The sequence below is a fragment of the Caloenas nicobarica genome, chromosome 5 (assembly GCF_036013445.1).
Source record: "Caloenas nicobarica isolate bCalNic1 chromosome 5, bCalNic1.hap1, whole genome shotgun sequence".
Classification (NCBI taxonomy): domain Eukaryota; kingdom Metazoa; phylum Chordata; class Aves; order Columbiformes; family Columbidae; genus Caloenas; species Caloenas nicobarica.
The window spans coordinates 63,532,626-63,676,804 of record NC_088249.1 but is presented as its reverse complement, the minus strand read 5'-3'; the positions used below and the strand labels follow the sequence as shown (position 1 = coordinate 63,676,804).

The 144,179-nt window shown below is 39.1% G+C and overlaps 3 protein-coding genes across 4 annotated transcripts; 1 reads left to right on the top strand and 2 right to left on the bottom strand.

Moving 5' to 3' along the window:
* Positions 1-7,723: 7,723 nt before the first annotated feature.
* FANCF (FA complementation group F) lies at positions 7,724-8,851 on the bottom strand. The gene has a single exon (XM_065636976.1). It carries the CDS (start codon positions 8,816-8,818, stop codon positions 7,724-7,726), a length of 1,095 nt encoding a protein of 364 aa, XP_065493048.1. The 5' UTR covers positions 8,819-8,851.
* A 17,338-nt stretch (positions 8,852-26,189) lies between these two features.
* On the top strand, positions 26,190-117,192 carry GAS2 (growth arrest specific 2). Of its 2 annotated transcripts, none has more exons than XM_065636592.1 (8): positions 26,190-26,216; positions 36,884-37,045; positions 44,967-45,091; positions 63,391-63,532; positions 74,144-74,207; positions 77,686-77,830; positions 80,988-81,095; positions 115,906-117,192. In XM_065636592.1, exons 2-8 carry the CDS (start codon positions 36,904-36,906, stop codon positions 116,122-116,124), a joined length of 945 nt encoding a protein of 314 aa, XP_065492664.1. In that variant the 5' UTR covers positions 26,190-26,216; positions 36,884-36,903; the 3' UTR covers positions 116,125-117,192. The 2 variants fall into 2 exon arrangements, with proteins under 2 accessions (XP_065492664.1, XP_065492662.1); XM_065636590.1 differs by lacking the exon at positions 26,190-26,216 and adding an exon at positions 26,949-27,004.
* A 3,941-nt stretch (positions 117,193-121,133) lies between these two features.
* On the bottom strand, positions 121,134-133,298 carry SVIP (small VCP interacting protein). Its single transcript, XM_065636593.1, has 4 exons — positions 133,170-133,298; positions 131,499-131,549; positions 123,441-123,554; positions 121,134-122,628 (listed from the first exon to the last, which is right to left on the bottom strand). The coding sequence occupies exons 1-4, from the start codon at positions 133,230-133,232 to the stop codon at positions 122,614-122,616; spliced, it is 243 nt and encodes an 80-aa protein (XP_065492665.1). The 5' UTR covers positions 133,233-133,298; the 3' UTR covers positions 121,134-122,613.
* Positions 133,299-144,179: the final 10,881 nt, after the last annotated feature.

Genomic DNA, 144,179 nt, shown 5'->3' with positions numbered 1-144,179 from the left:
TCCCTCAATTACAGTCAGTGACAAAAATCCAATTACATTCACAGGGAATCAGTATTAAGCCTGATCCAGATAAAACTTATTTTCTCACTTTAACTGGATGGACTCCAATAGTATTAAGAAATGATCACTTCAAAAATGTTACAACTGCAGCTTTGATCATGAGCCATGTGCTCTATGTATGCTACGCTCCCCACTTACTGAGGACCAGGCTCACAGGGTGTGACAAACAGCGAGATGCAGAATTTCACAGAGGGAAACAGCACATACTGCTCAGTGCCTGACCACTGTTTGAGTGAGACATTCAGCTGTGCACATGAACCAGAGTTTTTGTCAAATCAGAAAGAGAAAAAGCGGGACAGTTGGAGGAGACAAGATGACAGCAGCTCACACTCAATGGTGCTGTTGCAGCACTGGGAACTCAATGCAGAACTCGTGCAGTGACCTCACACTTCACAAGCCAGTGTCCCCTCCTGACCTGCGCTGTGCAACCGCACACTGTGACGTTTCGGTTGACTCTGAAACAAAGAACAATATATTGGCTCTAGTAAAAGTGGCAGAAGTCTTCCAACAATATAAACCACTTCTCTAGCTATTTCTGTCTCCTTGGGCATTGGACTACAATGTAGTTCACGGTAAATATGATTTGCAAGATGAATGATGACACATGCCTGGTTGGAATCAGCTCACTGTGCCACTTCTGGAGGGAGCAAAGTCTTACAGGCCTGCTACTGGTAACAGAGCCAGGCTCTGCCTCACACACCAAGAATTTATACTTAAAAAAACCCAACCAAACAGCAACAAAAACAACACCACCACCCCCAAAAAAACAAAACCCAAATCTACTAACAGCAGGATCACACTCCTGCTCATCTTGCAGGTCGGCATCATGGTCTTGCACTGAACCCAGAGTGTTAAATGCATCACCCAGGAACATGCAGCTTTGAAACCGGCCACAGATCTCTGCAAACCTTACATGAGGAAAATACAGGGTACCCAGATTCATACCAATAACCAATGTAATAAACTGTTGCTGCTTTGCATATTTTTCATCTTCTTTCTTAAACCCTCACTTTCCCCTCTAACAGGCCACAGGTTTTCGCTTGCTTGGTCCTACTTTTAGCCAAGAAACTTATGCTTGAAATTAAAAAAGCATATATATGAAGACATCAAGTCTATGCAAAGGATTGCAAGCAAGCAATGAAAAAACCCAAAAATCACTAAAAGTGTTGATAAATTATTTCATTAAGTCGATAATCTTACCATTACAGAAAACTGAATCTTTCTTTTAACTGTTTCAAGCTTTCTCTTCCTTCTGCTGGATCTTATCTGTGCTTTTTAAGTTAAACGATGGTTTGATATACCATTGGAACATGTGGCGGTTATTGTTGCCTTGTTGAATTTCAGCTCATGCAGTAACTTGTTATAAAATTCATTTAAGAATAGGGGAAAGTGTTTACTTGACTAGTCCACTAGTAGCAAGAAATTCTAGTTTCACATTAGAGAAATGTTTTTCTGCACTGTGGTCACCCTGGCTTTCGCTTAACGTATATTATCTTTCAATCTGAACAGTTTTTTGTGCACATTTGTGAGGAATAAAAAGGAAGGTGCTTGCTGCATTTGGGGAAAAATAAACCTGTAAACAAAAAACCCAAACCAACCAAACAAAAAGACTTAGGCAAATTGGAGGAGAATTCAGTGCTCAAACTAACTTGAACAAAACACACAAATGATGGGTCAGATTATTTCATTGGTAGAATCCAGCAAAAAACATCTTCTTACCCAAGAGTGAGTCAAAAAAAAGATCTAGACATAAACTAAATGATGATATTTTCTGCCTATCACTTCCAATGCCCAAAGATCCTTGTGTAGCTGTTGAGACCCTTAGTTTCAGGCAGAAAGTGTCTCTCCAAAAATGTCCAGCTCAGCAGAACAGCAAGCGCATCCTCAGGAGCACTGTCAGCCCCCCGGGACACAAACACAACTGCTTTGGTTGGACACAAACACTGGTGCCGTATTCTGTAGCTGGGAAGAGAATTTCACATGTTTTCTCTAAAGCTTGGGGCAGGCCAAGCATCTGACTGTCACTCTTAATAGATGGTTAAATTTAGCCTTCCTTACGCCTTATATTTTTAATACATAGAAGAAATTTATGCTTGAAAATAAATACCCTTTACAAGGCAAATTATAAAACACCTGAACTCTGCAACTTTTACCTTAACATTAAGAATGATGAGGCTGTGAGAGACAACATTACAGAACTTTTTGTCAATAGCATAAAGATTTTAAAGCCTTTTCCCCAGGGCATGGCATCGTTTCCTAGCTGAAAGGGCAAGCTTAGGCTATTGCAACATTAAGCAGCTGATGAATGACCTTGTTGTCACATTTGTTTTAGGGATTGATCATGTCCAATTAATTCCAAGAAGAAATCAATTCTTCTTACCTAGCTCATTTACATTAATAAGAAAATATTAATGACTTCACTGCCTATAAGTATTGGAAATAGAGGTTGCATTTACATTTCAGCCTGCTGGTATTCAAGAGGATTAATTATCTCCTCCTTGGAGAGCAAAACAAACTCACACAAGCTTTCCCAGATATTCAGCATTAAAATCAAGTATTTCTCTATGCATTTAACTGACAATTGGATCATATAACAATTAATCTTGTATTGCTGGCTTATTTTTATGGGTGTAATTTCTATCACATGCAATAGAAAGCACATAATCATTTTCTTCCATTGCTAACTTTACATCGAGAAAAGCACTATGTACAGAAACTCAAGACCATAATTACGATTTCCTGTTCAGATAGTCATTAAGTCTAACACGCTATAAGAGGAACAGGGATAGAAATGTGCAGGTAAAAGCGGTTCGTATCATTTCATTCCTGGCAACGATCCTTAGGAAAACATTCAAACTGAATCTTTGCGGTGGAATTTAAAACTCATGATGACTGCCAAAAACTTAAATAACACTTTATCAGATGCTGGGATTAGTCTCTTTGTGAGCTACACGCTATGAATAGCCCACGTCTGAGCATTCATCCTGGACTTTCTTCCCAGAGGGAGAAATATAATAGGAAGGTGCATTTCAAGACAAAATTCAGAATTTGATTGCTATATGCTCTGTTCAGTGCACACTGCTATTATTTCTGGTAAAATGTCCTAGTTAAGGGTTACAGTAAATTGATCACATAATACTACAGGAATTTATCATGTAATAGAAAAGGAATTTAAGAGCTGAATACCTAATATTATTAATAAAACAGGTCTGTGGATAGAGACAGTTAGGGGATACAGTTTATATTATTACCTGATCCTACATTAAATTAAAGAGATGGTAAAATCAGAATTGCAAGGACAAAATAGACTCTCAGTGGGGTTTTTCATTTGGAATCTTCTGAGTGGGCAGTAAAACAGTGGGTATTTACTCCCCGCATCTCTTCTGTCTCTAGGAGCGGCCCACGAGCTTGGCTTCTCCCTTCGGATCAGAAGCCCAAGCCCATCTGTGCAGAGAGACTCTGCTGCCACCCTCTGTGGTGTCCAAGATGATTCAAAACACCAACTGCAAGTAAAATGCCAACCACTCTAATTAAAGATTTAGGGACAAAGATGTCTAGTTGTGAAAGAACCGATACAATGAAAAACTATTAGGATGTAATTAAATATGGAAAGTAATATGAGTAACACTAAGGTATTGGCACACAAAGAATTAAAGTGGTGTTGGTACATGCATTATTTTGATATTGAAGTGTTAACAGTAGCTATGCTGAACAGCTTAAGGTATTTTGAGGCTATATTTGATAAATGATAAAAAAGAATGCATCTTAACTACGTGTTTATCTCTGGTCTAGTTCATTGCTACAGACATCCTTTTTTTCTGAAACGTTTAAAAAAGTATATAGGTGAGAACAAACATGTAATTGCTTCCAGGTTGTCTATCATCTCTCAATCTGAAATTCAGTACAGGCACATGAGTGATTAATAGAGAATGATGTGTTTGGTCAAAATAATATTTAATGCCTCATGAGACAGATACAATACTGATAGTTTTTGAGAAGGATTTATATTAATTCTTAATTGAAAAAAGCTATTTTTCCTGACCATACTCGCAATTATTCAAGTCTATTTTATACCAGGGCAGATAGCGTATTGTTCTTTTGTTCTCACCTCTACAAGAGCAACCCTTATTTAAACACGCAGTTTCCTACTCTGCACACACAGCTACAATTCTCATTCACCACCTTAATATTCTTGCCTGTTAAACCATTGATCCAAGTGGTCATTAGGGAACACAGAGGCTGAGTGCTTTAGCAGAGCAGCCAACATCGAAGCAAAAGTCTTTTGATTTTTTTTTTTTTTTTTTTAAATCACAAGATTCACAGACCCAATGTTGTCCCCAGAAGTAGCAAAGCCACTCAGCTTTGCTCTCTACCTTTTCTCCAGGGCCTTCAGAAGGGAACAGTTTTCTGCTTTTTCTCCTTACTGTCTCCACTTGCATGTTATTTATTTATTTTTCTGTAACTCTGCCCATCAAACTAAGTAGAGAACTAAGGTTCTCAAGCAGTTGGTTCCCATGTTAGTGGTGCCTCTTTGCTGTGTTCTGCATGGGGATGGTGCGAGGCCTTCGCTTACACTCTACAACAGGTCATTTATCCAAACTCTTCAAGGAATAGAGTTTAGCTTTAAATCTTCTGTTTTTCAGAAATTAGCCATACAACTTTAGCTTAGCTATCTAGTTAAACAGTACATGAAAATACTACTGCCATGTGATCAAAATATTAGTTTGTCTCCATGACCTAAAAAGTATTCACTTGTCATTGTCACTGAAGAACAAGAACTTTAGATCCTTATTCACCTAGTTGGGAGGTTGGGGAAACAAACCTTGTGTTCAAAACAAGTGTTCATTTTAATGCATTGCTGGGCTTGACATTTCCACTGGCCATTCTGAATTGAACGTGTTCTTTCAGTCACAATTGCGCTCACACGTTCACCTGAATGGCATCGATCTGCTTGTATTTTTTTCCTCAATGAACAATATATTCTGCACCATTCAACCTTATACTAGTATCTAGATATATACTGCAAATTACTGGAAGAACATATACTTTTTTTTCTAGATTTTGCTCAGTATGGTGATTACAAGGTAAGATACACTCCACAAGAGAAATAAGAAAAAAAGTAACATAGTATCCAGACAGCTCCTAGCATGTCCCTTGTGGAGTTACAGTACTGTTTGTCAAAAGGTAGTGTTTTCCCTTTAGTACTTCTTACAAAAAAAAAAAAAAAAAAAGAGCAGTGGTAGCAAAATGTATTCATCTTAGCTATTTATTGGGTAAGTAAAATCCTCCTGATTCACTAAATAAAATAATATGCCTCAGTACTTACTGGTCTGAAAAAGGAATGTAAGTTTCTTCAATAATAATTTTAATAAAGAAAATAGCAGAGATCTGTTTCTCTTTATTACTAAAAGGGGGAAGATAACAGTGGGGAATGAGGCTGTAGTCTGTCATTTCCAATATCTTACTGCCCGTGACAGTTCAGATTGTTTAGGTCAAGAGCTTGCAAGTTTGGGCTGCAAACCTCAGCATGTAAATATGAGCTGCAAATACATAGAAGGAGGTTACAGACACACTTCTTCCTTTCCTGTTTACACTTTTATTAAAATGGAGTTCCAAAAAAAATGTAATTAAGTGTCCTTTGCACGGCTACCTGGCAACCTCGACGAGCATGCTGAAATAATAGGGGATGTGGACTGGTGCACTTACTTCAATAACAGCCATATGGATTTTGGAATTTGGTAATCATGGATCTGGCACCTCTTTATAATGTATTTGGGACAGATTGGAACATTTTTGCAAAATTGCTACAACCAGGTGCTTCTGCCTCATTGAGGCTAAACTATCTTTTACTATTCAGGTGTCCTATAAGGAGGACAGAATTGGAAATCAAGTATATATGGTCTACGATGGCCCATCTCATGCTTTCCGCTCCCCAATTATTTCTTTATTTTCTCAATAAAGTCACCCTGAAGGGCCTATTGCTTCCTAGCTACTGGAGCAGAAGATTCTGCAGTTGCACTTAGCTAGCAAAAGGTGTAATGCTAAACTACTTAGAAAGACAACATCTGTCTTCATGAACTGAACTTTGCAAGAGAAAGCCTGAATTTATCAAAAAGCAAGACTTCAAATAGTGCAAGTATAAACTCCCTACAAGCACCACATCCTAGAAATAGTTAAAAGCTGCTAAGAGACATAACTCATAGTCAGCATGCTCAGTATATTAGGAAACATGTACCTTGACAAGCAAAACCAAGACTTAACTCTCATTGAACTTTGTCAGAGGCTCAGGTACCTGGGAACAGTCAGTTTTTAACTGGTTGAGGTCAATTATCCCTCACCAAGAGAGAGAATACCAGCAGCTTCTACTCGCCTTTTCCCATTAGATCCCCACGCAGAAGACAGTAACACTGATAAAGGTGGGGTTTTTATTATTATTATAACATTTGCAACACTACTGCAACATTTGATATTCACCCTTAACATATAGCTGGGGAGAAGGGAATGACTTTGAGTGATATCTTTGGGTATATCATTCATCAGGAACCTCTGATAGCAAAAAGTACCCTAACAGACAAAAACCCCTTATTCCTGCTAAAAGCATTAAGAGCAAGCTCAAGTGAAGTTTCCATACCACATGCCAAAACTACATAATGCAGGGAACTGTGGCTAGACGACATAAGTTTAAGCTTCATGCTTTATACTTCCAAGCAATTTTAAACAGTTAGAGACATCATTCATGTTCCTTTTGATACCACAGAAATACTGACTCAGTCCTGAAGTCCACCAACATGGTGCTCTCTTTTAACACTCACCATGAGTTCCAGACGGGGGGACAACCCCGTTTAAGAAAGAGCAAGATGACTGCCACAGCTGTAGCTTTTAGAATATGTTCATCTGCAGATCTCCATAATTTTATTGCCTCACTGACATAATGAAGAACCCAAAGAAAACTGTCATATTTTCCATAGATTAGCAGTGTGTCCTTCTAACTAATTAAAATGTGCTACCCTTGTGTCTCTTTTGTTTTAGAAGAGGGAGAAGAATAAAAATGTTTGTGTGTCTTTAATTATTTCCGTACAAGTTAGAATAGGCATTATTTCTCTTCCCAGATAAACAACATTCATCCTCTTGTACTAATTGTTTCCATTTCAAAATCATGAGATCCCCCCTAGTTTTGTGGTACAGAAATATCTGCCATAGCTGTATACACTATGTCGTGTCGTAACACAGACTACTACTCTAATTAGCTTCAATCCAGTTCATACTGGATGAAGACAACCACTACTAACCCTGAATTTGGGGTTTTCACATTTGTAACTTAATTTCCGCTTTGAGCTTTTTGTCAGCCTCCGACAGTTAAGAGACACAGCTACCATGACCATATCTCCACATTTGAAACAGAAAACATTTTCTTCATTAGGTAAGCAGCAAGTATTGAAAAGGAAGGCTTATTCTGCAGCGACTGGAATTAACAGTGCAATGACAAGAAAGCACCAGGCCTCCCTGAAAGGCTTCATATGCAGCCAAGAACAGCGTAGTCAGCAGCCACATCAGTGCTTGGTTTTCAACCCAAAGCAAGGTACAGTTTTCTTGCTTTTCACATGAAATAGAGTTAAGCAGATTTACTGGATTTCAGATTTCATGTTGCTTTCGCGTTCACACATCAGCGCTCTGCTTCTTTCCTCAGATATTCCTCTAATTCCGTGAGTAAGTCAGTCCACACACTTAGGCCACGGACCTTAAAGTCTCCATCCTGGGCCTTCAGGAGTTTCAGAGCAGCTTGGGTCTGTCCCTTGACCAGAGCAGACCCCTGACACAGGCAGCTGAAGCGCTCTCTCAGCTCCTCCCAGGACAATGCAGCTTTGTCAAGACAACTTTTAACCCACCGTCCCTGCAAGGGGTCATAGAGCAAGTCACTTCCCCAGCCGGTTAAGAGGTCCAAATAAGGTCTGTTTAACTGGGAATAGTGACCAGCAAGGGAGGCAAGAAGAGAGCCTGGGAGGAAAAGGCAGAAGGCAGAAAATCGCTCCATGTTCTCCAGCAGCCAGGCAAGCAGGGGCCCAGCAATGTCTTCTTCTCCTGTTGCACTCGCTTGGTTTCCATCTAGGCTGTTCCCATCCCGACCCCCGCCTCTGGCCTGCTCAGCGCCGCTCTCCTGCCTCAGCAGCAGCGCCGCCGCCACCACCCCAAAGGCCCGAGGCTGGGGGAGCTGCTCCAGGACACCCGACAACCACCGCAGCCTCCCCGCGGCCTCTCCGGCCGGCTGGGCCTCCTGCTCCTCCTCCCGCAGCCGGCTCAGCAGCAGCTGCGCCTCCGCCTGCACCTGCGGCTCCAGCCCCTCCGGGGGCCGCGGCAGCGCCAGCAGGCGGGAGGCGGCCTTGCGGCGGGCGAGGAGCGCCAAGCTGCGGGGCTCGGGACCGGGCTCCGCGCCGCCAGGGTGCAGCAGGCTGTGGATGAGGCGGCGGCAGGCGGCGGGCGGCAAAGCGCGGTTCTCCAGCAGCGCCAGGCCCAGCAGCTGCGGGCAGCGGCCCAGGTGGGGGAAGCCGAGCAGAGGGCTCGGCTGACCCCGCCGCAGCCGCCGCCCCAGCGCTTCCCGGAGGCGAGGCCGGGTGCGGAAGCGATCGTGGAGGTGCTGGAAATAACGGGCCCACTCTAGAGCCCTGTCCAGGGTCAGGGAGTCCCAGTCCCGCACCAGCGCGGAGCGGGACACAGCCAGGAGCGCGGGCAGCTGCTCCACCTGCTCCAGCACGGCCTCCATGGCGGCCGGGCCGGCCTGGCCTTGGCGCCAGCGGTTTGAGCAGAAGCCCCGCCTCCCGCCGGGAGCCGCAGCCAATCCGAACCGGCGAGGGCGGGGATTTGTATGTCCATTGGCTGAATCTGATGTCAATCCCATGCGGATTGATCTCCCGTTAAAGGAGCCGTTAAACGGCCGCCCGTGTCAGTTATTTGTCTAATGCCTCAGCGGGGGGCGGGTGGGGGAAGTTGAGGCGAATTAAAGCGTTAAAAACCGAGCGGGATTAAGTTGTGGAAAAAAATAATAAAACACGCACACAAAACCCACAACAACAAACAACCACCAGCTAACAAGCTTAGAATAAGCCTTAAAATTGCTAAATGCCCCTTAAAAAAATAAAACTTTTAAAGAGCAAACATCCCGTGTCCCACATTTAGGGGTATTTCCCGATTTCTGTGGTACCCCCATCCCTGCAGGGCGGCCATGGCCGAGCTCCCCAGTGCTGCCCCAGGCTGAACCCTGCCCAGGTAACGGCTGACAATGCAGCCAGGGTTTGCAGGGAAGGCCCCCATACAACATGGTGGAATTGTGCTATAATCACTCCTCTTTGTAGTGAGAAGCAACCCCTTCTCCCTTTCCCGCCTCCCCTAGCTGAAGGACAGCTGGCAATGGCAGGCTCGAGGTATTACATGTAGCTTGCAGGACGCAGCCTACCTGTTGGAGCGACCGTTCCCGGCTGCTTTCCTCATGTCCGCCGCCTCTGGGAGATGGGACATCTTCCTTTGTCCTCGCCCCCATGACAGACCTGCCACGCTCAGCGTTCCTGCACGTTGTGGGAGCGAGCGGGCCGACCTGGCTTCTGGAACCTTCTGCAGGCGTTCCCCGCTCCTGAGGGGGTGAAGTAGCGGCGGGAAAGTGCCTGGAGGGCGCTGGAGCTGGTAGATTTGAGAGCTGCCGGGTGCTCTGCAGGGAGTTCGTGGCCCTGTGGCGTAATCCTGGACATCGAGTGGGTATGAAGAAAGCGGAGAGGCCTGGTGACCCCCTGAGCTCCGCTGCAGGCAGCGATGGCGGCTGCACTGCCCAGGTGGGAACGGGGGAGTCACCGGGGCTGAGGGGCTCGGTGGGGATCGCGGTAGAGGAGCAGCCAGTCTGCGGGACCCCGGTTCGATCCCCGCCACCGCCTTAGAGCTACAAAGATGGCGAGGGGTCAGGAGAATCTTCTTTATGAGGAGAGACTGAGAAAGCAGGGTCTGTTCAGCCTGGAGAAGAGAAGCTGAGAGGGCATCTCATCAATGTTTATAAATATCACAAGGGCGGGTGTCAAGAAGACAGGACCAGACTCTTTTCAGCGGTGCCCAACATAGCATGAGGGGCAACGGGCACAGACTGAAGCCCAGGAGGTTCCATCTGAATATGAGGAGAAACTTCTTCACTTTGAGGTGCCAGAGCCCTGGAACAGGCTGCCCAGAGAGACTGTGGAGTCTCCTTCTCTGGAGACATTCAAGACCTGCCTGGACGTGATCCTGTGCGATCTGCTCTGGTGAACCTGCTTTAGCAGGTGGGTTGGACTGGGTGATCTCTTTTAAGCTTTCTGTTAACTCTTTCTAGAATAATAAACATGTTAATTGGATACAGATGGCTAGAGATTTGTTACATTATTAACAACGGAAATGCTTTTTTTCTTAATAACTTAATGCTCATCTATCATTTGCCATGCCCATATACTTCAAAGCATATTATAAACTAATATACATTAAAGAGAAGATGGAACATGCAAACATTGCAATTACACACAGTTGAGTGCAACACTTTGGGACATTTTACTTAATGCTTTAGTTAAGTGAAAAAGTGATGGAAACCTAAAGTGGTTGAAATATGATTACAGATTATGTACCTCTGCCTCTTGGTTATGTTTAAGATAACATCTCTTGAATTAAGTGCTGTGGCATACAGGAAAAAAACAGTTTCAGTGAATTCCAGACCCACATTCTATTTTCATTAAGGATATTTTTGGAGGTGCATATGGTCCATGTCATGGAGATGTTTCCCTTTATGTTAGAAAATTTTCCCAAGAAATCTTTCACATTATTGTTCATTTTTTTGTATTGGATAAAGTACATGGGTTTATACTGTGTGAATGTCTCTATATGTTTCAGTTGAAAGAAATCAAATAATCACATTTGCAGCACTGGGAAACTAAGAAAACAGGCTGTAAAAATCTAACCAGACTGCAAAAAACACTGAGTAACATAGTACCTGGAATACTCTTGCATGTGAAAGGACATGGTCTTTGTGATCTAACGAGTCTCTGTAGAGCTGGCTGAAAAATAAAATTTCCATTCTATGTAGAACTCTGAATATTTCAGCACTTGATTTTGTCTTGAATTAGGATGAAAAGTCTAAATAGCAGCATTTTTCACCAGAGGGGTACAGTTTGACATCTCTGTAATGAAATGGTTCATGCAAAAAGACATTTATGTATTTCTACGTATTGCAGCTGTATTTGGAGTCTCCAGTCATGATGGGGCACAGTTGACAACACATAATGAAAAATAAAGCCTGATCTGAAGAACAAGGGGAGTTCTGCATAAGAACGCATTAGAAGGCAAATTCAAGGAACAAATGAAAGAAACAAGGTAACACTGAAACAGTTATGATTCATGTAATAAATTGTTACATTACAATAGCCCTTAAAAATAGTAATTCTTTTTCCAGACTCACCATCAAAGGAACTCCCTTTCTACTTCAAGTTTTGTGTTATTATTTGAGAGCCTGGCTACTCTCAGAATGTGTTCTGGGATCTTCCACTGTAAGACTGGAATCTATTTATCTGTTGATTGATCTGCTTATCCTGGTGCCATGCGCCATGTATTAATCAAATACAATAAGATACAATAAGAGCACAGAGATATTTGGGATGGAACGGTGAGTGGATTTTCAGATAGCTGAGTGTGTATGTGAAGGGTCCTTTCCTACTTAGCTTGATTACTTTTTAGAAGTACCTAAAATTTCACTTAAGGGCCTCACATAGGTATTTAGTTGTTTAGTGTCATTCTGCTTCCTCTATTAATGACTCTTGTAGTAGTCTCTCATACTGTTTTCGTCTGTGTTTGGGTGTTTATTTCATGTCACATAAACTATTCAGTGTCTTTATTTTTTTTTTCTAATGAGATGGAACGCACTAAGCTACTGTACAGAAAATCATACAGACTATGTGTGAGTGCATGAGGCTTCCTTCTATGAAGGATGGGGGAATATGCTGAAGTAGCATTTTTCAGATATTTTGAAGAACTATTAATTTCATTACACAGTCAGAAGAGTAACCTCTTGATTTTGTCTAATTTAAAAGCAAAGAAGAAAATAGACACAAGAGAGAACAGGGCATATTTTGTATGATAAGCTAGAGTACAGATTTACAATTGCAACGCATCCAATTGTTTAAGCTCTCTGCTATATGCTTCTCGCAAATAGCTATGATACTGTGAACAGGAATAGCCAGTGTTTCTTGTGTTGTGGGTTTTGGTTCTGTTTTGTTTGTGTGTGGTTTTTTGTTTTTGTTTTTCTTCTTGTTTTTCCTCAGTAAAGTCTATCTTTTATTTTGGTCTCTAAAATGAACATTAAAATAAGAAAACAGTCTTTGAGAGTATTTACCTACCGTTGTGTTAAGTTGCAGTAAATGTTTATTACAGCTTTTGATTGGTAAGATCCATGGCAAAGAAAGTTGTTGAGCAAGTAAGAAAAGTGTCTGATAGATACAAAATCTGGGAAGTCATTTCCACAGCTCCCTGAAAACAAGCCCACTTTTCAGTGATGCACAGCAAAACTATTTCACAAGCCCTGCATTTTCTATGAATTACTGTACTGTTTTATCTAAGTGGAGAAGTCAAGTAAATATTCATATGAAGTTTTATGGAACTAGTGAGTTTCTTCACTCTGGTTATGTAGCCAGTAAAATTCACCCTGGTGGGGAATATGAGTTTTGAAGCAAAATTAGTCAAAGTAGCCAGAAGTCTGGATTCCACTGTTGTATTTTCCTTCCTCTCAGAAGTCATATTGGCTGTAACATGGTTATACTATTTCTCCTGAATAGAAATTTAGGACTCTGTTTACTCAGTATGCCTAGCATTATAAAACTCTCAAATGGTCTTTCCTTGGGTAGGAGGTGTTGTTTCAAATTACAAAAATGAATATATTGAGAGAGATGTACGATCCTCTTCTTTATTTCTGGCACTAATATTCACTTTTTAACTGTAAGGAGGTTTGTTTAACTCCCTCAAATTGTGTGGTAGGAATAAGATTGCCATACTTACATAGTGACTTATATAGAATGATTCTGAATTTGTGGACTATTCTTGTAGAATTTCTTCATATTTCTGCAACAAACTTTGCAAAAAACTGAGATTATTAGTCAAGTCAGTATCTTCCATAACTTCTAGTGAAGTCCTTAGAATTCTTTTGTTAATGTAATCTCTCATATCTCAAAAACTAGCAAGGCTGGGGTGAGCTTTTGGAATGAGAACAGAACAAGCGTATGAGCAAATTGAATAATAAAGGTATTGATCCTGCTAATTTGTATGTCAGCAAGAGCCTCGGACTGTGCAAAAGGCATATCTGTCAGCAGGGGGATTTCTGCTGGAATCTCTTTGTGCGATGCTCTGGTTAGAATGGTGTGGTAAATCCTGCATATGCCGATTGTAGTGTATCAATGTATTAACAGCAATGCCCTTTTACGACGAGTTAGACCTATAATGTGAGTAATTGATGTCAATGACCACTCAGGAGTTGTATAATGCACTAGAGTGAAAATTGATTGAAAATCCATGTGTTGAAGGAGTGCGATATGTAACATATGTCATTACTGAGATAACCTAAAAAAGACTCAGGAGTTTTGCTTATGTCTAGTTATACCAAAATTGAATTTTTGGGAAACTAAACATAAACAGGCAGACTTTGCTGCCTAGCCTCATTTCCAGTTTTGATACTATGAGTCAGGACTATGCTAGCAAAACAACTAAGCTAGGGTATAGCTCTTCAGTATTATAGAAATAAAAATAAGTAAAATTGAGTGGCAAATTGTGCCGCCTTTTTCTGACTGTGAATAGCTGATTAGAAGTGGTGAAGCTATTACACATTTATGAAGGTCCCTCTCATTGGATGAGCCACATTAAATGATCACATGTACACTCCAAAACCAGTTGCAGTTGTTAAGTGTGTATGAGATACAACTAGTTTTTTCTTCAGGTTGTTTGAGCGAATGCATTTGAGCTCGCATTTGCTGGGGAGTAAGAGTATGCAGGCAGATAATGTTGCTCAGCTGATGAACGGTGAGGAATTAAGCTGTGTGCTTTGATCACTTGCCATTATTTGTGATATTAGAGAGGTTTCATTTGCTGTCAGTTGTGGCACTGGGTTTGACAGATCACAGCAGGTACTTATTAGAGTATTTGTCTACATGCCTTTTTCCGAGCTGCTTTTCCTTTAAGCCAAGAAAACTCTGAGTTACTTAGTACTTTTATTATAGGATCAGGTGCACTAATTCAGCCTTCTGAGACGGTTTGAATTCATTCCCCCTTTTTAAGGTACCTGTTAAGAAGTGTCTTAAAGAGCTGCCTGTTTCAGAGGCCATCTCATCAGAATCCTCTGAAAATAATATTCCATAAAGCTTGAGTCATAAAACAGTGGCTATGGCTAAAGGTTTGTAATTTTGATATATAATGCTGTGATACTTGTATGAAGTCAAGCATACTAGGACTAAGCTTAGTCTAACATCACGGGTTCAGTATTTAACAATGAATTGTGTTTGAGAGTATCGGGTGGAAAAAAAATCTGTATATTTAAGAAAAGCATCTAAAAATTCTTTCCTACTCGTAGATTCTGTTTCCATGACAGTGAAATTGCTGTCATTCACAAGAGCACAGGGAGATCTTATAAACGCACTTTCATATTGGAATTGGTTATATTTTTCACTTACATAAAAAGATCTATAAAACTCAATGCAAGACAACTATATACAGAGCTATTTATATGTATGTCTGGGTTCTAATAACATAAGTCACTTGGATTTTTCACTTTCATTGCCCTAATATCCTGAGAACATCTTAAATTATCAGATACACTAATAATGCTCCTTCTTAGCCCTGTACAGTGTCTTTCGAATAATACATCTCTGTGTATACAGAGATAGCTACATTAACACACAGACATGCACATACTGGATAGACATTTTGGGTTTTTGACCAATGAGGCTTTTAAGTATCTGCTGTTTCCATTTTCATGTCTCCAAAGCTTTTATGTGAATTCTTCCAGCACATTTCTCATTATTCTTTCAACCTTTCCTCTGCTGGATGGCTGGGGTTTCCAGACATATAACCTGAAATGTCCTGGGAGAATTTACATAAAAACAATAAAGCCAAGGAAATGGAAACCACAGAATATATACATAAATTTTTTTCAGTCTTTGTTGAGAAGCTCATTGGTTAATATTTACAAAGGAATTCAATTTTCCATATTAACATCCTTTTCACTGTGAAGCAAATGTGAGAGAGTGGGATGGTAAGAATCATTACTTAAGTGAATGGGGGGGGGTTATATGTTAATCTCATTAATGATTAAAAGATTTTACTTTTCTCCATCCTAGTATATCAAGGAGAACATCCCATGAAAAAGAGTCATATAAATGTCAATGTGAAACTTTGAAGGGATTTTTTTTTCCTATTTAAGAAAATATGAAGGTTGGGGGTTTTTTTTCCATTTATTTATCTAACCATGTATAAAGCAATACTGGTTTCTGGTATCTATACTCATAGCATCCTCTGAAAGCAAGTCATTAAAACTGATAGAGCTGCTTATAGGATCAATAGTAAGGCAAAACAATTTCAGTTTCTGTTGAGGACCACTTGTGTACCTGCCTCTGGGAAATGCCTCTGACAGGTTTTGTCAGGACTTTCCTGATGGTAACCCCCTCATATCACAGAAACCACTACCAGAACTGTCATATTGTCCTGGTATTGATGTTTTCTGCAGAAAGGGCAGGCTAAATAAACACAGACTTAAACGGTTTTCCTAGCTCCAGAGTTTTTAACTTAATTATTTTATTTAAAAAGAAGTTTTTCCCACATTTTACAGAAAATATTGAAATTTAGTTAGTAAAAATGACCAGAAGACAAAATATTTTGATCTGGTGTTACAGTTTTCCACAACGGTTAGGATTTGTGGATTTCATATTAATTCAATATCGTTTTGCTTGTCTGACTTGGTTTCTGGTTCAGTGCTGAACCACAGTTAAGGATTTGTATAATGGTGAAACATCACAATACAGATAATATATATATTAGAATATGCTAGTTCATAGCTGAACCAAAGACATGGCCATTAGTTTTCCCAATAAGACAGGAAATCAGCAGTGCTAAAACAATGAATTGTATTTGCAGAAAAGAATAACAGTGAGTTTGGGTTTTTTTAAAGCAGCAGAGATTAGATTCTAGCATGTAGGACATTTTCATATACTTGAAAGCCAGCAGAAAGAAATTTGCTGTGTAGTTCCTACCTGTGGATGCGATGAAGGTGATGGGTCAAGATGAATTCCTAGAATTAAGGAAAAAGTCTAAAAAAGAGATCTGCTTTATTAAAGGCGCCATATTTTTTGTAAGAAGAAGGTAATAACCATCCAGTATTAAACTTGGAAAGAGTCAAATTCCTATTAATTCAGTTTGTTCTAATGAAAACAGTGAAAATGGTATTCTTCGTTGAAACCACTGCTGCAAGCATCCTCATATTTCTTGGTATTACAATAGCTTCCTTTAGCTTGAGAAATACATTTGTAACTGCATCAAAGACTAAATAATCTCTAATGAGTGTACTGGAGTTTTATACCCTGCATGGAGAAAATAATGCTCATGAAACAATGAAAAATGACTGTTTGTGTCTATTTTTCTGTGAAATGCTGATGTTCATCGAGCATTTAGAAAGAGTGTGGAGTTCTGTTAACTGATAACTTACGAACCTTGAGGGCTGGAATCAGTTCCCTTGCTTTTTGTAGGAAGAGTTGGGTCTAATAGTTCTTAGAAAAGGGACAATATAGATCAAATCTTCCAGGCAAAACTTGCCTGTGACTGACTGTTCAGAAACACCCAAGGGAGTTCAGTGCTTTACCACAATAGCAAGTCAATGGGCACCAGATGCCCAAGGGTCTTAAGAGCTCATGAAAATGTGTGTAATAAGAGAGATGCTGGTGTCCCAGTTAGCGAGCCGTGCTCATCTGGTGAGAGCATCTTATGCTGCTGGCAATAGTCATGATTGCAGCATTACCTGGGAAATTTAACAATTTTTAATCTGGGTGTAACTTGCCTATAGTACAGAAATTATTTATCTAAGAAAATAGTCCACAGCATTCCCATAGGACTCATCTGAGTAGTTTTTTTTAATATCAAAATTAAATTTGCTACTATTTTCTTGGATGGTCTTTGCTACCAGACAGTAATTTCACTATGAATGAGGGGTTAGAATTTTCTGCTGAATGAAGTTATCAAACAAAATGACTTCGGATAAATCAAAATGTTAATTTAGATAAAATCAGTATGTTTTGTTTAATATTTTTCCTTACTTTTTAAGTGAACATTTAAAAATGAAATTACTTTAAAGATTTTAAAAATGAAACAGAAAAAAAATTCAGAAAGCATTCTAATTCTGTAGGGATGCCGAGGAAGGAGGATTATTTTTACCTTAACAAATTTTTACTCTAAGCATGGAATTTGTTTGAGAGGTTTGACTTTGAGTAAGGCACTTTCCAACCATCCATTGAAATATTTTGAACCTTCTCTTATCAGTATGAACGGATGTTCACCGGTTTGAACTGTTCTTCCCTGACTTGATCAATTCAAAATCCTTGGAAAAGAAGAGTCTTGGCAGTCCCTGCCCTGTTGACATGGTCTAGTTCAAAATGACCTTTTTTCTTGCAGAACTGCAGAAGAAGAAAAAGTGGAAATGCAGAGACTGCTGGTAGGACACGGTGGTTCCTTGACAGTAGGCTTAGCATGGGGCAATATCCAAATGGAAAATGTTTGTTTCTCCTTTTGCTTACATTATATTGTTTTGTTGTTTGTTTCTCTGAATATATAACTGTTTCTAATAACATTTTGTTCTTCCTGGCTTCAAAGTCCTTTTCTTTTACAGGTTTTGCAAAGTTTTCACATGGAAATGATTTCAACATGTGTATTTAGGCTTTGTGCTAAACATGTAAAGTCCAAGTTATACACAGCACATTGATTCTAGGAAATTACTCCTGCAAATAGACACTTTCTACCTAACTTGCTACTATGGCTAATGCATCGCTATCTCAGGTAATTTGAACTAATTAGTTTGGTGAGAAGTACTGACAAATACGTTGGTCAAAAATAACAATATGGGTGTTATTTCCTTTTTATTTTCTATTTTTACATGTTGTTTAATTAGTAAATTGCAAACAGTGACTTCAGTCCTGTTCCAAGTATTCCTCCAGTTATAATAAATGGACATAAACAGAAGTTCATTCCATCAGATATGGTCATGAATTTCCCATTAAACTTGTTCCTGAAGTGACTCGACATCCCAGTTCTCAACAGCTCATTGAATATACCCAGTCTCTTGTAACTGGTCTGTATACAAATTACTGACATGTTCGGCAAAATCCACGGAATTGTTCTGAGTCCCTGGGGAGAGTCTTGTTATCTGTGTCCACTAAGACTTGGTGTATGTTACAGCAGATGTAAATCACCAGTTGTGCCTTGGTAGATCACTGCATATTTTTGTTTACTTTACCTTTTTTTTCCTACAGATCAAAATTTCACATGTATTACTACTGAGATGGAAACAAAGAGGTCCTTATGATGGATTTAGACTCTGGCACTTGCATATACTAAGACTGAAGTATGTCAAATTACTGTCTTTCCCATTTTGTTTTTTGTCAAATGAAGCCTGAAGGCCAGAGATATGCAGAACACTATTTGGTAGTGAATTCCATATGGATATACTAGGATACAAGTATCTCGTGCTATCACATCATTCAGAGAACTGATCTGACTATTTGGTCTTGGTTGTTTTGTCTACTTTGTTCCTAATTCTTCTCACCTACCAGACCTATGAGATTTTGCACAAGTGTTTTTTTTCACATTCATTGAATTATTTCTTGATTTAATTATTTTGTGGGCTCTTCGCCTAGACTTGCGACAGATGAAGAAAAAGCAACACGCTCAATTAAAAGATCACACAGAATGATTTTTAATGGTGGAATTCTGACCCTGGTCTCATTTGCAAGCATGGCTATAGTGTTCACAAGGTAAAAAAATTAGCTTTCTATCCATAGCTTTCTCTCCTCATTATTTGTTTCGGGCATCTGGTTTCAAGGTTGGTCTGAAACTTGATCTTACTCAAATTCTCTCAATGCATTTCAGCAACATATGTCATTAATGAAGGGAGCTGGGTAACCAGTCTCACCATTGTTTGTAATTCAGCCTATGACAGGCAGCAGGAAAGCTGAACAATTTCAGCCAGCTCCAATTAGGAAAACATGCCCAAGGCATTGGCTATAGCATAAACAGAGATATGTCAGACTCCTCCCTAGAAGAAAACCAAAAGTGTATACTTCGCAAGGATGCTTTGCTTTTATTTTGAACAAGAAACCTGTTGAACAAAACCAGCTCCTTATTTTGACATTGGTATGGCTGACAGTGAGGATAAAGAATCATTCCCAATGAAGAGAAAGATAAACTGGAAAAGGATGATGTGTGGATTGCAAGTGCTGAAGTAACCTTTATACAGAATAATAACCTCTTAAGTTAAAATGTACAGAATCACAAAAGCATATTTTTGTCTGCAAGAAACATACGAGTCTTTCATCAGCAATTAGATGTTCCCTTGTCACATTTCAGATTGTAATGCTGTGAACTGGGAAGATCCTTCTGAAGGAAACTGCCATTCCACAACATGCCCTTACATGAAGAATAATGTCACAGAGACGACTCTGGAATTAAGCAACTTCTTCACTGCAAGAAGAATGCTTGCAAAAGAGGTAATACATTTAAAAAGAAATATTTATCATTTCTGTTCAATCTTCAGTCTGTGATATCAAAATCTTTAATAGGGATCTCCTACCTCACAACCCTCATGAGATATAGTTAATAATGACCTTATAGATTGGAAGTCTGAAGCATCTGGAAGATTAAGTAAATTTCCCAAGATCACACACAAATTTCTTGTTTTGTTATGACAGCAAGTGATTACCAGAGCCAAGATTATTCCCAAACTACTGTACTTCCCTTCTCTAATAGCATATTACCAGATATGTGGTTTGCAGGGTAAGGAAGAAGGAAAGACAGAGAAGGGAAATATGTGCAGGACTTCTATAAACTGAGTTAATAAATTGAGCTCATCTTTATATAATTCTCCCTGTCCACTAATGTCAGACTACTTTACAAGAGCAAGTTTTTATGAATATGGTTATTTTACAGATGGGAAACTGAGATTAAAAGTGATGTGACAAAACTCATACAACAGATAAATTTGCAGAGCTGGGAAAAGGAACAGAGTCTCCCAGCTCCCGTGAGACAGGAATAACTTATAAATGAGCTGGCATTCACCCTGTTTCATTTGGCAGTGTAGTACAGGGCAGAGAGAATGGTGTTCTTTCCATCGGGAACACTTCGATGATGCCACTTTAATAGAAGAATGGAAAGGAGTGCTGGACTCCAGCCATTCCCTAAGGTATAAGAGCAACTGTCTGAACTCAGCAGTTGGATTAAGAAAACTGGAAAAGAATAGCAATAGAAATAGTATCTCAACAATATATTTTGAGGAAAATCAATTTGAAATGTTGATGGAGAAAGTGTAGGGTTGAGGAATAAATGCTGAAAAGCAGTGTCAGAAACAGCATGACAAAGGCTGGGAGAACTATGAAGACTGTGTGGAAAGAAAATCAAACTCGCTGAAATGTAAATGAGCACCTAATTTTTGCCTATAAGGACCAGCCTGTCTTTGTTCCTTTACATTGCTGGCCAGGCAATGAAGCTCTTGAATTTCCTCGTTACAAAGGGAGGTTTATTACAAAGTTACAAGTTTGTGAGCATGGATCACTTTGAATGAGATAGAATGAATTATCTGCCATTTTTGACTTCACAAACAGAGCTATGTGAGAAAACTAGAACTGAACTTGTGAAATAGCCAAAGAATCTGCTGTTTTATGGGGTTTTTATATGGAAACAGGATCCTAAATTGGATTGCAGCAGTTGTTTCAGTGACTAGGCTGGAGTAGCTCTGTGAAATTACTCTATTTTCACTACATAGCAAGTAGAGAAGATATATTTTCCTCACATAGGCCTGAACAGAGATACCTCAGTATGCCACATATTTGCTTCTTGGTGGCGCTTACATTCAGAGGTATCGGATCACTAGCTAGCCTATGGAAATACGTTTTTCCCCATTCAGTAAAATATTATGATAATATTTCAGAGATATGCAGACTGGAGTGGTGTAAGAAAGTATCAATGTTGATATGATGAAATTATGAAGACTGTGAGACGAGTCCCTAGGACTGTAAGAAGAGATTTAAAGCTACATCTGTACTTATCTACAGTTCTCCCAGATTTGGAATAACTGCTGATAATCTAGTTCTTATAAACTAGGTACAAAAAACAGCCTCATCTGATTTCATTAACATTAAAGGGAGTTTCACTGTGGGTGACATTAGGAACAGAATTGGGCCCTGGTTTACTTAAAATACAAACGCAACAAAATATTTTCATACAGAGTTCAATAACAAAGAGAATAAGTTAATGGGAAGGGAAATTTAAGCAAAGAATATTAATATTTTAAGGGAAACCTAGGTATGTGTCAGGAGAAGGAAAACATTGAAAGGCAAAGAGAAAAAGAGGAAAGCCAGGATTCGGACCAGCCAAGGAGGGAGCAGATGGTCAGATATTACTACTCTGTTAGAACATTCTCTGTTTAAAATGATATTTTGAGTTCCTGAGTAATTAATTCATCTTCTGGTACTCCTGGTCTGCAGAATTTGTTGCTATCAAGAAACTGTTACATATGCATCTGGAAGGTTTGCATTTTGTTTGTAAACTGCCTCCTAAAGCACGGGATCTATCACCTAATTCCTATGAAGATTAGTTTTTGTATTTAGAGCGAGCTACTGTACAAGAAGCAGCTAATAAAATTATTCCAGAACTCTTCTAGTACAATAAGACAACATTGCTGTGGTAGCTCCTGGCATTCGTAGATCCTCTTTTTCTCATTGCTGTTCTTGCATTGTTGGTAGCTAAATTCTGATGCTTCTATGTGACCAGAGATAGCACCGTATTTTAATGACTTGTTGGTCCCAAGTAGAAACCAACCACAAAATCTGGGATTCTTGTTGTAAAATATAAGAACAGGAACAGAGATTGTTGATGTTTGTTTGTACTCAGTAACATTCTAGGTGCTAAACAACATAGACATAAATGCCTTTGTTCTTTAAATTATTTTGATAATGATTATGCAAACTGAAAATGCTGGGAGCACTGGTTTTGACTGAAGGTTGTTTTGCTCCATATTTAGATTGACATAACAGAGAACAGTTCATAATAAGGGTCATTTCATTTCACCTTGTGGCATCCTGAGAGATGTAAGAGAAAACATGCACTGAATGAAGGTCAATAGCCTTAAGTTGACCAAGCAGTGGGGAAAATCTCAGAATCAAGTATGTGTTTTCCCATCACTTCATTTACATTTGGGCTAGTTCTGACAGGTATTCCAGTTAGTTTCAGATGCTGTATTGTGTCCTGAGTCATTTTCAATCACTACATTGTCTGGTGGAGAAGACAGTGCAGTATGGGAGTATAGTTGGACAACTTCCAGTTCTGTATGTGAGTACCATGGATTTCACTTCCGAGAAGGAAGGAAGGTGTTATGAGGCCTGTCTACTCTACCTAAGCATTTAAATTAAGTAACTGTGATCTTCGTATTTAAGAAAAAAACCCAAACAATCTGCCTTGTTAATGTTTAAGACACTGGTTTGTTTAGAGAGAGATCATTACACTTTAATTGTCAAAGGAAACATAGACTTTGGCCTGCAAATCATTGTGTCAACCCCAGTATTTTTCTTGGCATGTCAACCGCATGTTCTGTATCCATGAATGAACTATTATGACACTCAATCAAAAATTAGTTTTCTGTATAAACCAGAATTGTGAGCACTTCATGCCAGCGGTGCATATTCCATAATGTGTGGCCCAGTGATGCGTGTACTATACACCTGTAGCTTCTGAGCAGTCTATATATACTGGTGCACTGTATGTCAAGTCAAGTGTGTTTACTCCATGGTGACAGAAAACTGTCTCTTATTGGGTCAAATTTGATCCAGGTGTTTTCACCGACAGTGATTAAGATAACTCCAAAAGATCAGCAGTAGATATGTCTTAGTAAATATGATGCAGAGGAAACAGTTAACTTCTACTTAGGCTTACAGTGACAAAACCTTTTTTTCTCAGATTACCCCAGTCAGTTTTGCATGTAAGATTAAAAGCAAAAAAGGTTTTTTTTGTCCTAGTCATGGTAATAATTTTGCTCAGACTTCCTGTATGTGCATATGACTTCCAAATGAGCTTTACCTTCCTCACTGTAAGTCCTCTCTCCTTTTCTCTCTTCTCCTTCCTATGTCTGTCTTCAAATCAGCATTTATTCATATATCCACTCATCCTCTTGCCTGTTTGGAGGTAGACTGTGTCGAAAATATTATCAGAACATGTACACACTGGAAGTTGAAAGTGTGGGGAGCTAAGATTGTTTATGTAGAGGAATAATGATGAAAATAATAGCATTTCACAAGGAAACTTTTGTGTATTTCCTCTACAAAGGTTAGCAAGGTTGTTCTTGAAATAACCTTATGTAGAAAATGTACTTGCGTGGTGGCTCCAAAGTTACTGTGTCAAATTTGAAAGCCAAATTCTGATGTTTAAGTATGAAATGGAAAAGTAGTCCTGTTCGAAGTGTGAATCTCAGTGCATTCAGAACTGTGGGGTCACTACAAAAACTTCCATAGCATTTATATAACGTACATTTCAGGTGCATACTTGGCCCTGTGTTCCACTCAGTCTTGTCAGTATCAGATTTCATCTAATCTCCATTTTTTTGTTTTTCTTAACCATTGTACTGGATGTTGCATATTGCTAGTCTACTATCAATTCTTTTTGAAGTGATGGTAAGAAACTAAGGACTGAAATAATAAAAGGTAGGACATGTTTCATATAGATAATGTATCTATCAATGCATGCTCTTCTACTACCAGCTGATGTTAGATTATTCTCTGGTACAAATTCATTTTATCAAGGATTGCACAACCAACCTTGGCTTCAAAATCTCACAACTGTTTTTCAGCCCTTCCCACTGGTACGTATGCAAATGCACATACAAGATTCATTGTGTGGCGTCTGGAAAAGCCTCAGCTTAACTCCCTATGTAGAATTGCTCCTAAACTTAGTAGGATTCTTGTAACTTCAAGAGTACATGCAAACTTTCAGAAGCTTTTACTGGAGACATAACTTCTGCTTAGGGGAATGTTCTCCAACTTTTCTATAAAGTGGCAACACTTTGGAGTATAGAGGACGCCTTAACAGAATTGGTCTTCTCATCTCAAGCTAGTTTTTATATCATGGTGACACAAAAACTGGATTTAAATTGCTGCTCATTATTAAAAAAAAAAAATCTTAAGGTCGGATAAAACCACTGTAAGATAATTAAACGCATACAGGAACCTGCTTATCAGCTTGCCATCTGCTCCACCCCGGTGTATTTTTAGGAAATTTGAGGGCTTTTTTCTTTATTTTTTTCTGACCAAGAAATTGAATGAGCAAAAGAAAACTGTTGTGCCCAGGGGCATCCAAATTTTGCTAACCAGAACAAAACTAGGAGTTCATTTAAATCTGTACTGTTAGTCACATAGTGCATGGCTAGAGCTCATCAGAGTTAAATACATCAGCATGCTGATGAAATGCTCTCATTTAAGTACCACTCATCACAGCACTTAATAGTCCATCGGAACAGCATAATATGAATATAGGAATACAATAAATAACGAGATATGTCTGTATCCTGATTGGCTAGAAATGAACATCTGCTACTCAGAGAACAAGAATTTGCTTACAGTGCAATTATCGAGAAATAGCCGGGCGTTAATTGTGCAAATCAAGTTTTCCCAGCAGATCAGAGTACAAAGAAAAGAATGTAAATAAAAAATAAGGGTCAGCTTGATGTGCTTTTCAGCAATCAGGTTAAAACAATTCTTTCAGTATAATTATACATAATGTGCTTTGGCTAGAACAATTTAATTAAGTGGGTATACACCGTGAAAGAAAAAAAATAAGTGTGTTATTTGACTGGAGCTCTCTTATGGAAAGTGATAACATGATACCGTTAGGAAACTTAACAAGACAATCTACATCCATGCTTTCAGAGAAGCAGAAGCTTGAACATCTGTTTCCCGCTATTGAATTCACGAAAGGGGCTTCTCTGTGCAGGGAATAAGAGAATAAACAACAGTTGGAGAAGGTTATCTCTGACATTTAACAAAATGTTGAAATGTCACAAAAATGAAATAAGGTGAGAATGAAATGACTGAAATGCAGGTGTGCTAAGAGTTATCTTGGCAAATGAAGCACAGACACACAAGAACGAGCAAAAACCTCTACCCATCACTCTCATGAAAGTGTAATATAAGAATGATTAATTTATGAGCAGCATACTTTTTTGGTTCAAAATAGACTGCAAGATGGCATTATATAGTTTTGCAAAAATATGTGATACAGCAGAGTTCCCCAAGACACAAAGCTGAAATTATGTTCCTGTAGCCAGAAGAAAAAAAAAAATCCAACATGTGACAATTAAAAGAGGTGCTATTAAGTGTTAAAAAGTCCCAGAGACAGCTAGTCAAATTAAAGAAAAAGAGATCACATCTTGGATGTGAAATTTTCCTTTCTCCTTTTTTTTTTTTTTCCACAATCAAGAGTCTTGGAAAGGGAGTAATAATAATAAAAGAGAAACGGACCCAGGCACCAACTCGCTGCCAAGGGCTGTAATACAATGTCTCAGCATTTCAAGGGTAAACCAGTGTGAACTGCGTTTGCCGCCCCTCTGAAAAAAAGTAAGTCTTAAACTTCCGTTCGGTCTGTGTGGAGTGCTGAAATATAGGAAATCGGCTTCGGAGAGGAAAAAAAAAAAAAAAAAAAAGGCCGGGTTTCCCAAAGCGAGCCCCGAGCCGAGCGGACAGAAGTATGAAGAGCGGCAGCGCGGCTGCTGCGGGTCTGCTCAGCTCGGCTCAGCTCGGCTCGGCTCAGCTCGGCTCAGCTCAGCTCGGCGCGGGGGGACGGCGGCGGCTGCCGGGGGCGGGGGGTCAGCGCCGCGGCGGCGGCTGGTGAGTGCGGCCCCGGGGGTGCGGAGGGAGCCCTGTCTGTCTGTCTATCTATCTATCTATCTATCTATCTATCTAATCTATCTGTCCTGCCTGCCCCGGCGGCGGGGGGAGCCCTGCCTGCCCCAGCGGGGCTCGCTACCGGCCCCACGGCGGAGCCCGCAATCCGGACTCCTTTAAATTGAGGGGCGTTTCGTGCGGCTCGCCGGCTGCCTTCAAGTGTAAAGAGAAAGGGGCCGGGGAGCGAAGCGGGAAGGTGAGCTTTGCCCGGCGGCTCCTCGCTAAGGGCTAAGTGCTTTTGTTTGACTCCCCCGTGTCCCGGGGCGGCCGTGGGTGAGCCCGCCGGGGCAGCGGCAGCGCTCGGTGGCGGCACCGCGGGACGGGGGCGGCTGCGGCTTCAGGCGCTGGGCAGCGGGGGCTTCGTTCTGGTTTGTGAGTTTTTGTGTGTTTGGTTCGTGGTTGGTTTTTTTTTTTTTTCCTTTTTTTCTTCCTCCCGCTCTCCGTGTGTAGTTTGGAAGCATCGCAGAGGCGGAATGAGAGCGTGCGTGGGCGTGCGGTGCGAATCCACAAATCCACGAGCGGTTCACCCGGGGGTTGCTGGCGGACCGCCCCGGGCATCCCGCAGAGGGGCCGGGGGGCCGCGGCGGGTTTGCTTGGTCCTGCCCCCGAGGGGCAGAGCTGGGAGCAGCTTCCAGCACTCATGGCAAAGCCATTAGCTCAGCCTTACTGTGGAGGGGCCCCGAGCAGGACAAACGCATCCCTGCGCAGCGCGGAGCCGGGCTCCGCGGCGGGTGAGAGCGGGGGCGGCGGCTGCGGGGCGCTCGGAGCGGTGCGGGAAGAACGCGGGGGAGGGGGGAATTCCCCTTGCGGGGCGGGGCGGTGCGGTGCGATTCCCTTTGCGAGGCGGTGTGCGCGTTTGCAGCCCGTCTTTCGGGTCGTTCCTCCTCGCTGTGCGCTCCCCCCCTCAACCCGCCCCAACCTCTGGCTTATTTTTTGTGCCGCTTCGCGTAGCCCCGGGTTGCTGGTGGCGCAGGATGGGGAGCAGAGGACGGGTTTTGGAGGTTTGCAGCGCTCATGGGAAATGCGAGCGGCTGCAGCGGAGGCTGCGGCAAGTTTGGGGTGGGAGGCGGCCAAGCGCTGCCACAGGGCGGGTGGTTGTGCCGGGGCGCTCCCGTCCTGCCCCCTCCGCTGCCCCAAAGGGCAGGCGGGATGAGACATCTCTCATCCCCAAATCCATCCTTCCAGGTTCTTGCTTTTCTCTTCAGGCTCTAGATTCAAATCTCAGGAGGGCAGAGCTTGACTTGAAGAGGGCTCTGCTTCTTCAGTAGTGCTTTACTTGCAAGAAATTGAGGTTGCTGTTTGCCTTATCTAGGGTTGCTGTCAGCATCCTCCTCCTATGGTGTGTGTTAGCTGAGCCCGTGGGCTCTGTGTGCTCCTAGGGGAAAAGGGCTCTTGGGGTACCAGGCAGGATGCATGGCAGGCTCCCCAGTGCACTTCCAGCACACTTCTGACATGACTTTGAAATTTAAAATGAATTAAAAAAAAGTATTCTTCAGTTTCTATGTACATTAAATTATGAATGGTTTCTTCACTGTGGAGTAGATGCTGTGCCAAACGTAATGGTTTTATGATGGTTTTGTGATGTGGATTGTGATTTAATAGGAAATTAGCTGACATTCCTAAATTCATATCGTATGGTACCATAGGCCATCTGCTCAGCATTATACCGTGGTACCCTGGTTGGAACCGCAACCAAACCAAACCTAGATGGAGCTGCTGAGGAAGAGTCAGTACCATCTTCAAGTCTCTAGCTCTTACTGACTTTAGGCTACTACTAACTTATTTGGTCAATTTTTTTTTATTTTACCCACAGTCTCATTTGAATTGGCACACTTACTATCCAAAGTACCTCCTTGGCTCTGCTTTACACCTCTCAGTTAAGCTTCACGCTAATTTCAGGACAGGATTTGGAAATTGAACTTCATAATTAAAAGCAAAGCTGATGGTTGGGAGTCAGCTTGTAATACTGTCTGTATTATGCGCTTGCAGCAAGAGACACGTTTATACTCCTTGTAAGATGCAATATGTCAGTTTAAATATGTATTTCCTTTTCTAGTTGGTGGAGGTTGAAACTTCTTTTTTACGAATTTTTAATGGCTATTTTGCTTAGACAAGCAGAAAAAACATACAGTAAGAGCCAGGCAAAGAGAAGTCAACTTGAAAGTTTTTGGACAATGTTAGGAATTGGGCTCAGTTTCCAGAAGTTATAATTTTATGAGCAAATAGATATTGAACATTCCTAAAGTTTTGTTTTGGTCAATGCGAGAAGGACTTCTTGCTTTCCTTTTCGTAGGGGAGACATTATCAAGGCAACAAAGTTGCTTCTGCTAGGCATAGTCCTGAAAATGTGTGGGCTTCCAATGATTAGCTCAGATTTTTACGTGTGGTTAACTTCGTTTAGGTCTGGCCTCAGACCAAGGGCTTTACAGGTCTAAAGTGTCCGTAAGCTGTTGTGCCAGGTTCTCTATCCTCTGCTCAAAGTATTGCACACATTTGTAATAAGTATATTCATAATGTAAAGGACAAAGGCTTCTTGTGATTAAAGTTTAGTTTATCGGTGGAGATCACATTTTGATGTAAGCCCTTAAAAATTCTAATTGATTAATGAGTTTCAGATGGTGGTTCCCCTCCAGTGCCCCTCCCCCTGCTCCTAACATGCACAGAATGCTCCAAGTTAATCTGGGAAAGCTCCAGAAACCTTGGGCTAAATTGGTTGTGGTATAGTTTATACGGATAATAAAATAACTAGAAAAATTGAATTTCCTTACGAAATATGCTTGCTGCATTTGTGAACTTATGTTTTATCTGCCTGTTTATGATAATGCAAAACCTAAGATTACAGATATATATTTAGGATGATGCAGATGAGAATGATCTGCTGTTTCTTAGAGAAGGGAAGGCTCTGTAATAGCTCTTGAGGAAGAGTAATGAGATGTAGTAGCAGAATCACTTCAAAAATGATTATGTTTAGTTTTTTCCTATGTAAAAGGATGAAAGGAGAGTGATTACTGTTCCGTAGTAAATTGGAAATTGCAGGTGGCAAAGGCTGACTGAGTAACGTCTCTTAGTGAGTGGTAGGTCTGTATTTTTTCCTACTGCCTTCTCTTTTTTTTTTTTTTTGTCCATTTTAAGGATTTAAAGCGGAGGAGGTTTCACAGTTTTGCTTGGGGAAATTATTCCACTGTCTTGCAGATGTCACCGTAGGGGACAGTTTTCTGACAGTAAAAACATCAATTACAGAAGTTGTTAGTTACTTCTGTGGCTTTCAATGAAGACATTCATATATATTTCTCCCCACCCCACCCCCTTTCTGCATATATGTGTATGTATACACATATGTATCTATATGGGTGAGGAGGTGGAAAAACAAGAGCAGCCTTTAGTCTGTAAACTAATCATACAGTCTCCAAATCTGAAAACTGTGCCAACCCTGAGGCAGGAAAACTGAAATCAGTTTTGGAAATGTGAATGTATTTATGCTTGGACATGCTATGTGTGTAAAACTGGCACTTGCTTATGTGAAAGTGGTGATTTGAAGTATGGGTCCCGAATTGTGAGTAGCCTCATTTCTGCTTGCACAAATGTGCATCTTGTTGCTGCAACTTAATCTGTTTATGAACACTGAATCTTTTATTTAAGCCTCTTTTACACCCAACTCACAGTTGCAGTAAGTGAGTGCTTCACTCAGCCCACTTAAACCCCAGTAAAATTTCAAACTGTTCTTTTCCATCTGCTTGAGGTGATTAGAACTAGCAGGGAGATCCAGCAGAGACCCTTGCCAGATACTCATGAGCTCTGTTCTGGCTTTTGATCCTCTGTCTCCTCTCTTTCCAGGATGGCTGCTTTCCAATAGCATTACCTTCTCTCCGAGACAGCAGGAGATTGTCTGCAGTTACAGCCGATACCCCTCTGTCAAAGCCAATGTGCAGTCTAGTGCTCAAGTTCCAGTTCCTTCAGAGAAAGCTCTTGCTGCTCTTGTCTAAGTTGCTGTCTGCTCTCTCTGGTGTAGAGAGTAAAGCTGTTGCACAGTTGCGTGCAGGATGTTTTGTTTCTTGTACAACTGCTAGCTAATGTGCTTCCTCAGTCGCATTACAAAAGACTTCATTTCACAGGTTTAAAGTCTGTGTGTTTAATTCTATGATGATTTTATGACAGAGAGTCCATGAACCCGGTGTCCAAGGCAGAGTTATGTCATCTTCTGTTCCAGTTGTTCCATCTGTGTAGAGCAACTAGGCCACTGAATTGGCACATGTGCAGATCTTCAGTCCTGGATGACTCTGTTTTGGCTGCCAACTGAGCAGGGCCAGTCAAATATTATTAATTACTAATAGCTTTCCTGCTAGGTGATAGTAGTGGGGTGGGCCAAAACAGATGTGTCTTGCCCGATGTCACAGTCAAGCTGGTGTGGTACAAAGGGAACATCATGCAGGGGACACCTTTGCATCAGAGGTTATTCAGTTGATCTCTAAATACAGTTCTGTGTTTGCTTTGTAGTTTTTTTCTCTCCATAGACACTTTTAAATTTTTTTTTATTCCTTTCTAACTGAATACAAATACCAAGATAAAATACTCGTTTTGCTGGATACTTAATTTCTATGCTCATTCTTAAGCCAAGTCATAAAGAACAAGTGATTCGGCAACACTGCTTCATCTCTGACCTGGAAGGATTATGTCTAGATTCAAGTTAAAAGGAGTAGTTGAAGCCTCCTTTTTGTTTTTTTTTGAGAACTAATGCACATGTTATAATTAAGAATAAGGCTGCAGCGACAAAGAAGCTGGTGTAATGCAGAGAGGACTGTATAGCCAGCAGCTGCTCCACCTGAGCCATTATGCTTGTGTACTGGAATGGGATGGGTCATTTGGAGTGAAAACTTACTGGTTTGTATGATTAATTCACAGGGTGGAGCATGTGTATTTTCTGTATATGTATATCTATGCATACATGCACACTTTTATATTTACTTTTTTACTGTAGAGAATACGTTTTTTCCTTCTGATTATACTTGATTTTGGTTGAAGAGTACTATTAATCTCAATGTTACAGGTAAGGAAGGTGGTTGGAATAGGAAATAGAATTGAATCCAGGGATCTGCAACTGTGAGTGCTTAATTGTGCAGCCAGTTTCACTTTCTGGATTAAACAGTCTTTCCCTCTTCTGTGTTTTGAATACAGAGAGTATCATTCTTGAATCCTTTTGTTCTGCCAGTTAATTCCAACAAAAGCGAGTGGCATTACAGAAGATTACTTGTTTGATTCTAACTGCTTTCACCTGATGATCACTGACAACAATCACCAGATAGTGTAAGTTACGCTGCTGGCAAAATACAAACAGTGAGCTACAATAGGCAGAAAACTAAATGTACTACTGTAAAGCAAAATAAAAGCTTCACTGTTTGGTAGAGAGAAGTATAACCTTTCAGTGTGTTGAATCCGTTACATGTCACTGGGTGTACTGTAAACTATCCCACACTGAATTCTTCAGCTAGACAATAAGTCTAAGAATTTGAGATGTCATCCTCTTATTGAGAGAGGTGGAAAAAAAGGCTGTGCTGCATAAATGTGACCTGTAACAAAACAGAATGAAAAGTAGTTAAAGACCTTTCCTTGTCTGCCTTCAAAATAGCAGGGGGAAGAAGTTGCTTTTTGAGGAACAAAGCATTTAAAGGTAAGTTTTGAAAATGCTTCTGCATATCTCATGTCAGCCTCAAGAGCTTATAGAGAAGTGTAACATTCTGTTAAATATTTCACGTTTGTGTTCCCTAGTTCTAAAGACCTGTATATAGTGATTTGATGTTGCTATTAGAAAGTGGTGAGATTAGGAATATTTTTTGGCTACTTTGTTCATACCTTATGTCTGCCAAAAGGAAAAGATGAAATGGTTGTTGGAGCCAAAGAGGCTTGCCTCAGCTGGGGTGATGTATCCTTGAATGCTACTGTCTACCTCTGTGACAAGTTAGCCCGTTTCTCTGACCAAATTCTTCACCACTAAATTGTTAACAAACTTTTCTCCAGCTCACCAGAAAATAAATACATTAAGACATTTTAAGAAGGTGAGTTGATGGTATGTGAGCAAAGAATCAAGAGCCTGGCCTTGACTACTGGTAGAATCCTCAAAGGGGTCTTGAAGGAGCTCAGGACCCAACTGCTGTCGCCTTCACCTGGCTTAGTTCAGCTTCTTCAGAGATCCCAGCTAGTATGGGATGAAGTTTTAAGAATTAATGTATGGACTATTACAATTGTTGAAGTAAATGAACGCTTTGAAGTAAATGAACACTGTAATGGAGCTTAGGTACTTCAGCACTGAAGTATCGTGGAGGCTTAAGTTAAACTTGAAGTTCAGTTGCGGTCAGTGTTTGCATAAAGAATAATTAGGAGCTTCATAGCTTCTGATGCTTGTAGTTTGATAACTGACCCACAATATCACTCATAGAATTTGTGGTGGGAGCTACAGGTAATAGATTGTGCTCTGCTCCTTGAAAGCTGATTTTTTTATTTTTTATTTTATTTTTTTTATTTTTTAAAAGTCCAAGGTAGGAATTTTGTTGCTTTGACTCTAACAAGAAAGTATTTTCGGTTTTCAGAAAAATGGAGGGGAAGGGGAAAATTAATTCCTTTTAGAAATGAAGTTAAAGAAAACTTACAGAAGGTAAGGTTGGATTGTACTTGATTCAACTGCGATTCTTCTCAGTGGAGACTCTTCATCAGTAATAAATTTCTCATTCCACAGTCCTCACATTGCATGCCAGCTTCACAAATTAACCCGTACATTATTGTTAATTCGGGGCTACTATTTCAAGCAGACCTAGTTCCAGTATAGAGATACCTGAATCATTTTCAGTTTCTAGAGATTTTTGTCACAGGTCTTTCTGCCTTTCCTCATCTTTCCCAGTTTCCTGTTCTGAGAACCTGTGTCCTATTAAAACTACCTTAAACTCAGAATACTCCTCTTGTCTCTGGCACTTCTCTCTTGTTACTACCAAACTCATGCACTCACACATCCTCCAAAATTCGAGCTCTTTATTCTCCAATTTTTCTTCCTGCAGTGAGTTTCAAAATTTCATTGAGACCTTTACGCAGCCTGGTTACTGAGCTTTATGAAACAAAAGAGGTAGTTCAGTGTGAAATATATTTAAATACAGCCCTGGATTTTAGAGCCAAACTGAAGTAATATCTCAAATCCCTGAATTCTCTGCTCTGTGACTGCACAGAGATCAGCTTGAGCCATAAACAGGCTGCAGGGCTTGTTTCACAGACTGATGGGGAGACCCAAACTGCCTCCATGTAGCTGCTCCAGAAGCCTTCCCTTTTTTTTTTTCTTTAGTCTCAAAGAAACCCAACATTCAGGTTTTAGAATTACTTCAGCCCCACCAGTAGCAGGAGCCTGTATTGTACTTGGTTGTCCGTCTGGTGTATTATAATGTTGTTGGTTGTTAATTAGCTCCAAGTTTCATAGAGCACTTCATATACATGGTCTTGGAAATGAAAAGGTAGGTGGACCTTTCCTGAGATGAAAGAAAAGGATGTTGTCTCTGTAGATTTCCTGTTAACGCAGCCAAGCTCGGTTGGTGTGCCATATATTATGCCCCTAGCACGGCAGACTCTGCTTAGGGTCCCAGGATGAATATTGCTGTGCACATCCTTGAAGTATAAAATTACAGAATAATTCAGGTTGGAAGGGACGTCTGGGGTGATCTAGTCTAACCTCCTCTTCAAATCACATATGAACTGTGAAATTTTTTCCAGTGTCTAACTGAGTCCTTTAGTACAATTTTTTCAGGTATGTTTTTCCAATCTGTATGTCAAAAGAATCAAACTGCAGGGTTTTGTTTCCAGAATATTTAGATACATAGGTGCTAATAAACTGGAAAGTTGATGGCAAAAAATGATGTCTTTTACTGTGCTTTATCGGTGAATTGTATATAGAATCATAGAATAGTTTGGGTTGGAAGGGACCTTCAAAGCTCATCCAGTTCCCCCCCTGGCACGAGCAAGGACATCTTCACCCAGCTCAGGTTGCTCAGAGCCCCGTCCAGCCTGGCCTGGGATGTCTCCAGGGATGGGGCATCCACCACCTCTCTGGGCAACCTGGGACAGGCTCTCACCAACCTAATTGGAAAAAATTTCTTCCATATGTCCAGCCTGAATCTTATCTCTTTTAGTTTAAAACTGTTACCCCTTGTCCTATGACAACAGGCCCTGCTAAAAAGTCTGTCCCCATCTTTATTACAGGCCCCTTTTAAATACTGCAAGGCCACAATAAGGTCTCTCTGGAGTCTTTTCTTCTCCAGGCTGAGCAACCCCAACTCTCTGAACTTGAGTATTCTGTGTTGAACTCTATGAAGTGAACACTCAGGAACGAGACATTTTTTTGTTTCTTTTTACCGATATCATTTCAGAAGTGATGCAAGAGAATAAACTAGTTCTCACCTTATCAGTGGAGTTTATGAACTCCAGAAATCAGTCAAAAAATTACTTTAAGGCTTTTTTTTTCTGGAAAGAAAGTATATGAGAGACGTATTTATACCTGATTTTCCCATTATAATCTTTGAAGACAAGGTGGTGTCAATTATCAGTCTTGCCTCTGTCTCCATCTGTCCAAAATGTAGCAGTGATTTGAAGCACCAAGTTGTGTGGTTCTGAGTGACTTAGAGCAACTTTAAATGTACTGTCACTGTAACTCTTTAGCTGTTAGTGTCATCTAGTGTGAAGGAATTTGAGTGTGACATTCCAGATTGATTTTTGCAGAGCTAACAGCCTAATTTTTCTCCCTCCACCCCCTGCACCCCATCCCAAATGTACAGGTATGATTTGGATTTAATTAACCAGGAAACCATAAATCCAAGCTGGCATTTTTACACAGTCAGTTTTCAGAACAGAGCTGTGCTTAAATTACATACTGTAGTCTGCCTTAAACTCCTCTACTTTGAGAGGAACTTTGATACATAAGGATATTACTTTTTTTTGTTCAAAAAATTTAAAAATCTGCTCATAATACAGAAACATGTGTTTATACAAGGAGAGACAGTCTTTTTAAATGTATATTCCGCCCCCCCAACTGAAAAAAAAAAAAGGTCTAATTTCAGTAAGAAGTATATTTGTAGTAAAAGCTGTTCCTGTCTCAAAGGCAAGCCAAACCTCAGGATTTGGGGTGAGGTACTCTCAACAAGAACTTAAGAATATGTTTTTGCAAACAAGGTGTTTAGTTACCCAGGGTATGGTTAAAAAATGTTGGATTATTTTAATGTAAGCATTAAAATATCAAGAAAAGCATTTCATATGTTTAGAAATGTCGGTTACAGCACAGTTTTATGGAAAGGCAATTACTTTTTACATTCAGTAAACATTTTCCTTTTTTTGGGCAAAGGAATTGTTTTCAGTATTCTTGTTATTCTGGGCCACAATGGAATAGTATAACAAATTGTTCTTTTTGCTGGTTGTTTTAAAAGTCACTATTACCTCTTACCTGACTTCAAAGGTATGCCAAGGACAGAAAGAAATGGTGTTTGCAGTGTATCAAAGGCTGAAGCCAGCTGACACGTGTACCCACGGTTGACGTGGATCAGCCAGCTGACAATATGCAAAGACCTGTTCCTTATGGACCTCACACCCCCAGTTAATGTCTAGTGCCACCTATATAAGACCTGGTGACTTGCTGGTCGGTGGGACTGTGCTTTCAGCAGGCTACAGCCTACCAGGCAAGAAAACAGCTCATTGCTACAAGCTTCAGGGTCCAGATCTGATTTTCTTTTCAGAGGGAAAAATAACCTCATTTCCTTTGCACACTTGTGCCACAGGTTGGGGAATTAGTCCTTCAGGAGCAAAGATATAGGTCCAGGGGGCCTAACGTCTCTGGCTGCTGCAGGAGTCAGAACATGTAACTAATATTTAACACAGGACATATTGTCTTACCTGAGACTAAAGTTTTGCTAAGTTGTCACCGAAGCGGAGGAGTATTTGTATAAAAGGTGGAAATGGGAAGTGTGGGTGGCCAGCACTAGTTGTTGTGCTGCTGCCTGAAGAAATGATGCTATTCAGTAAATATATCTAGTGTGTTGTTTTGTTTTTAATTATTCTAAAGCTTTGGAATAGACTGATTCAATTTGGGAACTGCATTTGTTAATTGTTAATAAGTATGCTGTAGTAGTGTAACTCAGTTGTTCCCGTGTTTTTGTTGGGCCTGATCCAAAAATCTCTGAAGCTTTCAGTTTATTTTGAATGGAGATTGGATCAGGCACTGTAGTAAGTGTTTTAGCTTTGTGTAAAATGTTTATTTTGATTTGATCTTAATCATTCCTCGCAGAATATTTGGTTATGTGTTGGCAACATGTGTAGCTTGGTGAGTACAAATGAAGTTGACGTTTATCTGTATGATTTAATCCCTTGCAATATGATCCATTAACAAAACGGAACTTCAATCATTGGTGTTGTATTCATGTGTTAGATCCACATCTGTTTGTCTGGCATCTGGTTTCTTAGAATCATAGTCGCTGTCGTTATCTTCCACAATTCTAAAAAGAGAACCTGATAACTTGATTTGGTATAATGAAGTACTTTTTTTGAAAAAAAAATTCTTTTTTTTTCTTTTTTTTTTTTTTCTAATAATAAAACAGGTACAGCAAGTGGATAAGCAATGTGCACTGCCCTGAGCCCGAAGGCACGTGGGCCTGGCCTCTCTGATATGCACCAGTACAGCCAGTGGCTTGCAAGTAGACATGAGGCCAACCTGTTGCCAATGAAAGAGGATTTGGCCCTGTGGCTCACGAACCTACTGGGTAAGATACAGAAAGATAAAATGCAGATACTGGGTGGTAAGAGAACCCTGTGCACTGTTAGCTGGGACCTCAGTCCTTCACACTCTTTTACATTTCAAAAATACAGGTGGTTATGATGAGATTGCTGCCTCTGCATAGGGCAACTGTTAATGAGGGCAGAAAAACTAATCAGTACTTTGCTTCCACAGTGTGTCTGTGAGTAGCATGATTGAACTTCATTATTAATTTCATATTTATTTTTTCCTCAAATTTCCTTTTAAATGTTCTTTTGCATGTGTTTTCTGTATTAATACCATTAAGCTGAATGGTGCTAATTACTACCCTCAAGTACATCTTCCATTTTTATTGTTAGACCTCCTAAAGAGTATGGGTGTATTGACTGTCTTGAAGGGAAGGAGCCATTAAACAATTGCCTGCTGACCAAGCAGTGCAGTGATTGATGGTTGTCACCCAAGACAATGCGTGTTAAGACCTGGGGAAGCTGGTGGATGGAGGGGTCTGACCAGTGGCCCCAGCTGGGACCTGCGGATCTGCTGGTTGCAGCCGCACGTCTTGGTGTGTTAAGCCAAAACATGTTGGTGATGAAAGAGGGTGCAAACCAAAAGACAAGAAAAAAAAAAAAAAACAACAGGTACACGTGAAGAGGAGCAAATGAGTATGTCTCTGGTAGGAAAGAGAGAGAGATTTCTTTGGGATTTATGACTCATTCAGAAAGGTGGAATTTAAAAACTATGAACCAGGAAATAGTATGTTGTTTGCTGAGAGCATTCAGAGGAAAATGGCTTTTGTATGATCTCTGTATTTTGAAAGGATTCTACCAAAGAAATCCATGGCTTAGAAAATACTTCATTCTAAGGGAAACATGCCAGTATATCCTGTCATTAAACAAAGAGGAGAACATATTTTAGAGGAGGTGATGTTTACACGAAACTTCAGCTGATATTATTTTGGAGGAAAATTGGGATGACCATTTAAAAATTTATTGTGGGGAGGGTATTTATTTTTTAGAGGAAGGGAAGTATTGCTGTGTTACGAGAGCTGTAGTTGATAAACAGTGTCAGCAGAATGCAAGAACATGATATTTTGCAGGTAGGTGATACCCATTTTAGAGTTGGAATAGTTATGGATCCACAACTGCAAAAGTGGCACTCACTTTAGATTACGTCTTTGTGTGGTACTTCCATTTAAATTAATCAGTTTTGAATATAAAGCTGTCTAGACAATACCAGAACAAAATCCAGAAATCCTGACTTTTCATTCCAATTACCACAAGACAGCAGTCCAAAAGACTGTTTTTTGAATCAGAAGCAGCATGTTCCGTGAAGGATTTAATATATTGTTTGAATGTTTTAAACAATGAAGTTTTAGTGAGCCACTCTAAAACAAATAGAAGCTTGTTTGCAGTTCATAACAGAGTTCTAACAGTGACAAGTTTAGGAATGAGGTCACTTTTTTAGCAAGAAAGTAGCAACCAGCAGGAGATTCTGAAATGCCAACTATAATTAATAATCTGATTTATTTTTTTTTAGGGACACCAAATTCTGCACTGCAGAATTAAATGAGCACAACCTTCTTTTAATTAAGCAGCATACACAGTTCATTTGCTTAATGCATTCTGCCACACTGTCTCACACCAAGCTCTTTTTTTCTCAGAGCTGGTTCTGAAAAACTGAAATTACAGTGATTTGTTAAACTACTTTGAATTCCTGTATAGACATTGTTATTCAAATTAATAATTCAGTTAAGTTAAAATTCACATTCAAAATAAATAAAGTGTAACTGAATTAAAGAAATTAGTCTTCAAATAAATATATTAACTCGGAATTCAAATTTGGTTTAAGTACTGCATAATTAGGTTAACTTTAATGAAAGCAGGGGCATGCGAGTGTGTCGCTGTAAGATAAAATAGGTATGAAGTTAAAGCATGCTATTGCCTTATTGTAAAAACCTGTTTGTGCTCTCACTTTTCAGCATCTAAAACGATAAAAGGATATGCAAGACTGTTTGTTTGTTTGTTTCGTTGTGTGGTGTTGGTTGGTTTTTTTTTTCTTTCCTCTATAGGAGCAATAATGTACTTTGCGTTAATGGTCAATAGATTTTTCACATGCATGCCTGTGCAGATAACAGAGCAGATAATACTCTATATATCTGCACCCTAGCTTTCTCTGTGCTATAACTTGTGTGGCCTCATTCTAAGTGTCTTTTTGCCAGTTTCAATGCAACAGGATTATTTGAGTTATAAAAAGATTAATATGCTTTTCAATTAATTTTTGCCATGTTGGTTCATGTTTTCTTTCATCTATCTTCATTCATTTGGACTATGAATCAACAAGAGCACATAATCTTTTTATATAAGTGTAGATTTAAAAAAAAAATAATTGAAAGTATTCTTGGCAAGAATAGGGCTGAACATCTTTCACATAGCTTGGTCAATGGATGGTGGTTTTGGAAATTTTTGTGTCCTACACAGTGTAACTATGAGTTAAAATAGTGAGAGTTTTGCAGTAGCAAAGCCTGATGTGGACATTACAAACTGGAAAACATTAGAGGGATATTGCACTCTATAATAAGAACAAAGGGTTTTGATATTAGGTGGAAATAATGCATAGCTGGGTTTGACCTTACCTGAGTGACAGATTGGAAGACTAAGATACATGGTGCATCTGGAAAGTAACACTAAGAATTTTTAATCCTGAGGCTTTGCACATTTTATTCTAATTTACCATGGACTTTTTTTTTTCTAGTTATTTTTGGAACCATGTCAGAGAAACTCAGGGCTTCTGAGAGAACAGTTTGTCATTACAGCTACATTTCTGAATAGATTTTAGCTGCCTGTATTCTAGGGGCTGGAAAAAGGACATTGCAGATGAAATCAATGTGTCGGATGGGAATGACGCATACAATATTGTATTCTGTGCTGTATTATAGTATTCTCGAAGTGGAACGTAAGCATTGCTGGCGTTGGGGTTTCTATGCTGAAGAAGAAGGCTGGAGCTATGGATGATGTGTCTCTTATCCTCACTTCACTCTGCTCTGGTGGCTCAATCAAGTGATCTATGAAGTGGCAAAGTTAAGGAGATGTGTTGACTCAACCATCTTGCAAATCATAGTCGTCTCTCAGACTTGTTTTTATTAGGTATAGAGCCAACGAAGCACTCGGCAATGCTTTCATTGTTGACACTCTTCAAATTTGGTAGATTGTATATATACTTATTTGAGTGGAATGCTCTTGAGGATACGGAAAATTTCTCTTTCCCCTTGAGCAAACTTCACAGTTGGGCACAGAATTAGCACAATTGGGACATAGTAATCTTCAAGCAGAGGCCAAATGGCAATTTGAAAGCAAAGAGGTTTTGCTTGTCTGCTGTCCTCTCCAGTACTGTCTTATTTTCTCTAACGTGTCTGCAGAGGGGACAGGCCTGACATGAGGAGTGGGCCTCGTCACCAGCCTGAAGTTTAAGAAGAATACAAAGGGATGATTTCTCTGTTTCCCCTTTGGCTATTGTGTAGCCTTCTGACCTTTTTTCCCCATTCCTGGAGCCCATTTACCAAGAGAGGAGAGTTAGGATATTGTAGCTTGTTCCATCTCGCTTCATCTTGTACGTGGGACCACAGAATATACCTGTAAGATGTGCCCCGGGCACATGCCTGGGCTTCAAGGTTACAACACTGAGGCCTCTTCTAAAAGAGCTTTCTGGGCTTCAGAAGCTCACAGGTGAGGAGCTGGAGAACACAGGATGCTGAGGAACTGGACATGTAAATGCTGAATGTTGCATGAGGCATTAGAAGTTGCTTGGGTGCAGAAATGAAGTAGGTTTGGAGAAAAGGAACAGAGATGAGGATGTTAGGAGAGGCCTTGGGTTGAAGACCTGGCTTGGAATGTAAAGGTGTATTGAAGGAGGCATAAAGTTGGGGGGCTTAAGGGTGGGAAGTCTTCTGCAAGAAAACTGTCTTTCCTAGATTCCAAATGAAAGCAAAACCTGCTTCAGCTGGATGATCTTGCTCATCTTGCTGTCTATAAGGATTCTATAGCAGTGCCTTTATTTTCAACATCAGCATGTTCAGCTCAAGCTAGTGGGAAATGCAGATTTTAAATATCTGAATATCAAGACATTCATGATACTTCTAGTGATTCTGCTGGCACTGATGTAGTTTTTTATTTATTTGAGGGGCTTTATAATTTTCTTTAGTATCAACATGCCCTTTGGGGTTGTTTATATGTCCTTTTGCAAGTAAGTGATAATGTCACAATGTTATCAAAACTATTTTCTTGCTTCCAGGATACAGAGTAGCCTTGTCAGAAAAGAACCAGTTTTGCATGCGCATAAATCATTGGCTTCTTTTAAAATTACAATTATTATTTTTATTTCTATTGTTTTTTGTTATCTTGGGCTTAAATGCCACCCAATTTGAGAGGTTAAGGACGAGTCTTTGCCACTGGTACCTCAGTATTGTAGAAGCTCATTCTTCTGCTGATGTGTTTGAGGTTCGCTCAAGTGAAATATTTCTACTTGTAAACTCATAGTTTTGTCTTACTGCTGAAGTGTGCAATTAAGATAGTTGATCGTCTAGTTCTGTGGCTGGAGTCGGTGTCTTACTCTGTTGTTTAACTAAGTGTGGAACAACTCAGTAAAAGAATAGAGGAGCCAACTCGATTCTGGTACTTTGTTTTTATCTTCGAGTTCCCCCCACTTTCTTCTGAAGGCTCTGCCCATCTGAGATGCCCCACAGGGAATGCTTTATCTTTGGCCTCTTGGCCACACGCCCTGCGTATGGGCTCTTTTCAGTTATTTTTTCCTAGACCTCCCAGTCTGGTTATGTTAGGACCTTGGGACTGGGTGGCCTTAGAGAGAGCTGCCCACAGTTCCGGGTGCTGGGTTTTCAGGTATAAAAGTTTGTCTTTTTAAGGGGCATCTGGTGGTTGCGGTACAAAAGGGTAAGTAATGCTTAGAAGCCTTCATATTCCTGGTTATTTTTTCATACTTTTAGTGTTGTTTTTTTTATTATACTTAATGTTATTACCATTCTATAAAAACATTGCAACCGCTTTCTTGTAATTATAGGGGGAGTTATACATTTTTAATGGAGCTTAATGTTTTTTCCATACAAATATACAGAGCCTTTTTTTTTCCTCAGGCTATGAACATTACTCTCATTTGAATCAATACATTTCAACTGTTAAATATGTCAGAGTGTCTGTTTTAGCAAAGAAATGCCACCTTTTGGAGCCATAAAATACAGTGAATTGAAAGCTGACACCTAATATATTTTTCATTGGATACAGATGTTCAATGCAAAACTCATTCTTTCAGCTTTCATAAAAGGGAACAAAACTTAAATACTCTGGCTTAGCGTACAATATGCAGTGACCAAACTGCTAATGCCATTCAGCATTTAAAATAATATAAACATATTGTTACGTAGCAGAAGAAGATAGAAGAATTTTTCCATGTCTGTTTAAAGAGAAAATGCCTCTAAATAGGTGTGTGTGGGGTTTTTTGGTTTGGTTTTTTGTTTGTTTGTTGTGTTTTGTTTTTGTTTTTTTTAAATGCTTGACTGGGAAAATAATAAGTCTATAAATCATAGGGCAGAATAGATACATAGAAGGTGATTTTTTTTACTTTTGCCCCTGTGAAAAATTTTGCTTTCCAAAACAGAATAAAAATCTTAAGTAGGTTAAAAATATTTGAAATAATTTTTAGAAGAAAATGAGTCTATTATAAAATGCAATACTCTATTAAAAATAAAGCAGTTCCTATAACATAGTATTTTTTCAAATTTAGCTTTCTAATGGCTTTATGCCTTTTGCCAAGAATGCTGATGAGGCAGATAGGAAAATATGTAGGCCAGGATGGCGATGAAGGCTTTTGAGGTGCTGAGAAGTTCAATTTTTGTGTCTGTGGGCTACAATAGCTTCAGTCCTGGCTTCAGCTGAGCTCAAGGTGCTGCTAAAATATTATCAATTATGCACAAGCTACCAGTGAATGTCTGCAGTGCTGCTACTGCTCTTCTGCCTGGGGAACTCATTTGTGTGCACAGGAGCTATAAAGCGGGCTACATGGCAGAAAGAATTAAGGGGGAATAAAAAGGGAAAAAAGCCTCACATGAAACAGATATTTCTGAAGTAGAAATGTGTTAGAAAAACAACAGGTTTGCCTTCAACCAAAAATATAAGTCTGTTGTATCTGAAGATGATTTGCTGCAAAGATCTCTAATTTATTCCTTGATTTTAATTGACCAAATTGAAAAGACTCTCATATTTTTTTGCCCAAAGGATGCTAAAGTATCTAACAGTTTTCAGGCAAGGGCCTAGAGAAGTCAACTTTCCTTTAGCATTTTTGTAAACAAATGCTTTATAATACTGCTATCTTCAGTGTTAAAAGGGATATTGACTATCACATTACAATGTACCAGCAGTACCTTGCAGAAGTACAATATTAATTTTTCATTATCTACTTCATTTTTGTTTCGAGTGTTAGTTTTCCCCTGTCTTCTGAATGAAAAGGTATAAAAATCTTTAATTCTTTTTTCTAAATCTACTTTTCCTAGGTTTTTTGAGAAAGAAAAAAAAAAAAAGTTGTGAGCCTGTTCTAAACAGATTAATGTTTTCAGTTTCCAGGCATCTCATGGAAAATAAATCTCCCCAAACTAACGAGAGAGGAGAAAAAAAAAAGAAAAAAACAGAAAAAACCCAAACTAACCAAAACTCTGGGTTTAGTCAGGTAGCTGTTCGTCAGTCAAAAAAATGTGGCCAAAAAAAAGCTTCCACCTACTGTCCTTTTTGCAAACAAGCTGGTTTTGAGTAGCAGGAGTGGATCTGGATGGGATGAAGAGCCACTCTCACTTCAGGTTTTTTTATTGTTATTGTTTTATTGGCAGGGTAGACTATTGTTACTGATGATTGCTGTGTAACAGCCGATGAAAAATGAGTTCTCAAATGACAAATGTAAATATCACCAAAAATAAATAAATCCTGTCTTAATAGGAAGAGGAAGAATTAGTCCTTGATGTTCTCTTAATATTGGTAGAAGAGGGCTGAAAAATACAACAGCTGGTCAAAAAAGTGTCCAAGGGGAAGGCAGATTTTCCCATAGAAATGTGAAAATAGAAAACCTTCAATAAAAGATAGGAATATTTCTGTCTGGAAGTGATGTTAAGATCCTGGAAGTTTAGTCCAGTGTGGTAAATGATTGTCTTCTCCTCTGGCCTGTCCAGCCTGGTCAGAAGGCCCATCTCCTCCTGTGGCAGCTGAAGTACAGCGTCAGCTAGCACGATAATAATTGATATATTTTGAAATCCGGGTATTTTGGCTTTGTCCTTTGGGTGAAAATTTTAATCTGTGTGGCAAGTAGATACGTAACATGAAATTTTGCTCTCTCCCTTCTCTTTGTGTACCCAACTTCTGAAAAAGCTCTTTCAAAGGAGCGTTGCAGTCACTGTAGGATCTTGCCAAGTTCTTGCAGGATTGTCTTAAAAAAAAATAATTATTCCCTTCTTGTCACGGTTTTCTACTTCTGTTACAAAATAAGCTGCGAGAGCGTTAGCAACTCTTACATTATAGCTGCCCATGCACACTGATGTGAAACATTTGCCTGCTGTACTGTCTTTTAAAACACTGTGTTAAAAGCACCAGAATTTCATAAGTAAAATGAGATATGTGGAGTCTGATATGCTAGAATTACTTTCCAAATAACACATGCCTTTCCAAAGAAAGCATCTTATTGTTTTAATAATTTGCTGTATGTCTACCAGTAAAGTAGTAGTGAGGTTATTCACTAAATATTCAGAGTAATGCAAGATTTTCAGTTAAAGCGTATTGCAAATTGTTGTCAAGATTTCTGTCGATTTTTGTTGTTTTACACAAATGCATTCTATACTATAGCACATTTTATGCCATGTTAACTTTCTGTTTGCTGTTCAGGTAGAGAAATAACAGCAGAAACCTTTATGGAGAAATTGGATAATGGTGCCTTGCTTTGTCGGTTAGCAGAGACCCTGCAGGAGAAATTTAAAGAAAACAGCTTTGATGCAAACAAGCCTGGCAAAGTAAGTGTTGGTAAATGTTCTAGCATGTATTATCAGGATCTGAGGTGTCTGACTGTTTTGGTACCAAACTTCTTTCGGGCAGTTAAGAGATTTCATTTATGGAAGTTCTGCAAATGGGCAGGGAGGTAATTGCTCTGTGTAGAAAAAAATACAATATAAAGTTAGGGGGCTTAATACATCTTGGGTAATTATTAAGGTAACTATGGGAGGAAGTTACTCAAAAAATGACTTGTAACGTGGAGGATAAGACACAGAACAAGATTAGCCGTGTCATGTAGTAGCTAATAGAGAAAACGTGGTCCTTATATTTAGTTGCAAGGGGGATACTGTGTAGCTTTGGGAGGCACCTTTTCCTCTATAAACAGTTCTAAGGAGGCCAATAATAAAATTCTGTAGTTGGAGGTCCTGTTGGTGGTACTGGAAGGGGTTCAGTAAAGACAGAGTTGTGGGGATGATGTGGAACATATGAACCTTCAGAAAATACTGAAGAGCTTTGTAAAGATCAGGTTAAGATCTTGCTTGACCACAACGTCCCTTTAATTTAAATGATTTTCACAGGACAGTCTTATTGGGAACAATCAAAAAGTGCAGCAAGTTTATTTCCGGGAGAAGTGAAATTAAATGGTTGACATATTAATGCATTTACTCTGAAACTGTTTTTATATTTCTGGTTGAATTTGGCTACACCTTCCTTGAAAGCTAAAACACGGAAATACACAGCAGGTAAAAAAAGAGCCCAGGAGTAGAAATCACATAATGCATCTTCTATTCTTTGTTTTAAATAGCTAGTCTGTAGTAGAAATTAGGGCACAGGATAAATTTTATCGGCAGTTCTGGGAACTGACAACCTTGTGTCAGCTGCAGCTGCATAAGTTGTTTTTCTTGGTTCCAAGCTCATAATTTTTGCTGCAGAAGAAATTGTCTGGACTAAGGCAGGCTTTATTAATTTAATTATTTTTAACCTTCTGTGGGTTGGGGTGCATGCAGGGGGGCATTGTTTGCTTGCTTTGGTGCCTTTTTTTTTTTTTTTTAAGAAAAAGGAAGAAATAGCTGGGAAGAAAGATAAGTAAACTAGAGAAGGAAGGAGGTCTTCCTCCACAGAAGAAGAAAAGACAGCTGGAATTCATATTTCATATTTCAAATTATAATCAGACTTTGGGTAGTATGGATGACTTCCGAGTTCCTCTTTAGAATATGGTCCAGTTTGTCTTTCCTAAGTGATGGCCTTTTAGTGTTATGGTATTTCCCAAGTTGAGAAAACACTTATGGAAATATTTTTGACTGAGCCTAGGAACTAGCTAGGCAGAAAGAAGGGTTACTTGTTGTTTTGTTGTCTGAGGTTTGTTTGTTTATTTGTTTTTCTCTAATCAAACAAAAGGTACCATTATTGACAAAAGCTACTAAAAGCTTCAGTGAATATCCAAAAAGTAAACTTGGCTATATAGCTTGAAAACATTCCCTTTCCATCTCTTGCCCAGCTGGTATACTAGAAAACCAATTAAATCACAAAGTGTAAGGCATTTTTTTACAGGCTGACAGCTCAGCAAACTATGTCTACTTAATATAAAATTCTCAGGAGAATAATAGTCATAAATTCTACTACAAAGCTCTAGTGAGTATTCAGAAATTCAAGCAATATGTTTTTGTTTGTTTTTGTTAGATATCTAACTACTGCTTTTTGGTTTGTGTGTGGTTTGTTTTCTGTTTTTGTGGTGTGTTTGGTGTGTTTTGTTTTTGTGGTTGTTTTTTTTTTTTAATGTCATCAGACTATTGTCTGATGGCAGCTCATTTGGAGTGAGCTACCCTTTGGTACATTCCTGGGTTATCTTTCCAGTGTTTGGTACTTCTGGTTTTGTCACTGAAAAGAGATGTAGACCTCCTTCTATGAACTTCCTCAGCTGAGACTCTGACCTTCTTTACTTCAGTTGGCTGATCCCCTTTTTTTGAACCTATGTTACATTAGAAGCCACTTAGACATTCGTAATCCCGTATGTTGTAATTACTTAGATTTGTTAGTCTTTTTTTGTCAAACTGATATAACAGGCAGTGCAATTAAAGGGAGAAAATTCTACTCCACTGCTGTTTTCTTACTGTATATTATTTCATATTTAGTATAGTAAGAATTCAAAGAAATGGCAGAGTAATAGATTTGTGTAATTGTAGGCTATTAGGGAGTTATTTATCCTTTCAGATTACAATTCCCTGTGTAGCCATCCTAGGCAATAGGACTAGTCTACACATTGGAAAACCTGACTTGTGGTGCCAAGGAAATTTATAAGAAGACTATACCGTATGAAATTTAGCATAGTAAGAATTCCACAATCCTCCCCTGAATCATTATTATGTATTCTGTTCATAATAAATGTGGAATTTTGAAGCCATTTGCCATTTCTCTGTGCACAGGAAAACAGAAACATTATGGTCTTTCACCCAGGAGCCCTGTTGACTTCACTGGCAGATGGAAGTTCTATAGGTTCCAGCCTCTATCAAAACAAATGACATGCTCTTCTATCTCTATATGTAACTTTTATTTTTTCTAGATAGAAGCAGACTGACGCAAAATGAGTGGCTGCCAGAAGGATCAGCTTGCAGGCAGCACCAGGTTGCAGCTGAGTGAGGGAGACAGGTTGAGACTAGAGATAATGGGGGAAAAAAAGCCTCAGTTACTAAGTCCCTCTGCAAGCTTGAAGATTTAGGAGAAGGTTCTTCACCCAGAGGGTGCTGGGCGTTGGAACAGGCTCCCCAGGGAGGTGTCCCGGCCCCAAGCCTGACAGTGTTCAAGAAGAGACTGGACAACACCCTCAGACCCACGGTGTGAACTGTGGGGTTGTCACATGCAGGGACAGGAGTTGGACTCGATGATCCTTGTGGGTCCCTTCCAACACAGGACATTCTATGATTCTATGATTTGGTCTGTTTTCATAAGTGAAGTTTTTCCTTTTATGGAAGTTACTTCCTAGGTGGCAAAGCTCCAAAAAAATATTTTGGGTTTAGTTTTGTCTTAGGGGAAGATGCTGCATCCTGTTCTGCTTGGTATGTACTACTGATCGTGACTTCATTTGTGAAGCTCGTTGGGGCTGTCTGACCAGTCTAGCAGCTATAGCAACACATCTGAGAAGACATTAAAAACTAATATTGCATACGCTGACTCATCAGTTGTTTGCCATGATTCTTTAAGTTCATGTTGCAATGCTGTATAGAATGGCAGAGGTTAAATCCTATTGCTTCTGGGTTAACTGCTTGTGTGATATGTTTCTAGTCACTGTCAGTTTTGGGGTTTGTTTCTTGACGGGACTGTATTATTTCCTTTCTTATTAGGGAGAACTGAACTTTCTTCAGCTTTCAGGGACCCCCTAGGTAAGCATCAGCCTTTCGGAGCGTGGAATAAATCAGGAAAGCGTAAACCAAAAAAAATTGTGACTCCACGGTATCAGATTTTCCAAATCTGGAAGGAAGATGGTGGTGTTGATATACACCCTTCCTTTTGTATCATGTGGTGACACTTGTCGATAGTGGGGACATTTTCAAAAGTTAGGAAACTACTGATAATGTGACTTGGGAATACAGCTTTTAAAAACTGAGAAGGAGATTTAAAGGTGTGGGATGCAAAAGTCTTCTTTTCTTAAGAGTCAGAGGAAGGCAATGAAGGAGTAACTTTTTATGAGTGAGTGAGTAGGCTGGGATTCTTCAGTGTGGAAAGAGGGGGCGAATGAGGGAACCTGCAAAATCAGGAATGGCATGGTAGATATTCAGTCTTTTCTACACAAAAACTATGAAGTGAGTAGGAGCCAAACAAACAAAAGGGTGTCCTTGTTAATGAACTGCTTGGAAATTTCTTGCTAATGAATGTTTAAGTTTATCTGGGCTCAAGAAAGCACTGGATAAGGTGATGGAAGAGAGATCTCTTGGAAGGTTGAATACACAAAAACACCATGTAGACGAGGAAGTCCCCATAGTTGAAAATGGTTGGAGCTTGAAAAAGTGTTGAGAGGTGTAATGTTTGGTACGGTCTTAGTCTTCCCTAGATAATTACAGGCAGTCTGGGTTGGATGAACCTTCAGCTGACCCAGCGTTATTGGTTCTCGGGGCTGAATACATTATTGGTTGTGCAGGTGGACATGGGCAAACCTATCGTTCCACAAGGGTCAAACTTCAAAGAAATTATTTTAAATTAATTTTGTACTTTTTGTTGTATGTAAAGAGAACTCTTTAGGATTGAATCCCTACGGCTAAAAATATCACCCATGTTCCACTCTGGTATGTGTTACCCAGGGTAGTAATGTGTGATGGAGAGCGCTGGATTGGAAGCCTCTGATGCCATTTATGCAGCCTCTGCTCATTGCCCTTTAGAGCTCAATGCCATAATAGGCATGTTTGGCTATCATAATAAATATCCTGAATGTGTCCTCCACAGGTCTAGCTCCCTAACCTTGTAGCGTTGGATTTGTTAATCATTTTGGTAAAAGCATTTCAGTTTCTGAAGATGAAGCATTTAACAATTGTTCATTTCAAAGGATGCTGGGTTCTTTTGCAAATGTTAGAAGACAATGTTCTTCATTCTTAAGCAGCTAAACCATGATTTGAAACCTAGTGATTCTGAAAGCATTTATGTTGTATCTGATCCTTTGCTTCAGACAGACAAAATTTTGACTTTTTAAATGAAGGTGGAAATTTTAAACAGGGAGGGCAGTATTAGACTGGTGTGAATGTATGATATATTTTTAAAGAAGTAATTTTTTCCCCTTTCTGGAGATATTACAGTCATAAATAATCTAGTCACGTACATTTATAAAATGACAAGGAGTTGACTGATGTCAATCTTACTAAATGCTCAAGATTTGTATGGTAGTAAGTTATTGGAACTACTTGTGCTGTTGCTGCTAATGATCTACTGTCTAGAAACTACAGACTTATTATTATAGCAGGAGTTATTCCATAAAAGTGATTCATGTCGCAGGATGCCATTTTGTAATTTTCTCCCATTGGCTTGGATTTCATCTCCATGCTCTCCTGGCAATATTTTACTTTTCCTGACAGATAGTTAATTTGAGAATTTCACAGCTGTACAAACAAATTCAAAGCATCAAGGCATGTGCAATATGTGCAGAGCCCACATTTGCTTGGGCTTAGTTTAGTAAGCCCATTAGTTAGGATTTTAAAATAAACATAAATTGTGTTAATAGTTATCACCATTTTAATAGGCAGAGCATACTACTCTGCCCACCATCCTTGAAGCTGCCTATATACTTATGAATATTCCCCTGAAAAAAATGTTTTCATGCCAAATGAATGAAAACAGGTTGAAGCTGAATCATCTTTTTTGTCTGAGTTCTCAGAGGTTAATTAGATAAATCTCGACTCAAATCTCTGTATGAAATACTTTTGAAGAATGAATCAGAATCTAAAATTAAACTTCATTTTCAGGAATGCAGGTTCTAGATTTCGTTTGGCCTATAAAAGAAACAGAAGTACAAAATAAATCCAGATGCAAGTATTTCTTAATCTTAGAATGTTTAATTCAAATAAGCACTTAATTTTATTCTTCCAATGGGAGCTGATTTAATAAGATTAAACTGAATGTGCCCTGAAATAAAGTTGTTGTGTAGAAAATGAGGAGTAAGTTCTGTCCTTGGACATGCACGAACACTTCCATTAAAACTGTCTATGGAAACAGTAATTTGTGCCCGCACACACCGATGGATTTTCTAACATGAAGAGATTCTGTCCTCATCTTACCCACAGGCCTGGTATCTGAAGTGTATTTTGCAGTTGCTCCAAATCCAAAACTGCTCCTGGGAAATATATTCAGCGAATTTGATGCTTGGTGGGTGTTGATCACTGGGACAGTGTTGGCTTCTCAGAGTTGTGCAGGTTTGCATAAGGTGACATTTTGGCCTAGTGAGAGCACTTTGAGGGTCACATTGTGCACTTTGAGAGTTACAATTAAGAGATCTATACCAATATTTGGGATGGAAGGTTTTTGCCCTTAATTAAGTTCTAGTATTTAAGTTGGATCTCAGAAGGGAAACAATTCAGCAATTACACAACTGAAAACTCAGTTTGTTTTAAATTTCAAGATGTTTGTGTTTCTAAAGAGAATTATGTAAATCTGTGGAAGTAGTGGCAGAATTCTATAAACTAAAGGACTTGAAAAGCCAGGGAATTGACTTGAATTCTGTCAATATTGAAAGAAGAGACTAGTGACAAAAGAACAAGATTATAAACTGGAGGCCAAGTAAATGTCTGGTCTCAGCTCTAAGCTTATTGCTTGTTTTCTGGAGAACACATTTCTGTGCTTTTGTTTTCCACATCTGTAACCTGGGAATACTGTTCACTGGCTTAATTTGTGAACACTGTAAAGTGCTTTGAGCTCTTCTTGTGCTGAACAGTATTGTTACCTTGTTTTGTGGGTTGTAATTAGTATTAGGCAGTTTCATTATGAAAACAAATTGATATTTGACTCTGCTTATTTACAAGAAACATGGAAACTCATGGTTTTCTAAATGTAGATAGGAGACAGACATTTCTTATGAATCTGTTGCTTCAAAGAGCTTTGAATCTGCCCTGCAATGGGACTGCAAGCAAATGCAGTGAACCCCGTCCTCCCAAAGAAGAGACTGTACCAATGATTTGGGATTTGACTCATTTCTCAAACCAGTGGGAGTCAGGATTGAGTAACAGCTCTGAGATTGCTCCTGCAATTTATAAGCCCAAAAGATATGTTTATGCTTGTTCTATCTTTTCAATAATTCCTTTGCATAAAGGGAATTATGTGAATGGAGAAATTATCAGTGTCCAGGAGGTTCACGAGAAGGAGCAAATGCCTCAGAGTCCCCAAGGCATGCATCGTCAAGGAGCACAAAGTGTCTGGCAGCAGTTTAGAAATGAGGAAATTTGGTTTTAGAAAATATTATATATCATCATATGGATAATTATCACATAGGTTAAATGACAAATGAATATTGTACTGTAACCCTCATTTTTAAGTAATCCAGGAAGATCCATTCAACTCTTGGACAAGGGGAGACACTTGTACAGATACTGTAAGGTTAAATTGTTGGTTTTGTTTACAGAAGACCGTACACATCTGACCAATTGTAGAAGGTGTAATAGGTTGTGTTAGTATATTTTAACCTAAACAGATGAAATAGCAAACCAAGAAGAGAACTAGGACAATGTTTAATAGTTTCCCAAGGCAGATGACTTGGCTGGTGGACAGGAGGCAGCCTGTGCTTGGCATAATTCAAAGACTCAGTAGTTGGTTTAACATCTAAAAAAAATGGAATAAAGTAGTAAAGACCACAGTACTTTTGAAAGACTTTTAAAAATGAGGAGGCTAGTAAAAATAGATGTAGTTTATGAAATCAACACTGAAGCTCTTTGATCTTCCCTTACTGGAGTTGTCAAAAAGTAGGTGTGCATTAAAATTATACAGGATTATTAAAATGCAAAAAGTAGGCCAAACCAGATAATTTCTTTTTCTTCTTCAAGTAGAAAAGGTCCTGCCCTAAGGAAATCTTCCTCTTGAGAAATGATTGAGTTGCTGTGCGATGAATATTAGTAAATTTATAATTTCCTTTCATTTGGTCTTTCTGAAATATAATAATACTTTTTGAACTTACTGCTTCAATGTATTCTCAAATAAGAATAAGACAAACAGATTCTCGAGCAGAACTGGATACGTGTGATTGCTGTGAGACCACCCATAGGTACAACAGAAAGAGTTGTTTCAATTTTTTTAAAATTTGGAAAGGGTGTAAATTTTCATGCCTTGAAGGTATGATTCGCGTTCAAATGGAAAGGGCTAACAATAATTTTTCTCTTCTATCTTTGTCTGCTTTGCAATATCTTCCTTTGTAGCATGTGGGTCTCAGTCCTCTTAGACCTGGGGTCGCCAAGCTGAAAATCTGATGTGCTCTGATCAACAACGTGGTTCTATTTTTATCGCAGGCTTCAATTTCTCAAGTTTATCTGTGTCCTGTAGATAGGGTGGATTCCCAGGAGACACAGACTCTGTAAGTTTGGTGCCTTCAGCTTGTCTGCCCAGCATACAAAGTCCTCTGCTATGGCAGGGCCATGTTCAGGTGCTCTTTGTAACTTATGAATCTGACTTTCCAGTCGAGAATTGCGTGGATGTGCGTGGGCTCTGAAGAGATTAGTTGTGGTCTGGGGCAGCAAGTTGCTTGTCTGCACACTTGTACTTTCTAGGGACTTTTGTTTTGCAGTAGAAGCTTGTGGAGCCAATTTCTAATCATTTACAATATAGATATGGCCCGCAGTTACTTGGGAGGAAAAAAAAAATGTAGAGCATTGTCTTTTTGTATATTAATCTTCATAGTGGCAGACTGCTGTGGATATGAGAGGAAAAGAATAATCTTGTGAAATGACTCACAAGTGCTAATCCATCTGGAAGGAATCATTTCCACAAGACTGTGGAGCTGTTTGTTAGAGAATTCCTTGTACCTTTCTCAGACATGTCAGTAGTTTGCTGAGCTCATGTTCAACTGGATCGCTACCAGGTTTCTTGCAGATACCGCAAGATTTGCCTGCAACATCTCATGTGAACAAATCCTATATGCCTCAGCAAATAACTCTTCCAAGTGAGGCTTTTCTGCTTCCAGGAGCATTGCGTGGTAGGATAGAGTTCTGTTTTTCACCAGACCATAGAAGGAGAGTTCTGAACAAATATTCAGGATATTCTGTGGTTGTCTTCACCTTCCAGGTTGAAAAGCTTTTCATAAGCTTTTGGGTGTGCTTGAAGCCACGCATTGTGTTGGGGCAGAGCTACACAATTCCGGAAGGACACTGAGACATCTCTCCCCAGATTTTCTTCCCATTGATACTTCTTGTCTTTGGGAAAACATGGTTTGTTCCCTTGTTTGGCTGGAGCACATTTAATCCCTGTGTGAACTGGCCTTGCTCTCGTCAGTGAACCTGAGGTTCTCCTGCATAACCCTCCTTCTGCTCCTATTTGACATTGCAGAAATAATTAGAATTTGCATCTCAAGGTAGTTGTCACGGAAAAAGAAGGTTTAAGCAGTTAACTGCCTGTTAGATCCTACTCTGGAAAATATCCTCATGATTCAAACTGCAAATCAGGTCATGAGGAGAACAAACTTTGATTTCTAGTAAGATCATTTAACTAGAAGACATATCAAGTTTTTTTTTAGTTAACATTGGTTTTTTTTATGGATTACTAGTATGTAAACACTTCATAAAATTTGAGTTAAAACTGGAAGTTTTGATAACATTTTTACCATTACTTCAGTCCAGGTATTGCAAATAGGGATGACATATTTTTTGAGAGAAATATATAAACAGCCATTTTCAGACTTGCTGGATTTTGCCTTTTATGTGAAATGCATTGTAACAATCCTATTATTTGTTTTGTTGAGGTTTAAAGCAAATTGTAAAAATGTTTGTAACAGATCTTTCTATGGGACTTTTCATTTAGACTGTTAGGAATAGTCTGGAACAGAAATGGAGGATTAGGGACTCGAATGGAAATTAGCATACATTTTTATAAGTTTGAGAAAACATGATTTAGGACAACTATCTTCAGCCTATTTGTGCAATTTTTAGGTTCAAACTTAGTCGTTTTTAGGGAATAATGAATAAGGAAGAGCTATAGAATTTGCTCCATCTACCAGTAGTGAGTCTTGAACTTAGAATAATGAGCCAAAATTTCTGAAACAATGGGAACAGTGAATTTACAGCCATAAGTAATGACTGCAATGCAGAAGGAGAAAACAGAAGTCACTTTCAGGCGTAGACACCAATTTATAGATATCACGATTATGTCTGATTTGTTTATTTGAATAAACATGTACTCCCGTTTGGGTTGTGTATGTAAATGATCCCCAAATGCTTCAAGTATACAATAAAGCTTTGTTCACAACTTTAGAGGCTGATTTAAGGCCGGTGTGGAAATTTGGCTGTATAGATTAACATTCCAACATGTTTTTCAAATCATGGACATTTTCAAATTCTACGCCAGCGCAGAATTCCCAGGGCTCTAGCAGTTTCCTTGTGGTTTCTAATTGGAAAACTCACAGAAAATCAGATTCTTTATCATAAAGGCAAAGATGTAATTTTTCTTACAGATGAACATACAGGACTTTGGAGAACCAGACTTACCTGCAGTGAGCTACATGTGAAATTCTTTCTGAATGTTTTCATCATCTGCATTAAAACTGTCTTTGTTAAACATCTGGAAATGCAAAAAGCAAACAGATAAAGCATCTGAAAAAATTCTGTCTTCCTTTAGACCGTGTAGATCTTTATCACCGTCTTCTTTGACACTTGGCTCACGTTAGGTAAAGCACCATTTGGAATTAATCTTACAGAAAGAGCTCGGAACCCTCCACCCCACCTCACACTTCACAAGGTCATAGTCACCAAGTGTGAGATTGATCACTGAGAGAAAAAACAGGAGGAAAAGGAAGAGGCATGACTGTAAGACAGCAATGTACCCAACATTATAATCATTACATCAAGGAATCTGAACAGCTTCTTACATTTGTTATTCAGACTGCCAGTGAAAAGTTATCTGCTATAATTCCATAGATCAAAGAAATATATTGGTTATTTGAGCTATATTACACCACACTGTAAGTGGAAGTATGGAAACATCTTTCAATATGAAATTTTAGAACGTATAATGTGTTTTGACAGACTTCAGCTCTTCAGACTGAAATTTTCTAAGCATTGTCCTTAGCTTGTGTTCTTCTGGAATGATTAAGGGGAAAAAATGATTTTGAAATTTCTGAGGCTAAAATGAGTTGTTTTTGCCAAAATTTAATATTTTTCATATTTAACTTTATTTTGAGAGAATCTTATCCCCTTCAAGAATGTGATGCTTGATAAGAAATTATTGTGGGTTAATAAGATGCTTTTTGAAATGTGTCCTATGAAAATCCACTCAGATTTGACCAGTGTATATCTCATGGAGAATTGTTACTTATGCATGTGGTGCCATGTGCATTCACAGGTCCTGTTGTGTGACAATGAAATAGCCACAGACACCCTACTCAAATGCAATCCTCCTGGTTTTTTTCTCATTAAATTACAATACAAATGAGAGAAATTCAGAAACTATGGCTCTTCAACTAACTCTATGTTAATTCAGCTCTGGCTTCTGTGGTTGTGAAGGAGAAAAGCTCATGATCATGTATCAAAGATAAGGTGTAACTGTCCTCTGAAAGAACAACTGCGAGAGTTGCCGATTCTGTTCTAATCAGATGTTATCCAAGACACCTATTATGAAATAACCAATTTTTAAAATCCCTTTCTAAACATAAATTCTGAAAACTAGAGCTCTAAGGACAAAGTACAGCCCTGTGCATTTGTTTTCAGGGACACTGCAAAGAGGTCTTTGCCATGACTTACCTTAGTGTCTCTCTCTTAGTTTTTCCATTTATAAAATTTTGATAAACTTATTTGCTTTTTGATTTTCATTATAGTCTCTCTCTTTAATGCTATTTAATGGTAGTCACTCTCTTTAATGCTACAATAGCATTAGAAAAAGAACCAAGCCAATTTTGATTTTTGTGTTTGGCCTGCCTGCATTTTTAGATTGTAGATAAGTAGAAGTAATGGCTCTTAATTTGTGGTGCTTACATGCCTGGAGTTTGTAAATTAATTCTGCAAGGTCTTTGAAAGACTATTAATAAAAGTGAACTTGTCAGTAGGCAAAGGTATGTTGTAGAGTCAGATGTCTGGAAGTTTTGAAAGTCAATTTATAGATGTCTCCAAGACTTTGGGCTATAGTGACTTAATCCCGTCCCCGATGACACAAATGGAGTGGGCAGGGACAGGGTCTGAGACTTGTTTAAGTGGGCCCTTTGGGGTCAGCTGCCATTACTTGCAGTCTTTCTGTTAGATTGGGTTTTGATAACTGTCATTCAAATAATAATAATAATAAATAATGTTTTAATCTTTTGCTACATGGCCAGTAAGCTGCTTTCTAGACAGAGGTCTTAGAAGAACAAAGCAATAAACAAAATTTTAGCTTTTAAAGCTATATTGTTAAATTAAGCATATTGCCCATCTACGCTTGCTCTTAAGAAATTAAAACTAATGCTACGTGGAAGAAGTGAGAGAATGTTTTCTTTGATACTAACAGCATGGCTAAACCGTTCACATAGGTCTGTATTTATTTTAACATTGTACAGTGATATAAAGCCTTGATGATGCCTTATTTTTATTGGCATATCATAAATCCATTAGGTATTCCAAAGTGATCACAAATGCTTTCTTAGAATCTAAGAAGTTGATAATGAGTGATTTTTGGCTTTTGATGATCTCTGCAGTGATTACATAGGATAAAAATCTGGTCAACACATGGTCTTTAAACTTGAAATCCAACCTGCTATTCCATTAAAATGATATCACTCTACAGTACTTAATGTGACAGTGCAAAGACTGTATTTCACTGAAAGACAATGTTTCACCAATTGTTAAGTGAATTGCTTAGGGATCCTTTCTTTCTAAGTGCAATGTCATTTTTCATTAATCTGGAAGCTGTTCCTGGTTGCATGTCTGTTGAAAAGTTTGGCAATTTTTATTGATGTCTCCTAAGCCTTAAAAATTTCCATATTGAGGTTTGGATTTTTTTTTTCCCCTTTCTGGTTCATGGTGATTTTTTTTTTTTTTTTTTTTTTTTTAATTTTCCTGGTTTTTAACTTTTATTGTGGCCTTGGGGAGGCTGTAAGGGGATTGTATTTTTTTTTTAGGTCCTATTTTTTGCACCCCCACGACAAATTCTATATATGTATTTCCATATTCAGAGTTCCTTTATCCATTTTGCATATGCGTTTAGCACATTCTTTAGATTTTTGGTTCAATTGTTATATTTGGAAGTGGTCTCTCTCACAGTCAATGGAGTAGAGGGGGAAACAAAACCGGGCCCACCTTACCAAGGAGTAGTTATTTTACCTTGTAGGTATTACAGTTTAATTTATTTAACGTCTAGTTCATGCTTGTCTGAGCTTTGTGGCTATTCACTAAACCTGAATTTTGGCACTGCAAAGCAGTCTAAGCTAAACCTAATTTTCCTTTGCTGGAGTGTCTGGGACACCACTTCTGTCATTCATAAATGGGATCCAAAATGGTTTAGGTTTGAGTTCTTGAAGAATTAAGAATAGCAACTGAATAAATGATGGTTGACTAGGTGTATTGTCACTGTGGTGAGGTGAATTGCAACAGTTCAATGAGAGTAAGTTCTTGTAGCAATGAGCTTCAGTTCACTTCTATTTAACAAATTAATAAAACCCAAGGAGCAAAATCATATTTACAGAGAAGATTGTGGCAGAACTTCTCTCTTGTATTCCCTGTCCTAAAGAGCTAATTCAGATTTTATAAGAGGAGAAGGGCTTTTCTAAGAATACCTGAGCAAAAGGAGGGAAGAATTTAAGAAGGAAAAGAAATGTCTCTGTGGTCAGTAGCTTAGCTAAAGGCAAAATTGTAAAAAATTTTGAAACAGATACTTCTATCTAGCCGATATATTCAAATTTCAAGATGAATTTATGCTTACGTAACACAAAATAGCCACATGAGACACAACTGCAGCTGATACTGCAGTCTCCATGTGTAATTTTTCCTCCCATTTTGGTTAATGTAGCTCATCAGGCGATAAAAGCAATTTTTTCCAATGAGTGCCTATCTAACTGTAACCCTCTTCCATAACAAACAAAATTGCTAATCTTTTTCCTTTTATTCAAGTGCGAGTGACAGTTCAAAAAGTTGTGAAATCATCTATTCGAAGAGGGAAGTATGATTAGGCATCTTCAAAATATGGCTCAAATCTGCTATTGAAAAAATGAGGGTTTTAACGCACATTTGTGGACCCTCATTTTGGAAAAACAGTACCAAAAAAATACATTTTTCCATGTGATTTCAGAGCATCGGTGTAAGAGAGTCCCTTTTGGGTTCAGAAGTGAACCTGACAGCATTTTTCCAGGATTGCATCATATGTTTCACTCACACTTTCACATCCTGCATTAAACCACATGCATGCACATCAACAAGACAAGATTGTAAAAGGAGTGTAACTGGGGAACTGTTTTCATGATATTTGATAGGAGTAATTGTGGCCACTGCTGTTTCAAAGCAACTGCGGTTATACTACACTATGTCAACAAAAGTCACTTTTGCCATATGGAAACCTAATTACTTCAGAATGATCTGTTAGAAAGCGCTTTTGAGATAGTCAGGCCATTTATACAAATCAGTAAAAAATATTTGCGCATGAAACCATTCTTAAATAAGAGCTTTCATATGTTATAGGTTGAACATTACAGTGACAGTTTTGGAAATATGAAAAAAAAAGTAGCCTTCTATTTAGAAGGTGGTAGGGAAATTTATTAGGTGATAAGAAAATACAAGTATTTCCCTATGATTTCTGTGATAATCCTGATTGTGCTGTTATTGAATGGCGAGGAGGTTTTTTTGCTGTTCTCTTTAGCAAGACCCTAATATTGTGGAAGATGGGATGAAATCTAGAATGCTGCCATTTAGTGAGATCATGTGGTGCCTGAGAGATTTATCTGTGCATTATTTGTTCCATACAGTGACTTAAAGCACTTCTGGTTTTTTTTCATTTCAATAATGTAGGTTTTTTTCCCTTCTGTAGTTCAGGACATGCCTTGTTTTTACATTTGGGTGTTTGTCACTTCTGAGATGTTTAGGACACCTGTTAATCGGACACTTTTTCACTATGAAACCAAAGAATAGCACAAGTGTGATTAGTTAAGTGTGATAACTCTGTACCCAGACTCTTTTATTTGCTGTCAGTAGCTGTTACTACAAAAATGTACTTCTAAAAGACACTGTAATCTTTATAACTGTAAAAAAAACATTGCAAGCTCTGTGAGTGTCTTAGGTTTCACAGGGAAGCTGGGGTGACTGATGTATTTAAAGGTCTGTCTTAGTTGTCAAGGTACAGAAGCGTAATTTATGGACAGTCCGTTACATACATGAAGTTTTAGATGGTTTATTTGCTGACTCTAAGTGCCTAGATTTCTGACACATAAACCATCTGTTCTGAATTGCTTTTCTTGAAATCATTTATATATTCAGCCATTACAGTCTACCTAAATCAGAAGACATGAAATATTTAGAACCAGATTTATTCGTGTGTTGTTAGTCCTGGGGAGCAGCGGTGACCCAGGGGAAAACTGGAGCTTTCTGCATTCCTGCCAGGCATTGCGATGCCTTCCCAGCAGCCACTAGAAGAAAGGCGTGAAGGTTCTCCTGGCTTTCTCCTCCCTTTTAGCTGGTTTCGTACTGCCGAGGGCATCGGTGCCAAGGAGCAGCTCCTGTTCTCCAGGGCCATCGCCTGTGGGCTCAGCGCCCAGTAGAGCAGGTGGGTTGTGCCCACACTGAGCCCAAGTCTTCTCTGGGTGCCAGATGGCAGCCACTAGCCATATAGCACATTTTTTTTGGTGTAGTTTTTCTTTTTTGTCTTCCTAGTTCAAATTTCCTGAAATAATATGAAGGCTTTATCACAGACTTCCAGAGCAGGGTTTAATGCCTGTAGCGTGACATGAAAGAATATGGGCTGGTTACTGGAGAATGTGGCGGGACAAAGTGGTTTAAAAGCACAGAATCAGCTGGGCTGGAGTTGGAGAACTGAGTGGAAGGAAACAAAGCTAGTATGACTTCACCTGTAGTGCCCTTCCAAGCTGTTCCTGGGGTTATAAACAGGTTTCATCTTGGAGAAGACTCACCAGTTTCTGCAAAGGAGAGCCTGAGGGCAAAGTGATGTACAGACACTGTGGAAAATCCAGAGCTGAGAACTGAGTGAGCTGGGAGGTGAGATGATTTGACACTGCAGGTCTGCTTGCAGATAAAAAGTAACTGTAGCTTTATCTCCTTTCCATGCTTTCTGAGTAGCTTATGCACAAGTCTACAAGTGCCAGGAATACTAGAACTGGCTTCTTGTCATCTTGTTCGTGTCACAGTGCTGCTAATCCATTATAAAGTCATCCAGGATTTGTACTGCACATTGGACATAGTCAAAAATTTCAATGAATACAGTTTTGTCAGATATTATTTGTTTGGTCCCCTTTTGTTCACCTTTTAACTCAGTTCAACATCCATGTGTCACTTCAGACTCTGGTCCAAGCAGAGTTAATATGGGAAAAGAATTTAGTTCCATTTGATTTTAATGGTGTCAAACCAATTTATAGCTGCCGATAATTTGGTTCTGTGAGAGTATGGTCAAGTATGTTGTAAGCAGAGTGGATGTTTCATGTAATTGCATTAAGATACAGTGCTGTGAAATGGCACTTACTTGAATCTACTCGAGAAGCTGGAGTTGATTATAAACTAGCTGTGTACTTCTGAAGGGATTGATTCTGTTGGAATACTAAGAAATACATAATAGTTGCTCTCAGGACCTGAGGGAAACAAAATACCTTAATAGTCATGACCAGCCACACCTGGGACCCCAACCTGCCCATGGCCCAGGAGCTCCTCTTGACCTTAGCCCGTCCTACCTGAGCCATGTTGTGGACAGACCATCTGCAGCCTGGCTTCATGGCTGGAGCTTCAGCCTGTGCTGTAGCCTTGCGTCCAGCTTTATCTCCTGCCATTTCTGACTTAGTTCCTGGCTTATCTTCCCTCATGGAGCAGCCCAACTCTTGCTGCTCCCAGCCTGTTTCCCATCTTGCTTCCTGCTGCTGTTGGCCAGTCGAACATCCCTGCCCACAACACCTGTTCCTGTTCTGCACTGGTGGAAGGTCAGGTTACATCTTTGCTGTGGAAATTTTTTTCTTTAAGGTTTTTGCTATGTTTTATGTAATATTTTAGTAGAAAGCCATGAAACAAAAGGCTTGTTTTGACAGCTTTTCTCCGAGTGAAGATTGGACTCTTGACCTTCCTCCAGCAGGCTGCCAGAGAATTTTGTGTGACTCCTTTTAACAGAAGCATGTGCTCTTTTAAGACTATTAGATTTGTCCAATTAAAATCTTCTGAGAAAGGATATAGGGGGCAAAGATGAACCAATGCTGCACTACTTCTTCCTGAAGGCTTTAAGTCACAAAGGGAAACTCAAGGTGTGAAGCAGTCTCTAGAGTATAACGAGAATTTGCCTCAGAGTATAGATCCTCATGGTTTCTTTGAAGACATTAGTGTGATGTGCAAAGGGTCCTAGTCTAGAAATGTGTCTAGTGTTAATACTTTTTTTTTTTTAAAAAAAAAAAAGCCCTGGTCTGTGAGGAACGGAACGCTTCTCTCTCCTCTTCTTCTCTTCTTGTCAAGAATGGAGGGAGATTTAAAATTCCGTGATGGTCCAGGAGGTGATGTGGTGTTCATGACACAAGTTTTACTTGGATTTTTCTTTAAAATGTCACATAGAACCAGTCAGTGTTTGCTGAGAATAAAAAATATGGAGGTGTTAATGTCTCCTTTTAAATATTTTTAAACATAAGCATGATTTTTGCAGAACAGGAAAATGTGAAAAGAAGTGCAATTGGAATAAGAAACATGGGGGAATGAGAGGTAGATGGTGATCTGAGGAATAGGTCTAAACATTTATAAGGCATGTGCGTATGTCTAAAGCTCCCATTGCCATACTGATAGAATGAGTAGAATGGTGTTGATCCCTGTAGCCATTCTAGTTGGAGTTCATTTGGTTGATCAGGTATGTAGAGGTGAGTAGTTCTGTGCATGTAGATGTATTCTGCAATTACATTGCTGCTGTCATATGTCTAATATAAAATCATATATAAACTATTTCTAAACTGTCTTTAAATACTGACATTACTATGCTACCAGCAGCTGTTGTACGGGGAAGCCTACTCCTCTGTCTTTTTTTCCCTTTCCACATTTCCAATTATTTTGGACTGTTAAAACCAGACTTTTGGACATAGGTCTAGGAACTAGTAGATCTGAAACGAATTCACCCTTAATTTTGGGGAAGCTCAGTTCCTATTTAAAAGTCTGCCTTTATAATTTTATTTGTTGGATTTTTTTAATGCAGTGAGCTGGACCAAACACTAAATCCCCAAATTGTTGTCACTCATAGTACTACTATTCCTAAGAAGCTGCTAATATTGATTCGGCTCTGAACCTCGCATCACGTAGCCTGTCATGATGCTTGTGAAAAGACTTTGTGGTTGACAACTTCATGCTGTTAAATTCACTTCTCATGCTTCTTTATTTGGAATTTTTTAATGGACAAGGAAATATGTTGGTGACAATCACCCATCTAGGCAAAACCTGTATATTGATTTCATAATACTTAAATATTATGCTAGTATCTATCATTATCTCAACAGAGAACTTCTATTTTTCAGACCTTACCAGTACGGAAGATTCCATGCAAAGCCAATGCTCCTTCAGGGTCTTTTTTTGCACGGGACAACACAGCAAATTTCTTATCCTGGTGCAGAGATGTGGGAGTGGATGATACCTGCCTGTTTGAGTCAGAAGGTTTGGGTATGTATTTGTTTATATAGTAGCTGGTAATTTTAAATAACTTTCGTGTTTTGCCTTGAAAGGCAGAAGAGCTCTTTTACTAGATCCTGACTCCAAATCTGACCTGTGTCTGACTGTGTTAATTCTGCCACTTATCTGAAGCATGAACAAATAAAGTACACATCATTTAAAATTCATTTAAGTCAATTTTAAGAGGAGCTTAAATGAGACACAAATCTTGCTATGATTTCTTGCACACAGATGATTTTTCACTTGCACACACTGTTTTGAACATGAAATGCTGTGCCTTAGTTTGTTGTATAAGATGGTTCGTTCTTGTTTCAGGAGAGCAGGACACAAGTGCATGCTCCGTTTTGGCTGCAGACATTTATTTATTTGTGCAGATTGAATGGGTTGCTCAGGCGGCAAGAAAATATGAAATTTTCCTCCGCGTCCTGTACTGACCTTTTTTCCAGGTGTTCCACTACTGCTTCAGGGCGTTCCATCAAAAGAAACGGACTGCTTAGGAAATCACTGTTCTAATAGGACGTATTTGTCAGTATTTTAAGTTTTTTCTCTTCAAAGGAAAACTTATGAATATTGCATCGAGAGTTTGTTTCAGCCAAATATCATGAAATGAAGAGAATCAAATGTTTGTTATCTGAACTCAGATAAAAGTGTAAAGCAGTTGTGATGATAGGCAGCTCAGTTTCCATGGAAGACAAATGAACAGCCTGTACTGAATCAAGAGGCTTCTTTGTTCTGTTGCTCAGAAGGTCTTTGCCCAGTTGAAGTTCGTATCTGTATTGCGAGTGATCTATTCCCCTTCTTTTACCATCTTGCTCTAGTAGCACAACTATTTCGGAAGCCATTTTTTTCATTTGTCTCCTCTTTTATCCTGTGAGGTTTTTGTAGTTAAATTAAATTATTTTATATCCCCAGGAGAAAATGCTTGGCAGAGAAGAAATTAGTATCACAGATACAAATGACAGATAGCAAGGAGGTTATATGTCTCTGTTCTGTTAATTAAATCCTCAATATGAATTTTTTATTGGACATGGTAAATCATGTGGAAGATTAATAATTTTATTTCCAAAGATTTGAAATTATGGAGAAGTTGGACATAGCCTAGGACAAAGAAACTTGCAAACACAGGAAAGAAAGAGACACAGGCCTCTGATGTCTGAGATAAACAGAAGAACCTGTGGTTGATCCAACACTGAAATGAATTTAGACTTTTTACTGCTATGGTAAACTCAGCAGTTTACCATTGTTCCAAATAATAGGTTAACTGTGTAACTGAGAGTGTGTTTATAAAGAATTTTCTTGTGCATTGTTAAAAAACCCGATCTTGTTCAGAGATGGAATTGCCATAACTAAAATACCAGCATTCCCTGAATAAGTTAATTTTTACACGTACACGGTGCTTTGCCTGTCGCAATATAACACTGAGTGCAAATGCACCTGGAAACTTAATGTTCGAGATGGATTCCTCGCTTGGAAAAACAAAATGAAATAGCCCAGATACAGAGTGCACAAACCAGATATGGCTGTATTGGATTTGTTTGATGAGTGACTCATTTTTTACTTCACTGATTGAAAACTAGTTTCTGTTGTTTTCCTTCTCTGAGTGTTACTGTTTATAGAATCACAGAATCACAGAATGTCAGGGATTGGAAGGGACCTCAAAAGCTCATCCAGTCCAATCCCCCTGCTGGAGCAGGAACACCCAGGTGAGGTTACACAGGAAGGTGTCCAGGCAGGTTTTGGATGTGCCCAGACAAGGAGACTCCACAACCTCCCTGGGCAGCCTGTTCCTGTGTCTGTCACCCTCACTGTGAGGAAGTTTCTTCTCATGTTTAAGTGGAACCTCCTGTGTTCCAGTTCGTACCCATTGCCCCTTGTCTTATCATTGGTTGTCACTGAGAAGAGCCTGGCTCCATCCTCGTGACACTCACCCTTTACATATTGATAAACATTAATGAGGTCACCCCTTCGTCTCCTCTTCTCCAAGCTCAAGAGCCCCAGCTCTCTCAGCCTTTCCTCACACGGGAGATGCTCCACTCCCTTAATCATCTTCGTTGCCCTGCGCTGGACTGTCTCCAGCAGTTCCCTGTCCTCCAGATGAGGTCTCACCAGGGCAGAGTAGAGGGGAAGGAGAGCCTCTCTCGACCTACTAACCACCCCGCGTCTAATTCACCCCAGGATGCCATTGGCCTTCTTGGCCACCAGGGCCCAGTGCTGGCTCATGGTCATCCTGCTGTCCCCCAGGACCCCCAGGTCCCTTTCCCCTACACTGCTCTCCAACAGGTCATTCCCCAACTTAAACTGGAACCTGGGGTTGTTCCTGCCCAGATGCAAGACTCTGCACTTGCCCTTGTTATATTTCATTAAATTTTTCCCCACCCAACTCTCCAGCCTGTCCAGGTCTCACTGGATGGCAGCACAGCCTTCTGGCTTGTCAGCCACTCCTCCCAGCTTGGTGTCGTCAGTGAATGTACCTGTTGAAAAGACTTATGGTGCTGAAACTAGGATTAGGACTTGATAATATTTTGACTTCTTTTTCTGAACTTGAGAATTGGGATATTGACCACGCCATTTCTAAAAACGATAAAAATAGAAGCTACTATTTTTCCTTGGTTTGAGCTACAACTTTTAAAAGTTTTGATTTCATCTAAGGTTTTTTGTAATGCATTAGAAATAATGATGAATCACAAAGCTAGCAATCTAAAGCTTTTATGTTCCTCTCTCTCCCACAAATCATTTCTTCACTGCACAGGAAAAATAATTCAGCAAAGGTAAGTAATGTCAAGGGTTCTATTCAAAGTGGTGAGAAACGTGTGAATGCCATCTTAAGTGTTTGCGTTGCCTTATGGAAGTCTGCTCTATTTTTGATAATAAATAGTTGTGGTGAAATGATGGTTACAGAGGTAACTGGTTTTTATGTTGTTGTTTTTTTTTTTCCTATGTCTAATAAACTGTATTGATGTGTAAATTGCAAGTGATAAAGTAGCTATTTTCTCTCTATATTGAGGAACTTTAGTGTCTTAATGTTATTAATTGGGTTGAGTTTTAGATTCCCTTTTGCTGTATTCTGCTTGTCTTATCGTATGCAAATACTGTATTATTTAACTGGATGCATACAGTGATATTTTCTTCATGCCATTGTATCACATGAAGCATTCCTGAGGCCTTTTTCTGGCAAATTTCTGTTCTAACATTATAAGAGTAATTTTGGAGACTTATTGCACTGAAACATTGCAATGATGGATTTATGACACTCCTGATTTAAAAGAAAAAAAAGTTCCAAGTCTATTCAGCAAAATTAGATATGTACTAGTTAAGAAATTATTAATTGCTATTATTTCTCATTGCTTAAAATATATTCTCATCCTGATGAGTTCTGAAGTCTTGGAAATGATGTAAGTGTAACTGCACAACAATGCCTCCGACACTCCCACTTTTTTAGCCCTGAGATTGAAGTCCCGTGAAGGTATTTGTGGTTAGGATGGAACTGTGTCAAACAAGAGACTATAGCAGAGCGATGCCATGCGTGTCTGAGGAGCTTGCAGGTGAGGGGTTTTATTGGGAATCTTAAGTGTTCCTAGAAGCTTGGTACCACAAAGTGTCAACATTCTAAGGCTGATCCAGACGAGCAGGTGAGTAGAATTACTAACATCGCTTTATGTCTTTGTCCATCACTTGTGGACTGATTTAGCAATTGATTTAATTATTTGACATTAAGCACAGGTTCAAATGCTTTGGATTTGGGATATCTAGCTGAGCTAAACAAAGAAACAGGATCAAAGTCTTTCTTGAAAATAAATAGAAGAAAAAAGTGGTATTTGTTATCCTGATAGATATGATTATGACTTCTAATCCATAGAGTTAATTATAAAGTCCTTGAGAGAGATCAGTGCGGAGGTCAAAAGTTTTAAAACAACGCACTTGTACAACTAACTTGCAGTTAGTAGTCTATAATATGGTGCATTTTGTCTTGCTGAATGTTATAACGCCTTAACATAGTTTGAAATACAAACAAATTGGAAATATCACTTTCCATAGAGACTTATAATGCAGCCAGAGCTGACTGGTAGCAATCTATAAGTATTTTACCCTTCACACTTTAATGCAGAGACATGGCAGGAGAGTCTCAGATTTAATGCCTCGGCAAAGAAAAGGTGACCACTGTGCCTGTTGTGTAAGCTGCAAAAAAAACATGAGCATCTGCAACAAATACAGCAACACAGTGTGTAAGGATGAACTTGAATGCTGTAAGATAGAGGGTGACCGCCTGCTCCCTGCACTCATTGACCACCTTAGCATGCTTTTCATAGTTGTTGTTTTTATAGTTAGTGTATCTAAAGAAGAAGGAATTAGCTGCTTTGATACCAAAACCTACGCTCTGAAGTTCAAATTTTCTTCGTCTGGTTAAATGTTGAGATACGCTGTCATTGAATGAGGTTCTTAGATGTCTCATAGGCCAAATTTGTCCTATGTCTAGGACTTGGAAGATAATGCATTAACTGTTTTCAATCTAAGAAAAGTGACTCTGTCTGTAACTCCTCTGTTCCCATGATACGTACATTTTGTAAGTTCCCCATTGTAGATTTTAGGGCAGCAGATGCACACAGCTACGGTAATTCAACTTCTGGACACATTCTTGGTGGAGATATTTGTAATTATGGTGCTCAAGGCCAAAGAGTGTAATGCTCAAAGAAAACTCTTCTTGGCCAAATAGTGAGAATGGTAAGTTTTTCTATGATTGCTTTAGTTAAGCGAACTTAAGCTTTAAGTTATGAACTCTTTGTTGGTAACATAGTGTTGTTGGATGATTATAGGATTTGGAACCAGTGAATATGCTGCATCTCTTCTATGAGAGACTCCACCCGGCAAGAAAAGGGTTTGCCACCAAGAGTGACAGCATGCTAATGTGTGTTGTTTGTTTTGGGAGTTGTTGGATGATACTGTTGTATTAATGTTTTGTGCTTGTATATTCTGTAACTGTGCGTGTGTACACACAATGTGACATGGACTTCTTTTGATGCAACTTATTGGTTATAGAGTTTAACGGACAGGTTCTCTAAACAAAGGCATCTAGTGTTTTAATGGAAATAATAGACTTAAACACAAACACCTCTGATCTCTAATGTTATTTTTTTTAAGTAAAAAAAAAACCCTCAAAAAACCAAGCAAATGTTTATCGCTTTAAAATATTTTATGCCTATGACAAAGGATGTTTTTAAATGAATACTCTATTTTATCTAATTTCGTATTACAAGATGGAAGTATTTTGACCAGTCTTTCGCAGTGACACATCTATAGCTTGGAACATTGTGTTAAGTTTCACATGTAGTTGCATCAGAATAAGGCTTTGTCCCACCTTTCACAACATTTAACTAAACAACTCATACTATTGTTGAGTGTGTCTTATTTTGAGGACTATAGAAGCATCCTGGACACTGTGTTATAACCATTGGATTAGCATCTTAAATTAATAAATTCCACTAAATTATTAGTGTTTAGGTGATCTCTATGTTCATTCTAGATTAATTCTTTACTATCCATAGAGGTACTGTTTGAAACTTTGTTTTGAGGCTTCCACAAGTGATAGTGCTGAAATGGGGGACAGGGAAACACAACTCCTTGATTTAAGTATGTCATAGTATATAACTCCTTGATACAGAAGCAAGGATACGTTTGGGATAAGTTGAACAAAGTGTTGTCAAAGCAATGTTAAAAAAAAAAAAAAGGACAGACTACTGTAGGATCAGAAGAAAAAGTATTAAAAGTATTAAAGGAGAAAGTAAAAGATATTAGGAAGAAGGATCAAAGGATCGACCTTTTGAAAAACCTTCCCAAAACATGCGAGAAGTCTGATAGCAATTGGAAGCCCAGGATAATAAAGACTAAAACACTTTGGAAAATCTCTTTGCTTCTAGTTGGCTAAAAAAAGTTTAAGAATCAGAAATTGTATTCACTTTTTTGATTCAGCTATGCCCAAGATATTAAAAAACAAAAAATGTTTAGAAGAAAAACTGATTTCACTAGAAGCAGTTTATAAAAATGTTAGGAGCCAAGGCTTGACACTTGACAGGGAGGTCTAAGAAATTTATTTCTGTATTGTGGCTGGGCATTCTGCTGGTTTAAAAACAAACAAAATCCCATAACCAGCCAAACCTTACATTTGTTATTATGGATACTCTGGGTCAAAGAGAGTGACTGGCAGTAACTTGAAATGAGGCAGGCAATGAGGACAGCAGATAGGGAGGGTTTGAAATGAATGAGATGGAAAGCAAAAGGGTCTGCAGCTGTCAGGACACCTCAAATAAGCTGGACTTGTGTGCACTATTTCCAAATCTTCACGCTGGTTTCTTGTCAAGCAAATAGCATCAGTGAGATTCTCTGGCAAGGCAGATACTTCCAGTTGTCTTATGCAGTAGATCTGTGTAGCTCATGTGTCTTCTACATTTCCAAATTGGTACTTGATTATAGTCACCTACTCAGATAATTCACCTTGCTAATATTTGATGGCGGAGGACTGGCCAGTGATTCTCCAAGATTGTTTTCTTCCATATATGAAAGTGTGAAAAATTACAGGAAATTGCATATAAAAATTGTATTAATACTGTGAAGTACTTGTGCTATAACTAAGACTGGCTGTACTATATTAGTTAAACCATTTAACTGTTATGATACACACATCAACTTTTCATGTGGTCATGGGCTATTTTTCACCCTAAAAGTGCTGTGTTCTCTTTAGGACCTTGCTCTGCCAACATCTTGGTATGGTATGGTTCATGAACTGAAGGAAACTCTCATTGGTATGTTATTTTCTCCTCAAAATCCTCATTTATTGCAAAAATCTGAAGACATCTGGACAATGATGGAAGATGCTGAAGGATAGTATTTGGATATTTCTACTGAGGGGCGTCTGAAGAAGTGACAGAAGTGACACAGAAGTGTCAGGTCCCACATGCAGCAAGAGGGTCCATATCAGGCTTTGTAATGGGATCACTAGTTGTGTTGGCTTTGCTTTCATACAGAATATAGTATTAAGAAACTCCAAAATGCCCTGGAGTTCAGGCAGGAAGTATTTTAAAACAGCACCTACATAAGTGTGCTTATTTTGTATTTTATATCTATACTTTAATTCTATGTATAAGATAGGGACAATAATATCACGTACCCTATAGAAGTGTTAGAGAAGTCTTCACTTTTGATTTTTCTTTGAATTCCCCATAGCATACAGTAGCACTGTTGTGGAAATGAGTTGCAATGTGTTCAGTGTAGACTTTAAACAATGTGTAGCGAATTGTGTACGTAGTTGTAGGTAGAATGAACGTGGCTTCTAAGAATAGTTTTTTGGCTTCCAGTATATTATGTTCATGTATAAATTGTTACAGTTACGGAAAATGTGTTGCTTAGCAAATGCCTGTTTGTAGAATATCTGGGATTGAGTACCCGGTCAGGTAAAAAAATTGAGGTGGTGTATAGATTATAGTAAGGAATTCAGAAAACAGTAGCTGTAATTTCCACAAGATACAATAGAATACCATGGGTACAGGTGTTACATTCCAATCGGAACTTGTAACCAGTCACTTCAGAATCACCTGTAGTCCTCAAATGATTAGTTATTACCATATATCTGTGCACAATTCCATGTTTATAAAGCTGTGTATGTGTGTAGTGTAGTTAGCCATGAACTGTAGTACGGTCAGAATATAAATGTGAATTTAAATTACAGTACAGTGAGAATTTAAATGCGAATTCTGAAGACTTCTACAGATTTTCCTTTTTAGTGACATGCTTATTATAAACAATGAAATAAGTGATTTTGCTGTGCTGTGCCTCTGAAATAGTTTTTGCCATCTCTTCTATCAGAAGTCTTGAAGTGGTTCAAAAATATGAACTCAACTTCAATATGTAAAACTAAGAAAAGAAGCATAAGAAATGCTTCTCTTTCTGTACTCTAGGTGGGAAAAAATGAAAGGTAGCTTTTTTTTTTTTAAATAAAAGCTTAGGAGGCAATCTTTTGAAAATGACTGTAAATACCTAGTTCTTTCAGTTATTGTGAAATAGCACCAGACACAAAGTGTCCCAAATTAGTACTCAGAAATCAAGGCACTCAAAACGGCTGCTTGTTCCAAAAGATGATGGTTATACTGAATGTGTGGGACCAAGATAGGTGTGGAAATGCCGTCTTGTGTCTCTGTGGCTTCTGCTGTAACCCCTCACCGTTCTCTTGTGAGGTGGTAGCCCGTTAACCGGAAAAATGAAAATGAAAATTTTGCTTTGAGAATCTCAGTTATTTCCAGTGGGTATTGCAGTATACAAAATAACCTTTGTTTGTCTCTGAAGTCCCCGAATACATATGCTGGTATAGTCCTCAGGAATGCTAACATTTTCTTGTTGGAAGTGCTGTGTCGCCGTCTTCTCACCAGATGAGCAAATGCTTGTTTTTGTGGTTGGTTATTGCCTGCACAGCTCTTCATCCTCTAACAACGGTTTCACTGTGGCACGTTGTTCCATGTGAAATGCATGAAATGTGTCTAGATTATGTTGAGTCAGATTTGCTAAAGGACTTTGAATTTTGTTTGGGTCGAAGAGCTTTAAGCATTGACAGAAAAACATTTTATCTTTCTTAATCAAATCCTCTTCCAGTTCCATTTATGGATCTTTTTGCAAATAATATTACTTGAGCCTCTTTTTCTTCTCCCTTCCAAAGTAATTCAGATGTGCATATGTGTGAATTGCAATTCAGAAATATTGGACTCCCTTTGACTGTTTAAAAAAAGGTTTATTCCATTGTATTTGAGGGATGCCTTCTTTCTTAAAAATCAAGTTTTATTTTGGGGCAGTCCAGACTGATTTAGAACCAAAGCAGCAGAATACATTTCTAGGGTCACGAATGTAACACTTTAAAAATACTGATTATGAGTAAAGGTAAATGTTTTGTAGAATCATAAAATGTCCTGAGTTGGAAGGGACCCACAAGGATCATCAAGTCCAGTTTCATAAAATCACTGTGGTGTGGCAAGGAGAAGAGCTGAACGTCCAAGCCTGCATCTTTTATATTCTTAATAACAGCTGACTGAAGGATAAAAATAGTTTTCCTAGTGCAGTGCCATTTTAGTTTTCATGCTTTGCAGTTTCACTTCTGGAATTATAGTTGGATGAGATTTGAGGGGAAGAATCCATACATCTCAAGGTGCTACATATATACTAAAAAAAGACATTGGGATGAGCATTCAACTCACACAACTTACCGCAGGTTTATTCAAGTCAGTGGAGCTGGAAGTTGAAGTTGCAGAAGCTGAAGATCTGCCTCAGTATGCATTAGTTATTTAGAGATGTTTAAGTCTCTGGATTCCCGTTCTGGGTCTCATACATACAGTATAGGACAAAGTAATGACTTTCAGAGCTTTAACTAGACATTGAAATATCTTTTTCAGGTATGGTATTTTTTCCCTCATGCATTTCAGTTAGGTGAGTCTTTAGATAACCAAGATGTTTATATAGCAGATGTCTTGACCTTAACGTATTAAAAACAAATTAATTTTGTTGCCCTTTCTCTTTTCTGATTTATACAAATATTCACACAATTATTTTTGCTGTCAACTCAATCTGAAGTATAAGGTACAAAGCTTTTTACTATTGTGGAAATTTTAAAAACTGGAAGTTTATTCACAACATGAGGGTTTTACTGCAATAGATATTTCTGGAGAGAAGATGACAATGTACTCATAATTCCTTTTTTCCTTTTCTCTTTTTTTGACTTTTGGGGAATTGATTATGCAAGCAGCCATGGGCCTTTCCTCATCTATTCATTTTGGATTTTGCTTATATATTTTGCTGGACTTGTCTACAGAACATTACCTAACTGAATTGAGGAAAAAAAAAAATAATTATCTTGGATTATGGTGCTATTTCTTAAAGAGAAGTTCATGCTCTACAGCTGCTTCCAAAGCTTAAAACTCCAGGTCTTGTGTGGAAGCCAGGCATGAAACCTTGCACATATGTGTGCATATGTAGAGAATAAAAGTTTTTTGTTTGGTTGGGGATTTTTCTATGATGAGCTGAATTCCTAAAGTATTCTAGTTTCATGTTTTCTTTAAAAGTAGATGTATAATGAATGCAGGACCAAATTTATAATGAGATATATCTTTGCTAGTGCAGTTTTGTTATTTTTGTGATTTAAATAGGCTAAGGAAAATAGTGACTAAAAGACAGGAATTCTCTTAATTTGTAGAAAGAAAAGTACCAATTTATTTTTGACATTCTACTAATTTTTGTGTTCTGCCAGAGCTTTTGATTATTTTAAAATAATTATGATCTGCTTGCAGGTTACCAAATAGCCCAAGTAATTACTCATTGATTTAGATTTAGAATGGTATTTTCAAAGGAACAAAAGGAAAACTAAATGGGAATTTCCTAAATCATCTGCACTCCGAGAACCACTCCTCAATCCCGTCCTTTTTATTCCAGTAAAAATCCACTGCAAGCCAAAGAAAACCAAGTTTTATCTGAGTCAAGATTTATAGATGTCGACGATTAGGTTCCATTCATCACTAAGATCTTTAAAATAGCTTTTATTTAGAAATGTTTTCCATCTTCATTTTGCTTTTCCAGTTCTCCACAAGCAGCCAAGAGAAGTGTGCCTTTGTTTGCTGGAACTTGGAAGGATTGCAGCAAGGTAGGTGAAAATATTTAAAGAATGCAGAAATATTTACATTCTTGACAGCAGTGGCTATTGAGAGACTCACTAAATCAGCACATCTCAGATCAACTTTTATGCTCATTAGGTTCAAGGAGAAAGCTCGTCTTGATGTCACTCACAGTTGTTAACGAATATAATAAAATCTCTGTACCATCATCTCAGTGAGGGTATTTGGGTATCCTCAGAAGGGAGAAGAGTTGAGGATTGTTTTCTCAATGGAGGTTTGAGCTGTTTCTCCTGCTAACAGTCAGATCTCTCTGTAAACAACTGAGATTTCATTAACTTTACTGATAACAAATTGGTCTTTGGATGACCTAAATGTGATCTAAGCAACAGTGACTCTTACCTCATTTATGTAAATAAACTTAACACTGATTTTTGGCAGGAGAAGCAAGATGAGAATTGAATTAACCGTCTGTGTTCCATCTCTGTCAGATGTTTCCAGCCAGGCTGGACCCTCAATACACCATAGTGTTACCTTGGCTATCAAGACAACGGTGGCTTTTGCTAGAAAATGAAAATGACAGTAATTAGAATGTGTGGTGGGGTTTTGGTTTGTTTTGGGTATTTTTGCAGATGCAGATTTAACCAGTGTAGCACATAAGATTTGCTATAAAACAGCTGTGCAGCATTGCTGCTGCTGCCCAGTCTTGCATGTAAATTAAAGTTGCGTTCACCCATGTGCGTGGACCTGGAGTGCCCTGCTATTCAAATACTTTCATTAGTTTCAGAAGAATTCCTTGTGATTACAAGGGACATGCAGAGGAGACTCATGTTTACCCCTACCTTAAGAATTAGCATTTTCATGTTAAAACTGTATTATGAATATTTGTATTTTGTGAAAGCACCTCAATTGGGAAGTTGCTTAACTAACTTTTTCTCTTGGTCAAGTTTCAGAAAAGCCGTTGTCATAAGTGGAAGTTTGCATAGGAATAGTGTTGGTGGGAAAAAGATTTCCAATTTTCTTATCTCTCTAAAACTTGAATTAAGTCTGACATGGAAACAAAACAAAACAAAAAAATCACTTTCCATGAATAAGAAAGTCTTCTGATCTGTAAGTGCTCAGTGACATTGATTTTCACGAATCTTAATTGACCTGAGCAAACAAACTGTGCTTTCAAGATCCCTGGCTTGGGGATAGATCTTCCAGCATCCAAAGACTCCATATCCAGCATAGCCAGGGCAGAGCTCTCAGGAATGTCTGCCCCAGCTTGGTTACTTGATGGTATCCAGCTTCCTCGGGGAATGCTGGTCAGTGATCAGGCAGTGTTGGTCGAGTTAGATTAATCTCATTCTGCAATGAGATTTGACTTCTCAACAGATCTACAAAGAAATGAAGATAAAATCTTGCCCTTCATATTTGCCTTAAGCATCCATGTCTCGGATATTCTCCAGGCATGAAAACAAATACTGAACCAATAAATGAACCATTTATTATACATATCTATCCCTTTGCCTTTAAAATATCTTTATTTTTATTTATAATACATGTCTATTACCACCTCAGACAACCCCCATTCCCACTCCCTTGTGCCTTAATCCCAAGCCTGTTGCCATTAAGAAGAAAGAAAAGGAGCACTGACAATACACGGGGCTGTTGCAGTGGGTTGCACAGGTCCCACATTCTCCCAAGTATTTTAAAGTCAGGGTGAATCATTTAAACTAAACTGATATGAGAACAGAATCGATCACTGTGTAATCTGTGTAATCTTCGCAATCAAGACTTCATGGAAAATGTAATTATTTGCAAATAGATGTACATATGCTGTCTGTGTGTGTGTTTAAAGAGAGATTATACAGTGGAAAACAGCTAAATTATCTTTTCTGCAGAAAGAAAACTCTGGGGGGTTAAACAACCCCAACAGGTCTTTTGAAATTACTGTTGAGCAATTTCAGGATCTTTCTGCTATTGTATTCAATTTTTCCTTGGAAAAAAATGGGAAGTGGTGCTCTCAGAAGGCTGTTGGAGATCATGTTACAGCCCAGTGCTGCTTCATTTTTAGTTATGAGAAGGCAGGCTAGAAAAGATCAGAAAAAGGAAATTGTCAGCATACCTTCCAGACCAGAATTTGCACCTCTACCCCTCCCAGAGAAGATGGGGTTTTTTAACCATTTCAGCTTTCCAGCAACTTTACTTCAGGTTAATACAATATGTGGGGGAAAAAAAGTGCGTATGTTTGTTTGTTCATCTGTTTTATTTTTCATCTCATCACCAGAGGAATTCAGAGTACTGGAAATACATTGTCTGCCACAATGGCAAAAATTGGAGATTATGAACAGCAGTAGAAGCAAAGAAGGAGCATTGCTTAGAGTGGAAGGGTTTTATTTGATGAGTAAGGCTACGTGCAGGTGTAGGCTTAGAGCCCAGGGGGAATTTAATGATTTACAGCCTGTCGGCATCTGCAGACAGACAGGAAATAAATGGATTGTATATAAGTGCTTGCTCCAGTGTTGGCTGACTTTTCATTAGGCAGACTGCACCAGTTAGAAGCCAATACAAGCACAGATTTGGTTCTTGGTTTTCTTTATATTAATTTACTAGGCGGTAGTGTGACTAAATTAAAAGTTACCATAAAAATACAAAAGACGGTAGATGCGCTTGTGCCCTTTCTCTGTACGCTTTCAACATTATTATGGTATTAAGCTTAGATTTTCAGAATATGTTTGTTACTGCTCAATATTTTAGTGTCCAGATCTTTAGCCAGATAGGTCAGTGTAGTTCTGCATCTGGGCTGTGGACTTTTCTGCTACAGAATAAAATATGGTTTCATTTACGCAAGTAGTTTGCTATGAGAAACCTGCCTGGCATGATAACTTTTTCAAGCTGAAGTCCTTCTCTGAACAAGGAAATCTTTCAATTAATCTGAAGACTGGCTGTCAAACATCGATTAGAAAAAGCTTTAGCCACTTCTGAAAAAATAGTGGCCGTGTCTCAATTTATTTATCTGTAAATTCAGTGCAATAGTTGAGACCAGGATAACCTTTAATCACTTTTCACCTGGATGTCTAACAGAACATATAAGCTGTCAAGTACTTTGATAGGATATTGTTGGGGGGGTGGGGGGGGAACAAAACACAAAACCCCCCAAAAAACACTACGGAAAAATAAGATGTGCTGAACTTGAATCTGTCCTACATGGTATAGCAATTTTTGAGGCCTAGTGCTGTCCATAAATTAGTCATTCACCAACAAATATGTTATCAGAGAGAGAAGTTGAAGAAATCTGTATTTCCTGTAAATTTGATCAAGAGAGATGCCATTTAAATTCATTCTCTGTATTAATTTGGAATGACAGCATTAATGTTTTATATATTTATACTTGTTCATTAATGTATGTAACAATCTATTATTGCACAATAGCGTAATACAGAAAGTATAAATTCTTCCCATAGTTTTGCTTTGAAATATGAAATACTCACAAGAACTATTAATTTGTTTGCATGTTTCCAAAAGGTTTGGGGTGGAGCCTCCTGGATTAATAAAGTTGGAAAAAGAGATTGAACAAGAGGAAACACTTTCAGCCCCCCTTCCATCTCCTTCACCGTCACCAACAAAGTCTCCTGGGAAAAAGAGCACAGGGAAACTGTTGGATGATGCTGTAAGTTGTGGGAGGAATCTTGTTCCTATCTGACCCGTTCTGGTATGCACTGACTTGCAAAAGGCACAGAAGCCAAGTTCCCTTCTTATTACTCCATTTTCTTTTTCTGTTCATTTCTTATTCATCAACTCCCACTTGGTGTTTTGTCTGAGAAAGGACTGAGTCAGGACTCGGAGATTTGGCCCATACTGACTTGCACAGAATGTTAACAAACACTTCTAAGTTATCTCAGCCTAATTTTTATGCTGCTGTTCTGCATGTTTCTCACGTGGTAAAAAAAACCCAAGCATTTTTTTTCCTCATTGTTAGAAAGAAAGTGTCTTGCTTCGAATTTCATTAAACTCTTTGCACTGTACTGCAGTGTTCATTTGTCTGTTGCAAACCCTAGAGGGGTTCATTTGAAATAGCTGGAATCAGGTGAAAAGGACACATTTTGAGACCAGGAAGAGGTTAAACCTGAAAAGTACAAATATATTCTATAAAAAGAAGCCGTTACTATAGTAACTGCTTTCTTACAAGGTAGATGTGCCACCTGGGAGTTACAAAGCACTTCTTGAAAAATCCATGTGCCACTTTTTTTGTTACAAAGAGCAGATGGAATATGATGTTTGTTCATTTTATTGAAATACTTTGTACTATTTGATGCACATAATTACATTTAACATTCTTTACATTTTGTATTTCTTCCTTAACTTTGCAAAAGCACTCGCTTATGTTTCAACAGAATTGAGAAAGAAGAATGTGTAGAAGGAAGGTGGTGACTGCGTATCTTGTAGGAACAGAAGAGAGAGTATGAAGGTTGTCTCCAACCACCTCCTTTAATTTAGAAAGCAGTAGGGATAGAAACAGAATGGAATTCATCCAGCTAGATTCCTGACCCACACTGCCCCAGACACTCACACCATAAAATAGCAGCAGTGCTCATATAGTCCAGACACAAAATAAAATAGGATATAATTCTTCCCTCTGCTTCCTTATTTGATTTCCAAATTCCACTCATTAATACTTCTGTGTCCTTTGGGATAGCAAGGCAATGGAAGCCTCAATAGCAGGATCAGCAGTGAAGGTCTCATTATTCTCAGTTTTACACCAGTACGAATCTGTTGGCTTTCAATTCTCCACAGCCCAAACATAGCTCAATTTTGCTTAAACGGTTCCAAACAACCTTGAACCTGTTAGGTCCAGCTGCTCTGGGGTTTTTCTTGCTTAGAGGAACTCTGGTAGATGCAACTACTAAGGCACAGTCCACACTATCCATTTTCAGCTTTGATTTTCAGGAGTGTCTCCAGAGGTGATAAATGCCATAGGGTATTATGTCAGAGATCCTCTAAGCACAATCCCAGTCTTGGTACCACATTCCGAGAGATACAGGAATGCGTCTGTTGCATCCTCAGCAACCTGCATTTGGATTAGAGTTGTTAACCACTGACTTCATAGAAGTTATTCCTCTGGTGCCCTGTCTATCTAAATAATTTGATTCTCCAGAAAAGGAGGCTATCACTCACCCATGCTGATTAAAAATCACTAGAATAATTCAGTGATTGTACACTCAAAGTGAGGACAACTCATCTGATACCTGAGAAGCACTTCTTGTGTGTAAAATACATGTAGAGTTCCTCTGTTAAGAGTTATTTTAAAATGATTTTTTTTCACAAAGATATCATACGCTGATTTAAAAGAAAAAGAATATAAGAATAATTATAAAAAATTATTTCACAAAGTAATAAAGCTGTTCACATAACAACATTGAACAATTTCAGAAATAATAGAAAAGCCCTTAAATCGGTCAACAGGGCTAGTTTCAAAAGCATTTGTGCTGCCTGTTCTGGTATAAAACCAATAATTGGTTAACTTTAAATTTCTTTCTGGTTTGTTTAACATACTGTAACTTTATTCTAAAAGCAGATGTGAAAAACATTTGTTGTACTTCAGAAGCCTTTCCTGTTCATTTACTCAAGATAACCAAAACACCTATCAGAGTGCCACAGCTTTGCCCTGATTATTTTTTTTTTTTTTTTCTGAAACAGTTCAAGCCTTTCATTTGTTAGCTCTTCTGAAAATATTTGTTCCCAGACCTCAGACCATTTTTACAGGCCTTAGTTTACAAGCTGGATTTGAAAAGGTCTTTAGAATATTATTTAAAGTGGAGAAAACCTCTCGGAAGTTCCTCTGGCATTTTGCATCGTTTGACACTGACATAGTAGGTCAGCTCTCATCAAAGAAAACAGCAGTATATGAAAATGCCGCACTTGTTACTGCTGTTCCTACACAGTAGTGCGGTTTGAATGTCAAATAAGAGTTTCTTGACCAGATCTGCTCTTTTGGCATTGATGGCTGTGCTGCTTTCAGATTACTGAAGAGTACAAAATATCCTTTTACTAAGCATTAATGCCTTTGGTAACACAAGTTTTCACAAGAGGCTGAAGTCAAGCTGATGCAGCTGATAAAAACCAGGAAAGTAGTTTTCATCTGTATTTTCTCAGCCCTTATTGTTGGCGCTGATAAAGCAGAGTATTCTTGAGGCCCCTTTAGGTTACCCTTAATTGCGCCAATGCCCTCGGGTGGATATCATCAAGGGGTAGTTCGCAATACTGGGGCTCATCTTGGTATGGATTTGTGATTATGTCACAGTATTCTCTATATACTTTTTTTTAAGGTGTTAGTGCACTATTTGAAACTGTGAAGTGAAGGTATTGGGCAGGGCCTCTTATTGGTAAGCAAGATGCTTCTGTATTTATTATATTTACTTAGAAGGGAAAATACGTCATTATGACATCTTCATTTTGCCTGTCAGCTATATCAGCACTTTGACAGTTGAGCTGATTCACCAGAAAACACTGAGAACTCATCTACAAAAGTTTGATGTGGAACTCAAATTAACAAACTGCTTGACTTCAGTTAAATGGTGCAAATTTTATGTTGAACTGTGTGATGCTTGTCTCTGCTTTTACTTCATCATAGCCGTAAAATAATTCTTGATATTAGAAGCACAATAGTTTGGGATTACAGAAATATTAAGAAAATTAAGGAAAACTAAGAAACTATCATCAGCGAAGACTTAGATTAGTGATATCATGTTATGGCAAATGTTTTCTTGAATGTTTTGCTACACACGCTATTTTAAACAGTTTCTGTTAATAACTTCCATGTTTTTCAGGTTAAACACATTTCTGAAGATCCACCTTGTAAATGCCCTAACAAATTCTGTGTGGAACGTCTTTCACAAGGAAGGTACAGAGTTGGAGAGAAGATCCTCTTTATTAGGGTAAAGGTTTTATTTTTTATTTTGTAGTGAATTGCCAGTATCTGCTACCTTCCACTTTGCAAACGATATCACTGATTAACAGGAGAAAATATTTTCTTATTAACCAGCACTGGCTCATTTTTATGATGCTGTCAGGGAGTAAAGTACAGTGGGTTAACTGAGCCAAGAAATTATTAGCATGTGGTAGATCCTCCTAACATTAGGTCATTGAATTTGCTTGGTTTTGATCAATGGCAACCAAAAGTCTTCATAAGTGGAGATGATGAGTTCCTCTCAGTTTGGTTTGAAAGAACGTCCACTGCATTAAAACAGCCCTTTCTCCCATTTTTTGACTGATGCTATTTGATGAGTCAGGAAAGAGATCAAAGACTTCATGATCATTGAATTGCCAAGTCATGACCAAGACACATTGCTAAGGTAGGGTGAGCAAAACATTAATGTCCACATTATTCCGTTTGATTAACAGATATTTCGAAACCGAGTGGTGTATTTCAGATCTTGTATGTAGTGTATTAACTCCCATAGCACAAAGTTAATCGTTAATATATTTGCTAGCATTAGTATCTGGATGAATTTAGCACAAATATCATATCCAAACATAGTTTTGATCTTCTTAATCTTCTCTATATATGCTTAAGGTAATAATAATGAAAATATGCTAATTGTGTTATTCTGTAGTTCGTAGGTAAAGAATCTGATTCATGCTGTGCTGTTTTCTATTTTCCTCTCCGCACGTACTGTTCTTGAGTAATGACAAAACAATAGCTTTTGCTCTCAAATCACTGTTATCCCCACTTTGCTAGATACACACAACTGTGACCTGATAAAATTGAGGATTTAGCACTTGTGAGAACAAAAAGTCAGAGGGACTTCTTCCCGTCTGTAGAAGTCAAGCTCCTAGTTCAACAAAACACCAGAGTGCTTGCTGTCATAAACTGATGCTTAACTTACAATGAAGTCAGATTTAGATAAGGATTTAGGTTTTCTCATGTGTGTAAAGTTGAGAACATGGTTAAGTACTGTGCTTAATTGGGATTGAGAACTCCCAATTAATTTAGTAATACCTCAAAAAGAAGAAGAAATACAGGATTTGTCACAGATAGTTTGAGATTTAACATGCTAGTATAAAGGATTAATAGGTTTTCTGTTTCATAGCCAGTGAGACTTTGTTTAATTCTGCAGTAGTCTTTAGGTACTAGCTTTATTACTAGCTTCAAACGACTTTGAAGAAGGTAATGATCATTAACCAAAGATCCCAGTAATCTGGCAGTTGAACACTTGTGTTTTCTTCATTTTGATTTTAATTTCAAATAACAATTTCACATTATTTTTAATCTTCTAGTTTTGAGAAATTCAAGTTTTTCTGCCAGAATGGTGAGTGTCAAATTCCCTTTTGCTGGCTTCTTTATTGTGCAATCTAGTCCAAGCCAGATTTCGTTCCAAGTTTGCAAACAAAACACCCTTTTCATATCACGCTACTGCATTCCAAGTTGAATTGTGCCAAAAAATAACAGTAATATAGATTAGACGTTAAACTGCAGTATTAGGGCTCATTCCTACAACACTGATATCAATGGAAACTTGCCATGAACATCAGTGGGAGCAAGCCCATATTCCTAGATTTGAAAGTCAGTTGTCTTTTGGTTTTGGTTCATTTGAACCTTGTTTTGGAAACTCATTTTGGAACCCTTCACTGGATCACAGTACGTTTTCACTCTTTATTCTACATGTTATTATTGTGTTCTTAAGCAGATTTATTAGCCTTCATTTGGATGCTTGTGAGAAAACAAATTTGCGATGCATAGCTGACTTTTAATTCTGTTGATGTTTGGCACCCTATTTGGTGCTGCTGAAGTAGTTTTTCCTACGTTATATGTTCTTTACACAGCATGACACAGCTAGATATATGCCATTTGTTTATAACCCAGCATGTTCCAGTTGAATTGTGATTCTGTGATTCTGTGAATTGAGATCGAAGGTTTTGTTGTTTTAAGTTGGCTTAGCATACCCATTACTGCCTATTAGCTTTCTCCAGTAACCTATATATGATTTAAAACATATCATTTCAATTATGCTACAAGCGTGCCATGTGATAAAACAGTAGAAGTGCTAAGTTTAAAGTGGAGTTAACACCTATTAATTGATGGTTAATATTATTTTTTTCCAAAAATATGTAATAATATTATATCAGTAACAGCTTTGTTTTATTCTAGTTCTCTTAAAAAAGGGGAAAAAAGTGTCTAACTTCATCTCTGTTAATTTATATCTGTATATGAAACAAGTGGAAAAAGTAAGAGCAAAGAAAATGAAAACCTAGTAGAATATGGAATTCATGCAAAAAAATCGCACCAAAATCACACTTGTCAATCTAAAGTAATTTTATGGAAAAAGAAAACTTTGGAATATGTAGCAAAACGCAGTGGCGACAGTCTTTCAAAATTTCTCTTGTATAGTAGTAACTTCTTATGGTAGTGGTCCCATTAAAATTATCTGAATAAAGATTTTAGGTTTTTTTAACATGGGGAAAAAATATTTAAAGTTGAGATAAAAATAAACCATGGAAATCCATGAAGCAGTGGAAATGCTGAAAATCCATGAAAACATTAAGACACTTTCAAAGTCTGCTGATAAGAATGTGTGTCACAAAACTAGTTCTTTACACATGAAATAGTTCCATAATGCTTAAAATGAACTTGATTACCACAATACTGTGGTGGCTTAAATGCTAACATTTATTTTCAGTAAAAATTGCCCTGCTCACGAATTCTGTTTCCTTCCCGCCTTATAGGAATGAAAGAGTCTAAACTCCACTTACATAACAATGATGAAAGGCATCTTTTATAATAATGGATTGTGTTAATAACTCAAAGTAAATGAAATTTCTAGATTATTTGAAACATAGCTTTAGGATTAGAACGATCTCTGTATGTCTGCCATATACAATCATTTATTTGCCTATTCACTCCTAGGTCCTACCGTTGTGCCATGAAGTGCTTTAGAGAACAAGCCTTAATCTTTCAAAGTAGAATTGAGTTAATAAGCAGGTTTTAAAAATAAAAAACAAGATGAAAAAACTTACTTTGTACAAAGACATGTTTTTATAAATTGAAAAAAGGAGTCACAGAGTTTGAAGTGCTTATTTCTTGCAGAAGGCAGTAAAGAAGTTACTTAGATTAGGTATTAATAATTAAGTAATGGAATCAGTGAGGCCTTAGAAACAGGTAATTTTTCAAACAATGACTTTCAGTGGCAGATATTCTTACTTCAAGTTATCTGTGTTTATTACATTGTGTATGCACAAGGATGTACACTTTCCACAAACTAGCAAGCTTGTCTCAGAGAGATCTGTCCTGTTGGTCCATACCCATAATAACATTCAACTTGGTGGGTTCTGCGCAATGGAAAAAATATTTATTTGTGCAACTAGATTCAGATTAGATGATATAATGGATCCTGATTGTAAAGCCTATAGTTTTTCCTATCACTTATAGGTGTTCTTTACCTTTCAGACCAGATGATAAGCGTGTGATTGCTCTTATACTTTTTGATCTTGTACTTTTAATAATTAATATCACCTAGCATTATTTTACTGTAGTAATAATAAAATATTTGTTTAATACTGGCTTCCTCTAAATCCCAGGAAATGAAGGGCATTATTTGCCTGCTACAGCACCGTTACAGAAACTTTATTTTGGGATTCACTGTCAAAATGTGTGTTTATATTTGTGTGTGATATCTATGTGTGTATCTATATAAAATAATTCTGCAGATAGTCTGATGTATGCTATTGCCTCTTCCTAGTGAGAAAAATGTACTCTTGTGTAAATATGGAAGCATGCTTTACTCCAAGAGATCCAGGTAGGGGTCATATACCATCTAAGAACTGGAAATAAGGAAAAATGCAAAGCAGATTGATTATACACTTGTCAAGACTCAAATGCCTTGTTCTGCTTTTCCAATCCTAACACACATGTCATACTCATAGATTTTGCTTGGTGTGGTTCTGTGGTTTGGTTTTTCTTCAGAATCACTTACCTGGCTTTTATTGTCTTCCTTATTCCAAGGATTTTAACAGTTGTTCTGCCATTCCCAGGCATGTTCACTTCTAGTCTACAAAACAATTTACCTTGTTAGCTCTGAAATTCTTTCCCAAGAGCTTTATCCATATCAAATACCTTTCAGGGATGTTTAAAATTTCAAAACCAAAGGCAGATCTGGAGTTCTAATTGAGCTAACTCCAAAGGAGATGTGGCGGGATGCCTGGGGGTCATCGTGGGAGGGAATTCTGAAAATGTATCTTGGGCCTCAGGACAGTGACAGTCACTGGCCTCGTCTTTGGGCTTCTAACCTCTGTCTCCTCAAACACACTAATTCTCAACTGCGGAAGACCCAGGGAAAGGCACATCCAAAGTCCAGCCCTAATTTCTGTCCCAGATATAAGGTTTTTTTGGAGACCTTCCAGCAGCGGGTGGCTGGACGCTTTTTTTACTATGTGCCGATTCCTTTCCGACTGCTTTGCGCTCACAGAGTAGTTGGCACACTTCGATCTTACTTGTGCTAGTGGAGGTGGAATTCTCAGGTTTACCAGTCCTTAAAGGGCTGGTAAAATTCAGTCCACAAGACTCAAAAGCTCTTGGACAAACAGTGATAGTGAACCTGTGTCTTTGGGGTGACTGCAGCCTGGTGCTGCCCATGGGCCAGGCAGGACATCTCATTTCTTCTTTACTCTCCCATTAATCTGTTGAGTGATATTAGGCAGACGCCTGACTGCCCCTAAATGAAGTTACAGCTTGCTTGTTCACACAGTTACACTTTTTCTCCTGCTTCTCTCTTTTTTTCTTTATTTTTTTCCCCCTTCCTGTCTTCTTCAGGCCTAGGAGCCTCTGTGGAGCAGAAGCCCATGGACATCTCCCCGTTAACATCGTACTTGATGCTGTGTTTGTGCTGAACACAAGAGCACCTACAGTTCCACTCTCTGCTCTGTGAACCCTTGACACTTCTAGCTAAATAGTTGACAGACTTTCAGTGAGGGTCAGCCAAACCCCTAGAGTACTAGAAATATTTTTTTTTTCGCCTTCGATTTAATTTTCTGTATTTTTTTTCCTCGACATCCTTCTTTTTGCATGGGTGTTTATGTTAATTTAGTGTCTAGAACTTGTGTGTGTCGGGGGCAGTTTGGAATGCATTGTGAGCAAATATGCTTTCAAAGGATTTGTTGTAAACTTCTTTACAAAAAAGCTAAGTCAAATTCTTAGCTGCTAATTTAATGGAAAAGCGATTAGGTTCCTCCTTTTTACTTGCACTCAAATGGTATTCTCGTTAGTCTTGGTTGAAAATGTTTTGACAAAATGTTATCTCCAGTGCAATATTCTGACTCAGTGGGACTGAGAGGCTGTAGCTTAACAATTTTTCTCACTGGCTTAGACCTGTTTGCCTTAGTGACCTAAGTTGTGGACAATTGAATATTGTGTCTTCTTTAATTCCCAGTGTCTCCCGCTATGCAATATCCCTCAATGAGAACGCCAGTTGGGTGTTTGAAAAATCTTTAGCAAATGATATTGTGCTTTTCTAGGATGTAATGCATCTTCAAGAAGTGTCACATCCTGGTCATTGAAATGACTAATACACCTGCAGTAATTTCCTGCCAAGATATTTATAATTTAGGCTCCTAGAGTCGAAGTTATAACAGTATAATGTTCCCTGTATTCAGTGGGAAGAGAAACCTCCCTCAGGAGCTGGCTCAGAACAGGAGGCCAGGGTAGGGTATTCTGAAGCTGTATGTGTAACATCTTTAAAAGCGCCACCCAAAAATTCAGCTGAGTTTCCTTAGTGATGCAATTCAGGCATAGGACCAAATTATCAAACTCCTCTCCTGTTTGTATCCCCCCTCCTTTTTTTTTCTTTTTGTCTACTGCTTTAACTCTTTTTATATGAAAGGTACTGGGTCAGCATCTGCATATCTAAGAGCACAGAGACTGCTGATCCAATCCACCATTAGTCTGAAATTACTTTGGAAAATGAAAAAGCCTTTATAGTTTGTTATTGACAGCTACAGATTTGGTCCCATAAGATTATACTGAAAGTGTTAATAGGGGAAAGCATTTCCTTTTAGTTCAGTTATTTTCTTGTTGTGGTTTTATTTCATAGATTAATCATTTTGTAAGAATCCATTTTACACTTTCTAGACACTAATACATTTTACATTAAAGATGAAAAAGTGGTTAATGCTTGCAGTTTGGAACTAGTAAGCCTGATGTATTAGAACTGGAGATGCAGCTATTTAAAGAGGATAACACCAAACTTTGCATTTTCTAATTTAAACCTCTTCCTTGCTGAGGTGAAAAGGTCATGTATGACAGTAAAGTAAATAATATGTAGCACAAAGTGGGCACATCTATCTTTTATAGGATGATGCTGCGATAATTTATGGAGTATATTAAAGTTGATATTCTTCACTATAGCTTTAGATAATTAGTATACAATGCTAATTTAAAAGAAAAAAAATATTTTGTTGTGATATATGTTGTATACAGTATACTTTTACACTATAAACATAACTGATGCTACCATTTAGAGAAATGACAATAAATGAGGCTTATGTGGTGGCATCAGTAAACTGAAGTTTATGCACTGGTCATCAGAGGTTCTCATTGAACAATTAGGATTCAGGTGTGAAGGCACATTAATTATCTCTTGCAATGTTCTTTAGCCTTAGGGTAATATTCTTGAAGGACTTGTAGCTTACATGGGAATTTCCAACTGAACTTTATATCTTGACTCAGGAATGATAGTTCTACATAGAAATGAATTGGGCATGATTTAACAAAAATGGTATGTAGGCTTTTAAAATATTTGATACAATGTGGTTTGACCTTTCCATTCCTGAAATAACAGGAAAAAGTTAAAGTGGAGTTTTAAAAGTGTTTTATTTCTTTGTCATTCTCTTATCAGTGTGAAAGCAATGGTTTTTCCTCCTGTTGCATTTAGTTACACTTTGTATCCATTCATGTTGCTCGCTAAAAACTGTTTCTATGTACTGTATTTTATTTTGAAGTTAAGCTCCATTACACCTCTGTGGCAACATGCGTGTAAAGAACTTTTTCCGGTAAACAAAGGCAGCAGGATTTTATCCCATGTGTTTACTGATGAATTTATCCTCTTTGTTGCCTTCTAATTCTGACCAGCGGAAAAGCAGTAAATGCTCTATTTCCAAATCTTTGGCACGTTGAAATATAGAATATTGTATTTTAATGAGAGTATTCATGACTTGCATACCAATGGATTTATCAGCCAATCTGTTCTGCTGGGATGGTTTTTTCTAGCTGAAGTTGATGTGCCTACTCTTCCTAAAGAGACTTGGGGGAAGCTGAGGTTTTATTTTTTGTTTCCATTCTCTTAAAAATGAATATTGCTTTTAGAATCCATGCTCTGGGTATCTCTCTCCTTGGTTTGATGCCTACAAGGTTGTTTTCCATGCAGAGGAACATGTAATTCCTCTCTTTTTCTCTGATGTTGATTAACTGGATTGTTAATCAACTTAGAAGAATTACATGGCATATTACAATATTTATCTCTTACATTTAAAAAGTAGTGTGTCTATTTGAGATATTCTTTGCTCTAAATTAAATTATGTGGAATTTTTTTTCAGTTTACATTGATTTTTCCAAGATTCTATCTTGATGTTATGTTCCAAATTTAAAAGAAAACAAAACAAAACTTCAGCTGCATCTGAGAGTCAGTAGGAATTGATTTCTCTTTCAAAAACCGAAAGAAAAAGTATTTATCAAGAATAATTTTTTTCTGGTGGTGAATGGATAAAGCAATGAGACACTTATCTGTAGCAATTATGTCCTTGAATTATTTATTAACCTGTCTAGGAGCCAAAGACTATTAAATAGTCATGATAATTTAGCGTATCTATCTTATATATGCAATAGTGTAGAGATATTACTTTCAGGATGTATTGAACCAGTAGAGATTTTTAGATTTTTTTTTTTTGGTAACTACAATGTAATAAATTTTTCCTTTGAAATGTAATTTACTTTTAATAATTTAGCACAGTATAAATAGTTAATTTTACTTCATATTTTAAAATTCGTTTGCTAATTGAATCATTAAAAAAAAACCTGGTTGGTAAATGCTCTTGCTTACAGCAGAAAAAAAAAAAAGGAAAGAGGTTTTGAGGTTATGTGCGCTCAAATTTGATGGTATATTTTGGTCTCATTGCCCATTCAAGCTGTTTGTGCTGAATATATATAAAATTTAGTTTATGATCAAAATACACAAACAGATTAAAATAGAGGTTTTACTAGTTCTCCATGTCAGAGCCTTGACTAGGCTGGATCTGTTACTGTCTCTGCTTCTTGAACGTGTGACCTCTTTGTATGTGGTAAATGGAAACAGTTGCAGCAAATGACTGTCCCAGTTCACAGGGCACCAAAATGATCCTTCCATGGCTCCTCCATCAACAGAAGTTGTAAATACACAACCAAGGTCAATATTTGAGCCTGACTTTATTTTCTGTGGTTGTGTTTAATTTCTTCATGCCATTAGCAGTAGCATTTCTAGAGTCCAAGTCCACTTACATGCTTTGTGCATCAAATAATGGATTTTCACATAAGTTATTTTCTGCGTAGTTTTACTCCTTTAGCAATGGAACATTAAAAAGACTATAATTACTGCCATTTTGCCTTGATGAAAAACTTATTAATTATCACATGAATGCTACAAAGTGCCAGCTTAGAGACAGATGTGAGTTGGTTGACAAACAGTGAAGCCAGTGGTAGCCCATAAAAGCCAAGGGATAAAACTTCTCACTTCTCCAAATGTGGAATTTGGAGTTAAAATTGGATATTAAGTTCTATTGAAATGTATACCCAGTGCCATTATTTAACCTTAACAACATTGTTTTCTTTACTTGAGTCCAGAAGTGATTTATTGTGATGGTCTTGTAGTAATGAGTTATTTCCTTGAGGGATATCTATACATGAAAACAGGCTTTTCCATATATTTGTCCATTTTCTATGTTCTGTCAAATGTATTTTCAATCTTTTCCCTGCTCAAATGTACCAAAAAAATGTAATGAAAGCAAATGAGATCTGCAAGTGGGAAGTAAAATAGATACCTAAAAGTAAACTCGAAGCCAGTTCACAGCTTTAGCTTAAAAATCACACATGTCTACAACCCCCAAATGTCAAGGGAGTATAGTTACAATTATTTCTTCTCTGTATACATATAAAACACAGACATCTATTACAAAGAACGTAGGGATAATCCTGGCTGGCCTGAAAAACCTTCTTTGCAAGAAGTATGTATTTTAAATATCAATATTCTGTTGTGTCTGAGGTGTAGAACCACAGTGGCATTCAGAATTCTGTGTAAAACCTTCTCACCAGAGTCACATAAATCAGGTAAAATGACAGGCTGGCGTTTTAGGTAAACCAGCTTTCCAGAAATGACTATGCTGTTTGTGCTAATTTCTTGGTTCATGTTACTTAATTGCTTCCCCGTGATTTACTGAGGGGCAAGAGGGAGAAGGAGTCATTTGGTGTTTCATAAGGGTACAAAGAACCCTGTTTCTCTTTCCTTCCCTCCTCCCTGCCCCAGTCTCTCCAAGTATATATATTAGCAAGCCAAAGAATGATATCATGGCGCTTTCGGGCTGAAAGTGTACATTGTTCTCAAGTCTCCTTCTCTTTAGTCTACTTTGGTAGAGTGGTGGGTTGTTTTTTTCTTTAAATTAAATTTAGTGTTTCCAAAAGAAGCTATAGGAGGTCCTACATAAGAAACCTCTGAGCGTAAGCCCTGATTTTGAAGGAGTCAATGAAAACCTGGTCTACATGTCTTGATAATTGTGTTTCATTCTCTTACAGATTCAAGTATAATGTAGCTAATTTGCTTAGGGTTCCTGGCTTACTGGCCTAATTTTAGAACACCTTTTTCCAACTAAGGAAAAGTAATAGCAAAGTGGGGATGTTGTTTGTTTGTTATGAATTTTTTTAAATCGGATATTATAATTCAAGTGTTTAGTCTTGACCTAGCCCTAGTTCCCTCACAAGCAGTGCCAAAAAAAAAAAGAAAAAAAAAAGAAAAAAAAAATCTCTGTGGAGTTAAGTTGGTTCTCAGTGCTTCAGGAAATCCCATCAGCACAAAAAAGGGTAGTAGGGATAAATAAACTCCTAGTGGGTTAGGAGCACCTGAATATGTGTAGAACAGTAGGGAAAGACCTTTTGTTAAAAGTGCTAAGCATCCAGATCCCTCGTGTCAGCTAGTGAAAAACATTGCAAAATGTCCTTAACGTACTGACTAGGCTTGTGATACTGCATTTTTAACTCCTCTGCCTTTTCTCTACTGTGATTTCAATTTTGCCCAAAAAAGCTGGCCTGAGGGTTAAGCCAGATGAGATGCCTTCAAGCTCAAAGCTTTATACTGTGTAATATGGTGCCTGTGGTATGAAAGTCTTTGCCGTAGGAAATATGGAGATCAAGCGTTTGGTCCAGGTCTGGTAATGTGTCTGCATCTGTATAAAAGGTTGGTCAATGAATTCTTCTGCAAAGCCAAGAGTCTGGCTGCATTTGGTTTAGAGCCTTCAAGTAATTTTTTGCAGCTTCTAGTGAATATTAATATATTGCCATTTAATACTTCAGGAATTGTTACATAGTATCCCCGTTTTTCTAATAGTGAAGTAAAGAATCTGATACAAAAATAAGACTGCTGATGGTGAGAGATGATGTTGACATGAAAACAGAAATCATTACGTTTTTACACTGTCATCCTCACAGGAGGAATTCATTCATGTTTCTTAGCTGTTAAAAATCATAGTACTTGCTTAGGAGATACTTTGAGCAGAAAATATGGGAAGAATTTCTCAGAACTGGTGTTTAGCATCAGCAGTGCTGGTCTACGGGGAAGGTCTCTGTAGCTTTGTGGCTCTCTCTAGGGCTACTGATTGGGTTTGTCCATGACCATGTAAGAAGTTAAAACCCACGTTCTTATCCTAATGATGAATTTCCACTTTCAAGATTAACCTAATAACAAAAGCTACTTTAAAAGCAAAGTCTTTTTTAGAATAGAAGCTAAAACTAGCTTAACAGCTTCTCCAGCCTGAAGCAGCTTCGTTTGGCAACACGCAATTCTTTGACTTTAGCCGTAACACAGAAGTGGAAAAAAATGTTATGAACCAGTTGACCTACCACCCAAATACAGGTTTGCATTTAGCATGCCTCATCTGCTTTATACACCATGTGCACACTTACACGTGCTCCCACGTATCATTCCTGTGTCAGCTGGGTGGTTCTGTGTTTCCATACTACGCTGGACTTTGGTGGAAGCAAAGTCTGTAGAGCCAGTTGTGAACTTTGTAAGACAAAGGATGAGAAGACCAATCAGTTCAAATCTAGAAACATTCCCCTGCCTTTTCTTGATGCTTGAAATTCATCACTCCTTCAGTGTTTATCATTGATTTTTCAGTTATTCCCCCAGTCTCCCAAGCTTAGATATTTTCCTACTGAGAGATAGCTATTGACCTATCCTAAAGGCATATGTGCTGCCCTAACTGCTCCACAAAATGCCTACGGCTTCAAGCAAGTTCAGGCAAGCTGATCTTCTACAGGTATAGTGGTCACCTAAGTGCACTGACTAGCCCCCTCCTCTTGGTCTAATCTGACCTTGCCAAATCCCCACCTTGAAGATGTTAGAATATGCATATGGTGAGAGACACCGTGCAGAACATTTCTTCACCAAAAGGGTTGTGAAGCCCCGGAACAGGCTGCCCAGGGAAGTGTTGGAGTCACCATCCCTTGAGGTGTTTAAAAGACATATAGACAAGGTTCTTAGGGACATGGTGTAGTGCTACAGTTAGGTTATGGTTGGACCCGATGATCTCAAGGGTCTCTTCCAACCTAAATGATTCTATGACAGTAGAAATTAATCCCCCCAGTGCCAGCTGGGAAACTGATTTCTCAGAAAAAGTTCCCTTGAAGACCTAATTTTATGACAAGGTACATGCCAGCAGGATCTGCTTTCAAGTAGACACGGCTTAGTGAAGGTATCTCACTTGCCATGCAGTTGCAATGGATTTCTTTGCAGGACTCTGGGCATGAAGACTTTGGCCTTTAGTATCTCATTTGAAAGGGTGCACTTGTTCACTTTCGCTGTTTAAATTTAATAAGTCACATTTGTAGAATTTCAGTATGTGGTTTCAAGAAGTCAAGAATTGTCATGCTTCATTCTTAGGTTATTTTTATATAAGTAATAATTTACTCACTGTGGATGGATTAATGGATCAAAACAAGGCTTTAGGGATTTAACAGACCTGTAGATTCAACTAAGATTTTTAGGAACTGCAACAGTAGTTCCTTCTAGGCAGCTCTGGCCATGTTTAGATTATGAAATAGATGTCATTTTGGACACGTGGGGTTTCTTGAATGTCCAGATTGAGTATGCAGCTAGAGTTGTTGTGGCTTCTCTTCTGTGGAAACCTGAAGGTAAGAAGAAGAGATACGGTAAAAAAAAAAAAGAAAAATCTTGCTTTCTTGTGGTTTAAGATGTGGCCAGGGCACCCCATACAGATGTGGAACATAGAAAGTGCTTTCTACCCCATGGTTCAGATGTAGCAGCAATGAATGTGAGAGAATATATGAGAAGGCATTTCATCCACAAATGTTTCCCTAGCTTTTTCAGGCTTTACTGGAGCATCACCCGATCACCTTAACAGAAAAAGAACAAACAAACAAAAACCCTCAAAACAACAACAACAAAAACACCTCCCCCTCAGTTATACAAATAAATGCAAGGTCATCTTGTAAACATTCATTAAATTCTCTATTGGAGCATTATCAAAGGAAAATCTATCATGCTGACAGTAAGCAAAAAGCACTTTGAAATCGAAGGGTGAAGTATTGAAGTATGCAAGTATCCTTGCCTACTTGATCCCTTCACACTGTGTTTGTCTAAAGGTAGTTCTTCATTTTGTTAGAAAGGCTTTTTCTCTTTTCTTTGTTTTTTAAGCAATTTTCCATAATTCCTGCTATTGAAATCGTGGTTAAAAAGCATACAGGCAGTAGAAGTGGTTTCTGTCCCTATCTTGTCTGCACGCACTCTGCCTTTTGCAACGTAAGACTAAATGATATAAAATTCATTTGTGCTTTTGAGTGAGTGAAAACTGGCTTGTGTACTCTGAGACAATAAAGTCACATATAGTCTCACTATGCACAAACTAGCAGTGAGGAAAACACCTTTGCCAGGAGAGTCGGTTCTAAATCAGAAACAAGTTCACATATTAAAAGGAAAAGGATAGAAACTCCAGGCTACTCTGCTACAGTAATCAGTGCCTTTTTGGCAACTAGTGTGTTTTCCCATTCCAAGATCTTTGCCAGAACCTAAAAAGATCTTTCTTCTGGTATTTGCGGAAAGATATAAAACTGACGAGTGCAAAGAGATCCAACATACTAGAATATATACAACAGGGGATTTGCATGTGACTAAATCTAAATGCCGTCAGGTTACAGCTGGCAGCTATCAAAACTAAACTAAATTACTAATGCTAACTTTAAATAATTCATTCCTGTATCAAGAGAGTTATCACAGTCCTAAAATTATTAAATATCCCAAAGAAAAAGAGCACTCTGTGAAAAATCTATGCACTGTTTAACTTTGATTTCTTCTCTCCTTGACCCCATCAGTTCTTTAACTTAATTTTGACACCAAGGAAGTGGCATTTTTTGGTAGCACTCACAGCACTTAAATGGATTTTAGGGCTTGGCACCTGGTCAGCCACTCACGAGTGACATGAAAGTACAGTACAGTAAACTGTCCTGGAACACATTCCAAAGATAAAATTGGAATTCTGCAGAACAAAAGTGGTAGTATTACCATGATTTTTCCTGGATCTGTCCCATGGAAAAGTGAGGATTAGGCACAAAGTTAGCATCAGATGTGCTGTCAAAGTAGGGCTGAGGAGAACAAAAACATCAGTATTTTCTCTTTTATCACCCAAATTTACCAAACTGGTAAATCTTAGCAGTTTCATGTCCATGTAAAATGTTTTGTCTTGTGTCAAAACAATTTAAAAGTGAACATTACACATCAAACTCTGTGATTTTGGCTGATTTTCACTTTGGGCTGAACTGTTTTTAAAGAAATGCCTGATTAAAAAAAAAGAAACAACCACTTCAGATGATTCATATGTGTACAGTTTAGAACATGAGAAATATTTGTTAATGTTCCTGGGAACTGAAATCACTGTAGTTTGTATGTTCAGTTAATAGGTAGTATTGGTGGAGTACTAGTGTAAGGTTATATATGGAGTGCTACTAAAGAGATCCAAAAATGGGTGTAATGACTGTGACAGAGTGGTTATGTGTGTGAAATGAAACAGTCAATTTCAATATGTAAAATCCATACACTTTGTAAGTTGAAATGCAGATCCTTCATTTCTCTGTGGCGCTATAATTTCTGAGTAAACCCATTTTAGGTTCAAATGCATTGGAAATTTGATTCAAGATGACTGTGAGTGCTAATCTGATCCCAGAAAGAAAGGGAAAAGATGGAGCAAGAAAAGTTGGCAACAGTGAAATTTCATGCAGCCATCTCGTCATAGGTTAATTTGTGCTTATGCTGCCCTCATCAATGCAATTAAATCACCTCTAATTTGCATTTGGATGACTATTTTTAGAATCTGGGAGAAGGACCAGATGTGGATTTCCTGTATCAGGAGTAGATTTTGCCCACTTAATGTGCTGGTTTAAATTCTCCAACCATTTGCACTCTTTTCCAGTAGAGGCACCTGATATGTAATTTCCAGTATTATTTATACTCTGACCAAATTTGGCCCAAAGACTTCCATGCAAGCTGCAGTCACTTGAAATATGGTGGATTCGAATTTACATAATATACTATAGATTGCACTTGACTGGATTTGGCTCTATAGCGAAATATGTATATATGAATCTATTATCAAGGCTGATGATTGCCGTCTCAATTTTATTCAAAGTTGTTTATTCCATTCAGATCGTTTTCACAATTTTTAACACATTAGTATAGCTTTGGTTCATTACTTACAATGTTGCTTTCATAGATTTGCAGTGACATAATTTCATTCCAACATCGTAACATCATACCCCATAGACTTGCGCTGACATAATTTTGAAAACTTTGAGAGGATGCTTTGTGCTAGTTAAAGGAAATTAAGCCGTAGTATAAACATTATTGAAATTATGCTACCCTCATTCTCCCCTCATTACCCCAGTGTAAAACATTTTAATGAAACCCATGAAGTTAAATAAGTCTATTTCAGGCCTGTTTATTTAAAAGAATAATCTGTAGTCTTAATTCAAGCAAGATCTGATAAAATAATCTGTTCCTAGATACTTTCCAAATGTAATTTTCCTGGTTATGCATGTAGCTCTGATTTAAAAAACGGGAGATGGAGGTAGGAGGCAGTTCCCAAATTTCTGCGTCATACTTGGGGACATCTGAGACTGTTTTCGTGATTTTGGTGTTGCCCTGAACTGTTCATATATAAGACTGTGGAAAACAAATCTTGAGACTTTTGTGTTCTTTGTCTGTTAGATTTTTACCTAAAGCACATGGACTAAGGTTTCCAGTGTAACTAAGAATCACAAAACAGAAGGAATCGGAAGCACCCTATAGGCAGCCAACCAGTATCTTGGGCTATTTGTGCTTTGCACAGGTTTTCTGAAGTATCTTAGAGAATCCTGACAGTTCTTATGAATAAAATCCATCAGTGATGGTTGCAGGAATGTTATCTGAATATTGCCAGCTTACCCATATTTTTATTATAAGTTCTTTATCTCTATTATAAGTGCTAGTAGCCCGAAGATTCTTCTCTGAGATAATATTCCTATAAAAACTATATCTGTGCCACTTCCAGTGATAGGTCAAGGTAAGTGATGATACTGCAGGACAGAGTTGGCAGCATACTTACTGCTTGGGATCTTAGGTTTCTTAGATAATGTTTATTCCTTTATTGTGTTATTTAATTCCAATCTAAATGAAGGTAAAAACTGTTCGTATTTCGACTGCATCACATATTTAAGGGCATATTGTAATCTGAAAAGAAATCGAGCTGAAATTTGACAACAGTGAGAACATCATGTTGGTAAAAGAGATACGGGTCAACTTTTTTTGTGAATTGACTTTAGAGTGAGGCCACAGGACAATGACAGTGTAGAGACTTGCAGGCACTCAGGACTAAGATGGAGAGATAGTGTGAAAATATACAGATGATGCATTTTTCAATGGCAACTGCTACACAAATAAAAAAGCCCATATAAACCTGGACTGAAAATAATCAAAAATAGCTGTTAGAATGAGTGTGTAATATACTGATATTCAGTATAATCATCGTTAAATATCAATTGTTAACTACTATGTGTTCACCAGATAAATGACCTATAATAGAGGAGATCTAGACATAGCCATGTCATTATCTTTAATCTTGAATGTTGGTAATCTCATGTTTTTTGCCTTAGCGTGCTCTGCCTAGAGAGTTTGTGAATCTAGGGGGCCATTTTTCAAAAGAGGGAAAGGACACCTAGGTGAATGGAGCTCTAGTAGTGGGATTGTATAAATACGAAAAAAAAAAAATCATCTTAACTATTCTGTCCATTATTTGTCCTTCTGTCCATGTATCCTTCTTGAGGTGCATGACGTACCCCCGATGAGGCAGGGGTGGCGTTGGGCTGGAGCCCAGAAGTTCTTTACTGCTTACGATAAGAAGTGAGGGTGTAAAGGTGCTTCATGCAATAAGATGCTCTCCTGCAACTCATCAAGGGAAGGAGGTGGAGTTTGGAGTGGTGGAAACATTCCTACCGGAGTGAGCATGAGTGGGAGGAGATGGGATTGCAGCTCTTGCTGCAACTGGAGGCCAAGCCTTCACTCCATGGTCCAGAACTTTTTGGAAATGAGTCAGACTAGAAGATCTGTTTCAGTATATTGGGAATTAGTTGACATCTCTATAGAGCTAGATTATGCTACTTGAATTTTTGGGCAAATTAACCAAATTACTTTTAGGGTGTGAGTTAGCAGCATGTTAACTGCTCCGCAGCAAGGGTTCACATGCAGTCTTGCACCTTCAGGTAAAGGTTGAGCAATAGTCCCTACTGCACTGGTACTAAAATTAAATTGTACCTATCCGAGGACTATTCTGGCCTCAGAATACCAAGGTGCTGGGAGATGGGTGAGAACAGTTCCCTGTTTTCTCCTCCTTGCCATTTTGGAGAACTGGATTGTCATGGGGTGCTTGTAAAGAGAAGGTGTGTGCCCTTCTCTGTTTCTGTACTTGTTGCTTTGTATTTCCATTCTTTGGCAGGTTTTAATTTTCTCTCACCTATAATGCAGAGAACAGATTTCCCTAAAGCTTGTGGGTTGTGGAAAGTGAAGGAAAAAAAACCCCATCCTGTCGAGGAAAGATGAAGGAAAAATGGATGGATTAAATTATTGAAATGTAACCTACCCTTAAACATGATAAATGTACCTCAGTGGTATTTACTAATTCCTGTTGCTATTAGAAGAGATTTTGTAAGCAATATTCTCAGTGGAGCCACATTTTAATGAGTCTTTTTCATAGAGAATAGTATAAAGGAATAGTTTCCTTCTAACAGACCATATTGTTAAATCTATTGAGTGATAAGTCTAGACAATAACATGTGACCTTTTCAATTAGTCAGAATAAAAGCCCCATGAATTTCTTTACATCTCTATTCTAGGATCACTAAGCAACCAAGGACAAATGGCTTTATGTCTGTCCAGTATCTTGCATTGCTTTTAAAAGCTTTTCAAAAAAAACATTAGTTCTTTGGCACAGGAATAAATGGATTGTAAATATATTGCAGCTCCTCTTGAATAATTTCTGGGGTTTGACACATGATCTCCCCAGGCCAGTGTAATCAGAGGCCTGGGGCTTCTCCAATTTTAGATTTCTCACTTTAATTAAACTTCAAAACTATCATCATTGCAGGGCATCACGTTGGTGGTGTTCTTTTGTGTTTGTTAATTCTCTTTATTTTTTTTAATAAGCCGCATTCACATTGAGATGGGGCTCAGTGCACATTGAAATTGTGCTCTACATTTGCTGCATCTTCGGGCATGTGTAGGTGGCTCGATAATTTCATCTGCAAGCATTCAGTGAGGAGTCATGTTAATGCATGTGTTCATCCTAAAACCTGCTTTTAATTTCCACCATAACTACTCTCTGACTGGTTTATGTTGGTTATTAGAAACTGTTCTTTCTAGCGTCGATGTTTTATCCACATATATTCAAAGATCCTATCTTTGAATAGCCGGCAAGCCAGTACACAGAAGAAATGGAAAAAATAAGTCTTGTTATGCCTAGAGACTCGAAGTATAGAATTACAGTATATTTACTTGCTGAAGGTCATGCAAAAAATATGTCTTAGAGCTTGTAATTAAAATAACATCTCTCTCATAAATTTGAGGAAGTGAAATGGTATTTTAGTTGTTGTATATTATTTACTCCTATGGGTTGGATCAGACACCCCAGCACTCTGCCAGTCCTGAAAGTAAAGCCATGAAGAGGTAAAAAAGTCTGAGTAATAAAGGCATTATTGAACTTTTCATCAAAAAAAATTCTAGGCAACTTCTTATTCTGAGAATATCCAGAAAAATACAAATCTTATTAGCATTCTTTTGTTGGGGCCCTCACTGCAGAGTGCTTTGCAGGGTTTTTGTTGGAGTATTACTGTTGGTTTCCTGGAAAAAGATGTAATGAAATATCTTCCCGTGTAAATTCCAAAGGCAATGTCATATTGATATAGCACAGATTGAAGGCGATACAGAGATGCTGCGGTGGACGTTACGGTTGTGAGAGCTTCCCTGGGTACACAGCAAGCTGTTCGGCTGGATATCGAAGCCCAGACACACAGCAGGAGCTGTTGGCATCAGCTCCAAGTTCAGTATGAAAATTATTCTGTGGTAATTGTTACTTGTGACATAATTCAGCTTGTGGAAATCAAATATATGGATAAAGGAAAAGAGAGAGAATCTTTTTCAGAAATCTCTTCCAACTAAAAGTAAACCTGAGTAGAAATTGAAAATGGGAACATGCCTTCCCTGTCAGGTACCTGTGCTGTGTTCTGCCTTAAATCCAGAGACAAGATTTTCCTCTCTTTCTAATGATCAAACAGAAATTATATCATCTTATCCATCCTAGGAGCATGCAGTCTTTGTGGTCTGTATCTCACAGCTAAGATAAACGACATGTCGTCACTGCACAGACCTGCTTTCTCCAGTCTAGATAGCACTTCGGGCTATTTTCTTTTGCTTACTTGATAGTGTCAAACCAAATGACAAGGTACTAATACCACTGAGAAGGTACTAATACCAGATGAGCTCATAGACTGCAGAGAACTATCTAAAGTCAAGCTATGGGTCATGCTGATCAGTGCAGCAGACCTCTTACAGCGTCAAATATTTTTTAGTTCTTCACAAAGATAAACCTGCAAAAATAAAAGACATGGCATTCAGTTCCTTGTAATCTGCTGCGGGGTCTGGAGATGATCTTGTGTCCATTAGTTTTCATTACAAAAGCAAGTAAAAAAGTTCTAACTGTCCTTTGTGACATCTTAATTTGTCCTGAACACCCTTTTCCTTCCTTTTTCTCGTGCATTTATTTGCTTGTGGTGTTTGTCTGCCTCCTTGTGACTTTCTGTATAATTGCAATCCTGATGCGTTGGGGGTTTTTTGGTTGGTTGGTTTGGTTTTTTGCATAGGCTGTGCTAAGCGGTTGAATTGTATTTTGATGACTCCAGGCATGCCATTTTTTATTTATTTCTCAGAAACGCGTAAGAGTGATGCCCTTGAGAGACTCATTAATGAGCATGATCCCGTACTTTGTCATCGTTTTGTCTTTGTGTGAGAGCTGATGCGATTACATCTTCCCATTGCTGACCAGGTTTTTAATCCTGTGACTCAGTAAGACATTACGCTATCCTAAAAGTGACTTCATCTTGTGCATGGCATTTTGCTACTCCAGGCAACAACATTTTCTGGTTTAAGTAATGTTGATCTGTAGTATGGGATGCACAGCCATGAAAAGTAGCTGTTTCTCTAAAACAAGGTTGAAAATAAAATGGTTAGAACTAGATCGAACTGTAAAAAAAAATCCTGAAATTTGGGAATTCTGAATAAATTATTCTGTTATATGTCTATTTGTTTAGAGGTTAGGACAGAGTGGTGATGTTTTTGCAAATCTTTGGTTTACAGTATAAGAAAATGGGTTAGTTCTGTTTTATAACTTTATTAACATTAAATGTTCTGGTTTTATTCTGCAGTGAAGTCTGCAACACCTAACCAAAATCAGGTCTCTCATGTTAGACACTGTAAAAACTCATACTAGAAGCTGATTCTGTTTAGGTTTTTAGATGATCAGATTAGACAAAGTAAGTGAAAGGGCAACAAAAGAAGAAAGAGTGTGTTCATGGAATTAATTTCCCAAGGTCATGGGGAAGGTCGGTCATAAAAAGTGGAATAATCACCGATCACATGTCCAGTTCTTGTCTCACTGACCTGCTTGGACCTGAGGTCTGTGGAAGCTCAGAAGGTCAGCTAGCAAAAATGTTTAAAGGCACTAATTGTTGGGGTCATGCTTTAATACTGGGGTTTGCAGTTTGTGTTTTTTCTTCCAAAGTATTATGACTTTGGACTGAACATGTTAAACTGAAATACTAACAGCCAACTTGAGGACATTGACATATCTATCTCAATTGAAATTAATTTTAAATGTTGGGTAAATCAAAATGCCTTAAATGTAATTCTATAATTTATGGGCCATGATTTTTACCAGTAAGGGAGCTGGCAGCATCTTGATTTCAATAGGAGGCAAAAGATGGGCATATTGTTTTTCAACACAACGTGGTTTCAACCAGAAGAAAATCCAGATGTGCAAGCAGGAAAGGAATGAGGGGACCAGAATTATGGGGAGCAGCATGAGCTGCCTTTAGGTGCTGCTGGTTTCAAACAGCCGCTAGTGAATCAAATCTGTGTGAAATGCGGCTCAAACTCCCGTTGTTTGAAATAAGGTAAGGGATTTCACCTTCTGGCTCTGAGCAATTTGTGTTCATGAACACTTTATATCAGCATCTCATGTGCTAGAAAAATATAATTACAGATACTGACAGCCTTATTTCAGCAAAAATACATTCATCTACTTTACTTAAATGTTTTTCTGCTCAAGGACTTTCCAGTCTCCACAACATGCCTGACTGTCATATGCTTTAAGTGGAATGAATGACTTCTGATAATAAAATTTCCCTTATTTTTCCTCCACGCTTATGAGAAACCACATTCCACTTGGTTGCTTTTCTGTGCATAGGGCATGGTCCTGCTGCAACACTGCTTCTGAAAACATCTTTTTAGGTTTAGTGTCTATAGAGGTCAGAGTGACTCCCTGATAATTAATGCTGTCTTGTCCACTGAGGAAAATAGTGGCTGGGGAAAATGTCCTATAGTCACGTTCATGACAAATATTACAAAGATCACAAGTGCGGAAAAGTTATTGCGGGGTCTGCTGTATTGGTATCGCTGAGGATACAGATGCACAAAGAAGCAAGCACATTTTAACTCCAGGGTCTGCATTAATCTTGCATATATTTGAAAGCAGCTGTTTGAAGCAATTTGGAATGTTAAAAAAAAAAAATCCAGGCGGAGTTAGGGAAATGTGCAGGTTGCTGCAGTTGGGTGCATGCGATGAATCAATCTGTGCTAGATTTGTATCTGTGTCACTTATCACATGCACATCCCTTCCATAGGCAGGCATTGAGAAGAATTCTGTAGATGGTGTGTTTGTTTGTTTGTTATTTCGTTGCAGGGAATATTTTATATTGTGCCATTTTGAAGCTGTTATTCAGGAAATTAGGAGAGAAAGAATGAGTCTTGAGAAAATAGCTAGAAAACAGATGGCACTTTAGGGTTCAAAAGAACGTTTTCATGTACTGCGATGCTGTAACACGGGCATGTTCACATGCAACCCACGCACATTTGCATGGTGAAATCCTAGATTTGCTGAATTCAGTGGCAAAATCTAAATGGATGATCGCTCTGTGCACAAATACACTCTGTAAATGACTTAATATCCTTAAAGGAATGTGAATTAGGAGAATCTTGATAATCTGGGTAAAATTAATCCCTTTTGTACTTAGAGAGGTTTCTGTTTTAAATTTGTGCGGTTTATAAGCGGAACTCACGTTTTATTTTCTCATTAGATTTTGCCTCTCGAACTCACTGCTGCAATATATGACTTCAGTGGTGTTCCTGGAGGGGGAAAAACTTACTTAACTTTAGAAAGTGAAATAGAATTGTCCCTTAGCTATTTGTTTTTAAGAGAGACATTTCAAGGCTCAAAATGCTAATAGAAATATTAACTATCTACAGTTAAGAAAATTAATTATGACATTGTTATTCAAAGGCAAGAGTAGAGCCTTTTTCTTCCTTTTAAATGGTCACTCATAGGTTTATTTTGGCAACCTCATGCTTATAGTTTTGATTTTTTTTTTTTTTTCTTGAGAGAGTCTTCCCCTCTCCCCATTATTTGATCTTAGTACATCTGGTTTTCCATGTCTCCTTCCAGAGACAGCATTTGCCAGTTTACGCTTTCTCTTTCACTTAACCTCATAAACTCTGTCTCATTGCTTTTTCTGTATTTCATCTGTTTGCCATATCATCTCTTCTGCTGAGCGTTGCATAAAATATTTCTTACGAGTCAGTGCTGTGGCCAGAAGCAACTAGATTTCTGTTGAATATCCCACATTTCAGGGAACAGGTCTGTTTTGTGGCTGACCCACACATCAACATCTGGAGGGGAAGCAACAAGAAACTGTCACCCTCATTGTCCTCACCCAGGTACAGGGTCTTACCCAAAATGCTTGGAAATGCCCAGTCTCTTTACCTACAAATGCCATTCTGAACGTGACTCCCACATCTAATTAATTTTCCTCGACAATATTCCTCCTTGTCCAAGAAATAAAAGCCTCCACTTGTCAGAAATTCACTTGTCTCCTAATGAATAAACAAGTGTGTTTGCTTCTGTCTGTGTCTGAGTCATTTCTCGCACACAAAGTGTTCGCCTACTCTGGATGCTTTTTTCAAACCGCAACTGAGGTCTAGTGTTAATTAGACACCAAATGTACTACTTCCAAAATCTATAAAATTGTGTCAGATAGAAGCTAAAAGTAAGGTTGGAGGGAAAGTTTAACCAAGAGTGAGAACCCCACGTTTCCAAACTCATGTTGTTTATATCCGAACACACTCCAAGATGTATCATGGTTTCAGTAAGTTAGGCAGGAATACTTCGAGGAATTATTTCAATGAATGCTATATTCTGAAAGCAGAAATAAAGGTGCCACATTTGTGCTACAGACACTACTTTAATTTGATCTTCCCCAGTGCTTTCTCTTTGTAAAAATGCTTTATGCAACTTTGCCTTAACCTCCAGAGGTCAATAGGCTGTTGACCTTCAGGTGTCTGTGCCACGCAGGATTTACGTGGCTGTGGTTTCACCCTCTAATCCAATTCCTGGATTCTTCAAGTCCATGAAAAGTGGCTAAACTCCTGTTCTCCTGCAATCCAGAGCCTCGCAAATGGGGCTGGCTGCCTGCATGTCTATTCAATCCAGAGCTGAACTAGTGGAACAGGCAATCTTCTTCATTAGTCTCCATCCACGTGCATTAGTGCTTTATGCCATTATACCAAGCATATTCACTTCATTTCTTGCCAAGAACAAGTAGAGGGAGGAGGCTGCATTTTCACAATGTGAAAGGGAAAAAAAATCCAGTTTCCTTGCTTGATTATTTCTTTTGCAGAAAGCAAGATGTTATTTCATGGGTTCTAAGTATCTTTAATGGTGGAATAGCTGCGGAAATGCTACTCCTCACCCTGAGACCTCTACGCTAATCAATGCCTCAGGCTTAATGAGATCTTTCCATTTACTTCACTATGCCAGTGGGCCTTTTTTTTTTTTCATACTGCTTTCCTATAAAATTCTCATTTGCCCTAACACCACCTTGCATGTGTCTTTGTATGTGCTTCAGCTCCTCATGTCAGGTATCATGTACAATTCTCTTCATCAGTGCTCCATAGTTTCAGTCTCTACCATCTCTTCAGGTAACTGGGTGTCAGCTAAAAATCATCTCTATGCTAGATCCCATAATTTACAGGACAGCGTTGTCAGTCACACATCCAATTTGTCGTTCAAGTCTTTAAATTGTCTTTCAATAGTTTCAGTGATTACTGTTAGTTGCCCTGAGATCTCCCTCTCCATCCTTTATTCCATGTCTCTCATCAGTTCAGGGTTTCGGTGTGCCGCTTGATTCTTGCTCACTCTTCGATGCCTGCTGAAAAGAAACTTTCTTTCCCTTGGCTCTTACATACTGCTGGCTTTAATGTTGCAGTGGGTGTTTCTGGGTCACCCATTTGTTGTCATCTCACTCATCAATGATTCTATTCTGTGATCCCCATATCCTGGGACACCCTGTTTTCTACCCTGCCATTCTGTCACCACCCTGCGGTTACTGTACTTCTGATAAATCCATTCATTGTCACCCATGTAAGCCGTTAGATTGGATTTACAGGAGCATTGTTTTCAGGAATTGCTGTTGCCTGTTTTGGGAGGCCGTGTGCTGTTCTAGTGTGATTTTCTGCTGAAATATCAAATAGAAAAAATCTTCTGGTACATGATGCCCGTTACGACTATAAACATGCCATTTACCTGTTCTCTGACTGCTTAAGTGGATGTCTTGGTCCTGGTTTTATCCTGTGTTATTTCCCTAAGACTGTATGAGGCTTTAGTCATTTAATACCCTATTTCTTCTGTTTTCTTAGACACCCTGTGTCTTTGTGTGCAACTATGTGTTTCCTGGCTTCCTTCAGACCTTTATAAACTTCCCACTTTGAGCAACTGTTAAACCAAGATGTAACTAAGAAGCCATCTCAACTTTTCCACAGATGTACCTCCACTCCACTAGGAGCAATTTATAAACTCTTTCCCCTTGCTATTGGGTTTCTAACCTGATTGCACACTAGTTTGCTGAGCTGTGACTGAATGTAAAAGAATTTTTGTTTTCATTTCATACTGCTGTGATGCTTGGTGAGAAGGATTTGCCTCCTGGATAAACAATAACAGAGGAGCAGGATTTAGCTCTGTGTAAGGGTGAAAGGTGGAGACTAGAGATACTTGTGGGCACTATACAGCACTATATTTGACTGATAAGGTAGTTTAACAACTCGGATAAGTCGGAGTCCCCAGATTTTTAAAGGGTTATACAAGTTCCACTTGCCTTCCTGCTAGGGGGAATTTACAATCATGTAGGAATTATATGTCACTTAAGCAGCGTTAGAGCATTTTAACTTTCTTCAGCAGGTGACCGGGTAATATACGTCATACCAACAAGGTATGTTAATACATGATGCCTTTGTTCTTGAGCTACATCAGTCTGATTTCAGCCAAACCACTAGACACTTATTTTTGTGCCTTTCTGTCTTCAGCAGAGTACAGAGATCTTCGGTCCCCAGTTGCATCATCAGCCCTGTGCTGAAAGTGTGACATCTTATAGAAGTGTTTCATAAGCACTATAAAGAAAGAGTTTTGACTGATAAGGTAGTTTAACAACTCAGATAAGTATTAGAAAAATAAATTGAAAAGTTGTGAGGTGGAAATCTGAAATGAAGCCCAGAGATCCTGTAGCAGGAACTTGCAAATGGAATAAAGAAGGTTTGAAAAGAAACTGAGACCCAAGAGGCAAAGGTGTTCTCATTTCAGGTTAGCTTTATTTGCCCTCCTTTTGCTTAAGTTTTTCATTGGGAGGAGTGTTTTTGCAAGTGAAAACAGTTGCTGAATGGACAGATGATGAATGAAGTGTAACGTCAGTCTAGAAAAATGAGAAATCAGCATGCAAGCAAAATGACTGACTGATTAATGAAGGATGAGTTCATGTTCTAAAAGAACTCTCCACAGTGTGATATTTAGTGAGGTAAAAAAGTTGATGTTCTTATGCATCTTTTCATAGAAATATCTATGAGATGAAAAGGAGAATGAGCGGGCTGCTTTGTAAGGAGTGGATTTAATTAACAAAGGACATGGTGGGTACAGTTTTAAAGCCCTTATCCTTGAGGCTTCTTCAGAAAAGAAAAAAACACTTACTTTAGTAAAAGGGTCAGGTTCAGATTTCAGAAAAACATGACCCAAAATACTTTTTGAAGAATTGGATAGATTCCCATTGACTTCAGTAGGAACTGGATCAGCCACTCACTGAAAATGTTGTGTAACTGGTCTCATTCGGTTTTATTGGATTTCATTCTGTTTCCTCTGAGACTTTTTGGTGCGTATGTTAGTTAATCTGCTAAGAGACCAGGAGTTAACTTACGTACCTCACATGGATCATTTTCATATCAATGTTGAAGGATTTTGAAGCTTGCAGGCATTATGCTGTAAGTATTGTTGGTGAGCCTCTGGTTTTGTGGCAAAGTAATAGTGCTTCATCATGTTTCAAACACCAGTCCCTCTGCCGCTTGAAAATTGGCATTTTCACATTGATGCGGAACCATCTTAAGAAGTCAACTTCTATTATGAGAGAAAAACCCTGTGAGCAAGGGAGGATACATAAATAACACAGTTAAATAATTTAGTACCTGTAATGTCCACCTCTCCTACACGGTATTGAAGGATAAAAATCAGATACAACTCTGGCTTCCAAAACTTCCTCAGTCAGACCAGCAAAGGCCTGAACTGGCAGCAGCATTTTGAGGAATGAGAGTCCAGGCTTAGCCAAGTCTCTGATCTTTTTGCTAACATCGTCAAAAAGAAAACATGGTTTACAATTGGGCAACAGCTCTCAGCTTTGAGACCACCAGACATTTGACAAAGCCCACAGAGAATTACATGTTTCAGGTCAGATTTGAATAAACAAAGTTGAAGAAAAATCTCTATCTACTGTCTACCCAGATTCATTACATTCTGTGCCAATTTTTCAATTTATTAATTCCCAGATTAACCCTTTCTCGAAAAAAAAATACCTTCATCAGGAAGGAGCATCAATCTTGTTTTGGCCTTTTTTTTTTCAATGACAAATGGCAACAGACACGAAGTCCTACTAAGTTTGTAGAAGGAATAGGAGACAAAAGTGTTTGTATTACTGAGTAGGCTTCCAAAATTTGAAGATTGGATCTTTGCTTTATTTATATATTTAAACATTTCCATTTCTACTTCATTGCAAAATTTGTTAATAGATTTAAGAGTGAAACAATAGGTAATACCTATTTAATTTAATACTATACTACAATAATGCCATATTATAATAAAAAATTGTAGTACATAATATTAATACTATCAGCTGCTGTCACTTTACAAATGCTGAAGAATTTCTACATCCTTTTTGACGCTCAACTATGTGATAGAAAACTGACAGATATCTTGGTAGGAAGGACAGTTTAATGAAAACACGGCTATAACAATTCAAAATCAAACATTTTTCCCTTTGGAGAATAGTGGCTGTTAAAAGTGTCAGTCGATTTGCACTAAACCTTATGAGTCTCTCATGTCTTGACTTATTTGAAGGTAGGCGGCTTTTTCAAAAAGCTAAGTCTTATTATTAATGCGAGTCTGATGTGTGTATCTGAAGCATTTGGAGTTTAATATGCTAAATGGTATGAAAATACGTCATCATACCCTAAATCTTTATTTGTTGTGTGTTGGGCACCAGACACAGATCAGGGATCCCACCATAAATACGGTGAAAGTTAGTGTTTGTCTTAAAGATGTCACCATGTGTAATATGTTGCACCACTAGCATTTCTTTTTTATCTTTAGCACTCTAATACAACAGTTCTTGCCTAGGAGAATGTGTAGAAATTAGTACTCAGCTCGGAAAGACTCACTTACTCACTTTTAACTTCAAAATAGATAAGGATAAAATTAAAACCTCTGTCTCTACTGTGGCTGACCCCCTGAATGAAGAGAGATAAGTTTATAGTTCTCTCTGATTAATTTTGTTTGACTGAGTGAAGTGATAGCCAGATATTGAAAAGGAAAAAAGCAGATACTCACACCTGCCATTTTCTGCTTCATACTTCTCATGTTTAAATTGTCTTTTGTGTCTCATGTGCAAATGATTATTTAGATGCTTTTTGTGTTTGCATACACAAAGTCTGCTTGTTCTTTTGATCCGAAACAAACTGAAAAAGTGACTCAATGAATTATAGGAGGTTTCTGATCGATATTTAGTGTAAGGCCTGGTCTATATACACTTTGAAGCCTCTGAGGCTGCCTCACCTGGAAGGTCTTTCAGGCTTCAGTATATCAGCAGCCACTGAAAATCATTCCGGCTGGGATGACACTGATACAATTTTTTGTACCACCTATTTAAGTCAATACTTCTTTTTGGTGTCATTCTCCCCCAGCCCGTATGTCAGTCAATAGAGAATATAATTGTGGTGGTGCTGCTGAAGCGGTTGGGAACTTTGTTAAGTTCTGCGTGAAAACCGAGCTCCTTGTTCAGTGAGAAATATCACTTGACAAAAGCAATAAATGTTATTCTGCCCAAAAATGGAGATGTAGAGATTCTGATGAATGCCTCCATTCTGCTTTATTTTCCACCATTAATATTTACTATAAAGTCAGGAATGTTTGCATTTGATTGTTTTCAGAAATACAGACTTGAAACAGTGAAGCTTATAAATAATTTATAAAGTATCATTCCGTCCTATTCTTTTTTTTTTGTACAACATAGTGTAAGAGATTGTTTCAATTAACTGTTTCAATAAACTGTTAATGTGTTTGATACAGCCCAAGACAGAACATTAAAATAAAGTTCTTTATAATTCAGAAAGTGTGTTAATTATAAAACCCAACTCTAGCACAGCTAGAAATATTGTGACAAACAATTACTGTGTGCTCTTGACATCTTTTTTTTTCAAGCTGAGCTTTTTTATAATGCTTTTTCCAGCTAAGTGAGATCCATTTAGTGTGATTTACTACATATAAATCCCTGAAAATGAGAGGGAGATGTTAATCCAGCGAGCTGTCTACTTTCCATGTCATTATCCTGGTGTCTGCAGAGAGGGGAAGTGCAAACTCCTTTATTGGGGTTTTAGAACAACACAGAAACTCGGAGGAGGTCCCTAAATAAATCCATATGTAGTGCCTGGAGTGATACAAGCTGCATCATTTGGAACTTTTTAAACTAGTAGACATAATCCAAAACAGTTTTGTATAATCCTATATCAAGAGAGGGCCTAGGCAAAATGTGACTTAATGGGGGATGACAAGGAAAAATGAGGAGTGCATTTTTCCTGTTTTTCAGGTGAGGAAAGAGTTGTGGTTTTGGTTTGGTGGGGTTTTTTTTTTCCTTAATAGAATCGGATCATAGGATAATTCACGTTGGAAGGGACTAATATACTGTTGCCTGCCAAAACACACATTAATATGCTATAAGTAGATTACTTCAGTGTGGATGAATAATTAATATCTGGAATTGGCCACATAATTTGCACTTTTTCGGGTTTGCAGAACTGAGGTTTAATTTGAGCTCCTTCGAAATGCACTTTAGGCACATTAGTGAGTTCTTAAAAGTCTAAAATAAGCTTTATGTTTTATCAGACTCAAACTTTTCTCTAGGAAGACAACACACAAATTCAATGACAAAAATGAGAAGGAAAGCCAAAAAAAAAAAAAAAAAAAAAAGATGGAGGGCAAGTTTCTAGCTCTCCAGCTGGAATCCGGTTTTCTTTCATATCCTCTTGGGAATTGCTCCCATGGTCCCTTGTGTCCATAGGGGTGAACTCTATGTATGTAGCAGCAGTTATGCCCTTTATAAAATGTATGCTGCAGTGGCTGTAAACTTTTAAAAAGAAGAATGTATCTAAATCTAACCTGAGTGGTATTCAAATCTGATGGTACTGCAGGATTTTGCTATCAATTTTACAGTGAACTCTGGAGATGAAGTTGCATGTTCTCTGCTAAAAAGGTGCTTTTAACATCTGTAATGAGGTGGCTTGCAGCAATTAGTCAGATGACTGTCACGCATCCTTGATGGCGTTTTCAGGTCACCGAATTGTCAGGGAAGCAGAAAAACTCCACATAGCAACAGTTACCTGCAAATATCTGAAAATTCACTTCCCCATTTGAACGTATTTAGAAAACTTGGTGTAAATGCCTACTACTGCATTGACTACATGAGCATTTACTGGAAATGAGTAAACTGTCAGTATGGTAACATTAGTATTACAGAAATATGTGGTTGCTATACATCACTATTAAGGACTAATCCATGGTCCACAGGGCAGCACTGCAGCTCTTCATTTTTGTCCGTTGCCCTTGCACTTGCTCATGTCGGGTCTCCTCAGCACCTCAATGGACCAAGGAGCAATCCTAACTCCAGTCTGCTGTGCCCTGTGGAATCAGTTGTCCTTCCTTGACAATACCCTGTTCTAGATAAAGGCTCAGAGACTTGCTGGGGAAGCCTGGTAGCCCAGATCTGGGTCCTGTTCCCGGTCCAAGTGGTGTGTCCTGCCCTCACCTTCTTTTTACTAAGAATGGTTAGTGAATAATACTGAGATTTGAGAAAGCCTTTTTTTTTCTTTCTTTTTTTTTTTTTTTATTCCTATAGACAGGAGGATAGAGCATTGATGTAAATGGTACAGACAAGCTGGAGCAAAATGATTCCTAAGTAGCATCAGCTGAGGTTGCAGCAAAATCCTAAAGTAGAGGTGCCACATCTGAGTCTACCATGTGTGTGTCTGTATTTACGTCAGAGCTCGAAGCCTGCAGTGATGATGGCGAGTTGTTCCAGCTCGCTATGGGTACTGGTCTGGCACAGTAATGTGGATAGGTCTTAACAGCACTGGGATTTCCTTAGTGTTGGCCTGGGATGTCTCTGGGCTCAGTGTAAAAATACATTGATCCAGAAGCCCATTTCATGGGCTGAATGTCTCTCAAAGAAGGTGCTAAGATAAGAGAAACACGGGTTCTATCTGCTGATAACAAGGAGTCTAAGTGGCTCATATTCAGTAAAAAGCAATTGAAATATATTCAGTTCTTCTCTTTCCCAATCTCATTACCATTTCACTTTTGGAGTGCAACATTTACTTTGCACAGCCACCGGTGTGATGCACTGCGTTATTTTGCCAAACATCCTTGGTTTTTATAGTCAATATTCTCTCAGTATGTAGCCTACATCGTTTCTGAAGTTGGCCTAAAATCACACCAGCTGACTCCGGGCTATGATTTGCTTTGAGTTGCTGTGTTTGTGTTCCAGAGCCCAGCCCAAGTTCCTTTCGAGTCAGTAGGGTTCTTTCTGTTGGCTTTTGCAGGACTTGGAACAGATCCATAGTGTGTAATGCTTCCCCTCCCCTCCCTAAAATATTATTTAAGAAAGTTATAATATAATCTGAAGAATAACAACATTGGGCAGATTTTCAGTTTCAATAAAACGAAAGAGATTTTTTTTTAAAGTCGATAAAACTATGTTCATTAACATAAGCTTAAGTACATTTGCATACAGGCTGTCTTGAATAAAGCATACAACTCTCTAAACTGATTTATGTGAAAACCAGAACCATTTAGACTACATTTCACTTTGATACCAAAGTCCTATACAGTGACAGCTTAGTTCACCTAACTTTTATTGACTATTTTTCATGTTGTCTCTTGATACAGCCTTAATGCGCACCGAAGCAATCTCTAATTCCTCCTCTGATGCTATTGTCTGGTCATCTGGTTTCTCATCTGTTTGCTTCACCATAGATTCAGCTGTTCTAACTTCAACACAGATTCTAGGGGGAACAGCTTTACTGACAGCCCTGCCTCAGACACAACAGAAATAAGGAAGATTTATGGATATCATAAACATATGTTGGATTTTATCTTACAGAAAGGGTTTTCTCAGTTTCAATTGGGTAGATAGCAGTGTGAAAATACACGTATGTCACGAATTTATTTACATTGATAAGTGACTGATGATCTTTATTATTGTACAGTCCAACATTTTCTTTCTCAGAGATCTCATGCAATGGAAAAGCTGAATTGGGTGGATCATAAAAAACTCAAAAGTTTCACCTTCAGCTGAAGTATGTTGCAGAGGAAACTGCTTTTTCACTTAGAAAGTAGAGCAAGTTTTTTTTTTTTTCTTTTTTTTTTTTTCCTTTTTGGTGAGAAATCCTTCAATTCTGTAGCTAGCAGAATTATTCTGGATTTGTGCTGGTGTTATTAACATAAAAATATGGCCATAGCAGTAAAATGGTGCTTTTGCGGCACGGCACAGCACAGCGTGAACAATGACTATATTTAGCGTGCAGGAAAACCCAGTCTCTATAGAAGGCAAGCATTCAATGAATTTTATAATAGTCTAGTAATACAAAGAGAAAGAAAAAAGAGTGGAAAGGCAGAAGATGTACATTTAACCTGAGCATCAGGAAATAACATACCAGCAGTAGGTTTTATTTGTCTGCACAGTAGTCCCTAAGGGAAATTGAACTAAATATACTTTTTGCTAACTTTCCATTCCCAACTCTTAATCAGAAGTCCAGATACTGGCTGCTCTTGGAACGTGAACCCCCCTGTGACAATACGTGGAAGCTGAAATTCAGCAACAATTAACTCCTTCCCACATCACATGTTGCAGCAGACTAAAGTTGGGCTTAAAATGCTTTTCTGTGAAAAGTTTTGGGGGCATTTCTCCAATGCTTTTTAGACATTCAAAGAGGAGAAAGCTGCTAAATAAAACTCTGTAGACTCTGTTGTCTCAAGGCTATGTCACCGTTTGAGCTGCAGTTTACAAACTTGATGTAAAAACCATTTGCTTCGTTCGTGATATATTGCCCAGACCAAAGACCTGATGCAAACCGCATACCGCTGAAGGCTGCTCGTACCATTGCCAGTTCAAAATGAAGCCTTGAAACTAAAACACAAAGCTTGAGAGGAAAGAGAAAAAGTCTAATTGGCAAAGATGTGAGTCTGAAAAACCTCCCTTGTGTATAGCTGTTGCAGAGACTAACACTTTACAACCCAGAGCAACAGCACAGGACGTCTCAGGAGCTGAGAGATGTTAATTAAACGGAGAGTACTTGAGTGTGCTCTCGTTAGGATGGATCAGAAGTAACTTTATTTTTCCGTACCTATACAGCTGAATCGACTTCCCAGCGCGTTTCACATAAAAACCAAAATGCAGAAACAAGAATTTCCTTGCATTAAAAGGTTTTAAATGAAAACTTTCTAACAAGATTTCATCTGCAGCTGCTTGTTCGAATGAAGAGTTTGATTCCTTTTAAACTCACCCTGATTTTCCAGCATCACAAAGCTGTACGGTTTGCCACGCTTTCTTCACTCCAGGTGAATCTGTCGCCTCACGTAACACAAGTCAAATAACATATTTTTAGGCTGTTTTGTTTTGGTTTGTTTATTTTTTTTTCCCAGTTACATTTTTGCCTTTAATTTTCTGTGATTTTGTTTGACTGGGAATTTTTCTTCTTTTGTTGTCTATGCTATGTGTACTAGTCTGAATTGTGCTATGTTACAAAAGGCTTATGTGCTACATAAGTCTCGTCTGCCAATACTATCAGCCCTCGAGGAGGTTTTGGATGCACAGAAGAGCCCATATACACATTGTGGCTGTAAATCCAAATGTCACCGGCCCGATTACATGAAGCATCTTCTGGCGTGCCTTTTACAGGGGCAAATTTGAATTTCTGGCACTACAGCTAAATGATGTTTGCATTTCATAAGATGTACTAATCAAAGCACTTTTCAATATGTGATTTATGGTGCGGCTTCTATAGAAGATGCCGCTTTATGATACCTCGCTGGTATTTATTTGACTTTTCTGCATGGAGAACCGGAGGAGAGAAATTAGTGAAACTGCCAATTGAACTCAGAGGTGCAGCCGTGGGAGAAGTGACATCAGTACTTGGTGAAAAACGTGGAGTTTAGGCAGAAAACGAGTGTGGATTTGGAGGATATACATTAGAGACAGGTACCTAATTTGGCAGTTACATACCCCTCTCAGCCTGAAATTGCTTTGTTGGTCAAACCCTGGTGTATCTGGAATACAGACAGTCAGCAGTACTGAGATTTCCCGCTAGTAAGAGCCTGGGGACTTTTCTTGTATTTTCTTTTGCAATTCAGCATAAATTCAGATATCTCCAAACTGTTCCAGATATATTATTTCTGATGTCCGTCATTAGACTAATTTATTACAGTATTAGGCTGTTTTAGATAGACTATATGTCAGCAATACTAACTTGTTAAACTAAATAGTACTTCATTTTCTTACATAATTATTTTGATATTTTAGGAGATAAAGGTGATTGTTTGGGTTGTTTGTCCTTCACTACTCCTTTTCTGTAGTTTCCTATCCTATAAAGAAAAGCCAGGTCAAGACATGTCAAATGGTGTCTTTATTAGCATATTTAAAAAAAAAAATCTGAAAAACATTCATGTTCCCTAATGTGTTCATACTAAACACATGAAGAACAGGATCACTTGGTGCTACATGACTAGAAAAACATGTATCATTGTTTACATAAAATGTGAAAACCTTTCGTTTTAAATGCTCTCTCATTTTCTTACAGTTTTTAATTTACTTGTTAAATTCGAGTAAAAACCATTCTACTATTTATTTTCCTTTCCGTTTATTATAAAGCAGACTATTAACAACTCCGTGACTTTCAATTAAAGCAAGCCCAGCTTTTTCCAGCAGAAAAAAAAAACGTGATTTCCCTGTGAACTGTTCGCTTTCAAGAGTTGGTTTTTTGTTAGTTTGGTTTTTTTCTGTATATGCAATTTCAGATGCTGCACAACAAGCACGTGATGGTTCGTGTCGGAGGAGGATGGGAGACTTTTGCAGGTTACTTACTGAAGCACGACCCGTGCCGGATGCTGCAGATCTCCCGGGTGGATGGGAAAACTTCTCCGATCCAGAGCAAATCTCCAACCCTCAGGGACATGAATCCAGACAATTACCTGGTTGTTTCTGCCCATTACAAAACCAAGAAGGAGATTAAGTGAAATAAGCTTCTCGTGCGATCGGGACTCTATGTACGTAGGTCCAAATTATTTTCTCAAGTGTAGTAAATTTAGCTTATGCTTTAAAAGGACTTGGGAAAATTTAAGACAGACTGGAAATGGCAACCCATTTTGAAGATCTTTGAATTGTAGAACTATTTATTTCTAGTACTGTATCTTTTATAGCAAATTACCCTCGATAGGCTAATTACTACAATCAGATAAGAAATAGACATATATTTTTAGCCAAATTATTACTCTCTAATATGTGAATATATACTTAGAGTTACATAAAGGAGTGGATCCTGGTAATGGAAGAAAATACACAATACAATATATTTGTATGAAAATCTTATTACATTGAATCCTTGATTGTTAGGTTAGTTGAAAAATATATATGCAGGTGGAAAATGAATATTTGTGGAAATTATTTGGTAATGCCGCTTGAAACGAAATAAAAATTGACTATTTTTATGGGTTGCAAGATTTTCTTAACCAGCAGGATATAAAGACTTTTTGCATGCCAAATGACTTCCCAAAGCAATTACTTTTTTTAAAAAGAAAAGCCCAAGAAACCCCCCCGCACACCTACTCTTTAAAGCTAAAGACAATGCTCAGCGCTAGATCTGTACGTCGATCCTTCCTGGTTTTTTTACAAAGTTGCCCAAAATAGAAGCCCCGGGGGAAATCGAGATGTTGCCCCTTCCTCTGTCAGACAATAGACACCCCGTGGTCCGGGCGCTGGACCACGAAGGGAAGCAGGAAAAGATGCCCAACCCTTTGACCCCAGGAGGAGCCTCGGAAGACGCGAGTCCCTCCCGAGCCACAAAACACAACGCTGTTCCTGAATCCCGGCTTTTCCTTCCCGATTTGTACTTTTGTTGGTCATGCCAAACGTGAAATATTCATTACCCTGTCAGTAGAGTGATTCACGTTCTTGTAAATCACTCACACACCTCTAAAATAGCTGAAGGCGTATGGGGGCTTAGTTCATTATTTTGGCTACTTTTCTATGTTTATATTTGGTAATTTATGTGCCTTGTAACGTCCTAGAAAAATCATTTTATAGGATTATTTCACTGACTGTATAAATTTGAGCAGAACTCAGTTGTTTCATTAAAAATGAAATAAATTTTTTAAAAAATACTCATACATTTTGAAAGTCTTGTTATTTGTAATCTGTGTTCCTGCACTTTGCTACTGCTGATGTCTGTAATATCCAATACTGCTGCTAACCGAATAATGCAGCACACAGTGAACGGCACAAGCATTTGCTTACTACAGGAAGTAAGTAGATTTTATTGAAAATTAATTTTCCTTTGCAGGGAAAGAAAATACCAAAAGCATTCTTGAAATAATTTTTTAAGTACCAGCTGGTAGGTTTCTGTAGTTTTTCAAGTTTAATTTCGAAACACATCCTTTTGATCTGTTCCTGTGGTCTTCAAAATAAACCGCAGAGGGTCTGCTGGCCAGGCAGGATCAAGACCTTCTTCTTTCATTTTCCAAGCCTTATCAAAATCAGCACATTGTATCGTACTTCTGTGGGACCCTTTTACCTCGCCATCTCAAAATTTCTGCTAAATACAGACAGGTCACAATTGCTTGGTTGCACCATACTCAGCTATACATTCAAACATGTTTTTGGAAAGAAAAATTGCAGCCTTTTATTCTTATTTTGAGATGTTTTCTAGGAAGATTAAACACAAGCATAAATCATTTGAAAAGCCATAGGAAGACCCAGTTCTTATAGAAGCAACGTATGTAGCTCTTCTGGGAGCGTAAACCAGACCATAAGCAGCACTATTTTGAAAAATGCAGCACAGCTGAAAAAAACCCCACTTTCTTAATATATACACTGAGAGATCTGCTTTAAAATGAACAGAGAAAAAAGAAAAAAACCAAACAACTCGTGAAAGCGTCGGATGTTTATTTTGAAATAACAGTAACTCTTTTAAACACAAATTCTTGTATTTCCCTCATCCAAGATAAAGTTTGCATTACTATTATGTTTTTTCTTTAAAATATTTGGAGGTGTTTACACGTTAATAAATTCAGAGCAGGTAATTATAAAAAGAGTGTCATAAGGTTTATTTTAATATTAAACTTCAACAAGTAAGCCTGTTAAATCCAAACCAAGATTTTAAATTAAACATGAATTGCTTTATGTGCTTGAACTGTAACTATCAAAATAGTGGGTTTTTTTCATTCAGGGTGCTCAAGCATCTTAAAAAAAAAAATCAGATTAAGCCATTTCCTGGCTTGAAACTTCAACTTAGTTCCAGAAAGGGAGACCTATAAAGAACCTTTTACAGCATTGCCACTACCACCTAATCTGTGTAAAAAGCTGCAGGTGGGACTCACTGCATTTGATGCACCTGGTGTGGGTGTGGATGGCAGAGGAGGAAATTAAAGCATCAATAAAGCAAATTAAAAAAATGTGGTAAGCTAGTGAGCTTTGGAGGAAGGAGCTGGGAATGTCTTATTTAGAAGTTAAGTGTTACTAATGATATAAACGGCATTTTCTTAGGGCACAAGACCCTATAGCAGTGTAGGAGTTGGGAAATTTATTGTGACTTGGACTGTTTAGATGAGTTAGGAGCCTAAGGCTCAACTTAAAAAGCTGAAGCTGAGCAGCAGGATTCTAGAGGTTTCTGTGCCACGGTGTATGATGTGACGGTACTGAGTGTGATTTTTAGGGGGCTGAGCTGGATGGCAAGTTACCAAGCGGGGAGACCTGCAGCTCTCATCCCTCCCAGGTGGGGGAGGCTCTGCTGAGACTGGGAAATAGTTTCTTCTTAAAAGGTGATGAGATGCTGAACTAGCCCTGGAAGATGACTGTAAGGAGAAGTGCTGTGCAGTGATTTTTGCTTATTCTATCACTGCATAACTCAGCTGAACATGAGTGTTGAGGAGGCTGAAAATTCTAAAGAGTTGAACTGTTATGAGCTGCAGTGAAGACTCTTCTCAGAGTCCTCGTTGGGTTGTAGAACAAACTCCATGGGAGCTCCTGTTGGCTGTGAATGAGTAACTGTGCTAAAACTCAAGATGGCTAAATTATGTAAGATTACTTTATAAAACTACTATTATTGTATGATGTCAAATAAGCATTGCCATGCTGGAAGCAATTAAGAATTAGTTTGGAAATGTAACTGGAACATCTGTTAGTGCTCATTATGGGAGGTACCTTCTGTCACCTCCCTGTTCGTGTATTAACTGGAGTTTTTCTTCCAAGCAAGATTATTTACATAACTGATTAAGATTTTTTTATTATCTTTATTATAGTGACAATTGCTCCATCCTTTGCGTTACCACCTTTTTCCCAGCAGCATTTTAGAGGTGATTTATAAAATCTATGGAAACTAGTTCAAGGGCTGCCAGTGGGGATGGATGAAACAGGGAGGTGTCAGTATATGTGTGGGAAGGTTTAGCAAGTTTCTTGTAACTTAAGATGCAACGCTGAATTAATTACACGCGTTCATTCTGGAGCAGGGAGATGAACTGTTTGTGGCCCCACAGTGTTACAGAAGCATTTGCTAGGGACGTTTCCAAGGGCTTGGTTCTTTTGGGGCTTAGGTTTTATGCTGCCTTGTTAGTGCCGATAGGCAGTACCTGACCGAGAGGCAGCAAAGTGTTTTTTCTTGGCTTTGTGTCTCCTACTTTCCTAGCCTGTGGTATGTTAGGAATCTAACGCAAGATGGAACAGACACGTGGGATCACGCGAACATTTATGGCGCTGGAGAGGTTTTTCCATCCCAGTCCAACTGCTGGCACCGCTTGTACCTGATGAGCTGCGTCCCAACTACTTAGTCTGTCCCCGTGCCAAATCCGCACGCTGAAGTCATCTCGTTTCCTAAGGGCCCGCAGCGGCGCGACCTACCCCTGTGGAGACGCAGCTTCTGTGTCCTCCCAAACTTCAGGGGGGTTCCGCCCTCAACACTCTCTCCCTGGCATCATCATGTGTATTTTCACAACACACAGTAGCAGGTGGTTTCATTTTCTACTACTCCAGCAAAGATGATGCTGTCGCAGTCAGCAGGAGTCTGCCCTTTTGGTTCGGCTTGCGAGCATTCGTCTTTGACTGCCGTGAGTTTTTTGACTGATCTGCAGGAAACTGAAAATGCTTTCAGAAGGTGGAGAGAAGAGGAACAGTGGTACTGCTGTAAAGCAAACAAAATGTCAACTGCCCAGATAATCTATATGAATGGGTGTGTTTTAACAGCCTCTAAGGTGAAGCAAACACCTAGGATTAGGGGAAATAAAGGCAAAATTTGTCTTGTGTTTCTATTTACTTAGCACAGGACTAAGTGGTAAGAAAGAGAGGGGAAGTGTCTATTTCTACAGGTACAGAGCAGCTTTGATCCACATCTCTCAGCCTTACCATTTAATGGTACACTTAGGTAGCCATCAATTGTGTACTACTGGGTTTGTTTTTATTCTGAACTGAAATTAATGTTAGCAAAAAGCTTAAACCGACATGAAGTGTTCTTATTTACCCAAATCATTTCCCTGAGTCAGTTCAGAGTGGCCATTCAAACAGTTAGATGGGTATGGTGTAGAAAGCTCTTTAAAAATATCTTTATCAATTAGCTATTTGTAATATAGAGCTACGTACCCCTAATCCTCTGCTTCTTAGCTGTAGGAGTAATGTTGACATTCAAAACAAGGACTTGTAAGAAGCACAGACTATCTGTTTTTTACTCAAAGGATGGAGAGAGAGCAGTATTTTCTTCCATGGTAATCCTGAACTGCAAGAATTGCCCCTTCAATACATGGTCTACTCAGTCTGAGGTGATTCAGACCTTTACTCCCACCTTTGAGAAAAGCTGCCAAAAGGAGGCTGATGGTTATTTCCTCCCCATATGGTTTTCGGGGGAGCAACATGATGGAGAGTGAAAAGAAGAATGGATTAACTTTGAAATATCCCAAGTGACCAACCAAGTGCGAAGTGCTGCTTAAGTGTCTTTGTCAGACACCCACTGTGTCAGATGTCGGACTGAAATTCACATTTCAAATGAATGTTTAGTATATTTTATTATATTTCAATGCATTTTCATTAGACTTAAAATTCACTATGACCAACTAATACACTGAAGAGAGCAATTGCCAGCAATCAAAGGAAACTGAAGGACACGGCCTTTTAGCTCAAACACCATTATATTCATATTGAGAAGTCTCTCTTCTCAACTCAATTCCAAAGGCTAAGCCAGGAAACTCATTGTGTTAGGTCCGTGCTCCTAAGACAGCGTGAGACGCTATCTGGGGAGGTAAAAGAAGAAATATTTAGTTTTAAAAATAAAGGGGAGAAAAAAAAGCCTCTATAGCCTAAACTAGGTCAAAAATGGGGCCAGTATCACACTGAGGCCAAGCAAAATGCTCTCTGGCTAAATTCTGAGTCTTGATCGTACTGCAACAAATCTCCCTCATCTATCAAGGCAGCAGCTCAAGGCCACTAGTTTGAAAATCTAGTTGTAACATCCCAGTTTAGGTAGCTTGAAATAATCAAGGGCAGCTTCACATTGGAGAGAGGGATTACAGACATTGCTGATACAGATTAAAAGTGACAGAGCTTTGGGCATTTGGCAAATATTACTGCACTGTAACAAACCCACCTAGATACTACAGAAACTTTAGGAAATGAACAATCTAAGAGATGACATAGTAAGTCTTTTGCCTTTTTTCAAAATCCTCAGAAGTGCAGCATTGCCCTCTTGTGGTAATAAAGGAAAACAATGACAGTGTTTTTAATTTAACTTCCAGTGTTCACTATAAATACTTACAGAATCAGAAATCCACATCAGAAAATGAGAACAATTATTAGACTCATAACAAAACAGCTTTCTTGCTATGCAAGTATACAGCGTTTATAAAGGTTTCTATTTTTTTCAACTAGTGTGACAAAATGCCTCCATTTTCAAGGACCCACCATGAGTCTACTTTCTTTTCTGAAAAAGGCACTAAATCCCTAAGCAGTTCAGAAGTCATTAGGAAACTGAAAAGAAATGCTGTCACCCACATATTCAAATATATATATTTAAGAACAGCTTTCTATGTAAGGACTTAGGGAAAATTTGAATTGTAGAGCTTGAAATAAGCATTGAAAACAACACGTGGGCACCTGAGCTGTGCTTAAGCCAGTCACACACAGACATACATACATACATACATTAACTGACCAGACAACATACTCATATGGACTGACTACAGGTAAGGAGACTACTTCCACGAGAGGAAACCCATCTCCCCACCCTTGACAGGCAAGCAATAAAAACATGCACATAAACCAAACAAATTTGGCCAAAACTTAGTGTTCAGAGTTAGTTCTTAAGTTTCTTATTGGATGTTTCCACATCTGTCCTCCCACGATGGCAAAGTACTGCTGGGTCTTCATATGCAAACAGCAAAAGCCACATGATGGGTAAGTGCCGCTCTGCTGCACAAACTGGCAAGTTAATGGCAGTAAACATCAGTCTTCTCTCCGTAAGTTGTATTTCTTTATCCAACCTGCCACTAAAGACAAAAAACAACAAAATGCACCACAGGTTTGTATGAAGGTAAGGGAAATAAAACAAACAAACAAAACTCCACAAATAAAAAAAAATAATCACAAGGCTGTCTAAAGACAATAAACTCCCTATTGTAATGCAAGTGAGAAACATGCAGCCCATCAGCAACTTCTTCCACAAACTCCCACTCCTGAGTCATCTAAAGCAGTGAGGGAAAGACGTGAAGGCTTAGGAGGCCTGTGTTGCAATAACCAGATGCATCTATTGCCTTGGAGAGATTCTAATTCTTCATTACACCTCTGTCTGGCCTTCTGAGACTAAGTTTATATTAGAAAAGGGGTAGTAGTAGCAGTAAAGTCATCAGTCTATGCTGTTGCTATGGGTTTTTTTGTAAAGAAGGATAGGTACATGAAACCCACAGCCATTCCCTTACTTAGATCAAACATTTTCTATAAACTCTGAGGGAAAGGAGAGAATCTCAACTGGTACTGAAAAGGGATGCTGAATACAGGTCGACCTGGTGAGGAGGTGCCCAGTGCTGAGTACCGTAGAACTGATGTGTTGTAAGTACAGAAACTGGGGAAGAAGAGGAGGAAAAAAAAAAAAAGCAGCTCTCTGCCATCCTTGCTGCCTTTGTGTCCTAGAAATGAAGTCTCATTGAGAACACTCTGTGATAATGACACATACTTCCACTTCTATTCCATTTCCCTTCCTCTTGGCTTTTCCTCAAGTTATTCCCTCTTGTAGACAACAGCAAAACAGGATTTTCTCAGTGAATATAAGCACAGTTGGATCACGTTTCTTTTTTGAACTTACTCTTAGTCCTCCTTCTCCTCCAGAACCCGAAGCTGCCATTCTTTTTTCTATTTCTTCCTGTTTCTTTTTCTTTTGCTCTACAGAGTAAACGTTCTTAATCCCTCGAGAGGAAGCCTGGGAGAAAACACATTTGGGTAAGACCACTTAGCTCTTTTTCTGGATAGAAACCAAACTGCAAGTCTTGGCCACAGCATTTTGTGAACTCTGGTTTGCATGAAAAGAGTGAAACACCAAGTAATGCTATTATTACATAAACCCAGACCTTTCAGGATGCTTCTTCATACTGTGAGCTATTGGTCTCATAGATATGCGAAGGTGGTTTTGTTTAATATTGTTATTACATCCAGGTCAACATATTTAATGCCATTACATGTACCTGCTTTGCATCCTAAGATGCAAAACCAGAACTTCCCTTCCCAAAATCCCCAAAAGTTTTTAGTCTGTGTTTTTTTGGTTTTTTTTTCCATAGTCATGGCCTATTCTCGCCATTCCTAACAGAATTAACTGGGAAGAGACAATTTGGACAGACAGAACTTCCAAGAACTTTAGCTGTTTCATCATCCGTTCACTTCTTCCATCTCTTTTTATCAAAAGGCTCCCTAGAGAATAGGATCTAGGTGATGGAAATTGGAATGACAGCTTCTATTCTACCACTCAATAAGCGGGCAGAGAAAGTCACAAGCTCTGCGTAGTTACTAGAGAAATCGATGGGAACTCTACATGTGAGGAAGAAAAAAGGTTGTGTTATTATAGTAGTGCTAGCCCAGGCTGTGAGAAATCCAATTTCTAAATTGTGATCTGCAAGAAATAACCTGTGTAACAGTCTACCCTTCAGCTTCACAGGATGTGTGGATAGCAGTAGGACACAGATGTTGTCAACTGCCTGCGTCACATCCTCATGGTGAGTCTGATGAGGACCTGGACTAGATGGTAGGAACATCAGAACTACAAACAAACAGTTAACACTGCGAACCTAGAAAGAAAATGTTTTACATACATACATACATAGCACTATTCTGGAAAGAATCTTTCCAAGGTTTCCCACAATGTGAGTTAAGCATGCTTCAGTTTATACCACACTTCATGTATCTGTACTGATTGGGGAAGGAGAGTAAAGTGATCTTTCATGTGCCTGTCAGTCTTTTCTGTCTGGAGATGCTTGTTTTTAAGCAGAATAAATAGAAACATATTAAAACTTGAACGTGGGGCTGTATATGAATGGCTGGGTGGTTAATTGAAAACTTTACCCATAAAAATTCCCAGTGATAAAATTGCTAATGTTTGTTATGGAACACAATTTGGAACAACAGCATATAAATATATGAAGCTTTTGGCTTAGGGAAATGTAAAATAAAGTAAACAGGACAAAAGTCATAAGAAAAAACAGGTTAGCTTCCCTAGATATGGAGAAGACGACCCTTTCCGGGGTTCCTGGAGCCAGAGCAGGTGAAGAGACACAGCGCTGTCCCAGCCTGAGCTCGGTGTAATGGGAGCAAAGAGACACTGCTGACCGCGTGGGCTCGGGGCTTGCTGCCATCCACGTTACCTGTTCACTTGGGTTCGTTTGACCACACTCTTGTAAGGTGACTCTGGCTCCATCTGCTCTTCATTGTGTGTGTGTGCCCCAAACAAGTTAGAAAAAAAATACTATTTTTTAATCAGGGTACAATAATTTTGGAGAAAGCACACAACTTATGAGGAGTGGCTGAGGGATCTGGGGCTGTTCAGCCTGGAGAAAAGGAGGCTGAGGGGAGACCTTATCGTTGTCTACAACTGCCTGAAAGGAGGTTGTAGCATGGAGGGGGTTGGTCTCTTCTCCCAAGTAGCAAGTGACAGAATGAGAGGAAATGGCCTCAAGTTGTGCCAGGAGAGGTTCAGATTGGATTTTAGGAAAAAATTCTTCACTGAAAGCGTTGTCGGGCATTGGAGCAGGCTGCCCAGGGGAGTGGTGGAGTCACCATCCCTGGAGGGGTTTAAAAGATGTGTAGGTGAGGTACTTGGGGACATGGTTTAGTGCTAGATTTAGGTTATGGTTGGACTCGATGATCTTGAGGCTCTCTTCCAACAAAAATGATTCTATGAACTCTTCTACCTGCACTGGTGGATTTTTTCCATCCGGCTTCTGGCCTGACATCCTTCCTAACAAAAATGTGTTGCAGGTCCCTGGGACACACCAGCCACTGTTCCCCAAGGGTGGGCTGTGCTGGCAGCACCATGGGGTGCAGTGGGTTGGGGAGTCAGGCTGTGAAGGCACCAGACTTGTGCAGGAGTTATCTGCCAGGGCTGTGAGCCTTTCTCGACCTCCCAAAAGATGTGGCAATTTTTTTTTAGCTTTTTTCTCCACCCTCTGAAAGCTGGACATGATTGATTTTGCATGACTGTTCAAAGCCTCTCCTGAAGCCTGTTTCCCAAAGCCCCAAATAAGGAACAAGGGTAAGAGAAATTAAAAGGGATATATATTTCTTTGGGTTTTCTTGACATCAATCATATATTTTGTGAATGAAAACTGCTGTATGGTGACATTTATGGCATTGGCATTACGCATCTGACATCCTACGGAGCAGCAATTCCGTTAGAAAAGGCTCGTGTGTCTGGAAAGCATTTCCTCCCCTTAAGCTCTTCAACAGGCAGTGTTTGCTCGACACTTGGGCACACGCATTGAATCCTTTACATTGCCATTCACCAGGGAGCTCTGAGAGGCACCCGACGACTGTGAGCGGTGCCTCCTAAGCTCCTGGCACACCTCGCTAAAGGGAGAGATTAGCAAAGCCCGAGCAGGGCTGGCTCTCACTCCCCAAAAGAAGGGTGTTTTGTACTGAGGGAAAACCAAATCTTTCTGAATCCGTGAGTTTCGGAGGCTCGAAGAGGAAGCTGTGACACTGAGCTGTTTCTCTTCCCAGCAGAAACTCCTTCGTGCACAGCACACCTCCTTGCATTGCATAATGCTGGTAGACTAGTCTAGATGTGACCCCTCCCTGGCAGAATTTGCTTTAGTTCCTGGTATATGGAGTGAAGGGATAACTGGAGACTCAGCTCTAATTAGATAAGCCTTAGCTTTGCTCCCTCTAAATAGACTACAGGAGGAATCTGGCATTTTCAAGGCGGGGAGAGGAAGAGAAATCTGAATTTCTAGAGGAATGTCAAGCATAATTAGAACTTGGCGTATATTTGCAGGCATCAAATGGAAGTGGAGACAGCTTGTGAGCAGTGTCCTGGGCCTGGCTGCTGGGAGGGCAAGCGATGGGAGGGGCAGAGCCACAGAAAGCTGTTCAACAGGACTCTGCCAGCTCTTGGGAGTCCTGTTTGGTTTAAATGATCCCTCTCAGGATACACAAACAGTGAGGATTGCAGACAGGTTAAAATTTTAATGATAGATGTTTCTTAATGAAAAGTGCCAGTCTAGCAAAAATCAAAATACCTGATAAATCCATAGGGATTTTGCTACCTGAGTCAGTTTACCGGTTGTGAACTAGAGAAGGAAACAAATCTCTAAATGTTCATTTCTGACAATTGAAAATAGATGCGTCAGGTTTATTTTAAAATAAATGTATCTTTGTTCTTTTACACTCCTAAAGACAATCGCATCTTAGCCAGCTGAAGTTGTTATCAACACAAAGAAAAAGACAAATATTTTTATTCTTTAAAATTATATCTTAAAATAAAATTATATTTTTCATAAATTATATTTTTCATATAAAGAAACCTGACAGGGCCTGATAGAGCACGACAGAACCCAGCAAGGCCCAACAAAGCCTGACAGGGCTTGACAGGGCCCAACAGATCCCAACAGAGCCTGACAGGGCCCATCAGAGCCCTACAGAGCTCTACAGAGCCCAACAGGGCTTGAAAGGGCTCGACAGAGCTTGACAGAGCCCGACAGGGTCCAAAAGAGCTTGACAGAGCCTGAAAAAACCCGACAGGGCCCAACATGTCCAACAGAGCCCAAAAGGTATTTTGCAGGATGATTCTCTTATTATTCATTTTGAATGCAATTCTAAGTACACTGGGAAGAAATAAATAACAAGGAAACAAACTAGAATTCTTGACTGGCAATTGATATCAATGGAGCTCGAATTTTGCCCATTACTATATTCTAGGATCACCCCCTCTCAGAACACAATCCCTCTCCAGGGATCTCTACTCTGCAACACAATCTAGAACTTTCAAACAAGCTAGAACCCAGCCTAGAACATGATCTAGAACTTTCAAGCGAGCTAGAACCCATCTAGAACACGATCTAGAACTTTCAAGCGAGCTAGAACCCAGCCTAGAACCTGATCTGGAACTTTCAAGCGAGCTAGAACCTGGCCTAGAACTTGATCTAGAACCGTGAGTTGATCTAGACCACACTCTACCAGCTAATGTGGAGCCATCAACTTGACCTGTAGAAACAAGGAGTAGGCCAGACAGACACCATCAAGTAACTGTCTAGTGGACTGTCAAGTGAGCTAAAACCTGACCTGGACCGGGCAAGAAATCTAGAACACACTCTAGAACTTTCAAGTGACCTAGAACATAATCTAGAACCCAATCTAGAACCGCTCTAGAACTTTCAAGTGACCTAGAACGTGATCTAGAACCTTCAAGTGATCTGGAACACAGTCTAGAACATGCTCTAGAGCCCTTCAAAACCAGCCCCTGGAATACTGCTCAGATACTGCTCAGAGCCAGGAAAGGACCTTTCATCTTCAGTCATGAAAACACTTGAAATACGGATGCAGTGTCTTCATTGGCACAGTCTTCCATGTCTAGCTTCTTGTTTTTAAGATACGTGTTTTGGCTACACATCTATCTCACTGACACTGTCGTGAGGTCTCCAACTTTTAACATTCAGTCATTTGTAACATTTTCAGACAGCTTTTTGTGGGTATTGTTAGTGTTAAGCTTTATAGTACTGGCCTTTCTAAGAAATCTTGGGATATGACTTAGCTTGGCACTTGCTCAGTGGCCTTGGTACCTTTCTTCATGAGTCAGCAGAAGACCAAGTCTGCAATGATAGCTGACATCGCACTCTTACATTGGACTGGTTTAAGGCTTTATTCTATTGCAAATGGAGCTACTATTTTCATTTTGGATCTAGGATGGGCAGCCAATTTAAAAGTGCAGCTGCTCAAGTTGCACCAGGGGAGGTTTAGATTGGATATGAGGAAAAAATTCTTCACCGAAAGGGTTGTCGGGCATTGGAACAAGCTGCCCACAAAAGTGGTGGAGTCACCATCCCTGGAGGGGTTTAAAAGGTGTTTACACGAAGTTCTTAGGGACATGGTTTAGTGCTAGAGTTAGGTTATGGTTGGACTTGATGATCTTGAGGCTCTCTTCCAACAAAAATGATTCTATGATTCTATGATCTTAGAGTTACTACTTTTTGCTTTTACTGCTGACACTTAAGCCTCCTTGTTTGTAAATTGTGCCTCTTCATTTGCTGGCATATTTTTTCCCTTCCCTGCCAGACAGCTAGCCCCTCTCCCCCTGCCTGTGTTCCAGCTGTGGTGGGTGCCCTTGCACAGGGGACCATGCCCAGCTGCTGCTCCTCTGCCCTTCTGTCCATCTTCCCCATAATGTATCAGTTAGCATGGTATCTCAGGAATTTCAGGGTTGATGCTGTTGGGTGTCTCTGGAGGCAAGAGATGAAAGGGACATCAGCTGGGTGAGCAGCCTGATGGGAACACAGGAGGTATCATTTTGCTCAGGCTCCTTGATCCCATGCTGCCATGGCCAAGGATGGGCTGGCTGAAAAGGTAACAGAATTGCCTTTTAACTTTTCCATCTTATTTACGTTCAGCAAGACAGCAAATTGTCTCCTAAAGGAAGCAGTGTCGGTCACGTGGCGGTAGGAGATAGCATGAATATTTGAGAATTTAATCGGCAGCTGTGCCGGGCAGTGTAAACAGAAAGGGAATTGTGAGAATTGAAAAGGGGTTAGGATGCAGCTTTTTGGCCACTGGGGGGTTTTGTTTCTTGATGTTTCTGCTGTTTCAATGGCAGGTACGTGACCTAAGGGCCAGAACAAAGTAGCTCAGGCTTGCTCTCTGATCCCCTCCTCTGGGTCCATGGTCCTGAGCAAGCTCCTTCTCGAGGTGAGATCTTGTTTCCTTGTCTGAGTATGGGTCTGTCAGACTAGAGGGAGAAAGTAAGACACCGTTCACCGCCCACCCTCCCGGCCCCTTCTGAAAAAAAAAGGCCATGACTGAGCACATGCAAATTTGACTTCACTGGTACTAAATGTTTGGTTGAATTGTGACCTTCTTGTACCTTCTGCCTCAAAACAGTACCCATTTTGCACTTGGAAGGTCTGGGTTTTTTTAAAGAGAAAACTATCTATTTTGGTTTAAGCTGTGCTATGGAGTGCTAAGCCAGAATGCTAAATAGGACATTCATAAGCCTGCAAAGTTGAGCAACCAAAAGAGGGGAGATGCTTGAATTAACACGGCCAAACAGTTGAAGTTTGGCAAAATTTCCAGCATCTGAAAACCAGTGTTTTTAATGGGACGTACTGAATCGCTTCATAGCAGGGGTATGCTATACGTCAAAAAAAAGTACATATTATGCGATGTATAATGTAACTTGACAGTTCTAACTATGTCTATAATTAGAGATATTGACTTGGTAACACCAAGAATGACTTTTTGCTGGCACTTCATGCCATTAAACTGAATCTTTCCCAAGGAGGAAAATCTAGGAGGCACTAGTCAGTCACTGAATCACTATCAGCTGCCTCCTTGCTAAAGCCTGAATGTATTCCATAGTAAGTTATTTGTCACAGTGACTCAGCATTGTAGGCTCCTTTTTAGTTTCTCTCTCTCATCACAGAGCCAAGAAAATCTCCCACCTCCCCATGCCGTATGCTACTGAGATAGCAGTTTGTATCACTGGCCAAAGGATAACACATTTAAATGTGTGCGAGGAGCCTTATAAGGCTATGTATGCAAACATTCCTTATAAGTGACTTTAGAAGAGAAGGATGATGAATATCAATATTAATCTCTGTAGCTGGTATTGGGAACTATAGGATAGTTGAGCTTGGTGGGAGCTGTTCGCTGATATGACTACAAGCAATGTTAGGTATAGCACTTACAAGGCAAAACCAAGCAAAACACATCTGCCTATTAAATTACTATAAGGCTTTAAGATGACACATGGATCGCTTATAGTATGTAGTCTGACACAAATAGTTTTTAAAACGGAACTCTGAAGCACCACTCAGCTGTTGCTCCAATTATTCACCTAACTCCCTTAAAACCAGATCAATATGGTCCTCATCAATAACGGTCCATTTTTAATTCAATACATAATGTCACTAACACTGATAGAAACAACACGTTCCTCTTTCCTCATAGTTCAGCTGTGATCTCTTAAGACACATTTTTGATTTATTGCAGATTTTGTATAGTGCATGTTATAAGCCTTTTTTTGAGAAGAACAGAACAGAAGGAATAGGCTGCCTAGTTCTACATTCTGCTAGAACATTCGCATCCTACCTCTTCTGACTTTAAGGATACTGAAGTAGTTAAAGATTAGCAACCTTAAAAAGACAGAATAAGTTAATACTACTTCTTTGCTGGAATTTGAGCTGAGAAATGTGCTCAACTGTTGCCAGGTTGACAAACTGAACTTGCAAGTGCCCGCCGCCTGCATTTGTAAGAGAAATACAAGTGTAGAACCACTTGAAATTGCCACCGCAACAGCTGTCTGACAAATCCAGTTTGAAATATTTTTCAATCTTTCGCATTCAAGTTTTATAATGGCAAAAAAAGAAGAATGTTGCGCTTGGTCTTCAGCTCTTAGGTTATTTTCTAACTACTGCAAAACTTCTCCCATTCAAACAAGCTCAGCTATCTTGCAATGGTCTCTGGGCACCTACCTAGCTGTGAAACGCTACTGCAAATAGATATAAAAATAGTACAAAGGTAAAACATTAATAATATTATGAAAATATTTAATGGCAATTCCCACAATCCAACCATGGTATCTAGTGTTCCTCCAGAAGCCCGAGCTATTTTCCCCACAAACCGGTTACCAAAACGCATTTTGAATAAATGGCATTTTATCAGACATTACCTCCATCTGCCTCTTTTCAGCAGCTTCTGCTAGTTGTCTTCTTTTTATTTCCTAAATAAAACGTGAAAGACAGTGAAATTCTATTCCAGTACAGTCTGTACATTCTTTTAAAAGTCTTAACTTGTAAATATGACTCAAATCTGCAAAGCAAACTGTCACAAAATGCCAACCTTAAGTCAATTAGCATCATCTTCCCCCCTGTTGCCAGTCTGCAAGAACAAAGTGGTTCTAATGACTGATGTGCTGGAGGAGCAGCTGCTGACATATCTACAGTCAAACCCTACCAGAACTCCGTATTCAGCTGCCTGTGTGATGCCTTCACTCCAAAAAATTCAGATTGGAATGAGAAGGCACGTGGTGTGAAATGCCTTTTTGGAGTAAAGTACGTCGAGCAACTTGATTATTTGCTTTCTGTCCCCACGCTACTATTCCTGCAGAAATAGGTGCTTGGTTACGTGGCACCATGGCGTCACATTGCGCTGTAGTTGCTTGTTCTTTGGAAACTAATGGACATGTTGCAGTTGGCTCTTTTAAATCAAGCATTGACTGTGTACAATTGTGGTTAACAGCCAAGGACCAAAATTATCACAAGACTGCGTACAGTACCTGTTGTGTGTGGGGGGTGGTGGTTGGTTGGTTGGTTGGTTTTGGTTCTTTATATATATATATATATATATTCAACAGAGTAATTTCTGGAGACCAGTACTCATAAAGACAAATAATTAGCGCGGTGCTTCAACCTTGAAGCTCACTTGACATAATCAAGCCCTTAGTAACCTTTGGTCCCCAACAAACCTTGGAAAACTGAAATTTTAGAGACATCTAAATATTACTGCTGAGAAGGGCTGAGCCGAGCAATACGTGAAAAATACTATTCTGCGACAATCTTTTTAAACATGTCATATGTATAATGGAACTCCCTAAAAATCAGTCATGATACTTTGTAATCACAGTGGTCAATGTTGGCAAGACTTGTTCATGACACCCCTGCTGTCCTTTTCTATCTTGTTGCAGGCTTACGGCATATTTACATCAGCCAGATATTTATCATGATTCTTTATGTATATTCAAAGTTCCTCTTCTGTGTTCAAAGGGCAGCAAAGAAAATAACGTGACGGATATTTCCCTTCCCTAACGAAACCCTCAGGTGAGGGGTACCAAAGCACAAGGATGGGTTCCGACGCACGCAGGAGAAATTTCACCCTGTGAAGGTGAGTTAAAAGCGAACATCACTGTGCACTGGAGAGAAAAGCAGAGTTTCCCCGTTTCTGGTTAAAATGAGGGGCACCTCGGCCTCGATTATGACACAAACCCTCCGCACAAGCGCTAAGGAACCGGCTGGGGCAGTACACAGGGAGGGTACGCGGTGCCAGGTCCCGGGCGGGGGAGCCCCGGGCGGGGGAGCCCCGGGCCGGGGAGCCCCGGGCCGGGGAGCCCCGGGCGGGCCTGGGCCGGGTCTCCCCCCGCAGCCGCTCCCCGGGCCCCGCGGCGGCCGTGAGGCCTCGCACCGAGCGCGGCCGCGGAGCCTCGGCCCCCACGTTAAGGAAGGCGGCCCGTCCTCCCCCCACCCCGCCCCGGCGCCGCTGGGCGTCACCGCCCGCTCGCAAACAACCGGGCGGAAGAAGGGAAGACAGCGAAACCGCCCCGGGGCCGCCGCGGCCGCGCACTCACCGGGTCGGGCGTCTCCACCACGTCCTTGACGGCGCCCCCCATGCAGGGCAGGCACAGCCCCATGGCGGCCCCCGCGCCGGCGGCCGTTGGGGAGGCGGCGGCCGGGGAAGCAGCGCTGGCGGCGGCCCCGCCCGCGGCCCCACGCTCCGGCAGGGCCCGCCCCGTCATGGGGCCGGGCGCGGAGCCCCGGGCTGCCGGGGGCGGGCATGGCCGGGCCGGAGAGGCCGGCGGGGTACGGGGGGCGGTTCCGGCGGGCCCGCGCTGGTTCTCCCGCCTCGGGAATTAAACTAAATTAAATCGATTCTGTTCGGACAAAAGGGACGACGGTCTAATTACCGTCCAGCTCGCTCCGGTAAACATGATACGGGGATTCGGAGCCCGCTGGAAGTTGTTTTCAACGATTCCCCGGCCCGGTGCTGCCGCCCGCTGGCGGGGAGAGCGCCCGGGGGGCGCCGGGGACGGGGAACTGCTGGGGAGAGGCCAGCGCAGGGCAACGGAGATGGTGGAGTGGAGCAGCTCCCGTGTGAGGAAAGGCTGAGGAGCTGGGGCTCTGGAGCTTGGAGGAGACTGAGGGCTGACTCATTAATGTCTATAAATATGTAAAGGGGGAGTGTCAGGAGGATGGAGCCAGGCTCTTCTCAGTGACAACCAATGATAGGACAAGGGGCAATGGGTGCAAACTGGAACACAGCGGGTTCCACTTAAATATGAGAAGAAACTTCTTCTCAGTGAGGGTGCCAGAGCCTGGCCCAGGCTGCCCAGGGAGGCTGTGGAGTCTCCTCCTCTGCAGACATTCCAACCCGCCTGGACACCTTCCTGTGTAACCTCATCTGGGTGTTCCTGCTCCGGCGGGGGATTGGACTGGATGGGCTTTCTAGGTCCCTTCCAACCCCTGACATTGTGTGATACTGGGGATACTGGTGTCATTCCAGGTCTCACCCGCCGCCTTTGAAGCTCTTACAGGATTGCGCTGGCGTCTCAAAGGTTCTGGTGAAAGAGAAGCTGCCGAATTAGTGTATGCTGTGATTAAGTTATAAAAGATGTACCCACCATTAACCAGTTGACATGGGAGAAATGCTTCCTGGCCACCTGCAAAACGAGGGGATGTTTTTCAAGTTTTAGATCCTTCTGCTTGACAAGAGGGAGACAGAAGATTAAGTGATACATTGTTTAGAAGCAGAGTGCTTGGTTTATATTTAACTAATAATTAATAGATGTATTGTAAGTAAGAAGCTAAACAATTATAACTAACATAACCAATTATTTCTTAGTATAGATGTATGTCAAAGTTTTCAAAAATTGTATATGTAATAATTATGTGAATATAAGCAACACAAGAGCATCCAGTCTTTGGAGCACTTATGGAGGATGATCCCCAGCACTGATAAAATAAAGAATGCCACTTAACAGTACAATTGACTCTGCCGTTAAGTTTATTTCTCCATTTCACTGGTGAAAGCTGGTGCTGATTTGCCTGTTGCCAAACCCTGGTCTGCTCTGCACTGGGACGGCCTTGATCTCTTTGGTGACCGACGACAGAACCCGAGGGAACGGCAGGAGGAGGTGCCGGGGAGGGTCAGGTTGGACATGAGGAAAAGGTTCTTCACCCAGAGGGTGCTGGACACTGGAACAGGCTCCCCAGGGAGGTGTCCCGGCCCCAACCTGACAGTGTTTGAGAAGAGACTGGACAAGGCCCTCAGACACACGGTGTGACCTGTGGGGTTGTCACATGCAGGGACAGCAGTTGGACTCGATGACCCTTGTGGGTCCCTTCCAACTCAGGACATTCTGTGATTCTGTCCGTGTTCTCATGCGGCCTTGGCCTGCAGCCACCTCACCAGTCAGCGCCGAAGGCCCCTCCGTGTGCTGCTTTTTCCCAAAGAACATCCGACTCACACGGCTCAGGGTGGATTTTGAGCAGCGCCGGGCTGGGTGGGGATGGCAGGGACCTGTGCAGCCCGTTCCCTGTGCTGAGGTGAGATGTGCATCTGTGTCACCCACCAGCTTTTGGCCTTTTTGACTTGTATGCGTAGCCGAGGGGAACATAATTCATATTTTTTGCTAATCATTTATGTTCATCCTGAGATGTATGTGACTTTTCTTCCTATTTTAATATATTTTAAATGAGAAAACTACTGGTTTTAAATGGATTGATGCTTTATTTAATGATAAGTCTTTTGGCCTCTCTGAAATGGTTTGCTGTGGCTTATGGCCAGGAGCTGCCATGCAGGATTTTCTGTCCTTGCAGGCCTTCATTGGTTTCCTTGGTTTACTGATACCAAGCTTTCCAAAAGTCTGTTTTCTGGCTGTTCCACTATTTCTCTTTCTTTTTCTTAATTTTTTGCCACCTTCTCTCCTAGTTATTTATAGTTGACTTCAGCATCACCCTATTCAACAACATTTCCTGAATTTGGGTGTCAGTTTGTACATCCACCCCCAAGGATGATGTGGAGAGTATAATATGTATTCTTCATAAACAGCGCAACATCTACCCAGCTTCTTTCCTGCCTCTGTGATTTTGAACATGGTATATCTTTTTGCACCAATGTTCTGCTCCTGCAATTTATTCCACAACCCCATGATGTCTTAGGTTATTGTGAAGTACTAATTTAAGTTGTTGTGTTTGTTTCTTGCAGCTGTAATGAGCCATCAGTGAGTGTTACCGCATTGCTGAACTGAGGACACAAGTCACAACGTGGTCCTGAACTTTCTGAACTGAATAACAAAAGTCTGGCTGCCATCAGGCTTGTCGAAGGCGGAGCAGAAGGAGGCTCAGCTGCTGCCCATCGCTGACTAGTGAAGCTGAGATTATCTGCAGGAGCCCACAAAAGCTCTGAGAGCAGTTGGGCTGTGTTGTGTTGGCCTGGGAACTGCAACAGAGGCGCTGCATCTTTCCTGCCGTAGGGTGTAGTGTAATTTCTGCTTTGGATTGAAAGCATTTTTTTTAAGTTGTTTTAAAATTTTATTTATGTGAGTTAAGTGCTTAGTGTTTGTCAGGCTTCAGGTTAGAGCTGAGGGATCCTTGGCTGGTTGTGACCCTTGCTTGGTCCATCAGCTGAGGATCCCTGAGTGCAGCTAAAAAATGCTTTTCTGCATCTAAAAGGTTTAGAGGAAGATTGAAGCACATTTGGGCAAAACTCTGCGTGGAGAAAGTGCAGCTTTCTAGCAGTAAGAAGTGGTAAAACACAACTGCAAAGGTGAGTAGTTCAAGCAAAACTTCAGTTCTTTGCAAGTGCCTTCATAAGGCAGTCAGAAAGTTGTTTAACGAGAAGTAGTAGGAAATATGGTAACAACTTTTTGTTCTGTAACAAAGGGCTTATAGATTATCACTGAGGGTTTTCAAGGCTTGTGCTTTTACAGCTGAAGTTTTAGAGAGAACCTTTCCGTAAAGTCACTTAGTTTGAGGTTTAGTAATTGTGACTTCCTGGAATTGAAATGAAGAAATAAACTTAACAGCCAATTATACTGTTAAGTGGCATTCTTTATTTTATCAGTGCTGGGGAACGCTGGGGATCATCCTCCATAAGTGCTCCAACGACTGGATGCTCTTGCATTGCTTATATTCACGTAGTTATTACATACATATGCATTACAATTTTTGAAAATTTTGACATACAATACATCTATACTAAGAAATAATTGATGATGTTAAGTATAATTGTTTAGTTTCTTACTTACAATACATCTATTAATTGTTAGTTAAATATAAACCAAGCACTCTGCTTCTAAACAATGTATCACTTAATCTTCTGTCTCCCTCTTGTCATGCAGAAGGATCTAAAACTTGAAAAATATCCCCTCGTTTTGCAGGTGGTCAGAAAGCATTTATATTATGTCAATTGGTTACATGAATTTCGCAGCTTCTCCTCAGAATGAGCTTAAAGAAATTCTGAGTATGTGTAGTTTGAAATGAAATCAACAGGATCTGTGTGTGAAGATACATTGATAACCAGTGACAGCTTGAAAATTAGATACAAATTTGCCTTTTGCGGGTAATTTGGGCTCTATATGAGCAAGTAGTGAGCCCTGCTGTATTCCAGGAGCCAGGTGAGGACTGATAAAGTTCTCCCTGGCCTGGAGCAGCTGATTCCCCAGGGTGTGTGTGTGATAGCACCAGTAAAACAGATCTGTCCCGTGGTTTTTGGCTGAATTAATCTGCGTTGCCTTGGGAAGCTTATCCAAAAACACGCAGTGACAGTTGACTGTCTTTCTTAGGAGAGAGTCTCCTAATCCTTCCCACTCAAGCTCTGCTTTTCTTTCTCCTGGAAACTTGCTCCTTGTGTTGGGTGTGAACAGTGCAGAGCATCCCGCTGTCCTTTGCCTGTAAAAGGGATGAAGCGATGAAGCTCATCTTCATCAACAGAGCAGCAATCAATTGACAGCGAAGTGGGCTCTTTGCAATTATGGGTTGCTCTTTAATTATGTACTTGAGTATTTCTTGATGTTGAGAGCTCAGAAATAATGCCTGGTAGCTCAGTAGTAATGGATGATTGGAGTTTTTTGGTTGTTAGTTTTAGTGGTTTGGGTTCGTGTTTTTTTTGTTTTTTTTTTTTTTGTGTCCGCTTCCCCCACCCTGCTAAATAATATTGTAGTGGAATAACTTTAGGAAAAAAAAAAATTAAAAAGACAACAAAAACCTCCCACCAAAAAACCCCAAACCAATCAAATAAAAAACAAAGAAAAAACCCCCAAACCAACCAACCAAACAAAACCACACATACGTAACACTGACATTAATCAGAGTAGCATATTGCTTTTTAAATGGGGCTGCTAGGTTGACCAATTAGATTTTATTTTTTCCTTTTTTATTAATTTGATGAATTGCGTGCAGGGAGTTTTGAGTATCTGCTTTAACAAGAAATACATATTAAAAATGTCGGTGAATCTTCTGCTGTTTTTTTTTTTTTCTTGCAGCTCGTTAGAGAATCTGATAATTTGTTAATGATTCATTTGTAACGGTTTAGTTATGGTGGAATTTGTGTAAGAATGGCATTGAATTCTGTCATAATCCCTTATCAGTGTTCATTAGTCTCTAAGTCTTATCTTCTCAAAATCCAGCAGGTGGTACTATTGACACAAAAATTTCCTGTGTTTCCCAAAGGTATAACCACACCTCCAATTTATTGTTTTGTATTGATATTACAGGCAGTGTGGCTTTGAATAGGAATGAAGATGCTATATCTGCTACATTTCTGAAGTGCCAGAAAGCTTTTCACAATAACTGACAGAGGCTGCAGGGCAGGGGAAAGGCAATTTTTACCCTGCATTCTTGTGTATGCAGGATAATGCAGATACAAGGGAAATAGTTTCAAAAATCCTGGCCAAGTGACTCACAGGTTGATGATTTTTCACTTCCAAGGTGACAGTCTTTACATAGTACTCAGTCTGCCCCGTAAATGTCTTTTTCGATGCCTCCGTCTTCTGGAACTCTTCATATTGTTGCAGTGCTAAAAAAAAAAAAATCTATTGAGTACAAGGTCTGAAAGGGCACAGCAATTGTAGTGTTGATCTTTGGACAGGGGAACTTACTGGTAATGAAGGAATCACGTTGTTATTGCACGTAAACCTAGAGAGAGAACCTATTTCTGAGTTATGCAAGTTATCATGCTCATTTAATTATTTAAAAAGAAACCTTATTGCTGATAAAATTATAGATGGGGAATTAACTCAGGAATGTTCAGTTACTTGCTATACCTCTCTTCCAGCTAATAGAAATATTCATTTGAATTTTAAACTTCAGCAAGTGACTGCACGAGTGGCTTTGATGCCATCGTAACTGTGGTTTGGGAATCGGCAGTACTTGCTTTCGCCATGGGCGGTTTTTAAAGCAATAAAGACATGTAGCCCTTTCCAGAAAAGGTGTGGGACGGCTTAGTGCCGGACTGTCTGCTGGAAAAGTAATTGCAGCACCTGTGGACATTTATAAAAGACTTTGTGGCTCTGACATGTTACTCTATAGTCATTAGCCGTCATTTTGAATATCACTAGGAGAGGACCGAAGCTGATCAATACCAGCACTGTCACCGGTTTCTGTGGGAGCAGCCTCGACAGGTGGTGATGGGCACGGTGTCTGTCAGGGTTGGTTAGCAAAGCCTCCAGCTCTGATGATCTCCACAGCAGTTCTACTAAGTCAGTCCCGCTTCGGTTATTTCTTCTCTGGCTTTGTTGCATGCCACCATCATCTCAGAGGAGCGAATTAAAGGGGAAAATAAATTTCTGTTTGCAGAAGAGTTCTTGTCTCTCAATGCCACCTGCAATCGAGAGGAACGTGCTTATGGAGCCCTCTCAGTTACAGAGCAGCAAGTTGGGCTGGAAGGGAGCATTTCCACCTCTGTCCTGTCCTCTTCAGGGCCATTCAAGTGCTCTATAAAATATCTATAATCCAGACAGTAAGTGCTGAGCTGCAAGAAACAAGCAGGCTGTGCTGTGCCGTGCCTTGGGCACGCTGAAGATATTGAGGTTGGCAATGGTGCTGGTTTTGGATCCCCAGCTGCTCTGTTCTGCCTCCTTCCTTCTTGAGGGGGGGTTCAAGGACAGCCACGTGTGTAAAACCCTCTGTCCAAAGGGCTCTGTGTACTGGCATAATTAATTAATAAACCACATGACTCTGGTTTTTATTCATAACTTTTTATTTATATGCGAGGAGGTTGATTCCCACCACAGAGATCATGAAATCTGAAGATGGAAGTTCATTCTCAACTCGGTGCCCTCTTAGTTCCATTGGAGTCCGTGGTAAAAAAAAAAAAATGATAACCATCTGTTCTTACTGTTGCTGAATCAAGGTCTTAAATGTTTGTGGGCCAAGAGAAAAGAGACAGTTGCATGGGATGAGCGCAATTTAGTGACTTAGTATTCTGTATTTTTTTAATAGGTGTGTATTTCAAGAATTACATCTGATAAGAACTTTACATTTGTACCTGTTTGGAAACATATGACATGAAAATTTCTAGATGGTGTCTGGTTTTGGACTATTTAAAAAGCTAGCTCTTAAATCACTAACTTTATACAAAAGATATTTTATAGATGTGCATAGTACAATATAAGCAGTGAAATAATAAGGAACTTTATTTTTTCCCTCTACTTAGATGTATATAATTCAACACAAGATGTAGGGAAGGACATGGGATCTGTAAGGAGCAGTTCTATGAAAATATGTAATTAATGCTTCATAACAGATTAAATGTGCTACTTCTCAACATCATTGGGAGTTTGAGAATATTTTTAAATAATGTAGCAAAGCTGGTTTTTTAGAAAAAAAAAAAATTATTCTAGCTGCTTCTAACCAGAGGTGAGTGAATATGGTATAGTGCTTAATTATAGATTACAGATGCAGATATCCAGTGTTCACTTCATGAGTTTCCTCAAATTTCTTTTTATATTTTAGTTTAGGGATTACTGTGAGTGTCAGAGTGCAATCCAAGCTCTGTCTGATCTCTGAGAGTTCAGATTTCATTGAAGGCCATGAAAGCTGAGCTTTAAACTGTGACTTAACTTCATAAGTTTTTCAGCTAATCTTGGTAGTTTTCCTTCATTAACATTGAATCCCTTTATATTAGTTTCCCATCTTTGTGACTGGATTGTCACAATCTGTTCTACAGAAGCAAGACAGCTTTTCAGATTTTAGGTTGTTGCTCGTTTGTGACTAAAAACTTTCATACTGCATACAAGCTTTCTGTCTATACGCTTCTGTGCAAAGAAAAAAATACAGGACGCATTGAAATTTATGGGAAAATTCAGTTTACAGCTTGGTAGCATATCCTTGAATAAAATGTATAAAAGCACATGGAAATCCTGTTTGAGTGACTGTCCAGCATCTAATGATAAAATCTGAATCCTGGTGAAAGTCCTTCAGGTTTCTTTTCTAGGTAAAACAAAGCATGGTTTTAGGTACTGTGCTGAGCACGTTCATTTGATGCATTTATCAGCCTGGAATACCTCGGTTAGACAGTAATTGGGACTGCCAAAAGAACATCTGTTTACAGTCGCCACTTCTAAGGATAAATTTGCATCATGAAATAGCTCGTGCTTGAGTATAAGGGCAATTAAAACCGAGAAGGAAGATTTCACTGCTTTTTAAGGTCAATTTTCACTCTGCTTGCCTTTGTGCCGCTACACAGTTTGAAAAATCACTGTGCAATGGGCTCATTTACCAGACATACAGCAATGCACATGCTTTCTCCCTCTAGCCTGTTAGCAGAGGTAGGCTTTGAGTTATTTGGCATAAAATAAGTTCTAGACCAAGTAAAACGCAGACTGTATTCCTACAATTGACTGAGCAGATGATTCCTGGCCTTTGTACATCTCTGCCCCTGCCTGGGGCACCGGTTTAATTTCTTGGGTGCAGAATGGAATTAAACTCTCGCACATCTGGCTTCTGCATGTCGAATAACCCTCACCAGTTTGTCAGAGGGGTTCACGGTCTTTTTTCTGCCATAGTATCTGTATTCCCAGAGACTGGTGCAGCTTTAACGCACCCTGTTAAAAGATTATATTCTTGCTGGAATTTTGTCCTGCTCAGTGGGGAGCACTCGGATTCACTTGCACGTTTTAAATCATTATTGAGGGTTAAGGCAGAACCCAAAAGGTGAAGGACACAGACATGCATTTCTCTTTCTCTCAGACTGGAAATGTGACTTAAAAATCAAGCCTTTACCTTAAGAAAAAAGTAATACACTCTACCTGTACCAAAACAAAGCATCAAAAATTGATGTTTGCAGCCAGCAGGTGCTGGAGTCTCTGACAGCATACTCGGCTGAAATCTACCTTTTTTTTTTCTCTTTTCTTTTTTGGGTAGGGTATCGGACTAGATCTTATGGATAAAAATTTTAGTGATCTGTAAATTATTCTGTTGCCAAAATCCATGGGCGCATGGTCTGTCACGTATCTGCAGTGTCGATGTTTCGTGATCTCTTCAGTCATGACAACCTGTCTGTGTGATTCCATGAACACAGTGATATTTCTTTGTGTGATTCCATTAACGTAGTGTTATTTCTTTTCCTTAATTATCTTCTTGAAACAAGAGAGAAACATACCTAGACTTTACCTAGACACATGGGCTGTGTCTAGTGATAAATTCATGAGTAATGATTTTAGGACTTCATTTACAGTGTAATGTCATGTAATCGTCCAATAAACAGAAATTGGAAAACTAAAAGGTAAAAATAAGTTATGTAACATTATGATAGAGTGCTAGGAAGTTCTAATAATTAAACTTGTCAGAGTTATATGGAAAAAGAACACTTGCCAGACTGTTAGAATAAATAGATATAATTCTAGTAGGTTGCTTAACAATAAATGGACTATGTAATTTCTTTCTTATTCCATTTGCAATAGTGTGTTTTGTAGGAAAAAATATCTATAAACTTTAAATTACATAAACTTCTGGTTTCTGGTCTGAATGAGTATATTTATTAAAGGCTCTAGGAATAACTGAATGGATGTTGTTGTGAAGATCTTCTAGGTTGCATCTCGGTAACTGTAGTAAAGACATGGTAAGCTCGCAGAATTTAGCCTGTATATCATGATAACAATGAATCTTGTTGCAGCAAGTTGTCTTTATTCACTGGTGTTTCCAGAACACATTGGTCTCTGAGACTGTCAATATTTCAATCCCATACTAGAAGAGAATGGCAATGGGAAGATGATTTCATGTTCCCAGCCCTTTACTCTCCTCTGACATGGTGAATCAAGTGTGTTCTTACTAATTCCCAGCTAAAATGCAAAGGAGCAGGCCATGAGCTTTTCGACTGTAGCAAAATCCCATGTACGTGTTTGTATTTAGAAATACACCTAAATGCTTAATGGGCATGGAAGTGAAAAGTTTGCTTGGAGGATAACAGAGGGATTTTTTTCATTGCTATAGAAACTCCCTGAGAATTTGCCTTGTCTCCCAGGTAGAAGGGTTGCTGGTTCGGAGCAGGCTGGTGGGAGCACTGTTGATGTGCGGGGAAGGAGATTTCGGAGCTGATCCTGAGCAGAACAAGCATTTCGCTGCCTGGAGTGCCGAGCAGAGCAGAGAGTAAACCTTGTCAGACACAGCTGACACACTCATGTTTAATAACCTTATCCCGTCATCCTGTGACATTTTAACACTTATACTCCCACGTGTTTCATGTCTCACCAGCACTTCAACTTTCATGTTCTTTTCTCTCAGCTGCTTCTTGTCTTACAGCTTTCCAACTGCTTTTGTCAGCAATCTTGCAAAATCCTCTGTCCACATATTGACCCTGCAGAAGAACAGTCTCAATTCTGCATTTCTACACGTGCTTATTATAGACAGAAGCGCTTGTGTCACTTGGTTAAAGTTTCCTGACACTTAGCACGACAAGATTTGGGTTTCAGCTTTTTCTAACGCTGCCAGATTTGAGCTGCTCAGACTGAAATTCTTCATGTGGGTGTTTGCCTCAGGCTGCCTTTCTTTGAGGAGCTCGAGCAAAAAAGTTTTGCTACTATGGGTAGTATTTGGGATGCTTAATGCAAACGGCTGCCCCAAGACTTCTCCTGGTGTCAGGGATGTGACTTGTGCAGGGTTAAGATGCCAGCCCTTGAAAACTGGAAGTACTGGTCAACATTGGGAACACAAGGGAGTTTTGATGACTGGTGGAGAAAAAGATGTGCAGGTGGAAGAGTAAGTGGGAAACAGAGCCAGCTGTATTCTTGACTGTATCTTCAGAAGCAGTGCTTGCTGTTTTTAACTGGCTGGAGCAATTAAAAAGAAATGCTGTCTTTTCTCTGAACTGGAGATCAAATCTGTAACTTCTTAGTATAGTGTTTCCATGGCAACACTTTGCATGTTTATTCTGTGTAGTTGAATGCAGAATTTGGGTTCAGACAAGGTTTATGTTCCATGCAAGTAACAAGTTATCACTTTAAAAACTGAATTTAAAAAATTATGCCCAGCTACTGTAGATCGATATGTACTTTTTGGTGGGATACTGATTGATCCTCGTGCTGAATGCGAGTTGCTTCCAGTTAATAGTTGACTACAAATAAATGTGAATTACAAATTTC

Coding starts and splice junctions, on each gene's coding strand:
- FANCF (XM_065636976.1), bottom strand. CDS start 8,818: ATGGAGGCCGTGCTGGAGCAGGTGGAGCAGCTGCCCGCGCTCCTGGCT.
- GAS2 (XM_065636592.1), top strand. CDS start 36,904: ATGTGCACTGCCCTGAGCCCGAAGGCACGTGGGCCTGGCCTCTCTGAT. Junction 45,092..63,390: donor ATGCAAACAAGCCTGGCAAA/GTAAGTGTTGGT, acceptor TCTATTTTTCAG/ACCTTACCAGTACGGAAGAT. Junction 77,831..80,987: donor GGAAACTGTTGGATGATGCT/GTAAGTTGTGGG, acceptor CATGTTTTTCAG/GTTAAACACATTTCTGAAGA.
- SVIP (XM_065636593.1), bottom strand. CDS start 133,232: ATGGGGCTGTGCCTGCCCTGCATGGGGGGCGCCGTCAAGGACGTGGTG. Junction 131,550..133,169: donor TGGTGGAGACGCCCGACCCG/GTGAGTGCGCGG, acceptor CGTTTTATTTAG/GAAATAAAAAGAAGACAACT. Junction 123,555..131,498: donor CTGAAAAGAGGCAGATGGAG/GTAATGTCTGAT, acceptor GTTTTCTCCCAG/GCTTCCTCTCGAGGGATTAA.